The sequence below is a fragment of the Oryctolagus cuniculus genome, chromosome 5 (genome assembly GCF_051225735.1).
Source record: "Oryctolagus cuniculus isolate XC-2025 breed Fujian yellow rabbit chromosome 5, ASM5122573v1, whole genome shotgun sequence".
Classification (NCBI taxonomy): Eukaryota; Metazoa; Chordata; class Mammalia; order Lagomorpha; family Leporidae; genus Oryctolagus; species Oryctolagus cuniculus.
In genome coordinates, this window is record NC_142871.1 from 168602158 (window position 1) to 168742873 (window position 140716).

The following is a 140716-nucleotide window of genomic DNA, read 5'->3' on the forward strand; positions in this document are numbered from 1 at the left end:
GGAGAGAGATGGAGAGAGAGGGAAAGGGAGGGAAAGAGAGGGAGAGAGAGGAAAAGAGAGGGAGAGAGAGAGATGGAGAGAGAGGGAAAGAGAGGGAGGGAGAGGGAGGGAGAGGGAGAGAGATGGAGAGAGAGATGGAGAGAGAGAGGGAAAGAGGGAGAGGGAGGGAGAGGGAGAGAGAGGGAGAGAGAGGGAGGGAGAGAGAGAGATGGATAGAGAGAGGGAAAGAGAGGGAGAGAGAGGGAGGGATAGAGAGGGAGAGAGAGGGAAGGAGAGGGAGGGAGAGGGAGGGAGAGGGAGAGGGAGGGAGAGGGAGAGGGAGGGAGAGGGAGAGGGAGGGAGAGGGAGACCTCCCCCGACCCAGGCCGTCCCAGATCCTAACATCAGGCAGCTGCCTCTGTCCCTGCCGCTTTGCCTTCCGAGCCGGCTGCTGGCCTCTCCTGGTGTCCACCTCGCATGCCTTCCCTCCCATCAAGCTGTGGGTGTCCCGCCACCTTCTGTGGCTGCCTGGGTCCCGCCACCTTCTGAGGCTAGCCCTTGCGTATTGTGGGGGCTGGGAAGGGGCCGAGGAGCCGCTCCTGATGTCACAGCAGGCCGGGCCTCCACCCCGGGGCCTCCAGGGGAGTGGCAGGTGCTGCGCACAGCCTCTCTGTTCTCCCTCCCTCCCTCGTCTTTCTTCCTTCCGTCTGTCCATGGAACACACTTCACACAGAACCAGCCATTGTGACCATCCTTAGGTGCCAGCTCAGTGGCCTAAGGGCCTTCCCACACTGGCACAGCCGTCACCACCGTCCATCTGCAGAACGTTCTAGAACCCCAAGCAGCGGCTCTGTGCCCTTAACCTCGGACTCCCATTCCTCCACACACCCCGCCCCTGCCCACCATTCTGCTTCCTTTTCTTTCCCTTAAATATCCGAGAGCTAGAGTTATAGACAGGAAAGTTCATCCATCCGCTGGTTCACTTCCCAAAAGGCCGCAACGGCCGGAGCCGCGCGATCTGAAGCCAGGAGCCAGCAGCTTCTTCTGGGTGCTCCCCGTGGGTGCAGGGGCCCAAGGACTTGGGCCATCCTCCACTGCTTTCCCAGACAATTAGCAGAGAGCTGGATCAGAAGTGGAGCAGCCAGGACTTGAACCAGCACCCCTGTATGATACCAGCATTGCAGGCTGAGGCTTAGCCTACTACGCCACAGCGCCAGCCTCTCTACTTTTTTAAATAATTTTTATTTGCTTTCATTTTATTTGAAAGGTGGTGGGATAGGGAAGGGGGGAGAGACAGCCAGAGAGAGAGAGAAAGGGTGGCGGGGGGAGAGAGAGATACTAATCTTCCATCTTCTGGCTCATTTCCCAATTGACTGCAACAGCCAAGCCTGGGCCAGGCTGAAGCCAGGAGCCCAGAACTCCACCCAGGTCTCTCAGGTGAGCGGCAGGGACCCAGTTACCTGAGCCATCGTCCGCCCCCTTCCAAGGCTGCACATCCGCAGGGGACTGGGGGGGGGGGCAACGGAGTTGTTATTCCAGCCAAGCTTGAGACAAAGGTGTCTTCAGCGACTTGGCCACTGTGCCAAACACCTGCCCGTTCTACCGACTGCCCTACCCACCTCACAGACGTGGAGTCATCCAAGTACAGGGTTTGCCCTTTCGTGATTGGCCCAAGGTCATCCCTGCTGTAGCATGGACCAGAATTTCCTTCTTCTTTAAGGCTGGGTAATATTCCTCTGTATGGGTCCACAGTCGAGTGCCGCGCGGTGAGGTTTCAGCTGACAACAGTCCCGTATACAGCAGGTGGCTCCATGAGATCACAGGGAAGCTAAGTTCCCACTGCCTAGTGATGTCATAGCCAAGGTGACATCACAGAGAACTCTCTGTGGTGACGCTGGTGGAACCCAACCTACCTAGTGATGTCATAGCCAAGGTGACATCACAGAGAACTCTGTGGTGACACTGGTGGAACCCATCCTACCTAGTGATGTCATAGCCAACGTGACATCACAGAGACCTCTCTGTGGTGATGTTGGTGGAACCCAACCTACCCAGTGATGTCATAGCCAAGGTGACATCACAGAGACCTCTCTGTGGTGATGCTGGTGGAACCCATCCTACCTGGCACCAGGAAGCTGGAGTGGGCGTTCGGCCACCAGTTGAGACACGGGGGTCCCATTCTGAGAACCTCGGTCAGATTCCTGGCTCTGACTCCTGGAACACACGTACACAGAGACACACACACACGCACATACATACACAAACACACATAGGGACACATACAAACACACACATACACAGAGACACACACACATAAACACAAGATGTTCCAGCTGTTTGGGTCCCTCACCCACGTGGGAGACCAGGGAGAAGCTCCTGGCTCCTGGCCTCGGCCGGCCCAGCGCTGGCTGTTGCAGCTGCTTGGAGGAGTGAACCAGCGGATGGAAGACCTCCCTCTCTCTGTTTCTCCCTCTCTCTCTCTGGAACTCTGACTTCCAATTAAATAAATTTTTTAAAGTGTGGCCAAATATTTCATTAAAAACTATTCCTGATGTCCCCTCACCTGGCTCCTGGGAGCCAGGAGTGAATGTCGCTCGGATGAGGCCTGGCTTGGCCCAGCTTCCTGCGTCTGCCCGGGCACAGTCGGCACACCCAGAGGTCTCCCGGCCGCGGGTTCTCTACACCTGAGGTCTTCAAAACGTCGTGGGAGTTGCGTGTTACCTTTCATTTTTGTTTTGCTACAAACTTTCCAAAGTCCCCTTATATGAGCTCTCAGAGACAGCATCGAGGGAGACCACAGGTAACAGTAAGTCACAAACTCTGCTGATCTTGTTCATGGAGACAGAGGGCTAAGTCCCTGGTTTCAAAAGCCCCAAGGCAGAGCCTTTCATTCTTTAAGGAGTATTTACTTACTGGAAAGGCAGAGAGAGACACAGAGAGAGAATCCTCCATCTGTTGGTGCACTCCCCAAATGCCTGCAAGCAGTCAGGGCTGGGCCAGCCCAAAGCCAAGAGCCAGGAGCTCCATCCAGGCCCCCCACATGGGCGGCAGGAACCCAAGCAGTGAAGCCATCGTCTGCTGTCTCCCAGGCGCGTTAGCAGGATGCTGGATCTGAAGTAGATCAGCCAGGACCGGAACCGCAACCAGCTCTCTGAAGCGGTGGTGGCGCCATTTACAGTCAGCCTTCTCTGTGCCGTGTGACATAGAGAGCGGTGTCTCGGGGAACTTCGCGGGCTGCGGGCTGCTCGCTGGCGGTGCTGGGGTCGGGATGAGCAGGCCGTGGCTCAGCCTCGTTGGGAAGCACTTCCTGCATTCAGCAGATGGACACCAAGGAGGAACATTTTCCCTAGGGGTCTCTTCCCTCTCCATTGCATCTGTGAGCTGCTTTCCCCAAGTTGTCTTCAGGGACTTTTGCAAGATGCATGAAGACTTTGGAATTCTGGCCGGGCGATTTTAGATTTGCCTGAGCTCTCTGAGCTTCCACCCAGAGAAAGCCGGGTGGCAATACCAAGCGATGGCGCGCGCAGAGTCCCTGCCGACGGACGGACCCCCGAGGGCAGCTGGTGCTGCGTTCCAGCTGAGCACCAGGTCCCTGTAGCTGCTTCTGCTCTGGGAACACGTGGGTCAACTCTTCTCTCCCTGGGCTGTGTCATTCCGAGGGGAAAGGAGGGTATGGGTCCTCTTGTCTGCCGGACCTTGATGGTTTCTGGGAGGGTCCTGGGTGGGACAGCTTCTGCGAGAGCTGGAGCCAGCAGCCGAGCTCAGCAGAGGGGCCATCCTTGGGGACAGCCCTCTGCCTGTGAGAGCCCAGGCCCGGCTGCAGGAAGCTGCGGCTGCAGAGAGGGAACCGGGGCAGGCGGGGGCCTGTGGCATCTGACATGTCCCTCCCTGCTCTGTGAACAGTGAGCCCATCTTCGGATAGACTGTCACCGACGACTGGCAGCCTCACACACACTGAGACCAGGGCAGGCAAGGCCACTCTCACCCCTGGCTCTGGCAGACGTTGGCAGCAATTGGTGCAAGTGATTTGAGCCAGTTCCCGCAGAGGCACATATGTATTTAATGAAGATTGATTTTATAATTTTATAAATTTGAAAGGCAGACTTGCAGAGAGAGAGAGAGAGTCTTCCATCTGCTGGTTCATGCCCCAAATGCCCACAATGGTGGGGCCGGACCAGGCCAAAGCCAGGAGCCTGGAACTCCATCCAGGTCTCCCACGTGAGTACAGGGGCTCAAGCACTTGGGCCGTCTTCCACTCCTTTCCCGGGAGCATTAGCGGGGAGCTGGATTGGACGTGGAGCAGCCGGGGCAAGAGCAGGTGCCCATGTGGGATGCCAGCATTGCAGACAGCAGCTTAACCTGCTGTGCCACAGCGCCAGGCCCAGACGTATTTATTTCGTAGACATGTAGGAGACAGATAAAAATCCAACAACAGCATCAGACAGATGCTTCCCGTGGTGCGCCCCCCAGGGTGCAGCCGGCTGATGGGAACACGGGAACTGCCGGTTCCTGTGTGGAAGGCCTCAGTTGCACTTCACAACCTTGTAGAGCTAACGGCCTGGCCCAGCAGAGGAAAACTAGCCTGATAGCTGCATTTTGGAAGACAACACAGTCCCAACAATGATTCATTGACAATTAAAACTGAGTTTTCAAAAATGCTTGCGCCCCTGCACCCACATGGGAGACCCAGAAGAAGCTCCTGGCTCCTGGCAGGTAAAGCCTCCGCCTGCAGTGCCAGGATCCCGTATGGGCGCTGGTTCAAGTCCCGGCTGCTCTACTTCCGATCTCTCTGCTATAGCCTGGGAAAGCAGTAGAAGATGGCCCAAGTCCTTGGGTCCCTGCACTTGCGTGGGAGACCTGGAGGAGGCTCCTGGCTCCTGGCTTTGGATGGGCACAGCTGTGGCCATTGTGGCCATTTAGGGAGTGAACCAGCAGATGGAAGACCTCTCTCTCTCTCTCTGCCTCTGTAACTCTGCCTTTCGAATAAATAAATAAATCCTTAAAAAAAATCTAAAAGCAAGAACAAAAAGGAGCAATGTCTCACACTCTGTGCACTGGGCGTGCCGAGGCTCTGACGTGTCCTTAAAATGTGCAGCTGCCCCGGAGGCAGGTGCTGTTATCCGCCCACTTCGCAGATGTGAACCTTGAGGCACAGTGAGGGTCAGATTCCAGGGCTCTGGAATCTGCCTCTAAGTGAAAATGCAATGGAAATTGGAACCTGATTTCCACAGTCAGCTTCGGAGGGTACCCTTGGAACCTGAATCCTGCTACCCAACGGCACCACCACTGGGTGGCAGTGCAGGCACCACCTCTGTTTTCCTCTGCAGAGTCCCGTAGGGAGGCTTGGAGAAGCTTCCAGAAACCACAGCCCTGATGTCTGTCTGCGCAGCGAGGATTCCTCCCGTCCTCCAACCCAAACATTCAGAATCACTTCCGCAGCACGACTTAGGCCACCGCGCTCGGGATGGGGAAGAGACAGCAAAACGCGAGCTGTCCAAACCTCAGAAGCAAAGGGTGGGTTTAGAGAAGCCCTGAGTCTCTGTGGAGTCCCAAGCCGGAGGGCGTCTCGAGCCGCCGAGGGCAGAGGAAAAGGACCTGGGCAAAGCTCAGCCTCAGGAGGCTGTGCGACTGTCACTGGACTCCAGGCAGCGGGGCGGCGGGACGTCCGGTCTCACGGCCACATCTGCACTGCGCTGAGCCGCGGGCTGACCCAGCGAGCTCTGGGCGGGCGGCGGTCCGCAGCCTCCAGCCGGCGCCACCCCCAGCCTGCCGCCCTGGTGTTTCGCAATCGTCCGCCTCCCGGGTCTTGCCTCTGCCGGCTGTGGCCGGTGGCCAGGGCCGGTTTCAAAGCCGGAGCCTCCAGGGGCTCTGCACTCCCGTCATCCCTCCTGGATGCCAGCCGGAGGAATCCCCAGCGTAGATAAACCGAGTGGCAAGTGAGGACGGACGCCCTTCAGCCTGCCCCAGGCCGAGCTACCAGCTGAGCGTGGCCTCCCCAGGAAGCCCAGGGGTAGCCACGTGGTTTTGCTGTTGCATAGCAAGTGACTCACCCACCTGTGTGGGAGCAAACTCTGGTGTAGGTAAAAGGTGCAGCTCCTGTCCTGATCCCCAAGGCGTGGGGGGCCTGCCTCAGGCCCTGCTGCGGCTTGGACAGGGTTTCAGCGTGCTGCCCCAAAGTTTGTGTGCTGCCCAAAGCTCATGTGGTGGAAGCCTGGTCTCCAAGGTGGGGCTTGGCGTGGGCCGTGGGCGGGGTGCTGCCCTGGGAGGAGGTTAATGTCATCTCGTGGGGACCCCGGCTAGTCCCCTTGGGACCAGTTGTCATAGTTCCCAGAGACACTTGCATGTGGGCCCATGGGCTGGGATGCTGCCGTTCCACCCAGGGGCGCCTGGGCTGAATTGTCTCCTGAGTCCAGCTTCCTGCTGGTGGTAGCAGGTGCCTCCCCCGGAGGTAGCAGGTGCTGGCTCATGTAGTTGGCCCCCTGCCACCCAGGTGCAGACGGTCTCAGCTCCTGGCTTCGGCTCAGGCTGGCTCTGGCCATTGCAGGCATTTGAGGAGTGAATCTGTGGATGGGAGTCCCCCCACCCCACCCCGAGATGCCGTCCACGCAGTCAGGGGCTGAACAGCTGGGGCTACCCCACCTCGGGCTTTCAGCCTCTTCTCTAGCTGTCACCGAGCCGTGGGCGTTTTGTTACAGCCTCAGAATTCGGGACCCGCAGCCCCCTGGGCCTCCCTCCCCCCCCTCACCCCGGCTCTCCTGCCCTCCTCGTGCCAGCACATGGCGCCCGCCCCGCCCCGTGGCCAGCTGCAGGCAGCGTGCTGGCTGCTCTCCGCAGCATGGTCCTCTCCAGGCTGCTCCCTGTCCTGAAGCCTCCTGGTCCGAGACGCCTGCCTGGGTCCCGCCGGAGCCCACGCCCCCCTCTGCCCCGCGTCTTTCCCCTGCCTCACTTCCCCTGGCTTGCCAGCACCTGGCCTCTCACTGCTGCCCTTCTTTGTCTCTTTCCCCCTGGCTCGGGCTCGCGCCACTTGGCCATCACCATGAGTGCGGGGATTTTGCCTTTGCTCACTTTGTGGCAGTGTCTGGCATAATCTGGGGAAGAGGGAAGACCTGCGGAAAGTGGGAATTCCAGCAACAGTACAGGGGATGGGTCAGGATGCAGAGTTCAGCTGTATTTCTATACAGCAGTTAATCTGAAATGAGATGAGTAAGACTGTTTCTTGGGACACGAGTATCAAAGAGTAAAACGCCTAGGAATAAATTTAATGAAAGAAGGGCAGTGAGTTTACTCTGAAAACTACAAGACGTTGGTGGGAAATGCCTCGTCGAAGAGGGAAATCAAAGGAAAGGCATCCCACGTTGGTGGTAAGAAGACCTAGTGTTGCTGGGGCCTGCACCGTGGCTCACCTTGGTTAATCCTCCACCATATGGGCGCCGGGTTCTAGTCCCGGCTGCTCCTCTTCCAGTCCAGCTCTCTGCTGTGGCCTGGGAGGGCAGTGGAGGATGGCCCAAGTGCTTGGGCCCTGCACCCGCATGGGAGACCAGGAGGAAGCACCTGGCTCCTGGCTTCGGATCAGCACAGCCCACCAGCCGTGGAGGCCATTTGGGGGGTGAAGCAACGGAGGGAAGACCTTTCTCTCTCTCCCTTTCTCTCTCCCTCTCTCCCTCTCTCTCTCCCTGTCTATGACTCTACCTGTCAAATTAAAAAAAAAAAAAGAAGACCTAGTGTTGCTGAGGTGCAATGTCCCCCAAGTTGATCTGTAGACTCAATGCAATGCAACCCCTAGAAAAACCCCAGCTGGCTTTGTTATTCTATAAAGTCGATCCTAAAATTCAAGTAGAAATGCGAGAACAGATTCAGGATAGCCAAATATTTTTGAAAAAGAAAAAGCAAAGTTGCAAGATTCAGACTTCCCGATTGCAAAACATGTCTCATGGTTACGATGATCAAAGCAGTATGGCACTGGCATAAGGACAGACAGTAGCTCAGTGGAGCAGAGTGGAGAGTTCCAAAATCAGCCCTTATTTTTGTAGCCAGTGCCAAGGCACTTTGATGAGGGAATATAGTCATCTTGTAATCAAGCGGTGAACAGAATGAAGCTGGGCTTCTGCCCTGCACCATATTAAACGGTGGACGCAGGGGCCAGTGTGGTGCAGGCGGTTAAGCTGCCTCCTGCAATGCCAGCATCCCAGGTGGGCACCCGTGGGGGTCCCAGCTGCTCAGAGCCAGCTTCCTGCTGGTGCCAGAGAGGCGTTGTCCTTGATTATGAGAGAACAACGCCCGGGCAGGGGATGAGCAGAGCAGGGGCCGGTGGAGGGGACCCAGGAAGCGTCCGTGAAGGGAGGAATGACCAGGAGCAGGAACCCCTGTGCACACCCCCAGCTGCAGCAACAGGGCTCTGTCCCCAGGACCGGGCGGGACAAAAAGGGGCGGAGACTGGGTCAAAGACTCTCTTTCTGCAAAGCAAACCTTTGGCGGCCCAAACCCCCGCCCCAGACCCCACCCCCACCTGCTGCTGGTGCTCAGCCTTCAGCCAGCTCACCGAAGCTCCGGGCCAAGCCTCGGCCTTGCTTTGGTCTTGAGTTGTCCTGTTTTTACGCTTTAGCTGTGTGTTTCTGTCTACCTTGCCCAGAGACGCTTGCACGGGGCCCACAGTCCCGTGCCCGCTCGCGCTGGGGCCACAGACTGATGCACACCCTCGTTCAATTCACCTGTGAGCTCAGTGCTAGCCAGCTCCCTTGGGGGTGGAAAGCGTGCCAGCTACAGAAGTGGGGCCACTGAGGTGTTTGCAGACGGGCCAGACGGTGGCCTGGGCCGGGAGCAGGGAGGGAGAGGGGCTGAGCATTTTGGAAGCAAAGCTGGACTGTGAAAGAAGCAGGCACCCCGTGCCTCGGGCCTGGGGGAGGTCTCCCTCCCGCGTGGGCACAGAGTGCGCGGATGCCACTCGCCCCACTCGTGTGGTCGCCTCGGGCTGCCGCTCCCAGGGCAGGCTTGGGAGGCCCGTCACGGTGGTGACGCGCTCGTCTGGGCGCACCCTGTGTCCGTGGTGCTGGGAAGGCTGAGCCTGGTTAGCCCGCGCCGGGTGGTCCCCTCCAGGGCCTCGGGCTCGCTCTGCTCTTTGGTGGTGCATGATCCTGGCAGCCTGGGCTTTTCCAGTCTTGAGAAGCCACGGGGCGGGGAGGGGGGCAGAAATTTGAGAGCGGGTTCCTTCATTGCGCAGTCAGCATCCTGGGCCTCCGCTGTGTGCCACTAAGGGGATCGCTGTCTCAGGGGCTGCGTGCCCCAGCTGACCGCCGGCTGCCTCTCTGTGACTGGGCACCCTTGCACCTGCTGCCTGGGAGCCGCCCGTAGGAGCCATCAGCGTGTTGCTGTTCTGTGCACGCTAACGCGAGTTCCTCCACAGACACTGGAGGCGGGGGCACCGGGGAAAGAGAGAAGCTTTGGAGCTTCCCTGCCTTGGGCTCAATTCCAGGCTACGATATGTAGCATCAGGTAACTGCTGTGTGTCCCAGGGCAGCCTGCTTGCCCTTTCTGAGCCTTGCTTCCTTGTCTGTGAAAATCTACCTGACAGAGCGATCAGAAAGGGTTTTAGAAATGTCTGTGAGCTCCTGCCGCAGAACCGAGTGCGTGAGAGTGTTTGATGGGGAAGCTACTATAAAGATGGAAGGATCTCCTGTGTGAACGCGACACATCGTGAATTATGAACGCAGAACCCGTAGATGTTTTCTGAGACCTGATCTGGCCAAGATACTTCAGGATCCAACACTAGTCTGGAGGTGGTCCCGCGCTTTGAAGATTTGTCCTCCTGAGCTTGTGCAGGGGTTCAGTTCCTAAAGTTAGAGGTTAATGGTAAGAAGTGGGTGGCAATTAGGGGCTGGTGTCGTGGCCCAGTGGGTTAAGCTGCCTCCTGTGACACTGGCATCTCATAAAGTGCTGGTTTGAGTCCAAGCTGCTCCACTTCTGAGCCAACTCCCTGCTAATGTACCTGGGAAAGCAGTGGAGGACGGCCCAAGTGCTCGGGCCCCTGCACCCATGTGGGAGACTCGGATGAAGCTCCTGGCTCCTGGCTTCAGCCTGGCCCAGTCCTGGCCATTGCAGCCATTTGGGCAGTGAACAGTGGATGGAAAATCTCTCTCTCTCTCTCTGTAACTCTGCCTTTTGAATAAATATATAAACTTTCTCTCTTTTTTTTTAAGAGGCTAGCAATTTAACCCAGTTGTGGTGTTCAGAGGTGAGGTCTTCAGAGGTGTTAGATTGGATTCAGAAGTTGGGGTGGAGCCCCTGGTGGCTTCATAAAAACAGTGACCACATAGAGATGCCGACAGACATGTGTGTCCTCGGCCTTTTGTCATGTGACTACTCTGGGCCAACCGGGGGCACGGTTGGCAAGAACAGCACCACTGGAGGCCAAACCACTGGGGGCCCCCGACCGAAGACTGTGCACCTGCAGCACCTGAATGATTTTCTTCATAAAGGGAGCCTGCCCCAGGGATTTCATTATAGCGATAGAAAATTGGCCGATGAGTACGCCGTCCGGTAAGGTGGTTGGAATCAACTCTGCCTGTTTCACTCCAAAGCTTGGCATCCTTCAGGGAGTTGGGTCTTCATAGTTCCCAAGGAAGTGTCTGTTAGGAAAGCCCTTGGGACAAGCTCTCGTCTTCTCTTTATAGAGTTCCAGAGCTCGGAAAACATTTTGAGTTGACCTGATCCAGTCTCTTAACTGGTAGGAAATCCACAGAGAAGTGAACAGTCGCCAGCGGATGCTGGGTAGGAGGTGATTGTCACGGTTAAGTTTCCTGGGCATATACTGTGCGTTTAGGTAGCGTTGGAAGCATTTGACCCAAATAATCTCGGTTAGGATTCTACAGCCTCGTGTCCCCATTTTATGAGGGCTCAGGGACAGCCAAGCCTTTTGGGCTTTTGCACCTGTGTTTTTGCCACCAGAGAAGCCACCCCGGATGGCCTCACAGGGTGGCTCGCGTCCTGTAGACGCTGTGGGCGTCCACGGGGGTCAGCTGCTGCGACAGCCTGCCCCGGCCGAGCACGGAGATGGAGCAGCACGCGGCAGGATCTGCGTGCTTCTGGCAGCTGTGCTAGGATCGTATTGTGATTGGCAATGAAACAGCCCAGGGAGGAAACAGCCAGATTCTTGTGTAAGATCGGTGTAGCCTGTGAAAACCGCACAGCCTAATTCTCGCCTCCATTCATGGAGAAGATGGAGGGGATCACAGAAAGAACTTCTCCGCTCGGCGCTTCCCATGCCTGGAGACTTCCGGTCTGACACCTGATAGGTCGCATCCACCATCCCTAACTCAAAGCGTGCCCTGCAGGAAACCAAAATGAATCCATCTGGGAATTCTTGAAGGGTTCCTTCCCCTGCGTCATCAGCAGCAGGTCACTGTGGTGCTGATAGATGATGAGCTCAGCAGGTACTTCATATATCCTCCGGGAGGCTGGCCTGCCGGCCGAGGGTGGGGGTGACCCCGAGGCCTCCTTAGGACCAGCAGTCCTCTATAGAGCACCATTGGCCAGAGCCAGCGCCACAAGCCTCGGTCACTGCCTTCTCACCCTCAGCCTATCGGCCATCACTGCAAACAGTGAGGGTCCCTGTTGTCATCTGGTTGGGGTCTTGTCTGTCTCAAGGTGGCAGTGAGTTATCGCTTTCTTTTATTTATTAATTTGAAATCAGAGTTACATAAAGAGAGAAGGAGAGGCAGAGAGAGAGAGAGAGAGAGGCCTTCCATCCACTGGTTCACTCCCCAGATGGCCGCAACAGCCAGAGCTGCGTCGATCCAAAGCCAGGAGCTTCTTCCAGGTCTCCCACACGGATGCAGGGGCCCAAGCACTTGGGCCGTCTTCTACTGCTTTCCAGGCCACAGCAGGGAGCTGGCTAGGAAATGGAGCAGCCGGGACTCAAACTGGCACCCATACGGGATGCTGGTACTGCAGGCAGCAGCTTTACCCGCTACACCACAGCGCCGGCCCCGAGTTACCACTTTCAAATAGTGTAGCTTGTTTTCATAACAGCATCCAGGGGCTGGCGTTGGCACAGCAGGTTGAGCTGCTGCCTTTAATGCCAGCATCCCATGTGAACACCAGTTCAAGTTCTGACAGCTCTACTTCCAGTCCAGCTCCCTGGGAAAGCAGCAGAAGGTGGCCCCGGTGCTCCGGCCCCTGCCACCCACATGAGAAACCTGGGTGGAGTTCTGGCCTCCTGGCCTCGGCTAGCCAGTCCCCAAGTGTCACGGTCACTTGGGGAGTGACCCAACGGATGTAAGTTTCTCTCTCTGTGCAACCTACTTTCCAAATAAGTAAATAACTCTTCAAAAAGACACAATAGCGTCTATGCGAGATGGTACTTTCCCCTTTATACTTCTGAGGTGCTCTCTCTAAAAGCCGGCTATGGTTTTCACAGCTTCAGACAGACGTCCTGGGTTGTGCTTGGGGCACACATCACAGCTCCCGTGGTTGGTGGTCTCCGTGCATTTTCCCCTTTGTTCTCCTGCTCGCTCCTGCAGACCAGGCCCACGGGCATTGCTGTGGGCTGCGTGCCACTGTCGCTGCCCCTGTCACTTTTCCACAGTCCTCTCGGTCATTGGCTGCTTGTGCTTGTTCCATTCCACTCCCCCAGACCACACACTCTGGGAGAGAGGGGCTGCACCTGCTTTGTTCATCTCTGTAGTTCCAGGATTTTGGACGTGGAAGACGCTCTAAGAGTTATGAACAGGTAAACTTCAGCACCTGAGTGAACTGGAGCCATAAGCAATCCACATAGAACTCCAACTTAGGGCAGATTCCCTCTGCCATGGGTGCCCCAATGGCCAACCTCACTCTCCTACTGCAAAAGGCAAGCTCTTTGTTAAAGTGGCTGTGTGACCTGGGCTCTACCTTCAGACCTGTGACTTGGGCATTGAAAGGGGCTTTGTGGGTTATTCTTAACAGTTTGATATCCTTCAAAGGTGTCCTCCCATTTGCACTGGCAGCAGGAGGCCTGGCACTATGACAGCCTAGTGACGTCATCGCTCGTCCAGGAACCTTCTCCATCTTGCGATTACATCGCCAGCAGCTGCTCCTGTTGAAGATGAGTTTGTAATCACATGCGTGCAAATGTGGTACATGGAGACATCTTCTCTGGGTAAAAAATGTGTAATAAGGGGGCCAGCGCTGTGGTGTAGCGGGTAAAACCACTGCCTGTAGTGACAGCATCCCATATGGGCGCCAGTTCAAGTCCCGGCTGCTCCACTTCCAATCCAGCTCTCTGCTGTGGCCTGGGAAAGCAGTAGAAGATGGCCCAAGTGCTTGGCCCCTGCACCTGCGTGGGAGACCCAGAAGAAGCTCCTGGCTCCTGGCTTTGGATCGGCGCAGCTCTGGCTGTTGCGGCCATCTGGGGAGTGAACCAATGGATGGAAGACCTCTCTCTCTCTCTCTGCCTCTCCTCTCTCTGCCTTTCCCCCTCTCTCTATCTAACTCTTGTTTCAAATACATAAATAAATCTTTAAAAATGTGCAATAAGGAGATTTGTTTCACCGACATCTTCCTTTATCTGCCTTATTGTTCTGACTCCCCTTCAACAACGGGAAGACCTTGCACCCATTACTCTGCTGAGACTGTTCCTTTGCTTATGCTCTGACAACTGCAAGCCCAAGACACGCAGACGTGCACCAGTTTCTTCTGCTCACCTTATTGGAGCCAAAATTACACACAAAGAGTTCACACTGGGGGCCTGCAGATGTGTTTTATTTAGTTGGCACTTTGCTTAAAAAAATATGAGCCAATATTTAGAGGCCGGGAGATTTTTCCATAAGAATCTGGATTTCTGGAAAATTCACATACCTACTTGTCCACACCGGCAGGTGTTGAGTGGGGCTTCCTACAGGTGTGCCTCAAGTTTTGCAGGCTCACGGCCCCCTGCTTGCTCCTGGGAGTCTGAGATTAGCGGGCCTCTGCTTTCTCCTTCCTCACTTGTATTGATGCTGTTTCAAAACGTTTTCATGACAATGAAATCAAAAGCAGCATAAGTCATCAGTTCCAAGACCTGTGCATAGCCACACGATCAGAGCTGGGGAACATTCTAGAATGCAACTCTAAGAGGAGGAGAACGGGAGTGACTGATTTAGTCACCAGAGGCGTTCCAGGCAGTGTCTGTGTCAGCCCCTTGAGGTAGTTGGGTCCTGGGTTGCCAGAGGTGCGTGCCCTGGGAAGCAGCCCTGGACAGGCCTCTCCTCTCTCTCCAGGTGCAGGAGGGCACCACTGTGGGCCCTCTGGAGTGCCCACTCTGGAGCTGCATCGGTGGCTAAGACAGAGGTGGAATGATGAACCGGCTGCCCTGGAGAAGTGTGGTTAAAACCCACAGTGAGTCCGGGCCGGGGGACGCAGGGAACAGTGTGTCCACTGTCGCTGCATCTGGAGCCTCCCTTTAAGCTTTCGGCGTCTCTTCGGCAATACAGTCCCTGCACAAGACCCCCGAGGCCTGTGCGCCCCACTGTTCCTCTTGCTGACAGCTGGAGTCTGTTTTCAGGTGAGCCTCTCCTTCACCAGGTTGTATACGTGTGTGGCCAGACAAGGAGCTGTTCTTTAGGTAGATGCTATTGAGGGAAAAAAATGGACCCCCTGCAACCTGCAGGAAACGCATTTCATGGCCTCTCCCCGCCCACAGGATGCCTGAAACCAAGGATAGTACTGAGTGCTGCTTTCTCTGTACATTCATACCTATTATACCTTTGCAAACTAGGTAGGCAAGAAATCAATAATAACAATAAGCTACAGCAGTGACAACAACATGTTGCAACAAAACTGTCAGCAACTGAGACTACTACTAAAGCACGAATGGATGGGTGGTTAGTGTGGACACTGTGGACACACTGGACGAAGAAGTGATTCACATCCTGGGTGGAAGAGCCAAGTGGTGTGAGTTTTCATTATACTGCTCAGAGGAGAACACAATCTAAAACGTGTGTCGTGTGCTCCTGTGAGCAGTACTTTGTGTTTTTCTAGAATATTCCATTCAAAATGTCCAACATGTTTGGACACGGATACCTGAAACCATGGAAAGCAAAACTGCACGTGTATTTGGGCGGTAAAATCTCCAAGGACAAAGCTAACAGGAACACAACTTTCACCACAAGACACAGGCGATGTCATCGGGTGATACAAGAGGCGTGCTCTCCTTTAAGACTTATAACACCTTTAAAAAGTGTTGGCATTGTGGCACAGTGAACTGCGCTGTCACGTGGGACGCCCACGTCCCATTATCAGAGTGCCTGAGAATGAGTCCCTCCTCTGCTTCCAGTCTGGCTCCCTGCTAACGCACCTGGGAGACAGCAGATGCTGGCCCAAGTGCTCGAGCCCCTGCCACCCACACGGGAGACCCAGACGGAGTTCCGGGATCCTGGCTCCAATCTGGCCCCATCTTAGCTGTTGTGGCCATTTGGGGGAGTGAACCAGTGAGCAGAGGATCTCTCTCTCTCTCTCCCTCTCCCCCTCCTTCTCCCCTTCCCTCCTTCTCCCTCTCCCCCTCCCCCACTCCACTTCCCTCCCTCTCCCTCTCCAGCTCTGCCTTTTGAATACATAAGTACAGGCTATCCTATCGGAGAAGTGTGGGTTCTCCAGGGCCAGGATCTACTTGCAGACAAACAAGAGTTGCCTCAGGTGAGACAGCTGCCACTGCCAGGGTCAGCTCCCCCGGGGCCCTGGTTCCTCGGTTTCCAGGGAAAGCAGACCTGGAGCTCTGCTCTCCTGTACTCTGGGTGGGCTGGTTTGTTCTTTTCTAAAAGGGTAGAATGAGGAGTGCTGCCCCAGCCCGTCTGAATGGTCCGAGGAGGACCGTGGTGAGACAGCTCCAGACGCTGGGCACAGAGACAACGCTTGTTCCACTCCCCACCCGCTCTAGAAACTGCCATTTCATACTGCAGTCCGATGGTTTCTGCATCTGCATATAAATAAAGTGTATTTATTTTTCTGATTCTTGCTAAGAAAACCCAAAGCCACAAGCTCGTGTTTGAAGCTCCAAGGCGGATGACTTGAGGGTTCCCTCCCACAGCGCACTGCCATCTGCCGCAGGGACACGGCCGCTGGGACTGCGCGGCAGGCAGCCCCCCGCCCTGGAGGGAGAAACACACCAGGCTGCGAATGTCCTTGTGCTTCCCCTCCAATGTCCAGGGGCCAGCCCAGCTTTCCAGAAGCAGAGCTGCCTTCCCGGTCTGCCGTGGACTGCAGGGTCTCCTGGGGCTGTTGGAGGCTCTCTGCTTCCTGCTCTTCTGTCTTCCGGCTTTGGAATCTTGTTTGAGTGACAGTCTTAGGCAGAGTAAAATGCTACCCATTTCTACACACGAAAAGGCCCTGCGTGTGCTGCTAAGAGAACTCCCAGCTCACTCTTGGCAAAACCTTAAGGATGTATCTGAAAGTGCATGAGAACAGAAAAAAAATGACCAAGTGGAAAGCTGGGGGAATCATGCTTGGTTGTTTGTGCGCAACCAAGTTGTCATTAAAACGCTCAGTTCAGGTACACAAATCTGCTTGTGTGCATAGACTCTCTCAGGAGGACTCACACACAAGAGAAGGCAGTTTGCTTCTGTGAGGGAGGGGACGATGGAGGGAGGGAGGGGAGCTTTGGGTTCACGCTGTACAAGAGGACTTCAAAAAATTCATGGGAAAATGGGATGAAAAGATGAACTTATTTCGGTGCAAGCAGTTGAAATTTGGGCAGGGTTTGACTTCCCGGCTCTGCTGCCTGCATTCCGTATCCGAGTGTATCTGTATCTGTGCTGGGGTCAGAGCGTAGCTCGGCTGCTGGTTCCAGCTTCCTGTGCGTGCACATCCTGGGAGGGAGCAGGGATGGAAGGCACAGTAGTTGAGTCCCTGTCACCGTGTGAGGGCTCTGGATTGAGTTCCTGGCCCCAGCCTCAGCCTGGTGTGTGGGCATTTGGAGCGTGACTTGGCATCTTGGAGCCCTCTCTACATCTGTCTCTCTGCCTCTCAAATAAATAAAAACAAATAAAGATTTAAAAATCATATATGAGAGGTCTTCCACAATGGTCGTGAAAATGCATATTATGAAAGATACGATGCATGAATTTCAAAATTCTTTAGCGCTACACTAAACTTACCTTTTGATTCTATCTTCCCACAAACTTTTGTAAGACTCATTTGTGCATATCTACAACGTGCAAGTAGTCATTTGCAAAGGGTAAAATTGAGGCTGGTGTATGGCACAGAAAATTAATCTGCCTTCTGCGGTGCTGGCATCCCATATGGGTGCAGGTTTGGATCCCAGCTGCTCCACTTCCTATCTGTACCCTGCTAATAGCCTGGGAAAGCAGTAGGAGATGGTCCAAGTGCTTGAGCCTCCGTATCCATGTGGGAGACCTGGAAGAAGCTCCTGGCTCCTGGCTTCAGCCTGGCTCAGCCTTGGCTGTTGTGGCCATTGGGGAGTGAACCAGTGGATGGAAGATCTCTCTCTCTCTCTCTCTCTCTCTCCCTCTCTGTAACTCTGACTTTCAAACAATAAATAAATAAATAAATATTTTTAAAAATAAGTAAAATAGAATAAAATTACCCAATTGTCCATCAACTGATGATTGGATAAAGAAAATGTAGTGTGTGTGTGTGCATATATATATATCTAATGATGAAATATTTCTCAGTCATAAAAAATGAAATTCTGACATTGTCATTTCATTATGGTAAGTGAAATAAGTCAGACCCAGAAAGACAAACATCCATATTAATGCTTAATGGGTGGAGGGAGTTGATAGCTACTAGGTAGAGAGAGTGTAACAATTACGTGGCTGCCATCTCACTTGGTGTTAGTTATAAAGGTCGCTTCACTGAATCATATCCCGTGAATGAAAGGTACACGCCCTCCCCACGTCACAATCATTGTCACGAAATGACTCCCTCACTCTGGACTGTAGCTCAGATTTCAAGAAAAACAGTATATATGTGCACGTATACCATGTGTACATTTGAAGTGAACGTGGCAAAATATTAAAAATTATAAAATTTGAAAAATTTGAAACAAAATTAAAAGCACAAAATAACAAACACTAAAGCTGCTGCAGAAGTTTTCTGAGACGAGGAGAACAACGTGAGCGGTGGCAGCAGCTGGCAGAGGTTGGTTTAGCACAGGGAGGCACTGGGGTGAAGGAGAGAATCAGCCTGGGAGAGGCAGAGCTAAGAACTCCACAGGGCGGACAGGGCTGAGCGCAGAGACAGCCTTGTGGCCGGAGCTGAGAGTGAGGCGTGACCTGAAGTCCATCGGACGCGAGCTCACGCCTAGGGGACGCCCTTGGCGGATGTGACCCGCGGTCGCGCTCTGTGACTCCCCTGTGTCAACTTCAGGCTCATGCACCTGTCCGAATCCGAGGGGGTGACTGTGTGATGAAAATCCTTTCCAAGAACGTGGCTCTCTGGTGGGCTGGTGGGTGCACTAAGCACAGAATCTCATTTGCTCCTCCTTCTTCGGGCAGCGTTGTTTCCGAAAGTTAGTTTTGGGGGATGGGTTAAGCTGGCACCTGCTTCACGGAGATCTCACAGGGGAGCTGGTTGGAGACCCGGAGGAAGCTCCTGGCTCCCAGCTTTGGCCTGGCCCAGCCCTGGTCATTGCAGCCATTTGGGGAGTGAACCAGGGGATGGAAGCTGGTGCTCGCTCTCGAATTCTGTCTTTCAAATAGATAAATCTTTAAAAGCAGGAGGAGGAGAAGGGGGAGGAGGGGTAGAAGGAGAGGGAGGGGGAGGGGAGGGGGAGAAAGGAAGTTCGCTTTGTGATGAGACTGGAACAGCAGGGTGTAAGGTCCTGTCCTCTGGTAAGACAGCCTTGTGTGACTGGCCTAGGCCCCTGCCAACTCTGCACAGACACGTGCAAAACTGCTGCGTTTGCCCCTCCCACGGACAGGTCTGTTTGTCAGCCTGTTGAGGGCTGGGCTCAGAGAGCGTCCGACAACATGAAATAACCGCGTGTGGCTTGTCTCCCCAAACAGGGGCTTGTGCCTGATGCGGGAAGCTTGGACAGTGAGCCCTGTGTTTACACAATCAAATCTCCTCCGACCGCACGCCCCGGCCCCGTCAGGATTTTGACTGAGCAAAGCCCAGGCCGTTCAGCTAATCAGCATCAGATCCTGCCTTCCCGTGCTCCTGGAGTCAGAGTGGCCAGCTCCTGGGTGGGCGTTGGCTCAGGGAGAGATCTGAGACCCCACCAGGATCAGGAGTGCGGGACCCCAGCCCGCAGGAGGGCTAGGCGTCCACACTGGTGTGTTGCAAAGCGGGGCCGGATCTGGCCGCCTGAGAGCAAGCACGAGGGGTTCCCACAGCCTCTGGGGTGCCCACGTGCCCTGGGGAGGCTGGAGAATTTAATTAATCTCAGTAGCCATTTGCTGCCTCATCTCACAGAGCAGAGATCATGTCTTAATTACACGCTCCTCGCTCTAAAGGGCTGTGTTCATGTGTGGTGTTTAAAGCCATCGATGGAAAACATGTGTCTGGCCTCTGAGGTTAATAACGTGCTGGCCACTTTTCCGGGAGCCGAGTTTTTGGTTTTTGTTTTTGTATTGTGTGTGTGTGTGTGTGTGTGTGTGTGATCTCGGACAATTGCTACCTGGGTTGAACCAAGTGCTTTGGTGGAGTCGCTTGAATGCACACATGCTGTACCCAGAGCCTGGGCTCATCCTGAATTTCTCACCGTGGGGAGGGTGGGAACGCAGGGATGGGGATCCGGTTCCAGGGAGGTGGCCCCCAAGGAGCCCGGGACCCCCGCAGGGCCGTGGCCAGAGCCCCGGGCTCTCTCCTGCAGGCGCTGGCTTCTCCTCTCTGGAGGAAATGCTGCAGACATTTAAATATTTCCAAACCAAACAAGACACCCTGAAGGGTTCTTCTCCTGTGGCCCCAGCATCTGCTTCGGGCCGGATTTGAAAATATCCAGCGAGGCGGGGACAGGGCAGCCGGCTCGGAGGACGGGAAAGTAAAGTGCCCAGCTGCTCAGCCCTGTGGCTCTGCTCAGCTCTGCCCCGGGTGGTCCTGACCCCTCCCCCTCCTCCGGGTCCAAAAAACACCCCTGGATGACCTTGAGGAGTCCATGGTTTTTGTTTTGTTTTAAACTCACCTAAAATGCTTGCATTTAGGTGAGTTTTTCTTTGTATTTCTGGACCCTCATCTGCCTTCAAAAGGCTCTTTGGAGTCTCTCCTGCCCCCAAGCATTTGATCGAGGCTTTGATGGTAACAGAAATAAAAGTCCTGGATCCGACCAGCCACCCCACCCCCAGCCCCCAATCCCAAAGTCGCCTCTTGTTTGTTGCGTGCGGCTAGATCCTGCTGGGAAAATGAGGAGCCTGGTGTGGTGTCAGTACCGCATTTGGGGAAGAAAAAGGAAAGTTGCAAGCATGGCCTTGTTCTGCAGATCATTTTAATAGAATTGTGGTTTCTTCCTTTCTTTTGTCATCTTGTTTTCCAAATTAAAATCCCGCAATGACTCAGCCCCTGCTATGGGGCACAGCATCCTGCAGGAGAAATCAGAACGCACTCCAGAGTGCCTGGGGCGGGGAGGGCTGTTCCAGGGGCACTGGTTCCAGGACCCTCCCCACACCACCCCATCCCAGCAAAACCCACGTCCTCGGATGCTCAAGTCCCTGGAAGAGAGCAGGGCTGTGTTTGCACGGGAGCTTGTGGGTGCTCTCTGGGCGACTGGCACCTGGCACCTGCTGGGCTTCCTGAAACCTGCAACAGCTGCTGCACCGTGTGTGGAGGAATGAGGGCAAGCCAGAGTTGGCAGGTGTTCCAGACAGGTGCGCTTTCCCCCAGTCCTCCGTGGTTGAACCCACAGGCCTGGAACATTCGGGTATGGAGGCTGACTGCAGGACACTGCATCCTACCTAGTGGCAGCCCTGTCCCCCTTCTCCATGGGGCCCGGCACCTGTTGTCTCCCCCTGGGACCCAGGCGGCGGTTTCAGTGTCCCAGTGGGGTGCACCCCCACCCCCACCCCGCCCTGTGGGAGTGGGCTCTGCCTCTGTGTTCTGATGCGTGGGCCCATCCTCCTCTTCCCCACATGACGCTGAGCTTGCTGTTCACACAGGGTCCCCTGTGCCAGGCCAGCCCTCGGCTGGGACAGCCCTGCCAGCTCTCGCTGGGCCAGAGCCACCCGTGGCTGGGCTCTGCTCAGAGCAAGCTCCCACCCACTCACCAGGCTCCCTGGCGGCGCAGGCTGGGACCTGGGTGTGGCTGCCTCCCACCTGGGGCAAAGCTGATGGCGGCATGGCCTGGGGACTCTTGTTCTTTCCTGAGGCCTTAGGAGAAAGGCAAGGGGAGAGGTCCTGGGTGCCACACACACTGCCAGGTGTGGAAAGAGGGTGGGGGCTGGGGCCAGGGCTGGGGCTAGTCATGAGATGCGCGGACACACGTCTCCCCACAAGCCGCACAGCCAGGCTGAGTGTGGTGGCTGCCGTGGAAAGCCTCTGCCCAGGTGGCCCCCCGGGGGGGCTCAGTTCCAGTGTGTGGAGTCTGATGCAGTTGGCTCGGTGCTCTCACCATCCCTGGAAGCGGCTGTGTGATAGTGAACAAGTTGGGGCACACTGGCCAGCAGAGAGCCTGTGCATGGGTGAGACCAGGACAGAGAGCGCTTTTTCTTTGCGGCCCTAGCTCTTCCCCAGTTCACAAAGGGAAGATGTGCGCTCCTTGGATTCAGACCTAGCTTCCAGCTGCTCATTGTCAAGGACAGAGGAGACACCAGCGAGTCCCGCAGGGCCGAAGGTCTGGGCTGGCAACCTCGCCGGTCAAGTGTGTTTCTGGCCAGCCAGGAGCTCGGTTTAGACCTGTTACGGGTTGACCAGTGCTCTGCATTCTCCTTCCCCGCCCCTAAAAGACGGAGTACTGGCCTGCAGCGACCTATTTGGAGAGAGCACCTTCGCGGACGTAACCAGGGTGAGATGAGGTCTCGAGGGGAGACGCCGCAGAGAGGGGCGTGGGACACCTCCTTGAGTGCAGACCCCGGAGAACGGGGACGTGGGCCCTGCCGCTGCAGTCACCAGACTGGGGGGCTCTGCTGTTCCTTACAGCAGCGGACACCTTTCCCAAGCCTCAGCCCCGCCAGCCGCACACGGTGGCCACGCCGGCATTTACTGAAGACTCCATGTAGGTCTCCAGTGAGCGCGCCTACTGAACTGGGCGGGGGAGGGGAGTGGGACCACCCACCACGTCAGGCCAGGCACCAGCCGCTTCGTAGCCTCAGCTCCTGAGCGGGGAAGGTTGATGTCAGCCACCTCGTGGCCCAGTTTGGGAAACCAAGGCACAGACAGGAAGTGATGCCGTCAGGCAAGGCTGGGATCGCACTGCACTCTGACTGCTCAGCTTCACGGCGGTGCCTGGGCGGCCAGCTGATGCGGACTCGAGGGGCTGACATGGGAGCGGCCCCCTGAGATGGCCCAGGACACTGTCCAGGAGCCCTCTCCCAGGGAGCCGGCAGAAGCCGGGTCTGTCCCTACAGCCTGGAGTGGCTTGTTTGGGCCTCCTTGCTCGGCAGCCGAGCCCTCTCCCAGGGAAGACAGGGGGCTGGAGCATCGTGAGTGTGCGCTGGGGTTGAGATTACATCAGGAGGGAGGACGCCCCTCCTGGCCACACCGGTGTGGGTCCTCCTAGGACCTGGACCTGCTCTCAAGGTGGGCTGGGGGAGGGGGCCTCCTGTGTTCACAGGCTGAGCCACGCCCCCTCCTGGCCACTACACAGAGCCAAAGGCCCTCTCCACCGACTGTGAGGGAAACAGGCCTGTGCCCCGTCGGAGTCTGGGAGACACTGTGCTTCCTGCACCCTGACTCCAGCCTGTGGCCTCTGGCGTGGTCTTAGGAAGATTTTAATTTAAAAGCGTCAGGTTATTTTTTTTCCTGTTTCTGGATTAGAGTGGCAGGTGGGGGAAGTCCTGCTATTGGGGGGAGACCATGGAAGGTGCCGTGGTCCAGGTGGAGACTGAGAAAGGTGGCGGGTGTGGCATACCCCCACGATGCTGGGAGCCAGAGCCAGCAGTGCACAGACGGGGTGTGTGTGTGCACATCTGTGTGTGTGAGTGTATCTGTGTGTCTGTGTCCCCGTGTCTGTATATGCCCATGTGTGCATGTGTGTGTCCATTGTGTGTTTGCATGTCTGTGTGTGTCTGTCAGTGTTTGTGTCTACACGTGTCTGGTGCCTATATATGTGCATGTTTGGATGTCTATGTCTCTCTGAGTGTGTGTGTATGTGTATGCCTTTGTGTGCACATGTGTGTCTGTGTCTATATGTGTGTCTGTGTGTGCGTGTCTATATGTCTCTATGTCTATGTGCATGTATGTCTCTGTCTATATGTGTGTGTCTATATGTGTGCATGTGTGTGTCCATATGTGAGTCTGTGTGTCTATATGTCTATGTGTCTGTGTGTGTGCATGTTGTTTGTGTCTATATGTCTACACATGCATGGCTATATGTGTGTGCGTGTGTGTCTATATGTCTATGTGTCTGTATGTGTGTGTGCATGTGTGTCTGTGTCTACATGTGTGTCTGTGTCTATATGTCTACACATGCATGCCTCTATGAGTGTGTCTGTGTGTGTGCATGTGTGTCTGTGTCTATATGTCTATACATGCATGGCTATGTGTGTGTGCATGTGTGTCTATATGTCTATGTGTCTGTATGTGTGTGCACGTGTGTCTGTGTCTACATGTGTGTCTGTGTCTACATGTCTACACACACATGGCATGTGTGTCTATATGTCTATGTGTCTGTGTGTGTGCATGTGTGTTTGTGTCTATATGTCTACACATGCATGGCTATATGTGTGTGCGTGTGTGTCTATATGTCTATGTGTCTGTATGTGTGTGCATGTGTGTCTGTGTCTACATGTGTGTCTGTGTCTACATGTCTACACACGCATGGCTCTATGTGTGTGTGTCTGTGTGATACATATCCTCATCAGTACCTGCTGTCCCCCAGGGAGGGCTGGGAAGTGTCAGCAAGGAACCACTCTGGGGCACTGGCGGTGCTCACCCCAGGCGCACCCACTCCCCCCGCAGCTGGGGCACAGGGCACCGCTGGCCACAGCCTCTGTGTGCTCTCAAAGCCACCTGCTTGGGCAGCACTCACAAGGCCTGGGAGCCAGCTCTGAGCCCTCCAGGGACCGCGCGCTCCGCAGTGAGCACCTCCTAGCAGACTCTCTGTCCCTGGAGTCCCTATTCCCACCCCCAGACGTGGCCTGGGAACCTCGCATTCCAACTCAGGGAAGCAATTCCGCTCTAGGAGAAGATCCCGTGCCCGCAGGACGGCGGCCAGGCTGGCAGAGCCCTGGATCCAGGCTGCCCGGTGCCCGGCGAGGAGGGAAAGGGAGGGGCGGCACCCAGCGGCCACCAGGAGAGACGGGAAGCAGGTCTTGCCCCTCTCCCCGCACTCCAAGGCGGCCTCGCCCCAAGCACAGGCGGCTTGGGAGGCTGGGAGGTGGTGCCAAGCCATGTGCCCAGCTGCGGCCCAGGCTCCCGGGGCGTGAGACAGGGTGCTCCAGGAGGCCAAGGCCGGCTGCAGGAGAGCATGGAGCCCTTCCAGGGGGCACCAGGGCCCTGCTGCTCCTCCGCGTTCCTCTCTTCCCCCCTGACTACCCTCAGGCAGGGAGAGCTGGCAGGACACCAGGGATCCATGTCACACGGGACCCCCGGGAAAGGCAGAGCTGTGTGCCTGCCTGCGGGGTCCCTGTGGGTGGACTCGGGCGCTCTGAACTCCAAAAGAACTTCCCGCCCTTTCATTCTTCCGCCCAAGGATCTTGATATCCGTGTGCCGGGGCCCCGCTGGCCCCATGTCTACATGGGCGCTGTTTTTGCTTGCTAAGATAGTGTTTCACAGAGGCAGGGTTAGTCAAATGTACTTCCGTCCTGATAAAATATATTAAAATACATTTCCATCCTAAGTAAGCCAGTGCCTGTTTTCAATGCATTGCCACGAGGCACAGTAATTAGGCATCCAGGAAGCTACAGAGAGAGATTTTCCCTGGGGGAGGGAGCCGCTCTCTGCACTCAGGGGCACCCAGCAGCTCATCCCTGGTGCCCAGACAGGCATCCCCCACCCCTGTGCCTGCGAAGTTCAGCTTTTCGAGGTCAAATGCGAGGCGCAAGGATTCCCGCTGCATTCTCCAGGCTTCAGGCAATTCGGGCACGCACAGCGAGAGAAGCCACTGCCTCCCCCCACTTCAAGCCGGAGCCAAGCAAAACAGGAGCACTCGGGCCCTTGGCCAAGATGTGGGCACTGGAGACCCGGGAGACCGCGGTGGCCCCAGAGGGCAGGCGTCCGGCCCCCAGGGCCGCTGCTCCCTGCGGCCCAGCCCTCTCCTCTCTCCAGTTCTCTCCTGCCTCCTCTCCCCCCTGCCTTTTCCCTCCCTCACTCCCTGTCTCTTTCCCCCACCTGTCCATCCACCTCTTTTTTCTCTCCCTCCTCTCCCCCTCCTTCTTCCTACTCACCTTTTTTTTTTTTTTTTTTTGGACAGGCAGAGTGGACAGTGAGAGAGAGAGACAGAGAAAAAGGTCTTCCTTTGGCTGTTGGTTCACCTTCCAATAGCCGCCACGGCCGGCGCGCTGCGGCCGGCGCACCGCGCCTATCTGAAGGCAGGAGCCAGGTGCTTCTCCTGGTCTCCCATGCGGGTACAGGGCCCAAGCACTTGGGCCATCCTCCACTGCACTCCCGGGCCACAGCAGAGAGCTGGCCTGGAAGAGGGGCAACTGGGACAGAATCCGGTGCCCCGACTGGGACTAGAACCCGGTGTGCCGGCGCCGCAAGGCGGAGGATTAGCCTATTGAGCCGCGGCACCGGCCTCCTACTCACCTCTTTCTTTCTCCCCTCTCTCTCCGACTTGCTTCCTGTCCCTCTCTGTGTCTCTTCCCTCTCCATCTCCCCCCTCTGTCTCTGAGGGTCTCTCTGGCCCCTGCCTCCTGGGACCTAGGCTATTGTATGCCCAACATCCTGACCCCTCTCTTTCCTGAAGGTCTGATAACCCCCTGCTGAGCCAGCCAGCCGGAGAACTCTGGACCTGCTGTCCCCAGGCAGGTGGGTTTCAGTGAGCCCACCTGACTCCTCTGCAACACTGCAATGAAACAAGAGGTCTGCTGTTTTTGAACAGGAACCGGGAGATCCAACTTCCTGGCCCAGGGTTCTGAACTGGGTGCTGCATTTTTCCAGGGGCCAGTAATCAAGGACAGGGGCATCTGGGTGCACAAACTCTTTCCCCAAACCTTCTCGGACCTGTGCCTAACGAGCGGGCTAGCCTGGACACCCCTCTTCTGAACCTGCAAGGAAACCCCTCACAGCAGCTGCCTATCAGCAGCCTGAGCACCACCTGGGAACTGAACAGGAGTCAGAACTGGGGCTGCAGGCAGCCAGTGTGAGGGCCAGCAGCCCTCCAGGGGTTCCGGTGCACCCCCAAGTCTCAGGACAGCCACTGCCTTGGACTGCAGACCTCGCTGCTCCTACGTGCGCAGTGTCAGGCGCACAGTTCTCACCAGCAGTTTTGGGGAAATGCAAGAAACAAACCCAAATCAGAAGATGTGGCTCAAACCTCTGAAGGTCACAACCCCCGGTTCAGATGCGTGAACAGGAACAGAATCCCCACAGATGACAGGGGCACTGACGGAGGACCAGACGGGGCTTTAACAAGACAACTACGGTGGCCAGCACCTGGGAGAAGCTCAGGGCTTCCCGGTTCCTACCTTCTCTAAACAGCTCTAACTAAAAGGACAAGCAGAAAATAATTCTTCCACCAAACAGTCCAGTGGCTTCTTATACGTCACTTTATTCTGCCAACGAGCAGAAACTCTACGCTTCCCACACACAACCGAAAACAAAACAGTGGAGGCATTAACGCTCTTTGGGTTAGCTCATGCCTTTTCACCACGAAAGGATTGCTGGGCTTGATTTAGAACGCATTGTACACGTGGGCAACACACAGAGCAAGGACCTGCATGACGTCAACAGCAACAGCACAAAGATGCGTGTGTGTGTGCACGCGTGTGCCTGAAGGGGAGACAGGAGAGAAGGAAACCAAACAACGACTTGTTTGTGGGCCAACTCTAGACAGGAAGCACAGAGGATGCCAATGAGGGCTTGGGCACCGATGACACGTGGTCGGGCCTGGCAGTGCTCCTGGATCCAACTCCAGGACGAGATAGGAATCGCAAGGAGAGTCCCGTAGAAAGCAAGCGAAAGTACTCCCTACAGGCAGAAGGCGTCTGTCTGCAAGGCACTCACAGAATGGGTCGTTTGTCAGGTTTTCAGCCATTCTTCCAGAAACTCCGAATCCCCGTGCGCAAGCCCCCCCTGAGCCAGCAGGGGGCGCGCTGGCCCTCCCAATGCGGCCGGTCGGACAGAGGCCGAGTTTTTGTCTTCGAGGCCCTGTCATTCTCTGTATAAACAAGTTACGTTCAAGTGTTTAGGATATAAATTACGACCATGCCGGCTGCCTCGGAAGGAATGTAAACACAGCACTGTGGTCGGAGCAAACTCTGAAACTGACTTCGTAATTTATAGCAGGCCCCGAGTAGCTCGGTATAAAAGAACAAAAAAAAAAAAAAAAAGGGGGAAGAAGAAGAAAAAAAGAAGCGGCCCTGTTGAACAGCAAATATGATAATAGGGAGACCAAATAAACGTTTAAATCGCTGCTTCGTCTTGGAAACTCTAGGAAGGAAACAAGGATTAGGACGAGGGTTGAGATTTGTGATGGTCTCGCTTGGGAGATGTTGCAAACACCCCACGCGGGAGCTGTCTCCTGGGTGGCATCCAGAGCCGAGTGATGGATTGATCGTGAGGAAGACCTTCTAGGGCTGAGAACTGGAGGTGAGGGTTTTTTTATTTTCCCCCATTCAGGAAAGCAAAAACAACAAGGCAGCCCTGAGTGTGGAGCAAAGCTGACAGTGGCTGAGGGACATGTGTGTGCCCGCTCAGACCCACTGGTTTCATGGCACAGAGCAGTGTCCTGCCTCGCCGACCTGTTCTCTCTCTCTCTCTCTCTCTCTCTCTCTCTCATCAGCTCTGTCACAGTCAAGAGTGGGGAATGGGAACCTAGCAAGAGAGGAAGAAGGGGGCATCCCCCCCAGAACCGGCCAGATCTGCTGGAGAAAAAAGGAGAGAACAGGGGAGGGGTGCAGGAGGCCTGGGGAGGGGTAGGCGGGCCTCACCGCAGCCACAGAGCACCTGGTGGGGAACCCCCAGCTGCTGCTCCTCTCCCAGAAATCGGGGCAGCCCTGAAGCTTGCGGAGTGCCCAGGGCCTGGTGCTTAGCGCCTTCCTCTCTTGGAAGGGTCGAGGGCCGGGACCCAGCTGCCTCCTACAGCGGGGACGGGGACGCAGGGCCTGCTCCCTGGTGGCTTTCTGCCCCTATGTTTGTCACCCCCCCCCCCCCGGGGTGAGCGAGGAGACAGACAAGGGCCCAGCTGTCTTTGGGCTGTGGAACAAAAGCCAAAGAGGGCACCAAGTTTCCTTAAGTGCGACCCTCGCTGCTCTTTCTTGCCAGGGTTTCTTCTACAGTCCCTTTTACCTTCTGGTTTTTGTTTGACCAGAAAAAGCAAGGGTGGCGCACAGCAAGAAAGCAGAGGCACCGCTCTTGCTCTTTCTCCTTTCTCGCCCAGGGAAGGCCACCGTCCGACCTGGCCTGTGTTTTTCAAGACACAGGCCCCACACCAAGTGAACTACACAGCCGGTGGGGGAGGGAGGACAGTGTAGAATTGCACCGGGGGCTGGGGGAGGAGCACGGGTGCCCGCGGGAGGAACCGGGTCCCTAACACAACTATTTGTTATATACATTTTATTGAAAAAAAATTTTACATCAAAATTATATTTTTGGCAAACTGTAAAAGTATACATACGTGTAAATATATCCTCCTTTGAAAATACAAGCGAAGTGAGAGTATAGACGAAGATCATAAAAATATCTCTAAAACAGGGTGTAAAAACAGCCTTGTAAAAACGTCATCTTGTCGCGAGACCGAAACCACTTCTCCAGCTCCACGCGTGGCTGCCGAGCGAGCTCCCGATCGCTGTCTTTGGCACCTGTCTCCTAACGTAGTAGTGTCTAGGTGAAACCGAGCTCCCCGTCTCAGCTGGCCAGCAACGTGCGGATTTTTCTCCAACTCCTGTGCTTAGCACGGCCTTTTTGAAAAGCACACAAGTTTCCAGAGACAAAGAGAAACACACGCACACGCACACCTTGTCTCCTGGCCCCAGCGTGCAACGTTTCCGTGTGACACAGCTCCTAAGTCCCCCTGCTCTCTCCTCAGGGAGCCTGCGGTGTCACCTGGCCAAGCCTGGACCCCTTGCAAGAGTAAGGCAAGTGTCAGCGGCCCAGGCTCTCCTGGGCACTCTGGCTGCGGCTTCGGGCTACTTACTGCAAGGGCGAGTCCTCGCCGTTCCCGTCCGCCCCTGGCTGCAGAGGAGAGAGGAGAGGAGGGGTGGGGGTGGGGGCCACCACACGGCCCCCGGTTGTTCACATGACGCAGGGCTTGATGTCCTGGCACACGCTCTGGTGGTGGTGGTGATAGTATGACCCGCTGGCCGAGGGGTGGAAGGAAGAAATGCCGTTGAAATTGAGGACGAAGTCCTTTCTGTCGCACACCGGAGTTGAGTGAGGCTGGTAGCGAGGCAGTCCCACTGAAAGAGGAAAGGAAAAGAACCTGTCGCCAGCCGAGCCCTGGGCACCACATTCTGCCCCTCAGTTCCCCGAGGCGGCGGGTTTCGGCGACTCTCCGTGCACTGCTGGCAAAGACAAGCCCAGCTCTGGGACTCTCCGTTCCCCTCCGGGATGCTGGTTTGGAGCACACAGGGCTGCAGAGCCAGCTGCCCCCTAGACAGAGGGCCACCACTGTCAGCCGAGGGTGAGCCCCAGGGTGCAGGGCCACCAAGCGCCCCAGAGCCCCACTCGCTTGGCCGTGCGCCGTTCCCCGGCAGTTCAGGGCGAGGGGCAGCGGAGCAATATTCTTTGTGACAAAGAAGTACCGCACACAGTCGCAGCGCGGGGCGACGGGGCGGGGGAGGCTGACGAAGCTCTCTCTTCCCCTCCACAGATCCCCCCAGGGAAGCCAGGACAGCAAGGAGGAGAGACGCGCCCTCCAGTCGCGGGAGACTCGCAGCATCGGGCGTCCCGAGGGAGCCGCGGCTGGCAGGGGACGGAGAAGGCCCAGTACCCGCTCCCTCCAGACGGGTCCTGGGCTCAGGCGCCGACCTGCCGCCCAGTTTTGCTTTTGCTTTCACTGCGCCTCGCGGCGCCTGGGCGCACTTCGCCTGGCGGTGGGGGTGCCCGGGCATCTCTTGGACCAAGGCCTGGTGAGGCCTGTTCGCCTGGGTCTTTGTTCTGGTCACCCAGACAGGGTGGGGACCACACACCGCACATTCGTGCCGGGCTGGATGAAGCCTTTCAGCGCAGGAAAACTGTACCAGCGAGGGGCTCAGGCCCGGCCGGGTCCCTGGCGCTCACGGAGCTGCCGGGCTGCGCAGTGGCGGGGGACTCGGCCTACGTGAGTCTAAGAAAGCCGCCGCCGGCTCATGCGCCCCGCTGTGTGCGTGGCGCTGCGCACAGGGTGCGTTCACTCTCCGGGTTAAGGCGCTTGGCGGTGCCAGCTCCCAGACCACCACAAGCCCGCGGGACCCGGGGCGGGGGGAGCGCCCATGCCTCGCGACCCGGGCAGCCGCCGGCGCTTTGATGTGCTGGGCGAGACGGTAAAAGCCAGAGCGGCTCCTTGCAGGGCTGACCCGGCGGAATGAAGGGCGCGCCGCCACCCCCAGCCCTGGCGAGGCCCGCGGCCCGCGGCCTCCCTGCGCCCAAGGCTGCCCGGGGTCACGGGTTTCGGGGGATGGCGGGCGCGGCCCGCCTGGATGTGTGCGCGCGTGTGCCGAGCTGTGTCCTGGGACAGGGGGATGTCCTCGGCCCTGCCCGATCGCCCCGCGCCGTCCAGTGGCGGGGACCACGCCTGACCAAGCGAAGGGCCCCGGGCGCTCCCGGTAGGCTCCCTCAGAAGCCCCTGCCTCCAGGCGGCCGGGGAGACCCCAGGTCCAGCCTGGGAGGGCGGGGTGGGAGGAAGGGGCAGCGCGTCCGGGTCGAGCGTCAGGCCTCCTGTGTGCTCCCGCGCGGGCAGTGCGGGTCCCAGCCTCTCAGGACAACGGGTCGTGTCGCCCAGGGTGAGGCACCGCACGAGGGTGGCCCCGTAGGCCGGGCGGGAGTCTCTTGCCCGCCTGCTGTGTTAACTTCTGGCTGGAAAAGTGTTTCGCCGCGGCTTCGTAGCCTCGGACTCCGGGTTCAAGTTGAATGGGGCCGGGAACAGAGCCGGCGGGCGGGCGGGCCTGCGAGGGGCCGCGGGCGCTGGGGGGGGGGGGCGATGTGTGATTGACAGCCAGTCCGAGGGGATTAAAAAAAAAAAAGAGGGGAGGTCGTCTGTATTGGTTACGTGTTGAAATTCCCATAAAAGTGAACAAGTCTCTGTTCTCAGTGGGTTAAGTCAGGCTAAAATCCTCTCCCGTGTGGTCCTACCCAGACTTTGTTTAGGTAACCTCTGAGACCCGCATTTAAAAGGCCTATTTGGGAAATTTCTCCGGCCGGGAGGCCGACATCTTTTGCCCATTTCTGGGCTTCCTCTGTGCCCCGATGCTGCTGTGGCAGGCACACCGAGGAGTCAGAATGGGTACGGGAGGCGCTGCCCATGGGCGCTGAGCGTCTGCTGCCCTTGTGGGCCTCGCTATCACCGCCCCGCTGGTCCTAGGGATGCCAGGGGGGCCTGCAAGGATGGACCTTCACTGCTTCCCGGATAAACCCGCCAAACATCCAGGTCCCCGACCAGCGCGATGTGAAGCAGCCTCGCCGGTGGCCGCCGGGGCGCAGGCACAGCTCTCAGGGAGGCGCAGCAGGGCCCGAGGGGCGGGGGCTGGCAGCCAGCTGGGCACCCCTGTCCACTGGCCGCGCCCTCCAGAGAAAGACCCTGGGCCTCCCCCCACGCCACCCCCGAGCTCCTCTCGGCCCACCGCGTGGGCACCGCGAGGGACTCCCCAGTCCACATCCCAGACGCCAGCACCGCCCGGTGTTTCACCCTTAGACAGCAGTACCACAAAGGCAACTTTTCAAAAAAAAAAAAAAAAAAAAAAAAAGCCAAAGCCGAGGGGGAACCAGACACAGCTCCCTGATCGAGGTGGCGCCAAGACACGCCTTCCCTCAAAGCCAAGTCGGGCCCTCACCCCCGACGCCCGCGGGCGACTCTGCGCTCCCGGCAGGCCCGCCCCGCCGGCACCCGCTGCCCTCCACCCCGGGGCCCGTCGGGCAGAGACAGGGGCACGCAGCGTTACCTGACAGGTCCTCGCGCGCGTTCTGGTGCAGGTAGCTCTGCTCCAGCGAGTAGGACGACATACTGGCGTGCAGGCCCGCGGCGCCCGCGGGGTTGCCGCTGGGCGTCAGGGCGGGCGGCTGCTTGAGGTAAGGCGAGGCGCCGGGCGAGCTCCAGTGCGCCGCAGGGCTCGTGTAGGGCGAGTGGCACTCGATGGCGCTCGCCATGGCCGGGGACGAGGGCACGGGGCTGCTGCTGCTGTCCGGCCCGTAGTCTCCGCCGCCGCCGCTGCCCCCGCCGCCGCCGACGCCCCCGGCCGCGCCGACGGCCCCAGGACCCGCGGGCACGGGGCAGCTGGCCATGTAGGTGGAACCCGGGTTGGGCGACATGTGCGGGACGTGGTGGTGGTGGTGGTGGTGCGGGTGCGCGTGGCCCGGGGCGCCCGCGCCGGCGTCGTAGCCCGTGGCCATCATGTCGAGGCCGCCGTAGCCGCCCTGGCCGTGGCAGCCGAGCGGCGCCGACGGGGGCGCCTGGAAGTCGAAGCCCTGGGGCAGCAGCGAGGCCCCGAAGCCCAGGCCGCTGACCACACGGTGGTACATGGGCTTGAGCGCCTGGCACTTCCGCCTGAAGCCGCGCGGCCGGCGGCGGAACGAGCCCTCCTCGAACATGAACTCGCTGGCCGGGTCGATGGTCCAGTAGTGGCCCTTGCCGGGCCGCCCGAGGCCCTTGGGCAGCTTGATGAAGCACTCGTTGAGCGAGAGGTTGTGGCGCACCGAGTTCTTCCAGCCCTGGTAGGCTCCGCGGAAGAAGGGGAAGCGCGCCTGCAGGAACTGGTAGATCTCGCTGAGCGTCAGGCGCTTGCTGGGCGAGCTCTGGATGGCCATGACGATGAGCGCGATGTACGAGTAGGGCGGCTTCTCCGGCCGCCGCAGCCCCGAGCTCGCCTTCTTGGGGCCCCCGCTGCCCGCGCCCGCGCCGCCGCCGCCGCTCGAGCTCTTGCAGGCGGCCGAGGAGGCGCCGGCCGAGTTGGAGGAGGAGGAGGAGGACGACGAGGACGAGGACGAGGACGACGACGAGGAGGTGGCGGCGGTCTCCAGGGCGGCGGCGGCCGGCGCGCTCATCAAGGCGGCCTGCAGCGCGCCGGGGGCCGGGCTGCACGCGCGGCGGAGCGGGGCCGGCGGCGGGCGCGGCGGGGGTGGCGGCGGCCCGCCCTCGGTGGTCATCTGGGACCCGGGAGCGAGGCCGAGCCGCGGGGGCGGGCCCCGGGCCGCGAGCGGAGGCGCCGGAGCGGGGTCGGCCCAGAAGCCCGGCGAGCGCCCTAGCCCGCCGCCCGGGCTGCAGCCGTGGCCGCTCCGGGCCAGCGCTTCGGCGGCGTCCGCCCCGCTCAGCTCCTCTGGGGCTTCTGGCCGCGGCGGCGGCGGGCCGGAGGCAACGCCCGGCACATCCCTCCCCGGGGCCGCGCGGGCCCCTGCCTTGCGCAACGGCCGCCCAGGCCGCGCAGCCCCAGCGGCCGGGAGCCGGGCGGCTGCGCCCGCGAGCTGGGACCGCGGCCGGGACCCGGGGGACGCGCCCGACGTCTCCTGCAGGAGCGCGGCTCGCTCTGTCTCTGGGACTTCCTCCCTCCCGCGCCCTCCCCCGGCCGCCCGCGCTCCCTCCCTCCACCCCCAGCCCGCCCTGCCCCCTCCTCCGCCGCGGCGCTCGCCCGCGCCCCTCCCAGCCTGGCGGCCGGCTCCCTCTCTTATCTCGGCGCTCGCTCTCCGGGGTCCCCGTGCTCCTTCACTTCCTCCCTCGGCCTCCTTTCCCTTTCCCCCGTGCGCCGGTTTGCAGACGAAGCCATCGCGCACCGACTCACATTTTGCGGAGTTCCACCCCCCGCCCCCTCCCGTCCCCTCCCCTCCCCTCCCCCAACCCCAGCCAAACTCGACCACCTAAGACTTCACCAAATCTTCTTTCGCCCCCGCTTCCCGCCCCCCGCGGAGCGGACCCACCCCCCTGCTCCCCTCCCCCTTCCCCGGCGCCCTCCTCCCCTCCCCCCTTCCTCCTGCCGGCGCGGCCCCGGCCGAGCGGTCTCTCCTCAGCCCGGAGACTCCTTAGCCGCCTTTCCAGGGCCGCACTGACACCATCTGTCAGCTGCGTTTAGACACTGCGGCCCTCTGCCACACGCCGGGGTGCCAGACGCCCAAAGGTAACGTGCCGACCCTCCCTCCCTGCCTCTCCCCTCTCTCTCTCTCTCTCTCTCTCTCTCTCTCTCTGGCCTGCGCGCTCCGCGACGGTTGCTAGCGCTGGGGCGCCCCAAGGCTGCGTGCGCCCCCGGGCGACCGTGGACCTTTGCGGAACTTGGAGCCCAGGCCGCGTTTGACAGGCCTCGTGTTTGCGTTTGCTTGCACTTCATTGGGGGGGGGGGGAATGCAAAAAAAAAAAAAAAAAAAAAGGCTGACCTGAGATAAGAGAGAGAACCTTATTTCTACTCCATCCTGAAGGGCTTCTGGGGCTGTCTTGAGGTTTACGTGCTTGGTGTCAACGTGGCCGACCCAAAAAAGAAAAAGGAAAAGTGCTGTCTCTAAGCCAGCTCTGGCCCTGATCCGCCGCCCTGGTTGTGGCCAGTTCCTGGCTCAGTAAGAGAGATGTGCCCCGGGAGAAATCATTTGCAATGAGAGTCGACAGTTGGTTATTGGATTACACGTGCAGGGAAGTGTGGTCTGACCAGGGACGGGGCTGGGAGCCTCCGGCCGCACCAGGGTGGATGGGGAGGCCAGAGGGAAGGCCCTGGAGACCAGCTGGCCAAATAGGAGGCCGAGCTGCAGGCACCTCTGTGTCTACCCAGAGAGGACCCAGGTGCAAGGGTGGGTGTGGGGGGCGTGCTGGGGGGCCCGGGGGTGGGCGAGATGCGGGGACTGTGCAGGAGTCTGCAAGGGCAGGCAAAGAGCTTCCACCGACAGAATGCAGGCAGGTCCCTGTGGGGCTGGCTGGAGCCCTGGGGGGATCCCCGAGTGCACAGGGGTTGAGTGTGCCGGTGGGTCTGGGGGAGGCGTGTGGGGGGTGCAGGGCTGGGGCTGGCCCCAGACAGTGACCTGAAGTTGAGTGGAAGCAGGCTTTTTCCATCAGACCCTGCCTGGATACCACCCACAGAGCCCGAGTGTCAGTTTACTGCCCTGAGCCCGGCTCCTTTTCCCTAAGCTCCACAGTAATTAGACAAAGAAAACCTAAATTAGCTGAACAGGCGTCGACAGCTTCCTCCAGAGCACCGCTGGTACCTACATGGGAATGTGTCCGAAAATGGCTTGATTGTAGCCCAGAGTCAGCTAAGAAAACACAGCCAACCCGAACTGAGTTTACCACTCATTTCCAAGAGAAAAGAGAAACAAGTCGCTCTTTTCCGGAAGGGATGTTTGGATTGGGTTGGGGCAGGGGCTCGCCGTGGTTCCCACTTTCTTTCTGACAGGAGAACGTTTTGAGGGGAGCAGGTCAGTCCCCTTTTATTTCCTAATGGGTTCATCCCCGCCTCCGCTTCGCTTCGTTTGTAATTTTATGTAGGATAACTTAGATAAATGACTAAGTGTAGAGGTAAGCCCAGTGTGTTCACTGACCGCTCTAAGTGTCTGAAAAAAGAAATTAAGTAACTAAAATAGAAACCAGAGTGGCAAGGACATAGTATCGAAAAGGGGCCCCAGTGAGTGAGAGAGAGAGAGAGAGAGAGAGAGAGTGTTGGGGTGGCTGGAGCACCAGCTTAGCACAACAATGTCTCATTTGTAGGTGAGGGTGGTGGGCAGTGGCCTCTGGCTCCTTGTGCCAGTCACCGTCATTGTCACTTAGCCAGGGACTCCTTGGATTTTCTGCACCTGGGAATTCTGTGAATATCGGTGCTCTGAGAGGAGCTGGCTTCTGAAAGGTTGTAGGAGACAGAGACGGAAGAATAAAAGACACTAACCCTAAAAGCCAGGATAACCCTCTACCTGAGTAGTGCCCAGGGTGGGAGTTAGGGCTCCCTTTGAGAATATGGACCTGCTTCCAGAAGAAGAAAAAAATTCCAACTTGCCTGGGATTTTAGATGGTCTGCAGAAACTCAATAAAAAAAAAAAAGTCACCTTACTCTACGAACACTTAGTTTTTGTCTTAGCTTCTACTGTTCAGCTGGTCAGACTGTGAGGGATTGTTTCAGGCTCCCTTGTCCATCCAAGTGCAAGTGATAGCCATTTAACCTAAACTCTCTGAATTGGCAGGAAGTCCACTCACAGTGTGGCAAGCGTCGCGGGGTCCAGCCTGGCACTGGGGTGCTGGAGATCAGGTGGAGCCCGGGTGGAGCCTGCTCTCTCCACAGCTCTGCCTCCTACAGCCCCTGCACTGCAGCGGGAGAGGAGGGAGAGGCGGCGTGCTGGTTTTCTGAAGTGATCTGAGCAGGAGGGGCTCCGTTGTGGAGACCCCACTGGGCCCGGGGAAACCTTTCCCTGGCAGAAGCTGCCCAGGGCTAGAATGCCACGTTTCGGCCACAGCGTGCCCAGGAAGGGGTCACCGTGGCACAGCCCAGATGCCATCTTCCTCCTTCAGAGGTGACCAAAGGGGGCCTGGGAGAGGCTGGATGACTTGCCAGGAGCCACGCCTAGCCAAGTGACACAGCTGGCCTGCAGCCTGGGCTCCTCCTCCTACCCACAGCAAAGCTTTGCTTTAAACCCTGATGCACACAGATCTTTGGGCTAAGAATGCATGTGATAACACATTGTGCCCGATCCTTTATCCCTGGCGGGGGTATGTGGCAGGCAGAATTTCAAAGGAAAATTGTGCTGGCCTCTACACCCTGCCTGGCTTAGGATGGCTGTCCGGTCTTCCAGGTCACTTCGTACGGGGGTGACTACAGTGACCTCCACTGTTTGTAAACAACAAAAACCTTGATTTTGTTCCCCCTTACGGGAAGAAAAAACACCATTCGTTTCCCTGATTCTCCACCAGCCCGGCGCTCCTCGGTCAACCTGAAACGCACGGCCAAGGGCCCACCGGCCCTCCCTCCTGTCCCCTTGGCCTGTCTCCTGCTGGGTTGCGGCTCCTTCCCGCCGCTCCAAACCCCTGGGTCCCATCCCTGCCTTCCCCCGGCGCAAGGGAATGTAAATTTGGGGAAGCTTGGGTGTCTCCCATTTTTGTTCTGTAATCGGCGTTTTATTCTAGGAAATCTCATCATGCTTGCGGTTTCAATCTTATGTTCCTAGCGTGCTTCCCCTGCTGGTGGGTTTTACATGAAATGGCTCAGTCTAAACCAGTTGCCGACGGGAGAGACGCAGCGGGTGCCCGCAAGGTCCACAGCCTTCGGAGCCGTCCGCGCCGCCGGGCACTTCGCGCGCCGCCGCACCCCGCCCTTCCTTCCGCCCCGCCCGGGCGCAGCTCGGCCTCTTCCCGACTCTGGGTGCAAGCGACCACTCTTTTCACGCAGTCGGTTAGGTGCACGCTTGGGGTGGGTGGAGGATTCTCGAACTCCCGCGAGGCCTTTCTCAATGGGGACTGTAGACAGTGCTGGGGGCCTAGGGAGGAGACCACGGAGGATCCTCTACAATGCGCGCCGCGCAGGCCCTGCTGGAGGCTGCCAGCCTCGACAGCGGAGAGCGGCGGGGAGCAGCGCTGGGTGGACGAGGGTGCGTGGACGCAGAGACTGGAGAGGGAGAACGGTGGGACTCCCGCCCCGTTCCTGTCGTCCGCTCTCTTCCTCGGTCCAGAACCCTCCCAGACCTCCGGGTTTGAACTCCAGCCACCCAATTCCGAGTGTTTATTTGGATAGATTCTTCCGCTCTCCTAACGCCTGTGTCTCGGGCAGTGCGCTGTTAATAGCCCCCTTCCTGAGAGAAGCGCCATGGCTGGACGGTGGGCCTGCCTCGGTGGCCCACTTGGCCCTGTCGGAGTGCGTTTGGGGAGGGAGGAAAGCGGGTCCCTCCTACTCCCGTGCCAAGAGGCCTCTGCCTACCTCCGCATTTCCCGGATTTCGAGGCCCCGAGTGCTGTTGGTTGGGAGGCCTAAACCTTGGGAAGGTTCCCGTATGGACTAGAAGGCCCGGAGCCCGTGCGGAGGCGGCAGTTCCTGGCGGGGTACCTCTCAGGCCGTCGCCTACAGCCTGCTGCGTTCAAGGGTGGAAAGGCCACGAGGCCAGAGAGGAGGGTCTCTGAGACCAGGACCAGCCGCTCCGCCTAAGAGGCAGAGGGAGGGGAAGGCCTGGCTTGTCCCAAGGGGCCAGGAAGAGTGGGCTCCCAGCGGAGAGGCAAGATGAGTGGGGGGAGGGGCGAGCGCCGCGCCCACCCGCAGGCAGTGGGTTCTGGTGCCCGACAACACCTTAGCTGCGCGGCTGCGAACAAAGTCCTCGTGCCTGAGGATGAGCTGGAAACCTTTGTAGGGAGCCGGCCGGGGCGCAGGCGCCTTGGGGGAATCTCTGGAGCTCCGCGCCGGCCCCTTGCGCCCTCCCTGCCTCCGGTTACCACGGGTCCCCTGCGTGCCTTCTTCTGCGACCCCGGGCCTCCGGAGGCTTGGCCTCGGCGCCGTCCGCCCGCCTTCCCGGGCTGGGAAGGAGCTGGCCAGGCCTCGCACGCACGCACACTGGGCAGGGCTGGCCGGACCCACACGCGAGGCGCCCGCGGGACCTGAAGGGTCGCCCCGGGCACAAAGCGGGGGTCGGAGAGGGTTGAGGCGGGCATCATGCAGGCCTCTGAACGCTGCCGGAGGTCCCAGGTGGTTCCCCCGACGCCCCCCAACCGAGAGGGAGGGACGGAGCCCGAGAGCTGCGGGCCTGCGCGCGCAGGGACCGGGCGCGCCCTGGAGGTCCCTGCCCAGCCCAGCCCGGGTCGGGTTTGCTTCTCTTGCCTCCCCTCCCCGTGCCCTCCCTTCCCCCCGAATAAATAAATATCTCCCGGGGCGGCAGGCTCGGCGGGGCGCCGGGCCCTGCGCGCCGCAGCGGTCGGTGGACTTCCTGGCGCATCAAAACTCGCCTCCTGTCCTCCCTGCCGAGCTCAGGATATGGGGCGCGCTCGCCTCTCTTCAGAAAAGGAAACGTAGCTCTTCCAAAAATATAAATCAGCTCTGACGTCCAAATATTTCTTTTGTCCTCCAGCATCCTCTGTGGGGATAAATAAAACGTGCTTGGCGCCCACAGGCCGGCGAGGGACCTCGGGGCGCCCAGACGCCGCCCGCGAGGAGCTGCCTTTCGGGAGCTCCCCCTGCCGCTGCCTCCCTCGGCCTGGCCCCGATTCCCTTCTAGGGGTGCGGCCTGACCTGTGCCGGAGCTAGGGAGGAAAAGGGCCTCTCCGTGGACCCTCGGGGCCGGCCCCAGGGGGAAGGGACAGCCTGCCCCGAGGGCTCGGGCTGCTGAGCTGCCCCTGCCAGGCCGGCTTCCCCGTGCGTCCGCGCCTCGTGGGGGATCCTGACCTCTCTAGGCCAGCCTGCTCCTCGAGGGGAGCCCACACGAGTCTAGGTTTGGAGCGCCGCGTTTCCCGGATAAGCGGCGGGGAGCTGGCCAGCGCCAGCGGCTGTGCCTGGGAGGGGGCTTGGGCTGCCCCATCAGGTCGTCGCCCTTTAAGCGCCTCATCCCTACGGCTATCCAGTTGAACCAGGTTTTTGTTCAAGGAAAACTTGACAAGAAGTCGTCGCCGCAAACCACGCGCGGCGGAGAAGCTCGCGGGAGCCCCAAGGAGATGCAGGGAAAGGTTAAATACTCCGAGCGCGGCCAGGGGCCTGGAGAGGGTGCCGGTCACCGCAGCTGCCCTTCCTGCGGCCAATTCCCTTCCCCAATCACCCCCCCCCACACACACACGGCATCCACGCGGCCAGCTGGAAGGCTGCAGTGCGCGAACGGTGCGGGCACCAAGGCTCCACCTGCCCGGAGCCCACACGCCCTCCTGGACTTCTCTGCCCCCCCCCATCCCCGCCGGGGGGCGGGGGTAGGAGGACTTAGCTCCGGGCCCGAGCCTGGGGCTATGCGGTGGAGCTGCTCTCCAGCCGCCTGCCTCTCTCTCTCTCTCTCTCTCTCTCTCTCTCTCTCCAGGGGGGTCTGTATTGATGAGCTGTCTCAAAAGCCCCGCCCGAAACGTCGCCGAAGGGTTTAGACAATCCATCACCCGCCACTTCAAGAGCGCTTCCTTCCCTTTCAAACACAATCCTCGCGCGCCAGACGGGCCGCGGCGGGGAGGGGCGCGCACTTGAAGCAGCGAGGTGCTACGCCGTCCACGGCAAAGCCATCCCGCGGCCTTTCTTTTTCCAGGGACCCTGGCCAAAGTTACCTCCAAACGACGCGCGCTCTCCGGGCTCCCCTGGACCCTCGCCGCGCAGCCCTGCGCACATCCGTGCCCGGCCTCGAATCAGGGCCGTCCTGCGCGAGCGCTGCTCCGGGCGCAGACTGTGTTGCAGGCGAACGTGCGTTTGGTGTTGGGGTGCAGGGGTTAAGGCTGGGCCGAGCCCTTCTGCGATCCGGGCCTGGCCTCGGTGCCCTGGCGGGCGCACCGAACTAGCCTAGCAAGGCCCCGGTGTGGCTTTTCGGTGGTAGGATGCGTGGAATCTCCCTTGCTCCCGCTGGGTGGCGCCAGGCTCTCGGGAATCGCGGTCCAGCCGCTGCCCGACGCGCGGTCCATCGCCAGCCCGCAGCACCTCACCTGCCCGTGGCTCCCGACGATGCGCGAGCGGCCCGGGAGCCCCCAGTGCCCCCGGGCCCAAGCTCCAGGCTCCAGTCCTAGTCTAGGGCCGGCCGGCGGGTGGCCCCCGCTAGGTGGGCAGATTTCTTCAAGCTTTGCCCCTACCCTCGCTCTAGATTGGCCACCCTGGGGCGCGTTCTCCTGGCCGAGCCGCCCACCTTAAAGAGGAACGGGAGGCCAGAGTCCCGTGTACGCGAACGCGCCTCTTCGCCCGCCCGAGCTGAAGACGTGGAACGTCCGTTGAGCTTTCATTTAGAGGAAGTGCCAGCGCCGGCGCCGGCACCGCGGGACAAGCCAGTCCACGGTGGTCGGGGGCGGCGCGGCCCCCTCTGGGCCTGGACGGCCTCACCCTGACGGAGCTCCTCATACCCTGGCGTCTCCAGGGGCTGGAAGACAGCTATTGCTTAGATTAGATTTCACCCTTTTTAGCTAAGGAAAGCCCTTGCAGCTCGCTTTGAGGCGGGAAGGGGCTTGGGGGACAGGCAGGCGGGGGTGGGCTCCTTGGCCCGAGACGACCTTGTCACTGGTTTTCCCCTGCCTGGGCTGCCTCTGTGAGGCAAGAGGACGTTCTCCATAGCAACCGACTTTTACAAATCCTCTACCCATGAGCTTTCCAGATAAGTCACGTGCAAAGAAAGCCCATCCATTTTAAGGGAAGAGGTTATCTCACAGTGCACCCACCGATCGGCAACCCCAAGCCCTGCTGTCCCTGTGCTGGAAATGAGGTCATTCTCAAGGCGTTGGCCACACCCTGCTGCACTGTGTCCTCTCGCCCCACGTTTTCCGGGTGCACCTGTTGTCGCCTCCTGGCACCTTCCGCTTCCAGCTCTCTCATACCTTCACCAACCCGGTGCAGACAAGCAGGCAGCTTCCCTGGGATGTTCACAAGGGACTGGGATATGCACTGTGCACACCGCCCTCTCTGTCCTGGGGCACCGGAGACTTGCAGCCGGAGTTTCTCAGCTTTCCTCTGGCTGCGGGATTCCTAGAGAGGCGGACAAGTGTCCCCTCTCCCAAGCTCCCTGCAGGCTTTTGCTGGAAGCAGGGAAAAGGGGTTCTGTGTTTTGTTCAGTCACCAGAGTTAGCTCCATCATGCCTTCTGTACATGCGTGCTGGATCGCAGCTGTGGAATTTATTACCAAGTCACACATGTTTTTTGAAAGTGTATGTGTGTGCACCCTTATCCACCTGGACTGTAATCACCAAATCCTGTATCTTAGTGGGTAGCCATGGATGAATTTTTCACGCAGTTTGAAGGTGCCCAAGAGCATTTTAGGCGTGGCTGGAGGGGTGACGGGGTCCTGGGGAGGTACTGGTTGGCATGATGATTCCTGACCGGCACCCCAGAACACACCAGGACTTTCTGCGAAGACTTGTGGCTTTACCTGACTGTTCTGCCCCCCATGCTGATGCGCATTAGCATTCGTAGTGTTTCCCTCGCCCTGAACGCAGCCCCGAGCGCATAAACGGTGACAGCCCTAGACTTCCATCACTGCACCTGCTCTCTGACTTGGGCAAGTGACGCTAAGCTTCAGTTCATTTCTCCCCCTCTTGCTCCCTTTGGAGGACAGTCACAGTAAACATAAAACTAAGAAAATAGTACAAATGCCCCCTCTCACAGAGGCTCTGGTGATGAAACCATTGTTATAAAAGGGAATTAAAGTCCTGACATAAACACATTTATACTGTTATTTTTGGCCCAATGCAGTAACAACACTGGTTGGTTTCAAGGCACGCAGTACGTTTCATGAATAAGAGGGATCTTTCCTTCACTGAGCAACTTCTCTGTGTTTGGTTTGGTCTTTAATGAGGACAAGATGGGTCCATTGTCTAAGCCTCCCTCTGCAGGCTGGGGCGCCGGCTCCCCGGGTGTTTGGACCGTGGGTGGGGTCCCCTGGCGCCATAGCCAGGAGCGACCTCTGAGGCTGACAGGGGGCTGTTTCCTTTGATTGGACCTCGCGACTCCGAGAGGTATGCAATCCTTCGCAGTACCGGGGCAGACGTGCGCACTGGCAGTACCCTGGATGGCGCTCCGAAGGCTCGCTCTGGGCAGGACCTGGGGCGCAGGCCGCTGCGCGAGCGCGCTTGGGTGTGTATGTGTCTGCGCGTTGGCTGGTTGATATCGTAGAAATCAGCTGGGTAGAGCGATACTTGTTCCAGCCTCCGTATCAAAGTGAACTTGATCGAAACGCCTGCGGGGTAACGCCGGGCGCGCGGGCAGAGTGCTTTGTTGGTCCTGGGCTCTCTCCCCAGGAGGATCCTGTCCCCCAACACGCGCCTGGGACCCTACCCGGGGATACGCCACCGAAAGAAACCCGCTTGCGGGGGAGTATTCCTCGCACACGGCTGCGGGCCGCTGCCAAAGCAAACACCCGCGTTTGTTCCAGGCGGGGATTTCGTCTCTGCTCCATCTGCCGTGTGCTAGAGACGCCGGCTCTGCACGGCCGGCTGGGAGGCGAAGACGGTCCACACGGTCCACACTCGCCGCGATGCCCTGCAGTTCCAGGCAACGCTGCCGGCACCTCCGCTGCATCCCACTGGGCTCTGCACAGCGAAATACCAAGGGTCGGACATGCTTTTTGCCCATTGCAGGCGTGTGTTTGTGTGTGTGTTTCTCTCCCACCCTTCCTTCTCCAGTACAACCTGCGCTTACTAAGTGCACAATCTTGACCAAGTTGCTTTGTCTCCCGCACCTCCGCTTTGTCATGCCTGTAACGGGGACCATCACAACAGCTAACAAGAATTCTTGCGAGGATTAAACGAATTAATCCAAGCCAAGCGCTAACCGTCGCGCGCAGCACGTGGCAAACGCTCTCTAAAGGTTTACCCCGAGATCCACAGCGTAGATGTCTGAATTTGGACCCCTGCTGGCCCACATCGGGGCCCTATTACGGCGTTCGCCTGGCTAATTTCGGCCTGCGCTTGTCCCTTTAGCAACCAAACTCTTGTGCTTTGTTGTAGCGGCTCACTGAGAAGAAAGAGTTAGCCACGCAGCAGGGGGAAAGGCACGCAAAGCCCAGGGCAGGACCCCCGAGCAGAAGTCCTGGAGCTACAGCGGCTGCTGGAAGCAGGTGCGCCGGGGCGGGAGCGCGGCGCCCCGGCCGCTCGGTGCGCAGCGGGGGGCTCCTGCGCGGAGAGGCCGGTCCGGTCCGGTTCTCCGGGAAGGGGCCTGGTGGCGTGCGTGGAAGTCGGTTTAGCGCCGGCTCTGCATGTCTCGGAGGCGCCTGAGTCCCCGAATTGTTTGGGAGTTGGGGGTGAGCGGTGCGCAGGGGCGACCCCGAGGTGGGACGGCGCGTGAGCGCACAGGCGGGCACCCTGTGGCGGCTGGAGGAGGAAAGCCGAGGGTATCCGCCGTCACTTAGTGTCTCCTCCTCCTCCGAGTAGAACCTTGGCCGGCAGGCTCGCCTCTCCGATAGACGATAGACCCGTCTCCACAAGGCCGGCAGTCGACGGTCCTATCCGGCGGCCGGCCGTGGCCGCGAGACCCGCGCAGGCCTCGCCAGCGCTCGGGCGGCTCTGGCGGCCTCGGGAAGGGGGGTCCGGACGCGGCAGCTCCGCGGGGCCGGGAGGGGAGCGGGGAGGGGAAGTGACCTCGTGAACCTCATCCAATGCAAATGCGCTGCGAAGTTTTCTGAGCCGCGGAGAAGCGGAAGGACAGGGAACTGGAGAGGCGCAGAGCGCACCTGAGGCCCGAAGGCGCTTTGAAGAGTGCCAGGCCCTCGGGGTCTGGAGAATTCTCTGCGGTAGACCGACTATTGGTACTGGCCTGGGCCTTTTCCCCCCGGGACCCGAAGCCACCGGCCGACTTCCTCCAGCGTGCGTATTTTACATATATAAACACCTCTGCAGTTTAAGAGCCCTTTAAATAAATCATCCGTAGGAGGAAAAAAAAAAACCCACAAAAACCTTACTCTGAAAACGACCTGGCGCGAAATCCGCTCCGCACCCCGGCTCCTCTGCGCTCCTCTTTCGGGGGCCGCCTGCGTCCCCCGTGCAGGCTGGCGGCCGGTGCGTGGCTGCGCCGCCCGGTCTGGTACCGTCCCGCCTGCCTTTCCCCATCCGCGTCCACGCGGGATCCGCTCCCAGCCTCATTCTTTCCCGTTAGGATGTGTAATAGATTTTTTTTGGGGGGGGGGGGAGGCAAAAGTCCCTTTTTGTCTGTGGCCTTGCTGTTTCTGAGCAAGCAGAGGAAGCTGGCGGGGTCTGGGGGGGGGGGGTGATAATCACAGCTGCGACTAATTCGTGACCTGCTCCAGGAGACAGATACTCACCTATTTGCTCTTCAAATCTCCGGAGTGAAAATATGTTAAGAATCTGAGAAACCGTGAGTGGTTTCCATATGTCAACTTTTCACTCAGCGAAGGGGGAGGGGAGGCTCTTACAGTATTTTTTTTCCCCCTCCCTTGAAAAGAAAGGCTGTTTGGGGACCTGAAAACATAAATGCAACCTCCAGGATCCGTGTCTTGGAGGGAACGGGTGTGGCAAGAGTTGGGCGGCCAGGGTTGAGCATGGAGGCTGCAGGAGGCAGGGGCTGTGTGGGGTCTTTGCCAGGTGGCGCTCCTCGGAGAAGAGAGTGCGTCTGGGGCCCTGTGCTCGCGCGGCGGGAAGGGGCCAAGTGACAAGGCTGGGGGTGAGGGGATGTGGAGCCATCTGGAAAGCAGGTTTCTAGCCCGCCGCCCGTCCCTGCTAAGGTGCTTTGCCAGGTGGAAGGTGTGTGTTGAGACTTAAAAAACTTGTTTTGTTTTGCGGTTTCCACCTATGGAAGGCTTCTCAGCGGTTGGAGGGCTCTCAGGGGAGACCAGAGCCGGCAAAGCTTTGCATTTGTGCATCAGTTAACAAGCAACGCAACGGAGCTGTGCGTTCTATGGCTGCAGAGATTTAATAAGAAGAGAAAGGATTGAAAAGTTTGTGGAAAAATGAAATTAAAAGATAAGTCTAGTTGGGTGCAAAAAAGTTGAAATCCATTATGTTTTTTTCCGTAATATGTACTTTCCATGAAATTTTTGGAGGACCTCTCATATATACAATTTCAGTTTTCTGGCACCTAAATAAGCATGCCTTTTACTTCCATTTTCCACACATTTTTTTGAGGCACTCTGCTAAGTCACACACACCAAGAGCACAGGACTGGAGAATCAATTCACTCTTTCTGTGGTGCTTGTGTTTTCTAGCATCAGAATGATGAGTTCCTATTAATGTGAAAGGAATAAGCAGTGTTGAGTACCTTTAATTCATTACTGTGTGTTCTGGATGCCTTTCTAACCAGAAAAGTATTTGAGCTCAAATCTGAGGTTGACTTTGGACGTCTCTAGGAAAGGAGACTGGAGCTGGCAGGTGTAGGTAGCACTGCTGAGACATTTTTTTTTTTTTCTGGCTGTACTATCTGTCTTTTCTCTTCCAGTTTTCATTCCCTTTTCTGATAGAATGGCAAACTGAAATTTACTCTGAGTTAATAGTGGAGTTTCAGTTGATGGGAGTAGAAGGGATCCTGGAACTCAAAGAACGTGAAGTTCATTGGAATCATTAAGGTCAGCTTTAGTGAAGTCTGCCACTTACAGCTGGTTCTTAAACTAGTTCGCTTTGTCTTTTAAACTTAGAAAATGTAAATAATTTTAAAATATTCTAACTTTCACTTTTATTTTTATGTGATAATCTACATTGCATTTATGTGTGATTCACTTCATTTTCCAGGGAACAGGGATAAGCAGTTGAGTCTATTAACATGCACATTATTCTTTTAAATAAGAGAGAGAAGTCAACATCATCTTCATTTTTTGAAACTAGGAAAATGGGATCCTTGGAAGATTCATAGTAAACCCCGAATTCAACACAGCTCGACATTTTCATGAATAGCTGAGATTTTTAAGGAGAGCAGTGCATGGGAAGATACAATATAGATGTATATACCTTGCTATATCCAAGGAATTTTCTAAAATCTAGCAGTGGTCCTGCAGTGCTCATGGAGGCTTGGTGCTGAGGCCTCTCGTGGATACCAGGATTCTCAGACACTCAAGTCCTTTGTATAACATGGATTTCAAAAGCACAAGCAGGTAAATGGGACGACACTAGACTCTAAAGAGGCAGCCTATAGCAATGCATACATCTGATGAGCTAATATCCAGCATATATGCAAAACTCAAAGAACCCAATGGCACAAACCCCAAACAATCCAATTTAAAAATTGACAGAAAGACCTGAGCAGATATTTCTCAAAGGAAGACACACAAGGGGCCGGCACTGAGGCAGAGAGGGTAAAGCCACTGTCTGCAGTGCTGGCATCCCATATGGGCACCAGTTTGAGTCTTGGCTGCTCCACTTCTGATCCAGCTCTCTGCTATGGCCTGGGAAAGCAGTAGAAGATGGCCCAAGTGCTTGGGCCCCTGCACCCACGTGGGAGACCTGGAAGAAGCTTCTGGTTCCTGGCTTCAGATCAGCTCCAGCCATTGTGGCCATTTGGGGAGTGAACCAGCAGATGGAAGACCTCTCTCTCTCTCTCTCTCTCTCTCTCTGCCTTTGCATCTGTAACTCTTTCAGATAAATAAATCTTTAAAATAAGATTTCAAATGACAATAGGTATATGAAAAATGCTCAACATTATTAATCATTAAGGAAATGCACATCTAATCTGTGATGAGATACAACCTCAATCCAGTCACTTTAAGAATAGCTCTTGGCCCGCGCCGCAGCTCACTAGGCTAATCCTCCACCTTGCGGCGCCAGCACACCAGGTTCTAGTCCCGGTCGGGGCGCCGGATTCTGTCCCGGTTGCCCCTCTTCCAGGCCAGCTCTCTGCTGTGGCCAGGGAGTGCAGTGGAGGATGGCCCAGGTGCTTGGGCCCTGCACCCCATGGGAGACCAGGAGAAGTACCTGGCTCCTGCCATCAAATCAGCGTGGTGCGCCAGCCACAGCACACCGGCTGCAGCGGCCATTGGAGGATGAACCAACGGCAAAGGCAGACCTTTCTCTCTGTCTCTCTCTCTCACTGTCCACTCTGCCTGTCAAAAAAAAAAAAATATAGCTCTTATCCAAAAGATAAGAGAGGATATTCAGAGAAATGAGAATCCCAGCACACCGTTGGTGGGAATGTAAATGAGTTCAGCCATTATGGAAAACATATGGAGAGTCCTCAAAAAATTAAAGATAGAGCGACTCTGTGATCCAGCAAGCCCACTCTCAGGTATAAACCCAAAGGAAGTGACATCAGCAAGTCCGAGAGATGAGCACGCCCATGTTTATTGCAGCACTATTCACCACAGCCACAATTTTAACAGTCTCAGGTCTGATAAAGTGCTACTGTGTCTAGATGGTTATACACACATCATAAAGGAGGATGGGTGACAGTGTGGGTGATATCGGAAAGCGTCGTGTTACGTGGGGAAAGCCAGGCACAGAAACACAGATGCCACCTGATCTCACTCATACGTGCTTTGTGCAACAGTCAGCCTCATACAGGTAGAGAGCAGGACAGTGGTTATGCGATGCTGGACAGTGCGTGCAGTCACAGGGAAGTTAACGGCATTTTACCGCACAGTGGGTGACTCTGGACAGCAGTAATGTGTGCTTCCAAACACAAGAGAGGTTTGTGAATGCTGTCGCCACCAAGAAATGATAAAGGTGTGCGGTGATGGGTGTGTTAATTACCCAGACTTGGTCATCGCAGAGAGTAGCCCATAAGTACATGCAGTTATTATGTGCTTGTACTGCAGTGTTTGTGTCCGTATTGAGAGAAATGGGGAAAAGGCCTTTTCCTTGCAAGAATAAGATAAAGGTTCTCTACTTTTATCTTTAAAAACTTTTGAAGTTTTATTCATTTGAAAGGCAGAGTGACAGAGAAAAGAAGGAGAAGAGGAGGAGGAGGAAGCAGAAGAGGAAGGGGAGAGAGAGAGGGGGAGAGGGAGAGAGAGAGAGAGAGAGAGAGAGAGAAATCTCAATCACAGCTGGGGCTGGGCCAGGAGGAAACCAGGAACCAGGGCTTCCGTCCTAGTCTCCCATGTGGGTGGCAGAAACCCCAGTATGCGAGCCTTCATCTGCTGTCTCCCAGGGATGTTAGGAGGAAGCTAGACTCAATCCCAGGCACTGCAATATGAGATGTGCGTCTCTCTCTCTCTCTCTCTCTCAGATTTATTTATTTATTTGAGAGGCAGAGTTACAGAGAGAGGCGGAGAGGTGGAGAGGCAGAGGGAGAGGGAGAGAGAGAGAGAGAAAGGGAGATCTTCCATCCGCTGGTTCACTCCCCAAATGGCTGCAATGGCCAGAGCTGGGCTGATCCGACCAGGAGCCAGGAGCTTCTTCTGGGTCTCCCACGGGGATGCAGGGACTCAAACACTTGGGCCGTCCTCCACTGCTTTTCCAGGCCACTAGCAGGGAGCTGGATTGGAAGAGGAGCAGCCGGGACTAGAACCGGCGCCCGTATGGGATGCTGGTGCCACAGGCAGAGGCTTAGCCTACTACGCCACAGCGCCGGCCCCAGTGCAGCCAGGCTCTCACAACAGAAGTCCCACTTAGTGGGTCTCACGAGCAGAGTGCAGGTTGCATGTGTGAACTCTTGATAAAGGAGGCTGGGAAGGCAAGTTCCTGGGTTCTACCTTCGGAGACAGAACTCATCATACAGAAAATTCTCAAGACATGGGAGTGGGGGTGGAAGTGCCTGGCAAGCGATGTCGTCAGCATTCGGTAAGGAAGGGAATGGGGTGGCCATTCAGCCCTGCACTTAAGACGCCTCATACGTCAGCCCAGGGGATTGGATCGCAGCTTCCTGCTGCCGAGAAGTGTGGCTTGCTCCCTGTCACTTGTGGGAGACCTGGCTTGGATTCCTGGCTCCTGGCTTCGTGTGGGCATTTGGGAGTCAGTGCATGGGAGCATTCTCCCTTTCTCCATTCTTCTCTACCTCTCAAGTAAATAGAAATTTGATGAAGAAGGGAGGAAATGATAAAGATAATGGCAGAAGAGCAGCTCACTAGGCTAATCCTCCGCCTAGCGGCGCCGGCACACCGGGTTCTAGTCCCGGGTGGGGTGCCGGATTCTGTCCCGGTTGGTTGCCCCTCTTCCAGGCCAGCTCTCTGCTGTGGCCAGGGAGTGCAGTGGAGGATGGCCCAAGTGCTTGGGCCCTGCACCCTATGGGAGACCAGGAGAAGCACCTGGCTCCTGGCTCCTGCCATTAGATCAGCACTGTGCGCCGGCCGCGGCGGCCATTGGAGGGTGAACCAACGGCCAAAGGAAGACCTTTCTCTCTGTCTCTCTCTCTCACTGTCCACTCTGCCTGTCAAAAAAAAAAAAAAAAAAAAAGATAATGGCAGAAATGGATGACACTGACACCTCCCCCTGCATTATTGAGATAATTTACAGCACCAAGAGATGTTGCTTTGAAACGAATCATAAAATAGACTCCTCTCTGGTGAGACTTCGGACAACACTGAGTTTAACATAGGCAGAACGGGACATAGCTAGAGGATGTAGAAGTTATCAACCCATCTGTCTCGCCTCACTTGAGACCAGAAGCACAGCGATGGGGACAGTGAGTGGGCAGGTTTGCCTTAGATGCCTGAGCACTCAGAAGAGAGGTCCTGCCCGCTGGGCTCCTGGGGGGGCAGACACTGCCCCCCACAAGAACACACTCACTAGGAGATACCCCAGGGAGGGCAGCCGCCCCAGGCAAACACCCACCCCTGTCCTGTGAGTGATGTCACTAACTGTCTGTTGTGGACACCTACATAGTTCCCGTATGTTGTGATTATAAAACACCTTCCAGAAACATCTTTGTCAGACTTTCGTTTCCTAGAAGTGAAACTACTAGATGAAAATGTACAAATGCTTTAAAGACTTTCTGTTAAACTGTTAATTTACCTTTTCTGTCAGCTGTGACAGTTTCCCCAGTCCCAGTGATGAGAGAGGGCTCATCCCTCGCATCATGTCTATCCTCGATTATTTCACTTGCGGTTGTAATCTGATATTTGCGTTTTGTAAGGTAGATTCCACAACCCCCATTTCACAGATGAGGAAACTGAAGATCAAGAAACGTGAAGGACCCTTTTCCCAGGCCCTGAGCCCACAGAGGATGCAGGAGTCAAATCCAGGTTGTTGATTCCAAAGCCCTTATTCTTATTACTGCTTCAGTTCGAAGAAGATGGATATATTTGGCTCAATACATAAATTAAAATATCTGAAGATCAAAAACAGATGTCGGTGGCGTTTCCCAAAGAGTGTTTCAAGGAACATGAGGGCTTTGCAACTCTATGGGAAAAAAACAATGTAGTGTTAAAGAAGCTGGGAACCTCAGATAATGTTTCCTCTCTTGGAGACTCATGGAAGACAATGAGATATTTAAGACTCTGAGAAATCCTACAGCAAGCAAACTGCTTAGCTCTGTTCAACCTTCCAGAAAACTAGTGTTCCAAGGAACATGCTTTGGAAAACCCTGCGAAGTGTTGTACCTGCTATTATTTTAGTTGTTAACATTTATTTATTGATTTGGGAGGCAGAGTGACAGATGGATGGGGAAGGAGCAAATGAGAGAAAGAGAGAGAGAGGAAGAGAGAAACAGAGATATCTTTCTTTTTATTTGACAGATAGAGTTAGACAGTGAGAGAGAGAGAGACAGAGAGAAAGGTCTTCCTTCTGTTGGCTCACCCCCCAAATGGCCGCTATGGCTGGAGCTGCGCTGATCCGAAGCCAGGAGCCAGGTGCTTCCTTCTGGTCTCCCATGTGGGTGCAGGGCCCAAGCACTTGGGCCATCTTCCACAGCTCTCCCGGGCCACAGCAGAGAGCTGGGCTGGAAGAAGAGCAACCGGGACTAGAACTGGCGCCCATATGGGATGCAGGTGCCGCAGGCAGAGGATTAACCAAGTGAGCCATGGCGCCGGCCCCTAGAGATCTTTCATCTGCTAGTTCATTCTCCAAATGACTGCAACAGCCGGGGCTGGGCCAGGCTGAAGGCAGGCGCTGGGGACTCCAGCGGGGTCCCCCTTACGGGCGACAGAAACCCCAGTACTTGGGCTATCCCCTGCTGCTTCCTAGGGGCGTTGGCAGAGAGCTGGAGCAGAAGCACGGAGCAGCTGAGCCTCAAACCAGGCATTCTGATGTGGACTTGGGTGCCCCAAACGGCAGGTTAGTCTGCTGTGCCACAAGGCCTGTCCATTTCTTATTTTTGTTCCAGGTTTTATTGTGTGGGCTTGAATGTCTAGGCAGCAGTAAATGGTAGTAATAATAGTGGGAATTATGGGGAATGTTCCTAGTATTTCGTCATTATGTTAGCATGAAACCAAGATAAATATATTATCTATTACCTTAAATAAGAGTTCTTTATTTCTTTTCTGACTTGAAGAAGTGAATGTTGTATATGAAGGAATCAGGTTCTCAAAGCAGAGAAAGTTCAGTGCTCGGTGGTTAGGTGGGTGAGCAGATGATATTTTGATGGATGAGAGAGGCTTCCTAACACTCCCACGAAAGCCCTGCTCCTGCACTGGGTAGGAAAAGGGTGAATTTATTTATCACTGTTACCCCAAGCTGAAGAATTGCGATGGAATCTCCTGTGCTTGTCATTCATCTAGCAGGGCTTTTTGTGCCTGCTATGTGCCAGGCTCAGTTTTGGGTGCTGGGCCTCTCCCAGCATTTGGCATATGGCAGTGCTTAGTAAATCCCTTCGTTCCAAGCTGAGTTTTGAAGAGTCAGCTTTGAAGTAGGGCTGTTCGCGTCCCCCATGCCCGGAGGACGAATGGCATGGGGTTTCTGTCTCTGGTCCCTTCCTGCTAGCTCTCTCTCACCCAAGCCGTGATGAATGGCTGTTGGCCATTGCCGTGGGACACACACTAGCATCTCTCCCTGAGAGATCTACTCAAGACAGCCTTCTCCGCCACCCAGCCCAGCTCCCATCCAGGCCAGGAGGGCTTTTATGGCTCTGGACACGGGACTCTGCCTTTGGCTAGAAAGGTCCTTGGATTTGGACTTGGTGGTCTTTGGGAGAACAGCTGAGTGATTGCATTTAAGCTTTGGAACCCATTTTTTTCATCAGCCATTCCTTGTCTTCCAGTTTATGAAGCAGTAAATAGCCCCTACATGCATAATGAATTCTGACATCATAGGTCTAGGGCACTTAAAAACAGAGGGCGAGCCAGCGCTTTTATTAGCAGTACACCCCGAGGCTGAACGTAGCCCATCCCAGCCACACTGCTCTATTGTAAAGCTTACTATAAAACCTTTCCTGGCCTTCCCCTGTCTGCAAGGGGGCCACTTGTTCACAGTCTAAGTAATTCCTGTCCCTTCCCCGAGATGCAGTCCGAAGGCACAGAACCTGGTGTATATACATGTGCTCCATCTGGGCTGTGGGCACGGGGTGGTTTTCAGAAACGTGCAGTCCTAATCTAAGAGGGTGGCAGAGTTAAGAGCCGATCTCTCAGGTCACTGACAACGTCTGGTGTCTTCTGCCTTCTCTGTCCCCAACCTGGACAAATAGGGAATTTTATCTGAACAACTGAAGAACATTGAAGTTGAAAAAAAAAAAAAAATAGATGGAAGGAGCCCCGGGAAGTAGTGATGAAGTATTTGTTCTTCGTCTTTATGTATCTTGTTTGGAGAGATTGCAAGATTTCAAAGAAACTAGAACAGAAGACATAGTTTTCCTGAGAGTGGGGTGGGGGTTGGGGGGAGCTTCACTTTGGAGCTGATGGAAAGGAACGCACACGGAGAATCCAAGTGTTAGGGTTTCCTGCCGCTGAGCTTGGCTGTGACAGAGCCAGGCCCGGGGACACAGAGCTGGGATAGGGACTTCTCGGAGCTCATGGAGTCTTGCTGGCATCTAGGAGGCAGTGAAGGGACTCACAGCTCAACTCTCATCAGTTGGGGGGACTATGGGGTCATTTCATGGTTCCGTTTCATAGGGTGACTGTTGTTCACAAAATGCGTCTAAGCTGCTTGGAGTGAGTGTGGCGGAGGCAGGAATTCTCTTTTCCATCCAGCTTCATAATTTTCTCATTGAAAAATCTTATCAGAAGGTCTGTGTTGTGCAATCCGATGATTACAAAATGGTCTTTTACCTTCCTGGTGAAAGAGAAAACTGCCCGCCCAGAGCTGCTGCTGGTTCCCTGTGGGGTGAACTCCTGCTGGGGTGGGGTCCTGGGTGCCACAGCGTCATCATGACTTGAATGGGAGAACGAGGTTTTCCAGAGCTTTTTGTTTTGCGTTGAGAGTCGGCCTCAGCCTTTGCACCAAGGAGAGGGAGGGGTTGTCCCTGCCTGGACCTTCCTACCTTGTGCTGCACAGACGGGAGTCTGAGCTCAGCCAGGGCTCTGGGCTCCGCGGTAGCTGTGTGCTAGGGTGGTTGAGTGCCTAGTGGACTGGGACTTCAAGTCTCTGATCATCTGTGTGCTGGAGACCCCTGCCCCGCACTGCTTGTGTGGGTGTGTTTTCCTGCTCTTTGCAGTCGGCGTGCGAGCTCTACTCCAAAGCCACTCGTCTATCGCAGGAAAGTGACCTCAACAAGACTTCAAAACCAGGGCAGACCCGTCGAGGCCAGGCCCTGAAAAATCCGAGATTTCATTGACTTAGTTCCTGAAATAAGGAAACTTTTTTTTTTCCTCTTTACTTTTTTGAACTGAAATCTTTTTTTCAAGCTTCATTGTTGCCGGATAGGTTATCTGTAGGTCAGGTTGTTTGGATTTCCTAAAATTGTGCTTTTCCCTAAATGTGGCACAGGAGATTGTTTGCAGAGTGCGCTGTGAACGGGGCGCTCACGAGGCCCACACAATGCTGCTATTTCTGTTTCTTTCTATCGCCCCAGGGAAGGTATTTTAGGGGTCTTGGGTATTTCAGAAGACTCACAACACCAGAGAAAAATCCTGGGCTTCTTAAGTTTCCGGTCAGTTTTGTGGATTTCAGAACAAGGTTTTATTTTATCTCATTTACTTATTTCTTTATATTAAAGAACTTGGCCTTGGCCCCCAAGAGGCCAGTGACATTTTGCAATACTTTTCCTCCTGATGAATAATTTGCCCAGGCCATTTAACTCCAGATGCAAATGCAGATGTTTGTGAGTTCATGGAGCAGAAGACATAAATGTTCTGACTTTGCTGCCTGCCTGGAAAAGCCTTCGTTTTTCTATTTAGAGAAAGGGGAAAAAATTACCAACAAACAAACCCGTAACAACCCAGATTTGCTTAATTTCCTGCTTTAAACATTGTGCTGTAAAGGAGCTCATTTACATATGAAGCTGAACCACGTGATAGCGTCTGCGACCCAAGAGCAATGTCCTGGACTCCGCACACGCTGTGGCTGCAGAAGCCTGCGGCGTGGGAGGCCGGCTCTTCAGCCCCGAGGGCCCTGGACAGCATCATTTAAATTCTCCTCATGACATGGCACTCGTTCTGAAAAGATCGCACGAGTCCAGTGTTGTGGCACAGCTGGTTAAACCTCTGCCTGTAGCTCAGGTATCCCTTAGGAGCCCTGGTTCAGGTCCTGGCTGTTCCTCTTCTGACCCAGCCCCCTGCTAATGTGCCTAGGAAAGCAGCTGAAGGTGGCCCACGTGTTTGGGCCCCTGCACCCACGTGGGTGACCAGGATGGAGTTCCAGGCTCCTGGCTTCAGCCTGACCCAGCCCTGGCTATTTGTGGTCATTTGAGGCGAGAATCAGTGGATGGAAGATCTCTCTCTGTCTCTCCCTCTCTGGTCTGTAACTCTGCTTTTCAAATAAATAAATAAAAAAGATATTATTTGAATGTCTTATTTTTAAAATGAGGCAAAGACATTAAGTAAGTCATAGAATTGTTGAGTATTTCCTCTCAGGAAATCATTTAAGGTTTAATAATTGCATCAAGATCATGTAATAATCTTTTGGGTCTAATGCTTTGGTGTCCTTCATGTGAGAACAAATATTATTAGTTAGTGTGAAATGATGTGATTGAGTCCCTCCAGCATAGGGTTTTTAGGTTTTAATATTTTTTCATCTTTATGACACCTCTGAGTTTACAAGTGAACATTCATAAAACTTTAATACTGAAGCAAAATTGTTTGAAACATTGCTGCCCTTCCGGAACCTCTGCTAGGAACTGGAGGTGAGCGAGGTGGATGTGTCTGCTTTCCTGCCACTGAGGGCAAGTTGAAGGAGGACAGAAGGATGGCAGCGTGAGTGCTGGCACAGGGTGAGTTGTGCACCACGATTTATACGCTGAATTCCCGACGCTCAGGACGGCAGAATCTGGCTGAGTTGGCGACAGAGTTATGAGAGAGAATTAAGGGAGTGGGCACTGTAGCACAATAGGAAACGCCTCTTCCTGGGGTCTCCGAATCCTGTATCAGAGTATCTCCTCTGCTTCCAATCCAGCTTCCTGCTAACGCATGGGGAGGCAGCAGGTGATGGGCCAAGTGCTTGGGCCCCTGCCATCTACATGGGAGGCCTGGATGGAGTTCCTGGCTCTTGGCTTTCACCTGGTCCAGCCCCAGTGTTACAGGAATTTGGGGAGTGAACCAGTAGGCAAAAGATCTCTCTCTTTCCTTCTCTCTGCCTCTCACATGAGTAAAAACGTATGATTCTACACTAAACAGAGGTAACTGATGTAAAGTAAGGCCTTTGGGTGACCCTTGGTGCATCTGACCGGTGTCCCTCTAAGAAAAGGAGGTGGGGGCAGAGCCCCACATGGAGGAGGACCCATGTGAGGACACAGTCAGGAGATGATTGGCTGCAAGCCTGGGAGAGAAGCCTCAGGAGGAGCCGAGCCTGCCAGCACTGGGTCCCAGATTCCAGCCTCAGGCCTGTGTGTCAAGTGCCCAGCTTGTGCCACCATTTTTTTTTCATGGTGATCAGAACAGACCCATAGAGATAAAAGGCTCCCTGACGCATTAGACCGAGGAATCGTGCATGAGGGTCCTGGCTCGAATTTCAGCCCCTGTCACCTTGTCGTAGGAGCACATCGAACATTGAATTAAGAAAAGCGTGTGTCAGTGGGGCCGGCATTATGGCCCAGTGGCTAAGCTACCACCCAGGATGCCAGCATTCCAACCCAGGTTTCCTGTTAATACCCCTGGGAACGCAGCAGAGGATGGCCCAAGTGCTTGAGTCCCTGCACCCATGCAGGAGACCCTGATGGAGTTCCTGGCTCCTGGCTTTGGCCTGGCCCAGCCCTGGCCCTTTTGGCCTCTTGGGGAATGAACCAGTGGATAGAAGACCCCTTACTCTGTCTCCCCCTGTCTCTGTCATTCTGCTTTTTTAGATAAATAAAATAAATCTTTAAAAAATAAAAAAGCCCGTGTCAAATAAGTGCTAGTGCCTGGTGACTATGCCTGGGGTATGGAGGCACACGGATCACTGCTGCCTTGGCTTCTACACCTATTAGCCCTGCTTTCAAAACTGCAGAGGCGTGGGAGAGGCACCATCTGCTGGGCTCGGTCCCACCTCCATGCTTAGGGGTGGCGTGCTGAGGAGGGGCTTGGTACTGATTGTAAGCATCGGTCCTAACCCTGCAAGCCTCCGACACGAGCCACGGAGGGGCCGTCTTCCAGTGAGGGGAAGGCGGGTTCTGAGCTGCAAGCGCCGTGCACATAATCTCTTCTAGCTGGGAAGAAGCCGAGGTTCTGCTTTGCAGTCACATTTTTGTCCATGCTAAGTGGCTAAATGTGGTTTGCATCACTCAGTGCCTTGGGAATGTCTTACGGGTTATTTCTGGAATGGACAAAGTTCAGCACAGACTGGAGCCAAAATGTCCCCGTTATTGAGCCAATGTAGTTCAAATGTTTATGACCCAGCTCCAGAATGGTGCACACATGTGAGCGGCTGACGGCGCGGTCTGGACACTCACCCTGGGACAGGGAGGGAGACGCAGCGGAGAGGCACAGTGACGTGCGGGCTGTCCCTGAAGGCTGTTCTGTCTGGAATCCTGCAGCCACAGGAGAAGCCCAGCGGCCCGGGCGGGTGTGAGGTTTTTCCTGCTCAAGCAGTGGCGGCCCCTCAGCCTCTCAGGATCCCTGCACACTGGAGGAAAGTCCGAGGCGTCCATGCCTCTGCTTCTTTGCCTCTCCTTCCCGGATTGCCTCTTCAGTGCCAGTGCTTGCCAGCCTTCCAGAAGCTTCCAAAGGGACTTATGCAGAACGTGGTGCAGCCAGTGTGCTCTGTGGAACCCGGGGTCTCTGTGACCCTTTGAGGGAGCCCAAGAGCTCAAAACCATCTTCATGATACCGCCAAGACCGTATCTCCTGTTCAGATGAGAGCATAGCCGGGCTGTCCATGCTCCGTGTGGCGTGCGAAGACGCCGCTGCTCCGATGGCTGATGGGATGTCCACTTGTGCATTCTTTTGTTTTCTGGAATTTCCTTTTTCTCTTTTTTGGTAAAGATTTATTTATTTTATTTGAAAGGCGGAGTTATAGAGAGAGGGACACACACACACATGCACGCACAGAAACTGGGTGAAGCCATACACAGAAAGTGAGATTGTGATGCAAGCTGGTTCCCCCTCAGCACTATACATGTTGAGAAGTTACCTCATTGTGTCTTAGGCCACAAGACAAAACGCCACATTGTATCATGGTGCTCTTATTAAATTATGATTTCATTCTTGAACCAGTCATTCAAAGTTTAAAGAAAAAAGGAGTTTAATTTTTAAAAAAGGTTAATTTATTTGTTTGAAAGGAGAAGAGAGAGAGGGAGATAGCTTCCACCAGCTGGCTTACTCTCCAAATGCCTGCAACAGCCAGGGCTGTTTCTTTCTTTTTTTTTTTAAAGGTTTATTTATTTATTTGAAAGTCAGAGTCACACAGAGAGCAAAGGAGAAGCAGGGAGGTGGGGAGAGAGAGAGGTCTTTCATCTACTGGTTCTCTCCCCAATTGGCTGCAACCGCCAGAGCTGCGCTGAACCAAAGCCAGGAGCCAGGAGCTTCTTCCAGGTCTCCCATGCGGGTGCAGGGGCCCAAGTACTTGGGCCATCTTCTACTGCTTTCCCAGGCCATAGCAAAGAGCTGGATGGGAAGTGGGGCAGCTGGAACTCAAACCCGTGCCCATATGGGATGTTGGTGCTGCAGGTAGCAGCTTAACCAGTTACATCATGATGCCAACCCCAGAAGTCTTGGTTAGTTTTTGCTTTTTCAAATCACTCAAGCATACTTTAATACTTCGAATGGACTTTCAAAGGTTACTTAGGGGCTGGCTCTATGGCATAGCCCGTAAAGCCACTGGCTGCAGTGCTAGCATCCCATATGGCTGCCGGTTCAATCCCAGCTGCTCTACTTCCGATCCAGCTCTCTGCTGTGGCCTGGGAAAGCAGTGGAAGATGGCCCAAGTGCTTGGGTCCCTGCACCCACGTGGGAAGACCTGGAAGAAGCTCCTGGCTTCAGATCAGCTCAGGTCTGGCCGTTGCAGCCATTTGGGGAGTGAACCAGTGGATGGAAGACCTCTCTCTCTCTCTCTCTCTCTCTCTCTCTGCCTCTGCCTCTCTGTAGCTCTCCCTTTCAAATAAAAAATAAATATAAAAAAAGATTACTTAAAGGGAATAAAATTTGTAATGGATAAATAAATGGTTAATATATCGAATGTACAAGAGCTTTCATAAATTGTTAAGAAAAAGGCAGACAACCTAATAAAAATATAGGTAAACACCATTTGGTAATTGACAACTGGAGAAGCCCAAATTATGCTCAAACATATGAAGAACTGCAGTGAAAAATAGAAGCACAGTTGAAAGAATAATGTCATTTTTACTCATCAACTTGGCAAAAATTTGAAAGCATGGAAGAATTCAGAGAAATGAGACTTTCAAATCAGTTGTGTGAATTACTGTGCTGCCTTTGGAAAACAACTTGGTAATATCTAAAATTAGAAAAAAATCATATGTTTTTGACACAGCAATCCCATACTCTTTTAAAAAAAGATTTATTTATTTATTTGAAAGGCTGAGTTACAGAGAAAGAGGGAGGCAGAGAGGGAGAGGGAGGGGGGCAAGAAAGGAGAGAGAGAGAGAGAGAGAGAGAGAGAGAGAGAGAGAGAGGAAAATCTTCCATCTGCCAGTTCAGTCTCCAAAAGGCCAAGCCAAAGCCGGGAGCCAGGAGCCTCCTGTGGATTTCCCAGCTAGGTGCAAGAGCCCAGGCACTTGGGCCGTCTTCCACTGCCTTCCCAGGCCATCCTCAGAGAACTGGATCGGAAGTGGATCAGCCAGGACTCAAACTGGGGCTCACACGGGATGTCGGTGTCACAGGCTGTGGCTTAACCGGCTGCACCACAACGCCGGCCCCTGCAAGTCTGTGTTTGAGAAAGTCTCCTGCATGTGACAGTAGATACACAGAAGTATTTCCTGCTTTTACTCCTTTTACTGAAATACAGTTCACCTTCCACAAAATGTACCCATTAAAAGCACACATTCCAATGAGTTTTATCCACAGTTGTACCGCCGTCAACCTAAACATACTCAACACATCAATGAGAAATGCTGTGCCCGTTTGACCAAATAATTTGCCTTTTAAGCGAGAATACCACATTTTGATTGTCCATGTATCATTTGATCAATGTTTGGGCTGCCTTACCTTCTGGCTATTATAAATAGTGCCGCCAGGGGCCAGCGCTGTGGCACATCAGACTAAAGATACCAGCCTGCAGTGTTGGCATCTCATATGGGTGCTGGTTCAAGTCCTGGCTACTCCACTTCCAATCCAGCTCCCTGCTACTGTGCCTGGGAAAGCAGTGGAGAATAGCCCAAGTCCTTGGGCTCCTGCACCCACATGGGAGATCCGGAAGAAGCTCCTGTCTCCTGGCTTTGGCCTGGCCCAACCCTGGCCATTGCAGCCATTTGGGGAGTGAACCAGCAGATGGAAGATCTCTCCTCTCTGTCACTACCTTTCTGTGTAACTCAGTCTTTCAAATAAATAAAATTAATCTTAACAAATAAATAATTAGTGCTGCCATGAGCATTCAGGGCATTTTTAATTCTTAATGCTTTCAGTTCTCTGGATATACAACCAAGAGTAGAACTGTTCTGTCACGTGGTAACTCTGTCCACGACACTGTGCAAAGTGCTATCCAGTGCGGCTCTCCGATTTTGCATCCCCCCAAGCAATGCATGAGGGCTCCAGTTCCTCCCATCCTCACTCACACGTGTCATTGCCTATCTTTGATTCCAGCCATTCTAGCGGGTGTAAATGTGGTTCTGATTTGCATTGCATTTTCCCAAGGAATGGTGACAATGAGCCTCTTTTTATGGGCGTATTATTTGTATATGTTTGGAGAAATGTCTGTCCACATAATTCAAAATTGAATTATTTGGAATAGTTGTTGTGGCATAGCAGGTTAAAAATCCCCACTTGGGAAACCCATATCCCATACTGGCCTATCCGGGATGGAGCCCTCCCTCGGCTTCTGATCCAGCTTCCTGCTAATGCACACCCGGGGAGGCAGCAGGTGATGGCTCAGGTACTGGGGTCCCTGTGATCCATGTGGGAGACCTGGATGGGGTTCCTAGCTCTTGGCTTCAGCCTGGTCCAGTTCTGGCTATTGCGAGCATTTGCAGTGTGCACCAGTAGATGGAAGATATTTTCTTTCTCTCTGACTTTCTTTTCTTTTTTTTTAAAGATTTATTTTATTTATTTGAAAGGCAGAGTTACAGAGAGGCAGAGAGATAGAGAGAAGGAGAGATAGAGAGAAAGAGAGATAGAGACAGAGACAGAGAGAGAGAGAGAGAGAGAGAGAGGTCTGCCATCTGCTGGTTCACTCCCCAGACGGCCTCAACAGCCATAGTTGTTCCAATCTGAAGCCAGGAGCTAGGAGCTTCTTCCAGGTCTCCCACAAGGACCCAAGGACTTGGGCCATCTTCTACTGCTTTCCCAGGCCATAGCAGAGAGCTGGATCGGAAGTGGAGCAGCCGGGACTAGAACCGGCACCCACATGGGATGCCGGCACTGCAGGCAGTGGCTTTACCTGCTCCACCACAGCGCCAGTCCCTCCTGACTTTCAAATTAAAGTTTTTCTTTTGTGATCTTTTCTTTGACTCACTGGTTATTTAGGAATGTGTTCCTTATTTCCCACCTATTTGTGAATCCCTCAAACTGCCTTCTGTTGTTTCCAATTTCATTGCATTTTGTTGAGAAAACATAGTTTGTATGACTTCAGTTCTTTTACATTTATTGACTTGTTTTATTCACTAACATATGGTCCATTCTGGAGAAAGTTCCAGGTGTGTTTGAGAAGAAAATTATGTATGAGAATGCTTCAAAAGGCTCACAGGAAAATTGAATTAAATGATAGTTCATTTTAATGTGAAAAATTAAAATCTATGCATATATTTATTCACAATGTGAATGTCCCTGTAGTTTTTGAAGTTCTCTCCTATTCTGCTGTTCTTGGGTACTCTGTGAGGTCTGGTTGTTTTAATTCTTCTCTTTCCTTCTGTATAGGTGTTCTATACATTGAAAGGGGGTACTGAAGTTTCCAACGTTTGTTGTTAATCCATTAACTTCTTCATTCACTTTGATCGATTTTTGCTTTGTGTATTTTGGAGGCTCTGTTGTTAGATGCATATGTTATGTTAAATTCACATGTATTTATAGTCGTTACGTATTTTTGGCAAATTGGCCTTTATATCATTCTAAAATGGCCTCTTTATCTCTAATAACTGTTTGGTTTTCTAGTGCATTTTGTTGGAGAATGTGCAGTCATTACAGGTCCCTTTTGGTTGTCACATGTTGCATATTCTCCCACGTGTTTCCTTAAAAGCTATTTGTGTCTGAATATAAAGTGTGTCTTTTTCAGATAGCACAGAGTGGGATCATATTTGTAAATCATTGTGTCTTTTCTTTCAGTTAAACATTGTGTACATTTACATTTAATGCAATTAATGATGTTAGAATTTATGTTACCATTTCATCGTTGTCCGTGTGCATTATGCCTTTTTAAAAAAGATTTATTTATTTGAAAGACAGAGTTACAGAGAGAGGTAAAGATAGAGAGAGAGAGGTCTTCCATGCGTTGGTTCACTCCCCAGATGGCCGCAACGGCCGGAGCTGCGCAGACCGGAAGCCAGGAACCAGGAGCCTCTTCCTGGTCTCCCACGTGGGTGCAGGGGCCCAAGGACTTGGACCATCTTCCACTGCTCTCCCAGGCCACAGCAGAGAGCTGAATGGGAAGAGGAGCAGCCGGGACTAGAATGGAGACCAGTGTTATGTCTTTTTATTCCTTTATTATACCAGTACCACTGTTGTTTGTATTACATTTCTGTTGAGTCGTTTAAATTCCCATGTCTTTTCTTAAAAAACCTGTATTGTCTTAAGCTGTTATCTTGTGTTTGCCTTGGAGACCATAACCAGAGTCGTGAATGACAGTAATATTCTCTGGATTGATACGCCAGTCCTCCTGCTGTGCACCTCACTCCCCTCCTTTGCTGTTGTCATGCAGATCACACCTTTGCACGTTGCATTTCCATCAGTGCAGAGCTATCTGTATTGTTTTATGAAGACTTTAAATTAAATAGACCAGGAATTACAAACCAAGCCACTCATACTCCCTTTTGTAGTCACCCAGGAGTGACATTATTTATGAACGACACGCCTGTACTCTTTATGTTTTCATCTGGATTTGATTGCCGTCTAGTGTCCTTTCAGTGTAGCCCGAAGGAATCCCTAGACTGTGTTTTGTAAAGCAGGCAGGCGTGGATTCTCTTGGCTTTGTTTAGCCTTACTTTTGCCTTCACTTTTAAGCTGTGTTTTGCCGGATGGGAATTCTTGTCTGCCTGTCTCTTCCGTTGCCTCACGACCCGCGTATTTTCTGGCAGGCAGTCGCTGTTAATGCTCTGTGGACTCTGATGTGACGAGTTGCTTGCTTCTTGCAGCTTTGAAGATCTGTCTCTGTCGTGTGCTGCCGTGTGTCTCGGCGTGGCTTTCCCCGTGTTTACTCTGCGAGGAGTTCATTGAGCCTTGGACGCACAGATCGCTGCTTCCCAGTGCTGTGACTGCTCGGGTCGGGGTTCTTGGAAGGCTGCTCCCCTTCCTCCTCGCTCCTGGGCCGCTGTCCTGTGTGTCCACGTGCTGATGGTGTCCCAGAGGCCTCGTTGGCCCTGCGCATTTTCCTTCCTTCTTTTTCTCTCTGTGCCTTGCAGGGGATACCTCATTGACCTATTTCCCGAAGTCCTGATTTTCCTTTTCTTCTGCCTGCCCAAGCCTGCTGATGAGCTCCTACGATGACTTTTCATTTCAGTTTTCGTAGTTTTTATCCCAGGATGATCATTTGCTCATATTTGAAAGATAACTTCAGTCTCTTTACTGACATTCTGTATTTGGTGATCCAGAATTCTCAGTTTCTGGTTCCACTTCTTGGTAGACTGAAGACTGCAGATTTGCACAGCGGTTAAGATGCCACTGGGACACCAGCCCCTCATATTGGAGCTTCAGCTCTGCTTGTGGTCCCAGCTTCCCACACGTGGGCACCCTGGGAGGCAGCAGGTGACAGCTCAAGTGCCTGGGTCCATGCCACCCATATAGGAGACCTGAGACCTGGGTTCAGTCCCTGGCTCCTGGCTGCAGCCTGACCCAGCCAGGCAGTGGACCAGCACATGCGAGATCTCGGTTTATTTCTCTGACTCTGTCTCCCTGACTTTCAAATACTTTTTTTTAAAAGATTTATTTTATTCTTTTATTTGAAGGTCAGAGTTACACAGAGAGGAGAGGCAGCGAGAGAGAGAGAGAGAGAGAGAGAGAGAGAGAGGTCTTCCATCTGCTGGTTCACTCCCCAGTTGGCCGCAATGGCCAGAGCTGAGCCGATTGGAAGAAGCCAGGAGCCAGGAGCTTCTTCCAGGTCTTCCACATGGATGCAGGGGCCCAAGGACCCAGACCATCCTCTACTGCTTTCCCAGGCCACAGCAGGGAGCTGGATCAGAAGTGGAGCAGCAGGGACTCAAACTGGTGCCCATATGGGATGCCGGCACTGCTAGTTTTGCTGTTATTGCTGACTTGTTTTTCAAGGCTACCAAGGAGCTAGGGAGGAGGAGGTGGGACCAGAGCAAGTTGAACGCCACAAAGCTTCTGTTCTACTTGACAAAAGGGTCCCTGGACTATTGCATGGCTCGGTTAATTTCCAGAGGTGAAGAAAAGCTGATTATGACCATTTTTTCCAGTGCTTTTTTTTTTTTTTTTGCGATTATGGAGAAGAGGAATTTTGGAGGTCATTGCTATGCTCTTCACAGTGAGGTCTGTGCTGCTGTTAAGCAAAAACCCGAAAACAACCTGACAACTTGATGGTTCATCAACAAGGCAGTTTAGGATGACACGGGGCATCCGTATCATGCACGACTGTGACACTACCGAAAGGAAGACATTTCAGTCATGTCTCGTGGCCTGGAGGGCGGCTGTGATGTTCTAGGAAGGAGAGGATGTGTGTGTGCCTGTGTGTGGGTAGGTATGTATCTTCCATTTGTCCACAGACAGCACAACCAAAGCCCCTCTGTGTCTGCCTTCCTCTGCGCATGGGCACATGGGTAGGGGTAGCACCGGTGAGCCAGGGACGATGGAGTGACATTTGAGGGCCACATAGCCATCTGGAGAGACAGTGACGACAGCGCCTCAGCTTCTATTTTATTTGCATTATTTCAGAGTGTATGGCAAGCATATGTTGCATTGTCATTTCTGAAGATGGTATTGCCCTCAGAAATACTTATGGAGACAAAACCATTCCTTCGTCTTCAATCCTGAAGAATTTCACCTTAGGGTTTTCTGTTTCCTTCACTTTCGATAGTCATATCAATATTTTCATGGTCGCAGCATCCGTGTGTATTCTTATTTTTCATGTGCACCAGAAGACTTCATCATTTCAGAAATCAAATTTCACACTCACTCCGCACGATTGCTAGGGTGATTGTTTTAGACTCCAGGGAGATGGGTGTTCAGTGGATGCAGGAGGCACAGCTGTGCATAGGACAGCAGGAAGAGGACCGAGCGACTGCAGGGCCCTGCAGGCCTCTCCTCCTGCCATCTCGAGCCATCCTCAGCATGTGACGCGAGGAAGGGCGCGCTCTCCCTGCCGGCCTGGCTCTGGTACCCAGCACTCCAGAGACCACTCTGCAATCTGTAGCCACCCAAGACTTTTGGAGATGCTCTTGGCTTTTGAGAGGAGATTACAGGAGATGTTCAAAGCCCTCGGTTGTTCAAGTCCAGCTTCCCCTTGCTGGGGCCCTGCCTGGGCTGGAGGACTTGCCCCGGGGAGTGTGTGAGGGAGTGGTTCTGGGAGCCCCCACAGCCTCAGCACAGGTGCTGGGTTCCTTCTGTGCCAGCCCCTCCCACACTCTGCTCTCCCAAGATTCCCTAGACAGCAACTAACAGTGATGGTAACTCCCGGCCACACAGCCATCTGCAAGGGGCAGGATGCCCTGTGGTTCTCCTGACTGTGGGCGGGGCTCAGTGCTTGTGTCTGGGGGCATGGTTGTGCTACTCCTGCTTCGTGTTGCTTGTCCTGCCACTTTTCCGTGTCTTTTTGTCTCTCCAAGCTCAGCTGGCCCATTCCTTTTTGTTACAGCACAAAGGGTGCTGAAGTTGGTGCATGAATATCAAGGTGTCAGCTGGTGACAGACTGCATGGGCGGCAGCGATGGGCCCCTGGGAACCGTAGCAGCTGGGAGGTGCCTATCACTGAGTGACATCACGGCTGTCCTGGTTTCACAGTGCAGTTATGTGCCACAGTGCAGGTATGTCAGTTACAACAGACCTACCGTGCAGCCAGTCGTATAAAATGCTGTGCACACCATCTTTCTTGTTGCTATTTAAAGATTTATTTACTTACTTGAGGTAGAGTTACCGACAGATAGAGGGAGAGACAGAGAGGGAGGTCCTCCATCCGCTGGTTCACTCCCCAATAGGCTGCAATGGCCAGAGCTGCGCCAATCCAAAGCCAGGAGCCAGGAGCTTCTTCTGGGTCTCCCATGTGGGTGCGGGGGCCTGAGGACTTGGACCATCTTCTGCTGCTTTCCCAGGGCATCAGCAGGGAGCTGGATCGGAAGTGGAGCAGCAGGGACTTGAACCAGCGCCCATATTGGATGCCGGCACTGCAGGCGGATGTCTACCTCCTACTCCCCAGCGCCGGCCCCGCACACCGTCTCGATCAGGATGAACAACTGTGTCCCCGGCTTACAGCTTTGCTGCACTCCACTTCCTATCTCTGTTTTAGAGGGTACTCCACTACTTGCAAAACCCAAACCGTGAAGCGGTGCTGTGGGACGCCGGCGGCTGCCTGGTCCACCTCGTGGTCACCACATCGCTTATCTGCCCCGGGAGGACATGCCGAGGGCTGGACCTGCACCATCCAGGTGGGTGTGAGTGCAAAGTCCCCTAACAATGAAGGTACCAGAAGGTGTGTCCTGACTGTGCCTGTGGGAGAGTGAAGACCTCGTTATGTTCCCTGGGGCGTCTCCCACAGGGCTGTGATGGTGTGAGAGGGTGAGGAGGGAGCGGTGGGGGCTAAACCACTGCCAGTCCGTTTATTTGTGTATCTTTTCTATCTTGACTGACAGCCGAAGACTACCTGTGGAGAGTGTGTTCAGCTCAATGGTTAAGACGCCGGTTAACTGCGGCATCCCGTGTTGGAGTGCAGGGTTCAATCCCCAGCTCTGCTTCTGGATTCCGTCTTCCTACTGATGAACACGCTGGGAGGCAGCAGTGGGTGGCTCACGTGGCTGGGCCCCTCCTTCGCCGTGGGAGACCGAGCTGCCAGCTCCTGGTTCCACCCTGGCCATTGTATGTGCTGAGTGAACCAGCGGATGGGAACGCTCTCTGTGTCCTGAGTAAACACATAGTTTAAAACCTGTGTATTTGAGCTGTACTCCTCAGTGCTTTGATGTAAGTATACATTGCGAAATATCACAACCAAACCAGAATCGCCCTCACCTCCCATAGTTACCTTGTGGTATGTGGTAAGAATACTTAAGACCTATCCCCTTAGCAAAATTTTAAAAAACATTTTATTTATTTATTTGAGAAGTAGAATTACAGATAGAGAGAGGGAGAGGGAGAGAGAAAGGTCTTCCATCCGCTGGTTCACTCCCAGATGGCCACTATGGCCGGATCTGAGCCAATCTGGAGCCTGGAATTAGGAGCTTCCTCTGGGTCTCCCACGTGGGTTCAGGGGTCCAAGGACTTGCGCCATCTTCCGCTGCTTTCTCAGGCACCTTAGCAGGGAGCTGGATTGAAAGTGGAGCAGCCGGACTCCAGCAGGCACCCATCTGGGATGCCGGTGCTGCAGGCAGCAGCTTAATCCATTACGCCACAGCTGACCCCACCTCTGTATCTCTTGGTCAAGCATTTCCCGCTCCCCAGGACCCTGGGAGCCACCATTCTACTCTCCACTTCTGCAAGTCGCACATTTTTACAAATTGCAAACTATCATTTATAGGTAGAATCTAAAAAAAAAAAAAAAAATCCAACAAATAGATCACGCTCCATTTAGGGGAAGGTAAATTTTTATCTTGTGATCATAGCTATGAAAAGTATCACTAGTGTGTACACACATTTTTCAGAAGGCTTATTAATTTATTTGAAAGGCACACTTACAGAGAGCAAGAGCGAGCGCAAGTGAGAGAGAGAGAGGTCTTCCTTCTGTTGGTTCATTCCCCAGATACCTGAATATCCAGGGCTGGGCCAGGTTGAAGCCAGGACCTTGAAACTCCATCTGGATTTTCCATGTGGGTGCAGGGGCCCAAGCACTTGGACCATCTTCTGCTGCTCTCCCAGGGTTATTAGCAGAGAGCTGGATTGGAAGTGGAGCAGCCCGGACTTGAACCTGTGTCCATATGGAATGCCAGCACTGCTGGTAGTGGCTGAAGCCCCCGTATCACAGTGCCAGCCCCTGTAAACCACATTTGAACCCTACTCTGCACTGCTCTGAAAGAACACCCGGACTGCAGCACCTGTGTGTGCACCACACATGGAGGTGCACACCTGCGCCGTGGGCCCCGGCCTCAGTTACCTCTCCTGGCTGCTGACTGACCACTGGAAGAATCGGCACAACCAGGCGAGAACCCCCGTGACGCTTGCCCTCCCGGAGCCCTAGCACAGTGAGAACGGCAGCTCAGCTTCACACCCCGTCGGGGCAGGGCGGCCGTGGCCACCGTGGGCACCCAGCGACAAGACAACCACGAGGTCGTAGCTCTTCCGTAACCCTGCGCATTGTAAACGTCCCCCGTGAACACTCACGCGTCTGTAACAAAGTACGGAAGCCATGAATGTTCACTCGGTTCCTCTTAGAAGTCACCCAGGGGAAAAATACCCAGCACGTTGCCCTGTCACGTGAATGACTGTCTTATTTGCTTCTGGATAAAATCTCATTTTATTGTAGGTGCTCGTGTAGCCACGGAAGGACTCGGTGAGACGCAGGAGTTGTAACTGTGGAGCAGTGAGGACCCAGAAGAAGGAGAACAAATCCAGCGCATGAAACTCCACCCCTCGTAAGATTCAAATTCAGCCAACTTGGACAGACACGTGGTCAGAGACACCTGTCCAACAACTGTGATGATGATAATTTGAAAAGATGTATTGATGTATTTGAAAGGCAACGTTAAAGAGAGAGAGAGAAGGAGAGAGGGAGGGAGAGGGGGAGAGACAGAGGGAGAGGGAGAGAGAGAGGGAGAGGGAGAGGGAGGGAGAGAGGGAGAGAGAGAGAGAGCGAGAGAGAGAGAGAGCACAGAGATCTCCCATCTGCTGGGTCACTCCCCAGATGGTGGCAATGGCCAGGGCTGAGTTAGGCTGAAGCCAGGAGCCGGGAGCTTCTCCTGGGTCTCCCATGTGGTCGGTAGGGGCCCAAACACGTGGTCCATCTTCTGCTGCTTTTCTTACGTCATTAGCAGAGATCTGTATCGGAAGTGGCGCTGCTGGGACAGGAGCCGTGTTGCGGGCAGTAGCTTTACCCTCTACTCCACAGCACTGGCCCCGGGCTCTGTCTCTTACAGGCCGAGAGAGGCAAGAGATGGCAGCCTTCACCTTCCAGAAGAGGCTCCCACTTTGGACCCTTTCTGTGGAAAGGTAGTGGCGAGTCTGTCCTTCCACTCAGCATGCGAAGTCAACACCATTTGCTGAAATACTTGGCAACTCACTCAAGGGCTGCCTTGGCTTTATGTGGGTGATGAGTAATTTCTCATCTACTGGGACAACTGATTAAGAACACACCTTGGTAACACACGGTGGGGTTATACAAGTCTCTCGGGCATTAGAATATCCTGCTGGTTAGCCTGAGCACCTGGCATTAAAAAGACCCCCAGACTACGGGGGTGGTCTGCGGGATTTCACACTTAGACATCCAGAACACCAGGGGCCTTATGCTGGGTTCTTCTCGCACTGTCACAGTACTTTGTGCTAGGTGCTGTGTGGTGTGCTGGGGGTGCTGTGAGGAGCAAGGCGGAGGCCAGCTTGTAGGTTTCCCAGTGGTGGCTTAACTCCATCCCCGCTCTGCAAAGCTGTTGCTGGCCTCATGGCAGGGCACGGTGGTCTCATACACAGGCTTTGTATTAGTAGCAAAGTGGATGCAAAAACTGTATACTCATGAGGGAAAGCCTTGGAAATGTTACAAGTCTGGAAGGTTCCTGCCCAAGTTTTACTTGTACGTGAACTGGAGCTGGTCGCTGTGTGGAGACCGCAGGCTGATCAGATTAAAGAACTACAGACTGAGTTTAAGAACCAGATCGCCTTTGAGATGGGTGCCCTGGTGCAGAGGCTGTAACTGCCGCTTGGCCCCTGACATCCCCTACTGGAATACTCGTCCAAGTTCTGGCCATCCTGCTTCCAGTCCAGCTCCTGCTATTGCGCCTGGGAAACAAGGAATGATGTCCCTGCCACACACATGGGGGAACCCAGTGGAGTTTCCAGCCCCTTAGCTTTGGCTGGGCCCAGCCCCGGCTGTTGTGGGTATTTGGGGGGGTAAACAGCAAATGGAAGATCTCTCTCTCTCTCTCTCTTTCCCTTTCACTCTACTTTTCAAATAAACTACTCCTGGAAAAAAGAAACATGGGTCCTCAATAAACATCAGTGACTGCTGCTCTTGGGCCCAAGCCCTGGGGGCCAGGGCAAAGGTTAAATGTCAGAATCCACCACTGCTATTAAAGACAGCAGGTCACTGATGGACCCATGGTTCATTCATATGCCAGGGACTGTAAACGTGGGTCCCTGTGAATGAGTGGCTTCTTTTTTTTTTTTTTTTTTTTTTTAAAGATTTATTTATTTATTTGAAAGTCAGAGTTACACAGAGAGAAGAGAGACAGAGAGAAAGAGAGGTCTTCTATCTACTGGTTCACTCCTCAATTGGCCGCAATGGCCAGAGCTTTGCCAATCCAAAGCCAGGAGCCAGGAGCTTCTTCTGGGTCTCCCATGTGGGTGCAGGGGCCCAAGGACTTGGGCCATCTTCTACTGCTTTCCCAGGCCACAGCAGAGAGCTGGATTGGAAGTGGAACAGCAGAGTCTTGAACCAGGGTCCATATGGGATGTTGGCACTGCAGGCGGTGGCTTTACCTGCTGCGCCACAGCACCGACCCTGCTTCTCAATATTTGAGAATGTCTCACTCGGAGTGGTGGAAAGAACAGAATTAAGCACTAATGTAGCATCTTCGTTTGAAAAATCATGTGTCTGGTTCTGAACGACCTGCTTCTGTTTGAAAGAGAGGTGTGAGCTGTTGGGAAGCTCCCTCCTGCCTTTTAAACTGGGTTGGGAAGTGCGTGTGATAAAGTAAAAATGAAGAAATGCTGTGAGTTCAAAATGCATGAAAAATCTGCTGCTTTTGTCCACAGCCCTCCCAAGACGTGACTGCGGTGTCAGTGTTTGTGTTTTCTTTCAGGAATTATTTGTTCATAAACAAATTTTTTATGCCAAATATTCTAATTTAGTGTCTTATTATTTTCTGACATTGTTATTGTGGTAAAATATATGAAACATTAATGCCGCCTTCTTAGCTACTTTTAAGTATGTAGTGCAGTGTTATTACGTATATTCTCAGGGCTGGCGCTGTGGCATAGCAGGTAAAGCCACTGCCCGTAGTGCTGGTACCCAAATGGGCACTGGGTTGAGTCCTGGCGGCTCCATTTCTGATCCAGCTCTCTGCTGTGGCCTGGGAAAGCAGTAGAGGATGGCCCAAGTCCTTGGGCCCCTGCACCCACGTGGGAGACCTGGAAGAAGCTCCTGGCTTCAGATTGGCGAAGCTCTGGTCATTGCAGCCTACTGGGGAGTGAGCCAGCGGATGGAAGACCTCTTTCTTTCTCTCTGTCTCTCTTCTCTCTGTGTAACTCTGACTTTCAAATAAATAAATAAATCTTTTTTTCTTTAATTTATTTGACATGTAGGGTTGTAGACAGTGAGAGAGAGAGAGAGAGAGAGAGAGAAAAGTCTTCCTTCTGTTGGTTCACCCCCCAAATGGCCACTATGGCCAGTGTACAGCGGCGATCCGAAGCCAGGAGCCAGGTGCTTCCTCCTGGTCTCCCATGCGGGTACAGGGGCCCAAGCACTTGGGCCATCCTCCACTGCCTTCCTGGGCCACAGCAGAGAGCTGGACTGGAAGAGGAGCAGCTAGGACTAGAACCCGGTGCCCATATGGGATGCTGGTGCCGCAGGCAGAGGATTAACCAAGTGAGCCACGGCGCCAGCCCCAATAAATCTTTTTTTAAAAGTATATTCTCATGGTTGTGCTGCCATCACCACTACCCATTTCCGGAACATTTTTATCTCACAAAACTGAACTTACATACTTATCTACTAACTTCCACTTTCCTCCTTTTTAAACTTTTATTTAATAAATATAAATTTCCAAAGCACAACTTTTGAATTATAGTGGCTTCCCCCCCATAACCTCCCTCCCACCCACAGCCATCCCATCTCCCACTCCCTCTCCCATCCCATTCTTCATCATGATTCATTTTCAATTATCTTTATATACAGAAGACCAACTTAGTATATGCTAAGTGAAGATTTCAACTGACTGCACCCACAAAGACACACAGAGTATAGAGCACTGTTCGGGTAGTAGTTGTAGAATGTGTTAGGAATTCCTCCTTACCTTTTCTGGCTGAGTAGTATTCCATTGCGTGGGCATACCACATTTTGTTTATGGCTTCATCCCTGGCTGGGCCCTTGGGTTGCTTCCATGTTTGGGCTCTTCGGAATGATGCTGACGTGACAGTGGAGCTGAGGTATCTCTGAGCCCTTGCTGTTGGGACTTCTGGGTCCATACCCAGATGCGCAGTCGCTGGGCGCTTTGAGAATGCTGCTTTACTATTTTTTATGGCTCATTATATCCAAGTTTAGGTTCGCAGAAAACCAAGTTCCCATTTTCCTGCTTGCCCTCTCTCAGTTTGCTGTATTATTAATGTCCTGCAGCTTACATTTTGTACATTTGTCCTGCTTTGTACATTTCCAACCCCTGGAAACCCCTGACCAGTTTCCTGTCTCTGCAGTTTTACCTTCCTGGAATGTCAGATGGGTGAAGTCACACACCGTGTAGCCTTCTCAGACAGGCTTCCTGCATTTAGCAAAGATGCTCTTATGCTTTTTCCATGTCTTTGTAGTGGGATAGCTCAGCTTTTTTTTTTTTTAAATCACTGAGTAATGATGTAATACTGCTTATTCACCTATCGAAGGGACCTTGCTGTAGGCGAGTTTTGGAGGTGTGAATCAGACTGCTGGCAACACCTATGTGCAGGTGCTATGCGATGAGAAAAGTTGTACCTCATTTGGGTAAGTAGCAACTGCTGAGTTGAATGATGAGTGTGGTTAGCTCCCTAAGAAGCTGTGACACTGTCCTCCAAAGTGGCTGTTCCATTTTGCGTTCCTATCAGGAATGAGTGAAGAGGAGAGTAGTTGATTTTCATTTGGTTTGGCTTGGTCCTTGTTTTGAGGTCAGAAGTGATAGGCTCTATGCTTTCTGGGTGCCGGACTGGAAACTGGAAGTCCCCCCACTTACAGCTCTAATAAGGTGAATGAATACAATTCATTGCTAACAAGCACTTTTACTATTTGAATGTGTACTTAGGACTTTGTGTTGTGTTTCGCTGCCATTTGCTGGTGCAGGGTCTTCTCGTGGGAACAGAGGACAGTGGCGCTGTAAAAAGTGCATAGAGATGAGTGCTTCCCAGACCAGGAGGACATGCAGACGTGCTGACATTGCAAATAGTCACACCTTGGAGCTGAGCTTCCTTGGCCTGGTTCTTGTTTTGAAGGAGAAGGCCACATCGGGAAGTGTTTTTATTATATAAATGTCGAGTACAATTTTGAAACCATAGGGCTTAGATTTAAACATGCTGTAGGCTGGGAAATCTTGACGACCTCAAGAGTCAAGAACATGATACTCCTTTCTTTGGCACAGACATGGTTTTCCTGGTTAAATAAACATAAAGTTATATGTGGTGAGTGAGGTAGACGGTATTCTTATGTCTTTTGATGAGGGTGCTGCACACAGTGCCAACTCCAAAAGGAGCAAGGGGGTGTGGCGCTACGGCTGCTTGTGCCTGCTGTTCCCCATCACCAAGTCCCTGGGGTCAGCTGAGTCGTCCGTGTGTGTTCTCTCAGGGCTGCTCCCAGCATGCAACACGTGCTCACGTGCTCTACCGCCCCACCCGACCACAGCAGCGCTCTGCACACAGACTGTCCTACAACTGGCTTTTCCCACCTAAACATACACCTTGCGGGTGTCGGGGCAGAAGGAGATAAAGGGCTGAAGAGCAGAGCGTGTGTGCAGAACGGGGCTTTCCAGTCACCAGGCTGCAGTCCTGTAGGAGGCTCCAACACCCCAGCAATCTCGTGAGGGATGCGGACCTGGTCCTTCCGACTGCTGTCTGTAGGGGACAAAATCCCACCCAAACCCCATATTCACAACCTAAGGGCAGGGTCTTCGTTCACGCTTGCATCTGTGCAGTGCTTCTAGCATTGAAATCCCAACAAGGTCAGGGTTGCTGAGTGCCTGTTTCTAGGGCTGGGTGTGAGGCAGAGAAGGGCGAGGATGAAGGGGTGAGACTGGCCAGGCAGAGGAAGGGGAGTCTGCATCGACATCCCCGGTCTGAAGGGGGAGAGGGGCCGGCAAAAGCTCTGTGTGGGGGTGCTGTCCTGCTACTGCACTTCATCTTGGACCGACCCCCCAGGCTGATTTTTTTTTTTGACAGGCAGAGTGGACAGTGAGAGAGAGAGAGACAGAGAGAAAGGTCTTCCTTTGCCGTTGGTTCACCCTCCAATGGCCGCCGCGGCTGGCGCGCTGCGGCCAGCACATCACACTGACTCGAAGGCAGGAGCCAGGTGCTTCTCCTGGTCTCCCATGGGGTGCAGGGCCCCAGCACTTGGGCCATCCTCCACTGCACTCCCTGGCCACAGCAGAGGGCTGGCCTGGAAGAGGGGCAACCGGGACAGAATCCGGCACCCCGACCGGGACTAGAACCCGGGGTTCCGGCGCCGCAAGGCGGAGGATTAGCCTAGTGAGCCACGGCGCCTGCCTTCCCCAGGCTGATTTTAAGATTACCCTTGCCTGTTGTGTATCCGTGGAGGAGAAGGTGCCGTTGAGGCTGGGATTGCACCAGCTGGGCTCAACACTTGAGTGTTAGCGCTGAAAACTACCCCAGCCAGCAGGGATTGGGCACAGCAGATGTTCTGACCCAGGCAAGTGTCACCAAGGAGCCAATGGCTCTCACCCGCCCTGCAATATGCAGAACTGGGCTGAGCAAAACCAGCTGCCATTGGCGTAAGCTCAGCCAGGGACATTCTGAGTTAATCAAGGAGAATTCTGCAAAACCCGGTGTCACTTCTCCGGAACTTAGTACTCTGTGACCACAAGTTGGTACGCTCCAGCCAACATCTCCCCATTTCCCCCACCCCACAACCCCTGGAAACCGTTATGCTCCCTGTCCCTACGAGTTTACCATGTCAGTCTCTACATGACAGTGAGCCCTTAGTATACTTGCCTTTTCTCTGGATGGCTTCTTTCACTTAACACAACATCCAGGTTCATCCACGTTGTCACTAATGGCAGAATTTCCTTCTTTTTGAAGGCAGAGTAATATTCTATTGTGTATAAGTAAAAGACAGCACTTTACTTATCAATTGGTGGACACTTACGTTGTTTGTACATCTTGGTTATTATGAATAATGCTGCAGTGAACATGGGAGGAGGCTATCTCTCTGACATATTGATTCCATTTCCTTGGATAATTTTATTTTTAATTTTTGAGGCACCTCCATAATCATTTTTCAAAATGATGTACCAATTGCATCTGTAGTTTTATGCCAAAGATGCTGAGAAAAATGTGAGTAAATCACTCCAGCCAGCTACTAGGCTATAAGCTTGACATTTCTCTAGCTGTTGCCAAAGCCCTATGCGGTGGCTGGCACTGTGCACTGAGTTAAGCTCTGTATGCCTGGATCGGCATAGCTTCTCCACAGACACACACTGAATGAAAGAATCAATCAACAGATGAGAGATGCATCTAAAATTCTAGCACCATGCTCAGCAGGTAATAAGGCTTGAACAATTATTTATTCATTGTTTACAGATGTTCCATCCCTTGTGTTCTAAGGAAAAATCCCTGTTTTCCTTTCCCAAAGATTTTGTTGAGGCTACCTGTATGTGTGGAAATCCATGAGCCATTTTATTTTGTTTCATTTTTAAAAAAGATTTATTTATTTATTTGAAAGTCAGAGTTACACAGAGGCAGAGAGAGAGAGAGAGAGAGAGAGAGAGAGAGAGGTCTTCCATCCACTGGTTCACTCAATTGGCCACAACAACTGGAGCTGGGCTGATCTGAAGCCAGGAGCCAAGAGCTTCTTCCAGGTCTCCTACGTGGGTGCAGGGGCCCAAGGACTTGGGCCATCCTCCACTGCTTTCCCAGGCCACAGCAGGGAGTGGATCAGAAGTGGAGCAGCCGGGACTTGAACCGGTGCCCATATGGGATACTGGCACTGCAGATGGTGGCTTTACCCGCTATGCCTCAACGCTGGCCCAAGCCATTTTGAATGAGTTGATTTCTGTTCTGCCAAATTATGAAGTCAAACATGCATTCGGTCTGAGTGATTCCCCTGTGACTGGTAACTCTAAGGAAGCTTGGCAGTGATTCTCCTTTGTGTTGGTTCCCTCCCTCTCCCTCTCGGCGCTCTCCTGCCTGCTTACCTTGGGGATGCTCCAAGCCCGTACATCCATGGTGTCCTCCTTCTCACGTGAAGGCTGTGTCACACAGAGGGTACAGCTTTCCGTCAGGCGTTGAAACAGTTCCCTACTGATGGGAGTCTGGGTGTTTCTCATCTTTGCTCTTCCAAACTCAGCTGCCTGGTTCACATGGAAGGTGCATGGAGACAAAAAGAGATGTGAGTCCAGATGCAGGAATGCACAGGCCACACCCGGGTACCGAAAACAATGATTGTGGCCATCAGTGATGGCATCAGAGAGCACCCTTTTTGGACAGGCTGCCTTTACTTTTTGAGTCAGACTGAGCTGGCGGCCATCCGAGACCCTGTCATTTTTTGCACGTGCTGTGATTTAGCCTCGTTATCTTTCGCATCTTGTTCTTGTGCAATTGTTTTTCTCAAATCTAAGTGCGGGGTTGACTTACATAGCCTGCTACATTCCACCTTGCTAGCTCTGACTGTTGTTCTCACCCATCAAGATAATGCTGGTTGTTGACTCTGCCGTCTGATATTTTCCTTAATCCTCCTGGGTTATGTTATCTTCATGTGAGCCCCATCTAGGCATTCTTTCCCTGACTGTTTGTTGCGGGCCAATCCATGTGCCAGGCACCGTTCTGAGCTCCGGGGACGCAGCAGTGAACAGACAGGAGCAACGTCTGTTCTCTCCTAGCGTCCATTCTGGTGGGCAGACAGACACTAAACCCAGTGACGTAAGTGACAGGTGTGGTATATTTGATAATGTCCAGTGCCAAGGAGAAAAAACAAGGCAGGGGAGATGGTGAGGAAGCACGGGGGATCTATTGCGATTTTAGATAGCGTGTCTAGAAAACCCTACAGGAAATGGTGGCATTTGGGCAGGGATCAGAAGATGTTTCTGTCCGACTCATTGGAAACTATGGAGAAAAGCAATGTTTCCGTCTGTCCCTAGAGCGCTCCCTAGAGGTCCATGTTGACCCATTAATTGGCACATTTGGTCTACATGAATTAATCTGTGACATTTCTCTGTAATTTAATTCTCTAGCCTTTCTTTACTGTTTTTTTTTTTAAAGATTTATTTATTTATTTGAAAGTGTTGTACAGAGAGAGGAGAGGCAGAGAGAGAGAGAGAGAGAGAAAGGTCTTCCATCTGCTGCCTCACTCACCAGTTGGCTACAACGGCCAGAGCTGCACCATTCTGGAGCCAGGAGCTTCTTCCTTGGTCTCTTATGTGGGTGCAGGGAGGGGCCCAAGGACTTGGGCCATCTTCTACTGCTTTCCCAGGCCTTAGCAGAGAGCTGGATCGGAAGTGGAGCAGCTGAGACTCCAACCGGTGCCCACATGGGATGCCGGCACTGCAGGTGGTGGCTTTACCTGCTATGCCACAGCGCCGGCCCCTCTTTGCTGTTCTTAGATACTTCAAGACATCGAGAGGGAGGCGGCATCATGCACAGTGGGTTAAGTGACCACCTGTAACAACGGCATCTCTTATGGAAGCACTGGTTTGAGTCCCGGCTGCTCTTCTTCCCATCCTGTTCCCTGCTGATGTGCCTGGAATAGCAGCGCAAGACGGCCCGAGTGCTGGGGCCCTGCTCCCTCGTGGGAGACCTGGAAGGCACTCCAGGCTCCTGGCTTTGACCTGGACTGGTCCCAGCCGTTGAGGCCGTTTGGCAGAGAGAATCAGTGGATGGAAGATATTCCCTCTCTCTCTTGCACATGTGCGCGCACACGCTCTGTCTCTCTAATTCTGCCTTTTAAATAAAATGTGTGAAAACACTAATTTCCCCATGTCAGCTGGACTACCCAGTGGGAAGACTGGGGAGTGGAGGCCGCTGTGGGCAGAGGAAGGGGAGGTGGGCATGGGCGAGGGGCGATTTCCCATCTTCCAGGCTTCCTCTAGAGAGCACAGGCAGCAGTCTTCAGTGTCTGTTATGTTAACGTGACGTCAATACTAAGGGAACAGATTCAGTGTCGGTCAGACACAGTTCTAAGAATGTAATACTGCCTTCCCTCCCTCTTCTTTTTTGCCTCCTTCCTCTCCCTTAATTTTGGCGATAACATCTTTCTAATTTACATTATAGTCAAATGCTTAATGCTCCACTAAATAAACAAGTAAAAAGGAATATAGGCAAGCGCTACAACAGTAATCGAATGAAAAGATGTCTATTTCACTCATACACAGCAGATCTTGAAATAATCACAGATCATTAAAACTAGTAATTGGTTTGATGAAGATATTTTACAAATTTGACAAAACTATATTTGCAGCAGTACTGATACATACAGGCATGTCATTCTTTGTTTTTGTTTTTTGATTTTTTTAAATTTCAGCTCCCACATCTAAGGAGAACATGTGGTGTTTGTCTTTCCGTATCTGGCTTGTTTCACTCACCATGTCTTCCGCTCGCATCAGTTTTGATGCAAATAGCAGAATTTCATTCTTCTTACAGCTGAATAATATTCCAGTGTGTGTGTGGGTGTGAGTGTGTATCACATTTTCTTTATCCATTTACCTGATGATGGACACCTTGATTAATTCCATATCTCGGCTATTGTGAACGGTACTGCTATAAACACGGTGGGGCAGACCTCTGCTTGATAGAATGATTTCATGTCTGCTGGGTTTATACCCAGTAGCAGGACGGCTGGATCATATGGCAAGTCTATTTCTAAATTTTTTAAGAAATCTCTATTCTTTTTTTTTTTTTTTTTTTTTTTTGACAGGCAGAGTGGACAGTGAGAGAGAGAGACAGAGAGAAAGGTCTTCCTTTGCCGTTGGTTCACCCTCCAATGGCCGCCGCGGCCGGCGCACAGCGCTGATCCAATGGCAGGAGCCAGGAGCCAGGTGCTTTTCCTGGTCTCCCATGGGGTGCAGGGCCCAAGCACCTGGGCCATCCTCCACTGCACTCCCTGGCCACAGCAGAGAGCTGGCCTGGAAGAGGGGCAACCGGGACAGAATCCGGCGCCCCGACCGGGACTAGAACCCGGTGTGCCGGCGCCGCTAGGCGGAGGATTAGCCTAGTGAGCCGCGGCGCCGGCCTCTATTCTTTTTTTTAACTTTTATTTAATAAATACAAATTTCCAAAATACAGCTTTTGGATTATAGTGGCTTCCCCCCCCCCATAACTTCCCTCCTACCCACAACTCTCCCATCTCCTGCTCCCTCTCCCATTCCATTCACATCAAGATTCATAAGAAATCTCTATTCTAAGACTCAATCCTCTTTGGCAACATTGTGAGAAATTAACTTCTTTCCCCAGCCAACTTTGGCAAATGAATTCTGAATAACACACCACTGCTCTGACCCAGCCGTTCCAGCCCAAAGCCAAGGCATGCCCCTTCACCTTACCCCTTCTCTTTGGGGAGCAACTTCCTCTCCAGGGGTTGAGGCTGCCAGAGGCCACGCGCACCCTGTGTTGTCACTCCGCCTGACGGACAGCTCTGAGCAGGTGTACTGCTATCTTCACACTTACCTGCAGGCTGCAGTGTTGCCACGAGGATCTCCCGAGCCCGGGCTCTCGTTGGGTTTTCCGAGTGTACAAACAGGTTGGGTGGAGGTTCAGGTAGACAGTGAATTCGTGTAGCAGACATAGGCTGCAGATGAGCTGTGAGCGCCAAGTACCTCCATCAGGGCTCCGTCACGTTCCCAAGAGAGCGCACCCCGCCTCAGTTTCTCCATCTGTGGAATCAGTCTTATCATTCCTAAGGCTAATTCTCCACCTCTAGAGTTCAGATTTTATGTATATGTTTTCTTTACAGTTACTAGGTTGAGGGGCCAGCGCTGTGGCACAGTGGGTAAAGCCGCCACTTGTGGCACGGACATCTCATGCGGACACAGGCTTGGTCCCGGCTGCTCCACTTCTGGCCCAGCTCTCTGCCGATGCACCTGGGAAAGTAGTGGGAGACCTAGAAGAAGCATCTGGCTCCTGGTTTCTGATGGGCTCAGCTCTGGCCGTTGCAGCCATTTGGAAAGTGAACCAGCAGATGGAAGACCCCCCCTCCCTTCTTTCTCTCTCTCTCTCTGACTTTCACATAAAAAAAATGTCACCAGGGTGTCAGTAGTGCAGGACTCTGGATGCACAAACGCTGCTACTGAAAAATATTTGATGCTTTTGCTGACAGGAGACAGCCGGGGATAAGCCAGCAGCCTTCAGCACAGTGGTCAGCCATGGCTGCAGCCCTCAGAAGGGACCTGCTGGGAGCACCCACAGCACCCACAAGCGGAAGTGCTACTGCAGGGAGAGAAAATCCCCCTGGCTCTGGGATCTGCCGTGAACTCTCGGATTCGCCTCCTTCTCTGTCCTCCGGGCGAGAAGTGGGATTTTTCCTGAGAGCAGCTCTGCCGAGGGCTGAGGGAGCCACCTCGCCAGAATGGCCCTTTGTTCCGCTCCCGGTGACTCACTCTCGGGCTATGAGGAGGCTTAGGCAAGCCTGGCCTGGAGAGCTGGGACTGACTGCGGCCAGGGCTTGCGTAAGAGGTAATTGCGCAGCCAGCCGGGGCTTGCCTCTCCCGCCAGGCCCCCTCTTGCCCCCAGCAGCTTACGTGCCTGTTAATATTTAAACTGAGGAGGAGCACCAGGCTGGTTAGAAGCCGCAGCCACGGGTGCCGGGTTCAGGGCAGGGACCCCGCGACGGGCAGGGCCCCGGGAAGGGGCTGAGGGACCAGGGCTGGCTTTCTTAGAGGGTTTTTGTGTTTTTTTTTTTTTCCCCTGACCTTGGGGGAGAGGTAATAAAATTTCCTCCTTTGCCCACAGGAATGGATAAAAATCATAAAAGTCCTCTTAAAGTCACTCAACAAAACAAAACAAAACAAAACAAAATAATTCTCGGCTGTAACCCGTGGTCTTTGGAAATGGACCTCACATAGGATTTTAACTTTCAAGAGTAACAAAAAACAAACACGATTGTCCTGTAGCTTCTGGCCAGGGGAGGAAGCAAGCATGGATCCGGCGTGACGCGGCCACTGCATCCCTGCCCCGCGAGAGGCTGCCCCCCCCCCCCCCTCCCGGACTCCAGCTGTCTGTGTCGTCTTGGCGGTGTCAGGGTGTCAGGTGTCCTCTGGACGGAGGCACAGGGACAGGACACCGGCGAGTGTGAGGCGAGGGAGCGCTGTCCGGCCCCCAGGCGTCCCCGGCCCTCCTGGGCGGTGAACGAACGTTTCCTCCCAGGGACTCCGTGGACAGAGCCTGCAGCCCGGCGCTCCCTGGGCGGGGGGGTCCTGAACGTGACGTTGTAGGTGGGCTGCACGGGGCAGGGCCTTCTCTCACGGGGTGACGGCTTCCTTCTCTTGACTTTTCCCTCTGCTCCCCCTTTCACTCCTTCCTGCCTTCCCTCTCTCCCCTTCTCCGTCCCCTCTGCGTTCTCTCCTTTTTAGCAACTGTATTTGTTGCAAATGTAAGATAAAGCACATTAGTGATGAAAAGGGTACCTGGGCCCTGCCATGCGTGTCGGAGACCCAGGTGGAGCTCCTGGCTCCTGGCTTCATCCTGGCCCAGCCCCTGCTGTGGGGGCCACCTAAAGACAGAACCAGCAGAGGAAGACCTCTGTCTGTCCCTCGGTCTGTCCCTCTCTCTGTGTCACTCTGCTTTTCAAGTAGATGGAATAAATCTAAAAAAGTTAAGATTTCTTCCAAACAGAATGAAGAGGTGGAAACCCGTATTTTCTGTTGTGGGCCTCCCAGCCCTACCAGTTACCCCGAGGTAGCTACAATGTAAACCCTTCCTAAAGTCCTCTGCAAGCGTTCATGCCTATGCATCCCTCTGTCATCAGTCAGTCTGTCTGTATCCATCATCTACCTACCACCTGTCAATCATCTGAACGCACTGTTCTACCACCTGGTTCTCTCCCTGTGTAGCAGCCTCCCCTCGACACCGTTCCACAACACACAAAGGCCTACCCATGCACCTCCTCACTGCTTAGTACTCCACTGGGTGTTCATGCTAATTAATTTAACCTGTTCTTTCAATTGGTATTAACGAGTTTCCCCCCGAGTTTGGAGGAGACTACAAACAGCCCGGCAGCACATATCCTGGTACACATGCACTTTTGCACGGTTGAGAGAACTTACCCTGGGGAGACATTCCTAGCAGTGGAATTGCTGGGTCAAAGGGTATGTGCATTTTACATTTTAATACATACTGTCAAATTGCCCAGCAAGAAGGTTGCCCGGTTTACAACCCCATTAACAGGACACAAACCACCTATTTCCTCAAACACTCACCAGCTCCATGTTCTATCAGACCTTCAGATCTTCGCCTAAAAGACAAATGGCAAGTCATTATTGCTTTAATTTGCACTTTAATAATGAAAGACTGGACCTTTTTCACATATTTATGGCCTATTTGCCTTTTTTTGTGGAGACGATGGATGGTCTTGAATACTGTTCATTCCTACTGGGTTTTAGGGAGTTAACAAAACTGATTTGCGAAAGCTTTGTCATTAGTGTTCGTGTGTCACTGGGCCACACATCGATTCCGTGTCTGTCTGTCTTTTCCACAGGGGAAGTTAACAGTATTTATGGGTTCAGGCTTTGTTGCTTCTTCTTTGTAAGCGTTGCAGGGCTTGTGCCATGTCAAAGAACCCAGTTCCCACAGAGGACTGGAAGCTCACCCTGGCTTTCTGCTGGTCTCTCAGGGTTTGCAAATCTCTGTCATTTCAGACATTTACGCTGGTGCGCGGAGTGAGGTAGGGATTCGGTCTGAGACCAGGTGGTTTTGGGAATGAACCTGTCAGCTACAGTGAGGCGTTGCTGGTGAAGGAGGTGTGTCCCTGTGGGAAGCAGAGACTCCAGGCAGGAATCGGCCTCATTCGCTCTTCTCTTGGACTAAACATTCTGACCTTTTCCAGTCAGGAGCATCCCTGGAGGTCTTTGAAGGAAACCGCAAACCCTAGAGGTGCAGATGGTAGGAAGGTTGAGAGAAAATGGGAAGCTGAGGGCTTCCGGCGGGAAGGGAGGAACAAAGTTGAAGATGGGCTCAATCGCTCGTGTGGATCCACCTTAGAGAGAGTGGGGCCTGTGTTTCACTTTGTAATAAAAATGAGTTATTTAAAATAGTTATTGAAAACCAAAGGGTAGGAATTATAACTTACAGCCATAGGCACAATATGGCTATCAAGTTGTTTATAGGTTTATGTTTTTAGTTTTAAAATTTAGCGATTTTTGACATTTTGCCAAATTCACTTCAAACGTGGCATTATATTTCTACACACACTTACTGTTTTTCTTGAAAACAGAGATATTAACGTCACAAAGTGAAGGAGTGGTGACAGCATTCACACCGTGGGAAAAGAAGAGTAATATTATCATATGATAGAGTCAGTGAATCAATATTCGTAACGTCCACACAACTTTTATACTCACTCGCTCTCTATATGAGCTTCTGGAAATAAGAGAAAACGTGTGCTTGTCTTCCCGAGTCTGGCTTATCTCACTTAGCATAATGATCTCCAGGGGCGTCCATTGTTGCCAATGTCAGCACTTAGTTCTTTTTTATGGCAGAGTAATATTCCATCGTGTGTCTACACACCGCATTTTCTTTATCCAATCATCAGTTGATTGACATCTGAGTTGATTCCACATCTTTGGTTTTGTGACTCGAGCTGCTATGAACATGGAAGGGCAGGCATCTCTTTGGTTCGCGGATTTCACTTTGGATGTATTCCTGGGAGTGGAAGAGCTGGGTGCTGTGGAAGATCTAGTTGTAGTTTTCTGAGGAATCTCTGGGCTGTTTTCCATGATAGCTGTACCAGTTTTCACCCCACCAACAATGTATTAAGGAGCATCTTCCTCCACGGCCTCACCAGGCTGTGCAGCCTTTTGATTCTTGAGTAAGATCCTTTCTAACTGGGATGAGGTGATGCCCCATTTTATTTGCATTTCCCTGGTGGCTAGTGACCCATACATCTGTTGACCGTTAGTATCTCATCCTTTGAAAAGTGTCTGTTCATAGGCTTTGCCCATTTCTTAACTGGGTTGTTTGTTTTATTGTTGAGTTTCAACAAGGCCTATTTCTAACTCCACAATGTGAACGCAGAAGACAAATACCAGGCTGAATAAATACTCTGAGTAGATCCTTTGCTCACCTCGCTCTGTTCGAGAGGGAACAAGGAACACAGAACATTTTTTGTTAGTCTCACTTCAACCATATTTCTACAGTGTACTGTCTTGGTTGAACGGATGAAACCTCTTCTGTGAGACCCAAGACATCTCATGAAGTATATGGCCCAGGTTCCTCCCACAGTTCCACATGTGCGGCGTATTTGTCCTTTAAAGACCAAATAAGCTAATTGCGCAATCAGTAACTTTAGAGGCTCCTACTTCTTGGCAGGAGCAATCGGATATGCTTGGTGGCAAGGCCCTACGTCACTCTGATTTGCAACATAAGTAACAGTCCTGTAGCTCAGGTTCCAGGTAATTGAGCTAAAAGGCACTGAGGGTCTCCTTCTCCCAAGTGTCTGCCTCACAGGAAATTGTGTGATTTGTGTAATAATCGTAAGTGGGTTCGTGAGGATTTTATTTCATCATTAAGGCTGACATATAATGTTACTGCTACTAATACTGTTCCCATTTGTTGAATCTACACTCTGTGCCACGTACTGTAAATATATTGTATTACACACACACACACACACACACACGCACGCACGATTTGTCCCTTTGGTTCCAGGGTACCTGAGGATACTGACATCCATGGATGTTCAGGTTCCTTTCATATAACCTGCTACACATCCTCCTGTATAGCTGCAGTCATGTCTGGATTACTTATACTACTAATGCAATGCAGATGATATGCAAACAGTTCTTATCCTGTGCTGTTAGGGAACAATGAAAAGAAAACAAGTCTATGCATTTCCAGTAGAGAGGCAGTTTTGGGGGATGTTTCTACCTGTGGTTGGTTGCATTCTTGGGTGCAGGGCTGTGGACATGCAGGGCAGACTGTACATATGTCCTACTTTGTTTCTAGGCCTCCCTCCGGGCCGCCAGTCTGGCTCTGCTGTGATCATGCTACAGATGAGGAGAGAGGGGTCGAGACTGCAAGGACACAGAGTGAGGTCGCACAGCATTGAACTCTCATCCCAGACTGTTTGACTCCACACTGAGCTCCTCCCACGGTGTCATTCCGTCCCTTCGGGCAGACAGGTGCAGCCGCAGTGAGAGACCGGAGCTTCGCAGGTGGAGTTGAAGTGGCCAGAAGCACGAGGAATCAAGATCTATCGCACGCTGTTTCCCAGCTGCTCCTTCCTCAGGGCTGCAATCTGCCTGTTACCATGGAAGCCACACCTCTAACTCAGATCTAGTTAGAGATCTAGTTAGATCTAGTTAGCCACCTCTCTAACTCAGAGTGTCCGTGCCGGGCTCGCGCCGGTATTTCAGCCATCCCACTGCTGTCTCTGCGGCGTTCTGGGCACAGCAAGGCACCTCTCCTGGCCTGGCCACCTTTGGTTCAGCTGAAGTGGGGCTCAGGGGAGCAGAGGGAAGAGTCTGGACAGGGCTCTCAGACAGCAGTGGGGGTGGGGGTGGTGAGGGGTGCTGCGCATGCCTGGGCTTCCTGTTAGGGCCCCCATGCTGTGACCATGGCTGCCCCCCTCATCCCACCTCATGACCTCTTTCCACTGCTTTCTTCTGCTTAGTTCCAGAAACACTCAAGGAAGTGAAACTGCAGTAAAATAGGTGGCAAAGGAGGACATCATGTTGAGAAAAACAAAGACAAATACCACGCATGAGACCAGGGTAGATCAGAGCGAGACACGGATCTGAATACCGAACGTTGACAACTGGAGGCTGGGGCACGGAATGCATAGAGCAAGTTTGGGGGCAAACATAATGAAAGTCGGGTCTGGTTCATTAGTTCTGCCAAAGGTACTGATATAAGGCGTTAATGGGGGAAGAGGGAGGGGTTTGCGGGAACGGTTTGCATCACCACCTCAACAGTTCTCATTTGGCAAATTTAATACTGTCTGGGGGCCAGTGCTGTGATGTAGCCGGTAAAGCCTCGGTCTGTGATGCCACCAGCACCCCATACAGGTGCCAGCTCGTGTTCTGGCTGCTCCACTTCTGATCCAGCTCCCTGCTAAGGTGGCCCAGGTGCTGGGGCCCCTGCACCCACGTGGGAGACCTGGATGGAGCTCCTGGCTCCTGGCTGCAGCCCAGCCCCAGCCATTGTGGCCATTTGGGGAGTGAACCAGTGGATGGAAGACCTCTTTTTCTGTGTGTGTTTGTCTCATCCTCTCTCTCTCTCTCTGTAACTCTGCTTTTCAAACAAATACTTAAATAAATAAATAATCTTTAAAAAAAAACTTCTCTGAAATAAAATGTTAAAAAGAATGTTCAAGGTTTTTTGTTTGTTTTGTTTTGTTTGTATGGGTTTTTGTTTGTTTGTTTTGCATTTAAAGGGACCTTCTGCATTTTACCATCTTTTCCTAAATCTGTCTGCTCCCTTCATGGCAAAGGTTCTTGAAAGGATTCGTGCCTTGTGGCGTAGCTGGTAAAGCCACCTTCTGCGAAGCCTGCCTCCCATAGGAGGGCTCGTTCATGTCCCCACTGCTCTACTTATTTTTTTTAAAGATCTTATTTATTTATCTGAGAGGTAGAGTTACAGACAGTGAGAGAAAGAGACAGAGAGAGAGAGGTCTTCTATCAGCTGGTTCACTCCCCAGGTGGCTGCATCGGCTGGAGCTGTGCCGATCCAAAGCCAGGAGTCAGGAACTTCCTCCAGGTCTCCCATGCGGGTGCAGGGGCCCAAGCACTTGGACCGTCTTCTACCGCTTTTCCAGGTCATAGCTGAGAGCTGGTTTGGAAGAGGAGCAGCCAGAACTAGAACCGGTGCCCATATGGGATGCTGGCGCCGCAGGCGGAGGATTAACCTACTGTGCCACGGGGCCGGAACCCCGCACCGCTCTACTTCTGATCCAGCTCACTGCCAATGGCCTGGGAAGAGCCTTGGAAGATGGCACTAGTGTTTGGGTCCCTGTGCCCACGTGGGAGATGCAGCTGAAGCTCTTGGTTCCTGGCTTCGGCCTGGCCCAGCCCTGGTCAATGTGGCCATCTGGGGAGTGAACCAGCAAATGAAAGGTCTCTCTTCTCTCTCTCTAACTTGATTTTCAAATAAATAAATTAATTTTTTTAAAAAAAGAAAACTAGAGTTCATCACAGTGCCCATGGCACCTGCCCCAGCCCCACCTGCCTTCGGCCCTGGCCCTGCACTGATGCCTGGACTTCCGTGCTGCACTGGACCCGAGTGGGCACCTCTGCCGGAAGCGTGGTTCTCCTGTTTCCACGGTACTGCTGCTCCAAGCCCTCTCCTTTCCAGATTGCTCTACTGTGTCTCACACACACCCGTGACGCTCGGTGTTAATGACACCAGGGAGTCTTAGTTCCCCTGCCTCACTCCCCCGTTTGCACGCAGCGTGATGTATGCTACATCTTTGTGTGTTATTTCATGTGGATCTGAAAGTCCATTACACCCCCAAGCCAGGAGCCCTGCAAAGCCCACGCTCCCCTGGACGGGGTCCCGTGCCCCTAAGTTGTAGAGTCTGTCTCCCTGCTGAGGTTTTCCCTCTACGTCTCCACCCCGCATCTTCCCTGGACTTCAGACACGCACAAGGCTACTTCAGAAAGTTCATGGAAAGGTGGACTTTAGGGGAAGTTCATTTCTGTGCAAGATTTTTGAAAATTCATGAACTTTTTGGAAGGCACCCTCGTAGATGCAGCTACTTTCTTCATTTTTTTAAGGTTTATTTATTTATTTGAAAGTCAGAGTTACACAGATAGAGGAGAGACAGAGAGAGAGAGAGAGAGAGAGAGAGAGGTCTTCTATCTGCTGGTTCACTCCCTAAATGGCCGCAATGGCCAGAGCTGCACCGATCCGAAGCCAGGAGCCAGGAGCTTCTTCCGGGTCTCCCACGTGGGTGCAGGGGCCCAAGCACTTGGGCCATCTTCTACTGCTTTCCCAGGTGCATTAGCAGGGAGCTGGATCAGAAGTGGAGCAGCCGGGACTAGAACCAGCACCCATATGGGATGCCAGCGTTTCAGGCCAGGGCGTTAACCCACTGCACCACAGCGCCGGCCACAGGTGCAGCTACTTTCCCAACAGCTTCACTGAGACGTGCTTTCCATAACTCGAAGTCCCCGTCTCCAGTGCTCAGCTCTGCACTGCGCGTGGCGCCCGGCTGGCTTGTGAATTACAAAAATGCATTCTTGTCTCGGAACACTCTGCAATTGATGCACACAAGTATTTCAACTGTGATACGAATGGCGCACCATGTGGCTTATACAGAGCATGAAGGACTTGCACAACTGCACACACACACTCACACAGTCAATCCCTTGCTGTCCTGGCTGCCTGAATGGCCTCCCTGCCCACCCAGTGTCCTTCTCCAAAGACCTTGACCTCCCAGTCCTGGGGATCCACTTCCGGAGGCTGTTGAGGCCTGCCTGTGCCCAGCCCACCACGTCACGTGGCTCAGACCATGTTGCTCCACCCACATCGTTGTAGCAACGTCCAGCATTGCCTCTGGTTGTGTCCTCCTCTGTTCTCCCTTCTCAGAGCGGCCTGAGTCATGTTTGCATCTGGGGCGACATCTCAGTGCGTTGCTACAGAATCACTCTGGTGGCACCCAGCATCCTCAGAGTGCAGGCAGGCTCTTCATGACCCAGCGGATGCTCCCCTCTCTCCGAGAGCAGCCACGTATCCCACGTTCAGGGTTTGCCCTCCCTGAATGTGCGTGCTGTCTCTTGGCCCCGTGCTGGGGTACATAGCGTTCCCTCCACCTGGAAAGCTTCCTGTCCACTCCCTGGCCCCTCCACTCCTGCTTGTCCATGGCTCAGATTTCAGTGTAAATACTAGGCCTTCCAGGAAGCCTCGGTAAGTCCCTGGAGGCTGAGAGCACTGCACCTTACACAGCCACATCACCTCCCAGAGCCGCCTCCAGGACGGCCCTCCACACTGCACCCCTTATCCACATCACCTCCCAGAGCCGCCTCCAGGACAGCCCTCCACACTGCACCCCTTACACAGTCACATCACCTCCAAGAAAGAGCCGCCTCCAGGACGGCCCTCCACACTGCACCCCTTATCCACATCACCTCCCAGAGCCGCCTCCGGGAACGGCCCTCCACATTGCACCCCTTATCCACATCACCTCCCAGAGCCGCCTCCGGGACGGCCCTCCAGGGAGCCCCGTGCTTGCTGTGCGGATCTGGTGGCAGGGGCTGTTGTGTCTTTGCTGGTCAGTGCGCGGTGCCTGGCCTGCGGAAGGTGCGTGCAGAGGTTTGCAGAGGAACTAAGGTTTGTGGGTGACCTCGTCTTACCCTCAGGTCTCCCATTCTGACAATTCAATGGGCACCTCCTTATTTCATTGAAACATATTATAGGCCCAAAACTCCATCAGAGACACATCAATACATTATTAAGATATGCAAGGAAACCAGGGACTCGATAGGAAAGAAATAAAATACCTGATTTAAGAAATGGACAATGGGCTGCAGTCGCAGACATTCCCTGAAAGGAAGCATTCATTCCGATGGCCCACATGGGTGGGTAAAGTGCTCAACACCTCTATCCTCAGAGAGACGCGAGGCGGACACACACAATGAAATCCCACCTCATTTGATTACAAAAGGATGAAACACAAGTGGCCAGGATGTGGCAAGAAGGAAACCCTTGCACACTGGTGATGGGGGTGTCCATGAGCATAGCCTGTGTGGAAACGGCATGGAGGTGGCCTCGAAATTAGAAACAGAACTGCTGCTGTCTGATCCCGAATCCCACTCTGGGCCTGCATCCGAAAGAAAGGAGCTCCGTGCGGAAGAGGATCGGCGCCCTCCCGGCCCGCGGTCAGGGCAGCGCTGTTCCCCCAGCTCGGGCGGGGAGTCAGCCTGCGTGCCCATTCCCCGACGAGCGGGTAAAGCTGTGGTGGGCACACACAATGGGATACTCTTCAGCCACGGAAAGAAAGGAATTCCATTGTCACATCAGCACGGATGAACCAAGTGAAACGCCAGACGATTAGCATGAGCGGAGATGGCTGTTTTAATTAGGTCGATTTTTATCACTGCACAATGTATTCTGTGTGTATACTAAATCGCTACTTTGTACACTGTAATGTATACAATAAAACAAGCAAACAAATGTTTAAGCACAGCTTGGTGCAAACTGTCAAACACGGAGGTGCTCGGGTTTTCAAGATCTGCCTCCTTGATTGTGTTGGGAGAATTTCTCTTACAAAGGTGCCAGTCCCTGTCTCTCTTTCTCTCTCCCCCGGAATTAAGTCTGAGCCTACCCCCAGCTGGTGGAACTTCAGCATCTTCAAAGGGAATGCGACAAGGTTACTGCGCTCTTAGGGTCCTGGCTTCCACCCCGGATAGCCACGGCTGACCCCAAGTCTCCGCACTGCTCTTAGCTCGTTTCATGTGGCCACTCACTTAGCCTTCGCAAGCACCTGTGAGGCCATGACTCTCATTATCCCCATTTCACAGGGGAGGAGACTGAGGTACAGAGAGGTTAAGTAACCTGCCCAAGGTTATGACAGATAATATGTGGTTGAGTCGGGATTCAATCCTGGGCAATCTGGCTTCCGAATCCGTGATCTTAATTTCTTTACTGTGTAGACTCTCTGGTCTACAGGCAACCTTTGAAACCTTAGAAGTCAGCTCTGGACACAAGACCTACTGCAGGCTTGAAGATGTCGCTGTAGGACTGAGAGCAGGAGACACGTTTGATGGCCTCAGATGATGGCACTGATGAGGTTAAGACCGGTGACTCAACACACCTGAGCCCCCAGGTGTGGTGGCCCCTGTGTCAGTCCCAGGAGTGAGCTGGGGCAGGCTCCTGCCAGCTCACAGCTCAGCTCACGGCTCTGGTCCACTGTTAGAGCCTGGGGGTGTTGTATCCAGCGTAAGACCCAATAGCTTGCCATTGCCCATGGTCAAGTATCCAGGGGGTGGAAATGCTACAAAGCCAGTGTCCCTGCTGGAGGGTCCAATCTCAGCTGAACTGGCTGGTTGGGGTCACGGCAGGGGCACTGGACGCTTTCAGCTGTTGCGGTCTGTTGAAGGTTCTCTTCGAAGGCGTGGGAAGAAGTACTTAGCCCAATGCCTGGCAGTTCAGATGTGTCAAGGAGTCAACACTTCGCAGCTCCCATCAATCCCCAGGCCTCTGAACCCACGGCCCTCTGGAGCCCCCCTCGTTGCAGGGGTCATTCCTTTTTTTTTTTTTTTTTTTTTGACAGGCAGAGTGGACAGTGAGAGAGAGAGACAGACAGAGAGAAATGTCTTCCTTTTCCATTGGTTCACTCCTCAGTGGCCACTGCGGCCGGCGCACTGCACTGATCCGATGGCAGGAGCCAGGTGCTTCTCCTGGTCTCCCATGGGGTGCAGGGCCCAAGCACTTGGGCCATCCTCCACTGCCCTCCCTGGCCACAGCAGAGAGCTGGCCTGGAAGAGGGGCAACCGGGACAGAATCCGGCGCCCTGACCGGGACTAGAACCCGGGGTGCTGGTGCCGCAGGTGGAGGATTAGCCTAGTGAGCTGCGGCGCCGGCCACAGGGGTCATTCCGAGGTGGGCGTTTCACACTTTCCTGGGGGCTTTCCTCGTGGCCCCCAGCCCTGCTACTCGGTGCAGCGGCTGGCTTGGTGGCTCCCTCGCCCTGAGTTCACTGCCCTCTCTCCACCAGCTCACCTCCTCCCTGCTGTTTCTCGAACCCACAACACAAACCTGCCCTTCGGTTCTGTGAGACTGTACTTCTGGGGGCACCCAGCTGAGAGAGGGGCTGAGTGGGCTGAGGGGGCCACGGCAGGGGATCCTTTCACAGCCGAGGGTGCACCCGGCTTGATCCGCGATCACCACTTCCTGGGCCTCTTGCTCCTTGTGTTAGGAACTTATTCTGGGGCATTTCTGGCCTGCTGCTGGAGTCTGGGGGTGTGAGATCCCACCTGCCATCACGACTCCTGCCTTCCTAAGCCCCGCCTGGTGGCCTCTGTACCGCTGGTGGCCTCTGGCTGGCCGGGGGTGCCTCTGTATCCAGGAAGATGGGTAGGGTCTAAAGGGGGCCCCCAAGGAAAGCCGTGACATGCACTCTGTCACCCTCTGGGCCCGGCTGAGAGGCTTCGGGCGCTCGGCCCCAGAGCGGGTGTCCCTGGGTCTCCCTCCGGGACAAGCGAGGGCTGAGGCCTCTCCGGCAGGGTGCTCCTGAGTAGCTGTGTTTGAACGGCTGCTGCCCGGGCCTGGCAGGAAACCGAGATTAGGAGCTGAGCGGTTTGATTCCCATGATCCTGTTGATCACCCAGGTTGCTTCTGACTTAGCACTGATGCCTGTCTCTGGCTACTGGGCGTGCCCTGTGCTGCACATGTGTTTTCTTTCTCAAGAGGAGTGAAGGAAGGAATTGTGGGGCCAGGGTGACCCAAGGGCTGGGCTGCAGGGGTGTGCCGGAGACCCTTCTCCATCGCTGCCAGCTCCCATGTCCGTCTCTCACCACTCCAGTTTCTCTGCAGCCTGGAGCCTGAGTTCTGAACGTAGACTGCATGTTCGGCTGCTTTCCAACCTCGGTGAAATCTTGTAGGCAGGAGCAAAATCATCTGTCAAGGGGACTTTTTGAAAAGATTTACTTATTTATTTATTTGAGAGGCAGAGTTACAGAGAGAGAGGTCTTCCATCTGCTGGTTCATGCTGCAAATGGCTGTGACAGCTGGAGCTGGATTGACATGAAGCCAGGAGCCAGGAGCTTCTTCCAGGTCTCCCACACGGGTGCAGAGGACCAAGCACTTGCACCCTCTTCTACTGCTTTCCCAGGCTATTAGCAGGGAGCTGGATCTGAAGAGGAGCAGCCAGGGCTCGAGCTGGCACCTGTATGAGATGCCGGCGTCTCGGGCGGAGGCTTAGCCAGCTGTGCAACAGCGCCAGCCCCAAGGGGATTTTTTAAAAAAGATTCACTTACTTATTTCAAAGAGAGAGCGTGGGGAGAGAATCTTGCGTCTGCTGGTTCACTCCCCAGATGGCCACACGCGGGTGGCAGGTGCCCAAGTCCTTGGGCCATCTGCTGCTGCTTTCCCAGAACTGAAAGTGGAGCAGCTGGAACTCGAACTGGCACTCATATGGGATGCCAGTTTCACAGGAGGTGGCTTAGCCTGCTGTGCCACAATGTGCCACAATCAAATCCCCTCCAGGGGACTTGAAAGCGTGGCCTACAGGTGGCGGAAGCTAACATCTGATTGGCTGTCTGAATTGAATTCACTAGTGCTTGGATTGTCTCAATCAGAGTTCTATAGAAGATAAAGGCGTAGGACAGGCCCCAGGCTGTTTTAGAGGGGGAGGGGACTTCATGGTTTGTGCTGGCTGTGGACGGATGCATCTCCACATAGACCATGCGTCCACCAGCAGGTGTGTGGAAGGGGAAGTTGTGTTTGCAATGAACAATGACTACCTCTCACCACACTCTCCCATCTCGTCCCTCTTGGTGGAACCTGTGCCCTTGTTTTTGTGATGTAACTCAACAGAGTGACCCAGCTGGTGACATGGCAGGCAACAGAGTGTGCTGGGGTTGGGGTCAGGGGCTGATGAGGCAAACGGGAAAGTGTAGGGAAGGAGCTCCCACCCAGCAGAGAAGGTTGGCTCCCTTTCTGAGCCACTCTGGGCAAGCAACCGGCCGTGGAGCCTGCATATGGGCTGGGTCTTGATGTTGTTGAATCAACGATGACTAAAGATAGGGTAGTTTCCATTTCCTGTGACTCATGGAGAGAGCCCTGCTGGGCAAGGTCGGTTTCCAGTGTTGGCTCAAGCACTTCAGCTTTGCTCATGAATACACCTGGACGAGGGGCCCGGGCCTCTTTTTCAGTCCCAAATCATCCTGGGAGCCAGGAGCCCAGTGCAGCCAGGCCAGGAGCCCAGTGCAGCCAGGCCAGGAGCCCAGTGCAGCCAGACCAGGAGCCCAGTGCAGCCAGGCCAGGAGCCCAGTGCAGCCAGGCCAGGAGCCCAGTGCAGCCAGGCCAGGAGCCCAGTGCAGCCAGACCAGGAGCCCAGTGCAGCCAGACCAGGAGCCCAGTGCAGCCAGGCCAGGAGCCCAGTGCAGCCAGGCCAGGAGCCCAGTGCAGCCAGGCCAAACGCTTGCCCCTGATGGAGCCTGTCATGCATGCTGCAGATTCCTTTCCATTGCCTCTGTATCTCATGGGCTGGAGCCCCGAGCAGGCTCGCCAAGTCCTGCTGAAGCAGAAGCTGCAACCGTGCACAGCAGTGGAGTAGGAACAGGCCCTCAGCCTGTGGCGTGTAAGGAGAGGCACTACCTGGGCTGCAGGCTCTGATTCGGGCAGAGTCTAGAACGCGCCACGTCGCTGCGCCCTTAACCATGATGAGGTCTTTTATTGCATTTATAAATGTGTCCCAAGGCTGTTACTCAAAAGGTTCACCTAATAAATCGGAGAACTAATAATTATCCTGTTGCAAATTGCTGACTACGTGGAACCGCTCCAGGGGTCAGAAGTGCCTGGCTTGCTCAAGCTCTCCCGGCATTCGGACATTCGTGATTACAGAATCAGGGTGCAGGCAGGGGTCAGGGAGCAGGAGGCCCTGTGCTCACTACTTCCCTTTCAGAGTGGGGCTTGCTTTCTGTGAGCTGGTGTGCCCTGGTGAGGATGGCCCATCATTTGGGTAGTGCCACGCGGTCCTGCTAGTTCAATCTTGGGTCTCCTTTGTGGGGAAATCTTCCTAGTGGGGGTTCTGTTCTGAGATGTTGGCAGTACACACACACACTCACACTCACACACATACATACACACATATACATTCATATACACACATACACACACACTCACACACATACACACACATACATACACACACATACATTCACATACACACATACACACACACTCACACACATACACACACACTCACACACATACACACACATACATACACACACATACATTCACATACACACACTCACACACATACACACACATACATACACACACATATACATTCACATACACACATACACACACTCACACACATACACACACATTCACACACACACGCACACACATACACACATACACACATACATTCACATACACACTCATACACATTCACACACACATACATACACATACACACTCACACACATACACACATACACACACATTCACACACACACTCACACACATACACACATACATACACATACACACACATATACATTCACACACACTCATACACATACATACATATACATCCACACATATACATTCACATACACATACACACACTCACACACATACACACATACATACACATACATACACACATATACATTCATACACACATACATACACATACACACATATACATTCACATACACACACATTCACACACACACGCACACACATACGCACAACCAGGAGCTGCTCTGTGAAGGGATCCGGGCCCTGGGAGCAGGTGGCACTGCAGAAATACTGCTTCTGTCCACCTGGGCCATTGGCTCTGCATCCCTGAGTCCTCTGTTAGCCGACGTGCCGTCGGGGAGGACAGTGTGGTAACTGTGGAAGAGGAAGGTCCGGCCATGTGCTTGCATGCTATCCTATTGATTTATTGATTTATTGGCAGTGTGTGTGTGTGTGTGTGTGAGAGAGAGAGAGAGAGAGAGAGAGAGGGAGAAAGATCTACCTACTGGTTCACTCTCCAAATGGCTGGGGCTGAGCCAGACCCTATCCAGATCTCCAACGTGGGTGGCAGGGGCCCAAGCATTTTGATCATCCTCCAGTTTCCTGGGCATATTAGCAGGGAGCTGGATTGGAAGTGGAGCAGCTGAGATTCGAACTAGTCCTCGTATGAGATGCCAGCACCACAGGCAGTGACTTAGCCCACTACACCACAGCAATGATCCCTTTGTGGCGGTGGTCTTTGACACGGTTTCCGTGTTGAAGTGCCGTGGGCACCTGTGCCTTAGGGACCCTTGCCTGCAGTGGGAAGGGGCTGTGAGGAGCTGCACACAACTTGAGAAGTGCACCTCTCCCCCTGACTACTTCCAGTTAATGGAGATTCCACACACAAGGCTGTCTTCCCTTAGCACAAGCTGTCTTTGGGAAATATCCCTGATTTGGACAATACAGTAAGTGTTGGCATTCTTTCTCTATAAGCATGATTGTGAAGGCAGTGTCATTAAGAGATAATTTGCACACAGCAAAAACTTGCACTTTTAGGTGTATAGTACTAAGTGCAGTCTGGTATATCTAATCACGACATCACCGTCACAATGAAAATGTGGGAGACTCTCATCACCCCCAAAGCCCCCTGCTGCCCTTTGCCGCACGTCCTTCCCAGCCCTGGCACCCCCTGATCTGTTTTCAGAGTGTTCCAGACTTGTGGTTGCAGGGATGTAACTTCCACTCGGCTGACACCTTAGGGGGGCCTCAGTGTTGTCCCGCATCCTTGGAATGTGCAGAACATCAGCCCCCACCCTTCGTGCCCCTGGAAAAGGGGAGAGCCGTGTGGCAGAGCAGCGACCTCCACTTCCCATTTCTTCCTTACTCTGCGTCCTCCATTTGCAGCACCAGGGCCGACCCTCAGGGAGGAGAGGGTGTTACCAACAGCAGACACATTCGGTTCCGAGCCAGGGAGACTCCAGTGGGATTTCTCCAGGAAGGGTAGGGCCAGGGCAGGGCCTGATGGCCTGATGGGCCATTTCTTTCTTTTTAAAAAATGTATTTGAGAGAGAGCGAGCGAGCGAGCAATCTCATCTAGTGGTTGACTCCCCAGATACCTGTAACAGCTGGGGTTGGGCCAGACCCCAGCTGGGAGCCCGGAAGCCAACTCAGGTCTCCCACGTTGGTGGCAGAGACCCAGTCACCTGCCTCTGATGGACATTTCATTAGGGCGTCAGGAACGAATCAACCCAAGTCATGTCTGACTCACTGCTTGGGGGTCAGAGCGCTGGGGATGAATGGTCCTGTTTGTGTGGGCCGCCAGCAAGCGGCATGCCAGTGAGGGAGCAGGATGCTGGGAGCTGAGGATGAGAGATGCCAGACACAAATGTGGGCTCTCCTGGAAAAGCCCCAGCTGCCCCACACGGGGGTTGGGTCTGTCTGCAGGGACCATTACGTTAACACTTGTGAGCCGTGCTTCTCAGAGACCCAGAACCCACCTGGAACACACATCAGAGTGTTGACCAGCACGTGGGTTGGCATTTTCAGGCCGTTTCTCTGGTTTCCACCTTTCTCTCCCTGCAGTGTCTCTGTTTAGTATTTTCATTATCATATTGTATTTGTTGCCACACCCATGCTTTTGTTTCCATGGCTTGCGGCTAGCTGCATCTTCAGAGGGGATCCACTCTGCTAACTAGGGAAATGGATTTGGGCCTTTGCATTTAAAAAAAAAACAAATGAAAGACTGATCTCTCCTCTTCGTCCAGGGTTTGGGCATTGGCCTGAGAGCCACTAGGGACCCAGGAAAGCGCCTCTTGGCAGCAGCCCAACCTCTCAGCGTCACGCAAGCTTCAGGGGTGGGACCGGCCAGCAGGGGCCGAGTCTGTGGTCCACCACCAGCGTTTGGTGCCCAATTCTGCAAGCTGGATGTTGTGAGTTACTTAAGTTGTCAACAACCCAATGGGAGGAAATGTTACTGGACAAGTACGTTACGAACCATCACAATGACAAGTTGTGTATATCCACTGAACCTAATGTCTCCACTGTGTTTTGCTGTATCTGGGAGTACTTTATGCTCAAGAATGCTTTAATGAAACTTGTCTCTGTAATACACACTTAATCACAAGTTGACTGAGTGTAGGGAGAAGGAAAAAGCAACCCATTAGTGTGTCATTTTGACATTTGATGAGCGTTTCCATGGGGCTGAAATGCTAGTGGAGTCACGTGAGGGACATTCTATGCCAGCCCCTGTCCTGCTGATGGTCAGAGAAGCTCGGCCAGCTGTGTGAGATGCAGCTAGAATTCGGATCCAGGTCTCTTGGCATTTTCATTCCGAATTCTTTCTTGAATAGGTTACTTCTGTGATTTTGAGCATTGCCAGACATTTAACTACAGTGGGCAGAGCCAGCTACAGTTTGCACAATTTTCTACCCTTTCTGTTCCTGATGGCTAGAAATCGGCCATTAGAAACAACAAATACATGTCAAGGATCTTGAGTCCGTATATTATTTTGGGCCTCAACCAGATGTGATAAAATGGCTCAATTACGGCCAGTCTTCGAAGTGACACTGCTCCTGAAAAGAGGCCCAGGAATGGCGAGGGAACTGTGGTATTAGTGAGTGTTTATGCTGGGCGGTGGTTCACCGAAAATGAAGGCCTATACAGTTCTGTCTTCCAGGCTGCGTCGAAGCTGGCCAGCGACAAGAACAACATTTGCTTCTAATCATCCATCCGTCTTAATAATGCCGAACAGACACAGCGCAGGGCCTGTTGCACAATGCCCTGCCTTTCGTGACACCGAAGCCTTGGCCAATGTGAAAGAGCCCCTCAAACCCACGGAGGGTTACATTTTAATGTTTTTGGTCATGATTCTGCTTGGAAGATACTTACGACGCCCATTTGTTGACAATATTAAGAATTAACAAATTATGTTGTTAAGGCAGAACAAACGCTTAATGGTTTCATTAGGGGACTATAAAGTGTGTTACTTAAGAGAGAAATACAGTGTTTGAAAGCAAGAACTATGCACACCATGCACTGAAGGACTCTTTGGGGTCTAGTTTCTAGAACTAAAGCAAAGCTCACACTGTAGTCAAAAGAATCAAAAAGTAGTAAGGCAGAGGGGGACGGTCTTTGCACACTGGATGCCGGCAAGGCCCCTTAATACCTAAGAAAGCTCTCGGTCACGTCATGCATCGAGTCGCATTTGTTTTAAAGTGAAAAAAGGAACGTAAGTCCTACCAGCAGTTTTACGTTGAACACAAAGTACTGTAAGAAGTTTTACGTGGGAGGAAGGTGAGGTGGGCAGGAGGTCATTTTGGCTGTTGGGGCCTCGTGTGGGATTGTAGGAGAGCTTAGCCCAGACACCCCGTCCCTACCTGACCCTGTTTGCGAGCAGGATTCTGCCAGCTCCTGCCCACCCCCCCCCCCCAACATAGGGTTACACACCTGACACTGTGCAGACTGAGGGAAAGCAGGCCGCCTCCTGCAGCCAAGACAGCGGGTCCCGGACAGCTGCGTCTGGGTCTCCCAGGCGAGGGGTAGCTGTGGCCTCCTCCAGAAAATGACAGTTCTGGGAGGGGAGGGGGCACGTGCTTAGCAGTGGAAGGACCCGCTCTGGATGGGAGCTCGGCTGAACGCTGTGGTGGAAGTGAGCTGTGACAGTTACCTGCAGAGTTCAGCTATGGTCAGCCCAGAGCCTGCTGCAAATGTCCGCGTTACGGCAGCAGGAAGGAACCTCTGAGCTCCAGCCCCAGGTGTGCTACAGAGCAGTGTGAAACACACAGTGGGCGCCCCAATTTCTCTTTATACAAAGAGGAATCCTCACTTCCTGGGGACGTGCGTGACTGTTCAAGACAGGCATTGCATTCAGCTTTGCATTCTGGGTGTGAAGCCACATTCTCTGCCCTGGCACAATGTCAAGTGTGTCAAGGTGGTGGGCAGTGCAAACAGAGTGCACGGGGGCGAGTCTCCCCAGTAAGGTCGACCCTGGGGTGCACCTAGGGGACCGCATCTCGACCTGCTGGCGGTGGGCCGCTCTGGTTTTTTCTTTAGACAAGAACGCAGGCAGCGAAGTTGGAGGTCTTCTCCATCCCTGCGCCATTGGCGGGCGGCGGAGGCGCGTGTAGGGTATGGGGCGAGCGGGCTCTTCCCTGTGGGTGCCCCCGCGCGTTCTCCGCCACCCCGTGCTCCCGCACGCGTGAGAACAGTGTTCCACTTGGCTACAAGCCGAGGACACTGCTTAGAGCGTGCGTGCCAGGCGGTTTCCAGCCCCCCACGGCAGCCGGCCGATGGCCGGTCAGCGGAGCCGGCAGGAACCTGCTTCAAGGTGGTGCCTAGGGCTCTCAGGGTTTGTCTCGGCGGAGATGGCGGGGGAGGGGGGACAGGAAGCCTGCGCAGAGAGCCCGCTGCAGCCCGGGTGTTCTCTAAAACCCTCGTCCCGCGGCCCTCGCCCCAGGCAGGCCTGACAGGTGTCACAGGGAGTTTCCCAAACCAAACAGACCCGTCGCCCACCTCGTGCAGCCCCGCGCCCCCCGCCACAGCCCAAGGACAGCCCCGGGGTTTGCACAGCTGGGCGGCGACCCCTTTGGCCCAGGAGGGGTGTGCTGGGAGCTGGGAAGGGGATGCTTGGGGCAGGAGTGGACGGAGAGCTGCAGGAGGGGCGGACTCTGCCCTGTCCTTGGACTTATGGGGCCCAGACGGGGTTCGGAGAACCAGCGAGGGATTCTGTTTTCTGGGCGTTTGGCGGGGCTGGGGGTGGCTCAGGCGGCCTGGAGTGCTCGGGTCCAGGACCGAGCCTGGACTTAGAAGGCCCGGGCCTGAGAGGTCCCTGCGCCGTTCCAGCCTTCCGCAGTCACCGAGCAATGGGAATCCCAGGGAGAGGGGGACATCGCCTCGCCCCTCCCGGCTCGCTCAGAACGACTGCCCTTGAGGTCAGGGCACAGCAGCTGGGACCTTTTTCGGGAGCGCTGTACAGGGGCGCAGGGATCGGGGACCCCCCGCTCCGCACATCCATGGGAAACCTTGAAGTCAGAGCAGAGGCCCCAGTCCACCCGGATCCGGGGTGATCCTTAGGAAGGGAGAATTTTTGTTTGTTTTTGAGGGGAGGGGAGAATGGCTGTGATTGTCTAGACACCGCCTTTCCCTGATTTTAGGGAACTGGGAGGAGCCGTGGTGGTGAACGCCATTTGTAGGGCTGTCTGGCCTTTTCAGGGATCCATGTGGGAATGGGAAAAGAGGTGAAAGTGCTTGGGCTCCGCAGCTGGAGAGAGCAGGGTGGCTGGAATTGGAGGAGAGGAGCCCAGCTGTTGCGGACTCCCTGCTGACTCTGGTCACACAAGCAAACAAGGCGCTAGGATTGAAGACCCTCTCCACCCGGTGCACCTGCTGTCCCCTAGCCCACTTGCCTCCGTTGTGTTTTGGGGTCTAATTGTTGGTTTCGTGGTCTCCCGCTCCTCACAGTTCAACTCCAGCATTATCACTCTCGGTGACCATAAGTCACCCACATCAGTCAGGACTTGTTCCTTTTAAGCTAGATTTAGGGATGGTCTTTCTCCCTGGCATTCCAGCTGAACGGCAACATCCGGAAGTAACTTTCCCCACCTCATGACTTGTTGCCCGTAACATCTTTCCTGTCTTGGATAACCTGGGATCTACATAAGACAAGAGGGTTAGTCTGAGCATCAGGTGTCTCTCTTTAGACCTCAGCAAGCCACACCGTGTTAAGAGCCCCACCGCCTCTGTACTTCCTGAGACCTCTGTTACCCTGCAAACTCCATCTTCACAAAGGAGAGAAGAGTGGGGGGGGGACCACTCCTGGTGGGTCCACACCCACATGAATTTTTGCATTTGCAAAAAAGGTGGGTGGGTTTGTTTTGACAAATCTGCTGCTCTTAAAACTGCCTGCAGTCATCTTTGCTGTGTGAGACGTCTCCTGCCAAGGTGAGGCTTCCAGCAAGTTTTGGCCCCAAATTAGTTAATTTCCTTGGCAACGCTTGACAACAAGCTTGTTCACAGCCCCACCTGCCCGCTCGCTCGGGCTCTCCAGGAGCCAGGCTCGCTCTCTGCTGACTTACATGAGCACTTGCCGAGTTTCAGGTTCCAGAAGTGGCATCAGCGAAAGGCCAGCTCTGGACGTCCGGAGAGCCAGCAGCCCCACCAGCTGCTTCTACCGCAGAGCTGTTCGGAAGGAAGTTCCTTGCAACCCAAACCAAAACCCGTTTTTTTTTTTCTTTCCGGAAGGTGGGGGCAAAAACCCCTCCACCCTCAAGCCATCACCACAAGATGTGCACGTCTGTGAGTTTTATTAAAAAATAAGCACTATGCCTGGGTTCCATAAAATTTATACAAGAACACGTACACAGACACAAATAAAATAATATTAAAAATAAAAATCACACTTGCTCTCCGTGGCCGTGGCGCTGGCACCCCACACAGCGCTAACTTTCCCTTGGCAGAAAACACAGTCAGAACCGCTCATAAAGCTGTAGCCGTTGCCTGCAACACTTTCAATTCCGTTTCAAAAATAGATAAATAATTTAATTACAAAAACCCAACTTTTTTTTTCTCTTTTTGGCACAGTGAAGCATTGCTGGCCATGAAACCTCTCTCACACTCAGTCATACCTGTAAATGCCGCATGCGTACACAGAGCGGGGCCCCGAGACCCCAAGCAGTAGTCATCTCTCTTACGGAATGAATCCCTGATGTAGATTTTTTTAAGGGGTGGGGAATAAACCAATGGAAGGAGCGGCCGGAAAATAAAAAAGTAGGGATGGGGGAGGGGGAAGGAGGGGGCAGGCGAGGCCAAGAAACTCAGAATTGCCTTGGTCCTCCGGAACGTTATAAAGACAAAAAAACATTCCGGACTCAGTAAAAACCCTCCTGTCAAAATGCTTTAGAGTTTAAGGCACGTCTGATGAAGAAGAATTTTTTTTTTAAAGTCTCTTTTCCTTTGGATAGAAAAGTGCACACAGCCCCAAGGGGCCTGCGTTGCGTCTCCCCGACCGCGCGCACGCGTGCGGGTCCGGGCGCGCGGCTCAGGCCAGGAGCGTCTCCACCTGGTAGGGCAGGTGCGGGCCGGGGCCGCGGGCCGAGGCCGCCTGCAGGGCCGCGGGCAGCCGCAGGGGGCAGTACAGGGGCGCGGCGCCGCCGGCTGCGGGGCCTCCGAACGCCTTGGCCGGGGCCGGGGCCGGGGCGGGCAGGGGCGCGAGCAGCAGGTGAGGCGCGGGCGGCGGCGGCGGCTCGGTCCCGCGGGCGGCCAGCAGCGGCGGCGGCTCCGCCGCGCCGTACGCGCACAGCGGCAGCAGGGCCCCCGCGGGCGCGGCGGGCAGCAGCGCGGGGTACGCGGGCAGCGGCGGGCAGGCGGCGGCGCCCCACGGCAGCGGCGCCCCGGGGGCGGCGTCCCGGTCGCGGCGGCTGCAGAACGGCTTGCTGAGGATGCTGTCGATGGCGAAGGAGCTGGAGAACTTGCCCGCGGGGCTGGCGCGGCCCTCGCGGCGGGCGGGCGAGCGCGCGCGGGGAGAGGCGGGCGCGGCGGGCGCGGCGGGCGCGGCGGCGGCGGCTGCTGCGGGCCGGGCGGCCGTGGCCGCCGCCTCCTCCGGCCGCAGCCCCGGCGCGGGGGCCGCGGCGCGCTGGCTGAGGCGCTTGCGGCGGCGGCGGAAGACCCCGTCGGCGAAGGTGTACTCGCTGTTGGGGTTGAGCATCCAGTAGTTGTCCTTGCCCCAGGGCCGCGAGGGGTCGCGCAGCACCTTGACGAAGCAGTCGTTGAGCGAGAGGTTGTGGCGCACCGAGTTGCGCCAGCCGGTGTAGCTGCCGCGGAAAAACGGGAACTTGCCCATGAGGTACTCGTTGATCTCGGCCAGCGTCAGGCGCCCGCCGGCCGAGTCGCGGATGGCCATGGCGATGAGCGCGATGTACGAGTACGGGGGCTTGGGCCGCCGCGTGTAGGGCTTGCCGCGCGCGCCCTCGCCGCCGCCAGCCCCGGCTCCCGCGGCGCCCCCCTCCGCGCCCGCCGCCGCCGCCGCCGCGCCCTCGTCCTCGGCGCCCGGCGCGCTGCCCTCGCCGCCGCCTCCTGCCAGGGTCCCGGCGCCGCCGCCGCCGCCCGCCGCCGGGCTGTTGGCTGCGCAGTCCCCGTCCGAGCCCAGGGAGTCGTCGCCGGCAGCCGACAGCGGGGACGACGCGTCGCTGGCGCCCGCGCCCTCCAGGTCACTGCCCGGCTTGTTCCCGTGGGCCGCGCGCGGGGCGAACACCTCCAGCTTCATGCCCGCGCCCGGCCCTCGTCGTGGGCGCCGCCGCGGTCCCTGCCCCGAGTGCTCGCCTCGCGCTCCTCAGCTTCCCAGAGGCGCTTTTCGGTGGCAGAGTCCGTTCCGGGGAGGTTCGCGCGTGTGGCGGGCACGCCGGGAGGGCGGAGAGGCAGCCGCCGGTCGGTGGTGGTGCGGGTGCTGTCGTCGGCTCGAGGATGAGACACTGTGGGGTGGTCGCGCGCGGGGGGCTGCGGGCCCGCCCCTGCCGCGCGCAGGGCGCCGGCTTTACAAGGAGTTCCTGCCCGAGCGAAGCCGTGCGCGCATCGGCTCTCCGCTAACGAGTCCGGGAGCGGTTCCTAGAGCGGAGGTCCCCGGTCCGGGACGGGAGTCCGGGGGGCGCCACGACGCGGGGAGGGATCCGGTGCGCGCCACCGCTTGTTGCGGAGCCGGGCGCCTTCAGCCTCGCGCGCCCGTGCAGCCGCGTCCTCGAGGCGGTGCCCGCAGCCGCCTTCCCGCGCTCGGCCTCCGGGGCAGCATCTCCGCGCCGGCTGGCCGCGGCAGCGTCTAGCCTTCACCTTCGGCCCGTCCCAATATAACGCGGCGGCCGCCCGGCAGGGGCGGGGCCTGGGCGCCGACGGCGCAGGGCTGGGGGCGGAGGGACGAGGTGGCCAAGGTGGCCGCGGCTCCCCCGCGGGCGCGCACCAGGCCGAGGCCACGCGGCGGCGCGGCCGCAGAGGCGCTGGGCGCAGGTTGTTTGTTTTGGGTCCGGCGGGCCCCGCCCTCCCGCTCCCGCCAATGGGGAGCGCGCGCGCGGCAGGGGGTGTGCGCGCCGCGGCGAGTTGGCGGGTGCGCGCGCGCGGCCCCGCCCGCCGGCTCCTGCGCTCAGGTGTGAGCACCCGAGCCCGGCCGCCTGGGAGGGGTCGGTGCGCGCGCGCTGCAGTCCCGAGCGGCGACTCGGCGGGTGGACCCCCGAGACGGCTGCGCCCCAGGCGCGCGGGGCGCTGGCCAGGCCTGCGGCCCTCGCGCGTTTGCCTGCCCCGTAGCGAAATCGGCGCTTCTTGGGACAGCGGCGCCCGCTGTCCAGGGCTTCGCCGAGGTGCCCATCCCCCGAAATCGCGATGACCACGCGGGAAGCCCGTGCTGTGTGCCCCTCCCTCTGATCTTGCAAGGACTATCTCTGCTTTTTCTTTGAATGAAAAAGCACTGAGCTTGCCCGGGTAGGAGCCTTTCTGGGTAACCTTGACCCTGGCTCACTCAGCGGCACCCCGACTTTCGCTTTTCTTTCTTCTTCACCTGTCGGCCGGCTCCTGGGGGAGGGCGGCAGCGTGCGCTTCCTGGGGCGGCTGTGTCTGGCACAGGGTGCCGAGCTGCGCCTGCCCTCGCCTGGGGGACGGCTGCGGAGGCCGGCGGAGCGCAGCCACGCTCTCCCCGCTTCTGGCAGCCACGGGCACGACTCAGAGCGCAGGTTGCCCCGAGGGCTCGGCCAAGCGCACCGCCTGGCTACGGCCCTGTTTTTCCCACCCTTCCTCTCGGATGTTCGCTGTGGCCTCAGGGGCACTGGGTCGGGGGTCGGGAAGCGGGGGACCCTTCCTGGGCCCGCGAAGCGCACCTTGGCGTCTTCGCGGTATCGCTGCTCCCGGGGAAGGGTGCACGTCTAGCCCTCTGCCCTCCCACTCTAAGTTGGCTCCTTTTTCCTGCCTTTGTTGCAGACAGCGACGCGGCCGCGAGTCCGTGGGAGCCCATCTTTGATGTTTATTTTATTGCTTTCCACCATTTGTGCAGCAAACGTACACAGTTCTCTCTTATCTTCATTCAACGAGGTTTGAAGGCATTCGGAATGGGGTGGGTGGACCACGGCAGGCCCATTGATGGCTCTGTTATTTTTGTGTTTGAGGGGATGATCTCATCTGGAGATTAGACTCGGGTTTGTTAGGTGTGTGCGCCTGCGCGGCCTGTGGGAAAGGGCTTCTACTCAGCCATCAGCTGCCTTAGAGGGGGTCCCCGGATTGGGCTGGGGGGAGCAGTTCACAGGTGAGAAGGCATTGATTTAGCAGGGGATGCTTGGACTGGGGGGTGGGCGTGGCAGGAAAGGGGGGCCCATACCTATTTTATGGGGGAGATTAGCCCAGGGTGGGGGTTAGGTGGGGTCCCCTGTTGTAGGCAGTGTTGCTGCCAGGAGTGTGGTCTGACGGTAGCCAGGGAAAGGAGCCGCCCCAGCTCTGGTCCAGCCGCCCCCGTCTTCACCCAGCTCTCGGCATCTTCTAGCTCAAGCAAAGCAGGGGCTTGCCTCACCTGTCACTCCCACGGGCAGGCTGCCGTCTGTTCTGCAGGTCTGGGGCCGCGGATGGTGTTGGGATGAGCCGGCGTGACAGTTCTCAGCAGGCGCAACTTCTCTGCGTCACAGTGACTCTGGGTTGGGCAGGTGAAGAGCTGCGAGGCCACCTAAGCGGGGTTGGGGAAGAGCAGCAGGAGGTGAGCCCCCTGCAATGGTCACAGTCGCCCAGGGCCAGAACCGAAGCTGCACCAGGGCAGGCGTTTTTGCTCGTGGCTGTATCCCCCTCACCCTTGCCCCCTGAGTGGGCCACTTACTGAGGCCACACTTATGCCACACCTACTGATGCCACACTATTTGTTTGCAGTCAAAATCAGAAATAAAAATTGCTCTTTCCCTTGAGGCTGGTGTTGAGATCGTTATTTTTAGCTGTGGTTTCACAGCCAGGAAATCACTCGTCTTTTGCAGACCTAAGAGAGCCCAGGCCTGCGTGGAGAAAGGGCGCCCGTCCTCAGCATCTCTCCAGGACACCCTCAAGCCGGGGCCGGTCTAAGCACCTACACGCTGCAGACACGCCAGCTGCGTCATTTCACTCCTTCGCAAGTTTCTCGGAAATGCTTGGCGATTTTTCGCTGCCTAGTACCCAGTCCTCTGGGTGAATGATAAATGCCCGTATCAGTACTGACTTTCTGTGTGCGGAGCCTGACCAAGCGCTTGTAGGTGAGAAAGACCCATGAGCTCAGTTCCCTTCGCCCTTCTATTCTGTGAACCTAAGTGAACACGCATGGCGCAGGCTAAGTTCACGCTCCCCCGTCTCGGGCCTCTCTGAAGTGGTCACAGGCAAAGGAAGATAGTGCATATATCCGCAGGCCCCGAGAATTAACTCGTTTCTCGATGGGAACTGTCTGAAAATCCTTCGTGACGCCTCAGTGCCCCCGTTCCTAAACACCAGTCTTCCGTCAACATACCTCAGGTGATTCTGCACCCTGAGCCGGGGGCTGCCGCTGGACAGACGGACGATTCTCCCTGCACACCACTTCCCTTCTGAAGGGAATGACGGGACCGTTTTTGATGATGCTCGCTCAGCAGCCTGCGCGAAGCTTTGAGTTTCTGCCTGCCCCTGCTCGACTCTGCCAGCCGCCCCGTGCTGTCGACCTCTGGATCTGAAGAGAAGGTAACCCTGGAGCTGTCTCACCCTGGGGACTTGGGCAATTCTGCAGCAGAACTGAGACGCTAAGAATTGAGGCGCTCCGGGGCCAGTACTGGGGTGTGGCAGGTTAAGGCAGAGCTGGGTATATACTGGCCTCTCATATCAGAGGGCTGGTTCAAGACCCAGCCACTCTGCTTCCAATTCAGCTCCCTGCTGAGACACCTGGGAGAGCAGCACAAGATGGCCCAAGTCCTTAGGTTCCTGCCACCTAATGGGAGACCAGAATGGAGGTCCCGGATCCTGGCTTGTAGCCAGTTGGGAAGTATCTGTTTCTCTCTCTCTCTCTCTCTCTCTCCCCTCTTTCTGTGTGTGTGTGTGTGTGTGTGTCTCACTCTGTTAACCTGCCTAAATAAATCTTTAAAAATTAGCTCAGTTGGAGAACAGGCTAACATTGAGAGTCCCAGGTCCAAATACACGGCTGTGAATCTGTGCAGCCTCTCTTGGTGTGCTGAGGGGGACCCACTCGGGGGCTGGATTTCAGGGGGCAGGGAAGGTCCTCTACAAAGATAAATCCAAGCCCCTCCTTGCCCTTTCTCTTAGTGGAAATGGGCAGGAAGGGGGCGGGTTAAGTGGACGACTAGCACTCCATGTGGGAGCCGGTTCAAGTCCCGGCTGCTCCACTTCCAACTCAGCTCCCTGCTAACGCCTGGGAAAGCATCAGAGGGTGGCCCAAGGCTGGCCCCTGTGTCCATGGGGGAGACCCTGGTGAGGCTTCTGGATCCTGGCTTTGGCCTGGCCCAACTCTGGCCATTTTGGCCATTTGGGAAGTGAACTAGTGGATGGAAGATCTCTCTATCTCTCCCTCTCTCTCTCATTCTTTAAAATAAATGACTTTTAAATAAATAAATCTTAAAAATAAAAATAAATGAAAATGCATGGGAAGAAAAAGCACTTTGTTCTAACCCAAATCTTCATAGTCTGCCTGACACACACTGGAAGAATCCTGCGGGGATGTGGTGGGCACGGGAGCAGTTGGTTGAATCTCGGCACTTTTAGGTTTCCCCATTTCCACTTCTCTCCAGAACTGCTTTCACAGGACTGGGCTCTCTTGCTAGTCAATGGTCTCCTCTTGGTTCGCTGGTCCCACAGGAATAGCTGAATCCAAGAATTTCAGGCTCAGGCCTCTGGGTGTTGCTGGTCAGGTGCAATGTGCTGATGGTTTCTTCTTGATGGGAAAGGCACTGAACTAAGGACGCTCTTTCTACATGGTGGCTCCCGGGGAGGGGGAGTGGCAGAGGAGTGCGTCCACGGTGCAAGAGGGGTTAGAGATCCTGGGGTGCTGCCTGCTTCTGTGACTCTGAATCGTGCCACGGGAGCGCTGCCTGTGCAATTGCAGAGCCTGGAGCACCAGGCGCTACAGCGGGGTCGGACAGCGCTTCCTCTGAGCCCACCAGACTGGAGGGACGCCAGCTGTATTTCCCTACAGCTTTCCCGTGACCGGACCTTCTTCCGGGGTACAAGCAGAACGAGGAAGAGTTAGCGTCCCTTGGCAGTTGTGGCCCAGCGCTCTCCTTCTCACTTTACCTGACTGCACTTTTCCCTGGCTGATGTCTGTCTAGGGAAGGAGACCCTCTTTCTGCAGCAGCCTCAGGGAAGCCTGTGCGTCACTGTGCACACAAATCCAGGCAGAGGAGACCTCGTTAGCACCCTTGGGTGTACAAATGCCAAGATGGACCAACAAGCAAAACAAACCTGGGGGCTGGGGTGGGGTCTCCTGTCCTTCTGCCTTGTTGGCCAGTTCACCACTCCCATGGCACCTGCACCCGTGGGCGAGGTTTGTGCACGTGGGGTGGGTGCGGGGTGACCTCTCACTTACCTTCAGCGAAGGCAGTGCTGTCACTTGGGCAGGTGTGGGCTTGGAGACAGAGCCCTGGGGTACCCCTGCTCCACCACTGCTGTTACCGCGCCTACTTTTTTTTTCCTCAAAGAAAATTTTTAAATCTAAAATTCTTATCTTTGGAAGATTTCAAACATTGAACTACTAGGTTCCAGGCCCTTATTAAACATGTTTTGTTTCTCCCGTTGCCTTTCATACTTCCAGGTGCGATCGACTGACAGCTTGGATGGGCACACTCCTTGGCAGTAATCAGCCATGTAGAGTTTTCAAGTGAAAACTGGAAAAGTGAAAAAAAAAATAAAAGAAGTCTCTGAATGATGGGAAAATTCCTGGGGCCATTTACTCGTAGTCTGTGGACAGCATCTTAGCCAGTGTTCCTGAAAGTAGAATCAGAAGCTGCTTGTTCAGTCTGGAGTAAGTCCCTGTTCAGAAGTTGGGCAAGAGGTGACTGCACAGTTGAGTTACCCAGGGGGAGTGAAATCCATATAGCAAATTGTGTGGGAAAGATTGTGATAAGCCATGGAGGTAATTACCTGTGTATCTGACCATCCACCTAAAAACTGAATGTATGTATGTGTTTGAATGGCAGTCTCTCTCTCCCTCTCTCTCCCTCTCTCTCCCTCTCTCTCTCTCTCTCATACACACACACACACACACACACACCCACACATCTCCCACCAACTGGGTTATTTCCCAAATGCCTGCAACAGTCAGGGCTGGGACAAGCCAAAGCGATTTGTGTCTCGCAGGTGGGTGACAGGGACCCAGGGCCATGAGCCACTTTCTGTGGCTTCCCAGGATGGATTAGCAGGGGCAGGATTGGAAGTAGAAGACAGAACTCCCTCTGACACAGGATGCAGCTGCCCAGGCGCCACAGTGCCCGCCCCTGTGATAGGTGAATACTAAGCGGTGACCGTGAGTTTGAGCCCGACTCCTCTGTCACAGGACTTCCTGGCAGCGTCTCACCTCACGGCTTGGGCACTGCTAATGATGGTGCCTTGCAGCTCGTACTCCATCAGGGTGCTAAGGGGTACCATTCTCATTCCACAACCTTATCTTTCCTTGGAAGACTCCTGTAAAGAGAAACTTCTACCTATCAGCTTCCAAGTTCTTCCTTGGAAACACACTTGCACAGAAACAGTTCGATGAATTTTCAAAATAATTTTTTTTCCTTGAATACTCCAAAGGACACACACATATGTCAATGGTAACACACGTATCAATGGTAACACACGTGTCAATGGTAACACACGTGTCAATGGTAACGTACTCCCCAACACATTCCTAGAAGTGTGGCAGTGAACTCATGGGTTTTAACACGCTTGCTCACTCCATTCGTAGTCTCCTGGGCTTGAAGTCTGACAGGCACCGCAGGCTCACTTCATGCTGCCCACCTCAGCCCACAGTTAGCTCTGTATTCAAGGAGACCCGTGTCTTCACAGGTAGCAGACCAAAATCAGCATTCTAGGGGTGCTCACTGCCCCTGGGTTGGTCACCATTTCCAGGACTTTGCAGTGGACAGTGTGCCAGGAGGAAAAAATATGAAGAAAATATATACTATTTCCAATTCAACTACATGATTACAAAATTTTCCCCTTTTAAATTTTTTAATCCACTTCTTTTTCTGGTGGCAAATATCATGAGTATAATTACTTCTCTCTTTTACCAAACTTATTTATCTGTGTGTATCTCAGTCTCTCTTTGTTCCAGGGTCACAGTTCCAGCTTTATAACTGACCACATGATAACTAAAAACCATGTGAGTTTTACTTGCTGGTTTTTTTGGGTTCTGTTTGATTTGTTTTTTCCTGGTACCTACACAGCCAAAATGACCAAAGTCTAACGTAATTTGAGATTACTTTGGTCTGTAATGTTTAAACCACCAACTTGATGTTCACTTGGCATCATTTGGTGCGTTTTGCTCTATATTTGCTTCGTCCATGTTCCGCTTGGTTAACAGTGATGTGGTATAGACTTGGGTTCTGAAGTCAGAGCTGTCACTTGAGGCATAATCGTGGAATTCAGTTTCATCCTCGCTTCTCCTACATTGTCACTTCTGTAGCTTATTGTAACTGTCAGGTAAAACTAGGGCTGTTGTGCACAATGTCACAGACCAGGGCCTTGAGCAACAGAAGTTGTTTTCTCAAGAGGTGGGTGGATTCGTCTACCCTGTGGCCTCTCTCTATGGCTTGACCAGGGCTCTCATCTCCCTGTGTGCTTGGCGTGGCCTTCCCTGGGCACGTGGGCAGGCCTGCTCCCTCTGCGTGTCCACATTTCCTGTCTCTTCAAGGACACCATAACTGTGAAGCTCTCCTCTAACTTAATCACCTCTCTAAAGACTCAGTCTCCGGTGCAGTTGCATTCTGAGGCCTCAGGGATTAGGGCTTAACCTATAAAAGTGGGGAGGAGGGGCACGGTTCAACCCATCACACGCTTCCACTGAAAGCAGTGGTGGGAATGTCTGCCCAGCAGGCCATCTACAGCCACTGAGACCACTAGGTCAGGCCCTGCCAAGGCAAACACAGAGGTGGGACTTGAAGTTCAATGGGTCTGTGGCAGGCTGATTTTTAAGTTGATCATGTCGTATGGCCCACAAATGATGTTGCAAATACCCCAGTGGCCCTTGGCAGAAACAAGGGTCCCCACCTCTGGTAAAGAAGCCAGGCCAACCAGGTAGCCAGTGTTCAGACCTGTATAGTGGGGCCAGCATTGTGGCGTGGCAGGTAAAGCCTCCACCTATGATGCCGGCATCCCACATGGCTGCTGGTTTGAGTCCTGGCTTGCTCCATGTTTGATCCAGCTTCCTGCTAATGTGCCTTGGAAAGCAGCAGAAGATGGCCCAAGTCCTTGGGCCCCTGCACCTATGTGGGGGATCCAAAAGAAGCTCCTGGCTCCTGGCTTTGGCCTGGCCCAGCCCTAGCTGTTGCTGCCATTTGGGGGAGTAAACCAGCAGGTAGAGACCCTCTCTCTTTCTCTCCATTTTTTTTCTCTCTCTTCAAAAAACATTGCATAGTGAGTTCTGTCTATCTTATATATTCAGAGGTGTTCCTGTTTGGAGCATAATATTTTGGCTCAGTTGAGCTCAGATTTCTTTGGCACCAAAGGAGATAGGTTGATTTTTCACTCAAGTTTATGACTGCCCATAAGCAGGTCAGACCAGCCAGGTAAGGCCCGGCGGCCTTGGGGTCCTCAGTGTGCTGTCCTCCGAGTCCTGACCTTTCTGTGACGACGGAGAGTTCTTGCAATCTGCTAACCTATCACAAGACTGGGCCTCAGCCGGTTGGGTTTCTGGACTGTGCAAATGGCACTATTATTTCTAGCCACATACTTGGTTTCAAAAGATCGATTACAATGATGGATTGGGGCACCCCTAAAAAATGGAATATTTATTAACTTGCTCTAGGAAAAGTTGGTCAACTTTCAGCAACTGGAGGAGGCCAGCCAGCGTGACCCATCCTGACGTGACTTTTGAGGCTGGGCTCTCAGGCCGGCTCCCCGGGGCTGTAGGAGCGAGGCGCTCGCAGGTCTCCTTTGATGAGACAAGAACGGCTGTTCACTCAGCTGTAAGACAACGCTGCCTGTGTAGTGCCCAGGGTGTGGAAAAGCTGTCTGTGTGTAAACTTGTTTGACTGCAGTCAACTCTGTGTCTGCCCATTCCAATTCTCAGATTCCGTAAACTGAGGACAATTAAAAAACAATTGCATGGCCGGCGCCGTGGCTCACTAGGCTAATCCTCCGCCTTGCGGCGCCGGCATACTGGGTTCTAGTCCCGGTCGGGGTGCCGGATTCTGTTCCGGTTGCCCCTCTTCCAGGCCAGCTCTCTGCTGTGGCCCAGGAGTGCAGTGGAGGATGGCCCAAGTGCTTGGGCCCTGCACCCCATGGAGACCAGGAGAAGCACCTGGCTCCTGCCTTCAGATCAGCGCGGTGCGCCGGCTGCAGCGCGCCGGCCGCGGCGGCCATTGGAGGGTGAACCAACGGCAAAAGGAAGACCTTTCTCTCTGTCTCTCTCTCTCACTGTCCACTCTGCCTGTCAAAAATTAAAAAACAAAACAAGAGCCGGTGCCGCGGCTCACTAGGCTAATCCTCCGCCTTGCGGTGCCGGCACACCGGGTTCTAGTCCCGGTCGGGGCGCCGGATTCTGTCCCGGTTGCCCCTCTTCCAGGCCAGCCCTCTGCTGTGGCCCGGGAGTGCAGTGGAGGATGGCCCAGGTGCTTGGGCCCTGCACCCCATGGGAGACCAGGAAAAGCACCTGGCTCCTGGCTCCTGCCATCAGATCAGTGCGGTGCGCCGGCCGCAGCGCGCCGGCCGCGGCGGCCATTGGAGGGTGAACCCATGGCAAAAGGAAGACCTTTCTCTCTGTCTCTCTCTCTCACTGTCCACTCTGCCTGTCAAAAAAAACAAAAACAAAAAACAAAAACAAACAAACAAAAAAAACAATTGCATGTGTACTGCACAGGTAAAGACATGTGGTCCTTGTTATTGTTCTCCCAACAACACAGTGTAACAATTATTTACATGGTATTTACATTGTATGAGGTATTAACAGTAATCCAGAGATGATTTAACGTTGAGGGGACTTCAAAACTGTTCATGGAAAACGGAATTAAAAGGCAGAGTTAGGGACCCAGCAGTTAGGATGCAGGTAGGATGCCCTTGTCTCGTGTTGCTGTACCTGAGTTGAACCCCAGCTCTGGCTCCTGACCCCAGCTTCCCGCTCAGGTGGACCCTGGAAGGCAGTGGTGATGGCTCAAGGCAAGTTGGGCTCTTGCCACCCATGCAGAAAATCTGGATTCAGTTCTCGGCTCCTGGCTTCGGCACTGGCCCATCCCCAACCATTGTTGGAGGCATTTGGGAGGGTGAACTAAAGGTGAGAGTTCTCGTTCTGTCCCCCGCCCCCACCCTGAGAAAGAAATGATCAGAAAAACAGGTGCAAACAGTTGGTGAACTTCTTGAATAGTTATTTCGTGACATGCATTTCCATGAACTTTTTTCTTTTTTTCTTTTCTTTTCTTTTTATTTTTTTGACAGGCAGAGTGGACAGTGAGAGAGAGAGACAGAGAAAAAGGTCTTCCTTTTGCCGTTAGTTCACCCTCCAAAGGCCGCCGTGGCCGGCGTGCTGCGGCCGGTGCACCGTGCTGATCCGATGGCAGGAGCCAGGTACTTATCCTGGTCTCCCATGGGGTGCAGGGTCCAAGCACTTGGGCCATCCTCCACTGCACTCCCAGGCCACAGCAGAGAGCTGGCCTGGAAGAGGGGCAACCGGGATAGAATCTGGCGCCCCAACTGGGACTAGAACCCGCTGTGCTGGCGCAGCAAGGCGGAGGATTAGCCTAGTGAGCCGTGGCGCCGGCCTTCCATGAACTTTTTGAAATATCTTCATATATGGGGAGAATGCATGGGTTCCATGCACACGCCACAGCCTTTTATGGAAGGGGTTTGGGTGCCGTGGCTCGTGGTGGGCGCTGGGCCGCGGCTGTGTTGTCTTTCGCGTAGCCACAGGCTGACCTGTTAGGGACAGACACGGGGTCCTCCGGCCCACGGTGTCTGTCTCGGCCCAGCAGTGACTTAGATGAAGTTCTTGGACCGTTTCCTCCTCGGGATTTCCTCTCTGAGCGTATCAGCCCACATTTGTGAGACCTGAAAGCTGGGGTGTGGAGGATCCGGGGACTTGGAGAAACCCGTGGAGCCCTGGCTCCCTGCTTCTAGGCTGCCGGCTGCTCACACCTGTGCCGCACGCCCTGGGCCTCAGTGGGGCAGATGGCTTCTGGCTCCTGCTCGGCACGTCTGTGTGGAACAACCAACGGGCTGGTTTTCCTGGCAGCTCCTGGTGGAGTCTCTGCAGGCCTCCTGCCTTCGTCTTGCTCTGAACTCATTTCCCATGATAGGAGAGAGGCAGTTCCCACCCCTCTGCAATGCCTTGGAAACTCTGGCACATTTTCCTAGTGTGTCAGTTGATCGTTACTGGTGTGCTTGATAAGTCCGGTGTGTAGGCGTGTTCTGAGCAGCTCTGAGCTACGCAGGCAGTCTGTCTGGTTCTTCATACTCATCTGCGGTAACCCTTGTCCTTCTGGAATGTTCCCAAGATCCTTTGCATGTTTGGGAGGGTGCAGCATTGGTTTCTCAGGGTCTGTGCTGTTTGTTTCTGATGCATTGTGGATTAGTGTTCCTTCCTCCATCACGTTTCAGGGACACTTTCGAGGGCAGCCTTCTCTTCGCTCAGTTCAAGTATTTGTTTAGTGTGAGATTTTTTTTTTTGGTCTCAACTTTCTGGAAACTATGTTTTAAAAGCCCCTTCATCATCTCAACTCAGGTGAGGTGACAACCTCTTAGCCTTGATGTGGTCAGACCTTGGCTTTCAGCCAAAACAAGGCTTGCTGTTCTCCTTTGTTTTACTCTCTTGAGCGAAGCGAAGCTGAACAGAATTTTCAGCATGTGGGAAGCGGTGCAGAGGCCACACACTCCAGGTTTGGGCGCCATCCCTATTGCAAGTGTCCTGACCAAACGCCTCCCGCACCAGGGGATGCGCTGGAGTCCTGTGCACTCCCGTGTGGGGTCCGATCCTCACCGGCTGCCTGCCTCCATGAACTCAGAGCAGAGACATCTTCTGTGAGGTCCCGTTTGTTGGTTGCAGAACTGCCCACTGACTTTACTGCAGGGGGTGATTTGTCTTCGCCTGGGTGTCCAGGGGCCAGGATCTGAGGGCAGGACTGCCTGCAGGTGGCTTAGCTGGGGAGTGAAGCCAGGGAGCAGGCAAGAGGGGCAGGGAGAGGGGGGCAGGGTGGGAACGCTCCCAAGAGACTTCCTCGGATCTCCAAGAGCGGGATTTTGGAACTGGGGGTGCTTCTCCCCAGAAGGGTGAAGCTTTTGTCCATGATTGCATCTTCCATTGGTCAAGGGTGGCCCAGTGGCTGATGAGCCCTTGGTTTCCAAGTTGCTCCAGTGTGAGGGCCTGGGGATCTCAGGAGGTGTCGGAGAAGGCTTGGGACAAGGAGCTGTTGAGCTGCACCTGCACGGAGCTGCTGACTGTAGAGGCTGGAATGAGAGGAGAGCCTGGGAGGGAGGCAGGCAAAGCTCGAACGAGGAGGGCTCAGGTGGTCTCAGTGGTGGCTCAGGTGGTCTCAGTGGTGCCGCGGGAGGTGTCTGGTGTTTCCTGGGGGGGGGGAGAGAGTGCTGCCAACAGCCTCCTCCAAGGCATTCCGTTTACATTCAGTTACATGTCCGGTGTCGCCCTGGCTGGGGCCGGGGAAGCTGGGGGTGAATGCACACTTACACAATGATTCCGAGGGGCTGCCTGGCTCACCTGGGATGTGGCTAATTCCAGAAAACCTGGACTCTCCTCAGTATTCTTTTTCTTTTACTCTTTAAAAAAATATTTATTTGGCAGAGTTACAGAGAGAGGGGAAGAAACACACCCACCCCCTACCCCCACACAGAAATTGTCACCTGTTGGTTCACTCCCCAGATGGCTGCTTCATCCGGGTCTCCCCCATGGGTGCAAGGGCCCAAATGCTTGGGCCATCTTCCGCTGCTTTCCCAGGGCACCAGCAGGGAGCTGGATCAGGGTGGAGGCGCTAGGACGTGAACCGACACTCGTGTGGGATGCTGGCATTGAAGGCCGCGGCTTGACCCGCTACACCACAATGCTGGCCCTGGTTCTGTTCCTGTTTTTCACAGGCCAGAGCTGCTTGGTAGCACTTACACTGTATTCCGGTGTTTGTGCATAGCATAGGTGCTTGATTGTGGTTAGAGCACAGTTGGGGGGGAGGAGTGTCCGCAGACGGCGTTCTGAGCCACACACGGGGACAGTTACCTGAGCCACGTGCGGGGACAGTCACCTGCGCCACGCGCGGGGACAGTCACCTGGGCCAGAGAAAGAGCCCGTCGCTCTTGGGAAGCAGTGGGTGTGTGTGAGTGCTGATGTGGAGGCAGCGGCTTTTGCCCCAGAATCCGATAGAGGGGAGGAGAGGGTGAGCTGGCGCGGGCGGGACGGAGCGCTGGAAAGCAAATGGCACAGTCAGGAGGTGGTGGTTTACTGCGCATTTACACGGGCTGACCAGTGTCTTTTAATATGTTCAGGCCTTAAAAACAACCCCATGCGGATGTCGACGTGCTCCGTCAGCTTACACATCAGGGAAGACAGCTCCAAGAGCTTGCTCAGGGGAGCGCAGCAGGTGGATGGCGAGGGGCCGCTGGCCTGCTGGGGTGCCCAGTGCCAGGCGTGGGCTCCTCCTCTGACGAGCAGCGTGATCTTGTCCGCTGGCTTAGTCTCTCGGCTGATTTCTCACTGGAGACACAAGAGTGTCAGCGAGGATTGAATGAAATGGGATATTGGTCCTGAAACTCTTATCCTGAGACCACTGCTCAATAAATAAAGGTAGAGGCTAAGAGGGTAATTAATTCGTGGGAGCCCTGGTTGTCAAGTGTCGAACCCTTGGCAGTTCTCTGTGTTTTCCTAGGAGGGGTGCAGGGAGTCACTGAGCTGTGGGCTCCCCCCCCACGCTAGAGACCTCATGCCAGTGCGTGATCTCTGTATTTGAACTTGAGCGTGCCCAGGCTGGGTGAAATGTCTGGACTAGACGTTTCACATCTGCAGCAGTGTGTGCGTGTGTGTATGTGTGTGTGCATGTGCGTGCGTGCATGTGTGTATGTATGTGTATGTGCACACGTGTGTATGTATGCACATGTGTTGCGTGTGCATGTGTGCATGTCTGTGTGTGTGCATGTGTGCATGTATGTATGTATATGTCTATGCGCATGTGTATGTGTGCATATGTGTGCATATGCGTGCGTGCATGTGTGTGCGTGTGTGTATATGTGCGTGCATGTGTGTGCGTGCATGTGTATGCATGTGTGTGTATGTGTGCACGTGTGTATGTGTATGTCTGCGCACATGTGTGTATGTGTGCATATGTGTGCATGTGCGTGCGTGTACATGCATGTGTGCACATGTGTGCGTGTGCATGTATGTGCGTGTGTATGTGTGTGCATGCGTGCATGTGTGTGCATGTATGTGTTCATGTGTGCATGTGTGCATACGTGTGCGTATGTGTGTACACACATGTGCGTGTGCATGCATTGTGTATGTGCATATGTGTACCTGTGCGTGCATGTGTGCGTGCATGTGCGTGCATGTGTGCACGTGTGTGCGTGTGCATGTATGTGTGTGCGTGTGTGCGTGTGCATGTATGTGTGTGCGTGTGTGCATGTGTGTGCGTGTGTATGTGTGTGCATATGTGTGCATGTACGTGCATGTGTGTGCATGTGTGTGTGCGTGTGGACGTTGACGAGGCCCTGAGTTCTGAGACAAGGCCATTGTGAAATGCATCCGCCTTGCTCCTGCTGGGGGATCCGGCCTTGTGCACTTGGCCACCGAAGAGGAGCCCGTTCCCAGGATGTGTGTGGGGGGCAGGAATCATGCCCCACCCCGTGCCCTCTCCCAGGCTGTGAACACACGGCTGAGCTGCTCAGAACAGTGACTTCAGCAGCGTCTCTGGAAAGCTGCGAGGCCTCAGCCGAGGGCAGGCCAGGGTGGGAGGAAGGCTCGTCCCGCCGCAGCACTGGGTTCCTGCTGGGCCAGCGAGTTCTCTCAGCTGACCAGGGCCGGTCGCTGCCCTCCAGGACGTCGTGATGCGTCTAGGAAGAGCGAGGCGAGGCGGAACGAGAGCGAATGCCCAGCGAGTGACTTACAGCAGCGGACAGCAACGTGGAGCTCCAGCGCTTGGGTGTCTACTAGGAAAAGGCCCGTCGGAGCCGGTTCAGCCTCCCTTGGCAGACTTCCCGATGAGGTGAGCTTGGAAAAGGTTTTGCGGAAAGTTCCCTCCTACAGAAGTGGCCTGAATGCCGGCTCTGGATGCACCCAGTGCTGTGGCGCTGCAGGCTTGCAGAACTCAGCCTCGAGGGGGAACCTGGAGCTAGGCTTTCGGAGAGGAAGAGGCGGGTGGTGCACGACCCCACCACGTGCACATCGCGGCGGCGGCCTTTCTGTTTGTTGGCCCGGAGTCAGACAGCTGCTGTGCACCGCCCATGCCCTCCTGCCAACCATCCCTGGACGCTGAAGCTGGGCAGGGGTGGGCAACCTGGCCAAAGTCCAGGGCAGAACGGGCCCAGGTTAGGCTGACCGCAAAGCCCCTGCTGTTTGACCCTCAGGACTTCTCCGGCCTCATAAGGAAGACACAACCCCAGAGGAGGTGAGTCAGGGTGTGTTAAGCACTAGACACCATGCAGAGCCCTTGGTGAGAATTTTCCCACTCGGTCACATAGAAGGCCGGTAGGGCAGTACACTGCTGGCCTGGCTGTCAGTGGCCGACTGGTGTGCGGGTTAGGCTGAGGGCAGGCAAGGCCCCTGCTGCACAGGGCTCCTCCAGGGAAGCGCGATGGTCTGTGAGTTCTTCAGTACGTTCCTGCCTGGATGTCCAGAGGGCGGGATGTGATGGGGCAGCTTATGAAGTCTGGGCCATTGGGTAAAGCGTGTGTGTGTGTGTGTGTGTGTGTGGGACACACACAGCAGGAGAGAGCCGAAAGCTGGGAGCTAAGTTCCTGTGAGTGCTGACAGTGTGTATGAAGATGCTACCGGAGCCCAGTCACCTGACTCTGGGTCGTCTTCCGGTTACTGAGCACCATACAATCCTGTGCAAGCCTTTGGGCCTATTGGACTTAGTTCCACTAACTATTCAGTACTGGCATGGGGTGGGTTACCCGCGATCCCTTTCAGTGTGAACGTCCATGATTCCAGCATGCAAGTTCCGAAGCTTATGCTTGCTTGTTGAAATCCAGTTCACACGCTGCAGGCTGGCCACGCTGACAGTCTCTCCCTGCTGCCCATTCTCACTGAAGGATGTGGGGGATGATCCTTCATGACGCCAGCTGTTCTTGTTGTTTTATTCTCTTGTTGCCTTCATCTCAGGCAGCATTTGCTTTGGCTGCATTTGGATTCTTGCTCCTTAAGAGCTCTGCTTGGTGTTCCCTCTCACTCTGTGGCCCTGGGGGGCTGCTTGTATTGATAAAGTCTCAAAGGAGGCCCAGAAATGCCCTCCAGGAGGAGGCTGATGGTGGGGATGGAAGGGTGGGGGCAGGTGGGAACAGTCCCTACTGCAGAAGCCGAAGTGAGCACCTTGGAGGAGGCCTGAGGCCTGCGGAGTGGGAGGCCAGGACCTCAGGACTCAGGGTTCCCCGAGGAGTCAGGCCAAGTTCACGTAGGTCTTGTTGAAATGCCCTGAAGCATTTCCAAGGTGAATGTTTTGGGTCTTCCTTCCTCAGAGGACTTTGGAGCTCACTCCCGATCCCAGGCTCGGCTGTGGGATGTCAGCCCCTGTGGGCCCTGTTTCCTGAGCTGTCACATCCCCCTTGGTCTGGTGGGATTGCATCCCACCCACAGCCTCTTTCAACCTCAGGTGAGTACATGCAGACAGCAGGAGCTGGGCTACTTTGAGAGATTGGGGAGTGGGGGGTCCAGGAGCAAATGAACCTGCAGGTGCATTGTCAAGGGCAAAGGGCCAGGGCTTGACGCAGACAGCGTTGCAGGCAGAGGCAGCTGGGTTTGAGTTGCACTGTGGTCGTTGGGCAGTTGTGACTTTGGAAACTGTTCCATCTCCCAAACTGGAGATTCCTCCTCTGTGAGGCAGGTGACAACGCGGCTCACCTGGGTCACTGTGAGGACGATGGGTGCGGTCTGAGGGGCTGGGCCGAGCAGGGCTCAGCACAGCGTGGGCCCATTTCCTTTAAGCCGAGGGATGCTTTATAAAGGAAGAGTAGAATCAGCAGCAGCGTGGTGCAGGGCGGGGGCGGGGACTGAGAAGTAGGTGGCAACAAGGAGGAATTGGCTGAGCCCTGGGAGTAGCTTACACATCTGTTACTTCCAAGAAATTCACATGTTTCGGGGAACTTTTTTCTGAGTGTCTGAATGTGTCCTCGTATTGTTTTGTTGAAATTATAACCCAAAGATGGAGGCGCTGGGGCCCGTGAAGAGCCCGCAGAGGCAGAGATTGGTAGACCGCAGTGTCAGGCGGCCTGGATGGGCTTGTGTGCCTGCACAGAGCGTGGATGCAGACTGGAGTTGGGGCGTCCTCCCGCGGCCGTGCGCTCCTGCTGTGGGCTCTGGCAGTGTCTCCGGGAAGCTTTGCAGATGCATGAACCGAGGTTCCGATTTAGCAGCAGGGCCGCTGGGTAGCAATCCCTTCTCTGCGGGGAGCTCACAAGGACTGTGGCGTGCGGGATCTCAAGACCCTGGGTAGGGGCTGTGCACTGAGCACTCGGAGACCTGCAACGCCTTTGTGCTTGACAAACATTTTCTCACGTAATTTCTGTGGCCACGGCTTGGTTTGCTTCCGTAAGAGGGTGATTGCAGTTTGGGTATGAGAAGGAGAGATTGCTGAGTTCTCTAAGCCCTGGTCCTTAGGGATGATGATAGAAGGGGAGAAATGGTGGGAAAAATCCTGCAGCGGAAACACACTCAGAAAGGGACCATTTCCTGCAGAGACTCATGAGGGGGGGGTGCAACTGTGGGGTGCCATCTACCTCTTCTCTCTTACTTCGCTTTTATTTTTATTTGAACATTTTTTAGAAAGTAGTTTTATTTATTTGAAAGGCAGAATGACAGAGAGCCAGGGAGAGAGAGAGAGAGAGTGAGTGAGCAAGCGTGCGAGCATTCAGTCCCAAAAGGCTACAGTGGCCGGGGATGAGCCAGGCCAAGCCAGGAGCCTAGAGCTCCACCTTGGTCTCCCATATGGGTGGCAGAAGCCAACTACTTGGTCCATCTTCCACTGCTTTCACAGGGACATTAGCAGGGAGCTGGGTGGGAAGTAGAGTAGCTGGGACTTGAACTGACACTGTGACATAGGACGCTGTGTCGCAAGCAGTGACTTAACCCACTGCCACAGTGCGGCCCCCTCTGCTACTTCTCCCCTCCTCCACTGCCATGTGCTTTGTTACTTTTAAAAAAGATTTATTCATTTATTTGAGAGGCAGAGTTATAGATAGAGCTGCAATGCTCAGAGCTCAGCCAATCCGAAGCCAGGAGCCAGGAGCTTCTGGGTCTCCCATGTGGGTCTCTCTATGCAGGGGCCAAGCACTTGGCCATCTTCTACTGCTTTCCCAGGCCATTAGCAGGCAGCTGGATCTCAAGTGGAGCAGCTGGGACTCGAACCAGTGTCCATATGGGATACTGGCACTGCAGGTGGAGGCTTAACCTACTGCACTGCAGTGCTGGCCCCTGCCGTGTGCTTTTATCCAAATCTCTTAGTGTCGACGATTGGGACGCCATCAGTGTGGCTAAGCTGTGCCTCATCTGTGCCTCTGGGATACTATCTCAGGTTTAAGGGTGTATGGTGGCCATTACCTACATAGTTATATTAATCAAGAATAGAAGTGAAAGTAAACTAGGTATAAATACATTCCATTGACCAAAAAAGTTTGTCGCACAAATGACAGTGAATATTCTTAACACACAGAGTGCTTGCAAAATTGACAATCAATATTTTTAATATATAAAAGTTATTGCTAATTAATGAGAAAAGATGGAAATACAAAAATGGGTAAAGGACATGAACACACAGATGCACATGTGAAAACATACATGGAAGAACCATGGAATGCACACATGTGCACATGGAGACATGAATGCGTGATGCTCTGCTCCATGGTATGGGCTTTGTGTGCAGACCCACCTGGATGAGTTCTGGATCCACTGTTTACCATGATCTTCAGCAAGTGAACTTTTCCAGGCCTTTGTTTTCAGTCTGTAAACCGGGGATGTCCGTGTGTCTGCCTGGAGGTGCTGCCGTGAGGAGTAAAGGAAATAGTCCTGCAGTCTGAGCGCAGGACCCGGCTCTTGCAAAGCTTTCCCCACACCTCGGCTTGAACCTTGTTTGTAGAGCATGTGCACGGATAATGACTTTCAGTGGTGTGATATCTCACTGAAACCAAGGAAACACAAATAAAACAGGAGGGACATGTGGTTGGTTACCTATTAGATTAGATAAAAGGTGGGGAAAGTGAGTGAGACCCACTGCTGGTGGGGTATGCGGGGAAGGTTCTGCACATGGTCAGGGTGATGGGACTGGGCACCAACTTCTGCAGGGCAGTTTGGCGATGTGTGCTAGCATGTGAAACAGGTCACGTTGGACCTTTTGTCTCCCGTGGCATCCCAGGAAGAGAACTAGAGACACGCACAACTAGGAATACAGAGCCATGCTTTCCCTGGCACTGTTTATGGAAGCAAGGATTCGGAAACTTCAATGTCCTTCCCTGAAGTTCACCAATAAACTTTGTGCCTCCTCCATCTGTGTGACAGAATACAGCTCCTAACACCAGTGTTCTATGTGACAGATTACAGCTCCTAACACCAGTGTTCTATGTGACAGATTACAGCTCCTAACACCAGTGTTCCATGTGACAGATTACAGCTCCTAACACCAGTGTTCTATGTGACAGATTACAGCTCCTAACACCAGTGTTCCATGTGACAGATTACAGCTCCTAACACCAGTGTTCCATGTGACAGATTACAGCTCCTAACACCAGTGTTCCATGTGACAGATTACAGCTCCTAACACCAGTGTTCTATGTGACAGATTACAGCTCCTAACACCAGTGTTCCATGTGACAGAATACAGCTCCTAACACCGGTGTTCCATGTGACAGATTACAGCTCCTAACACCAGTGTTCTATGTGACAGATTACAGCTCCTAACACCAGTGTTCTATGTGACAGATTACAGCTCCTAACACCAGTGTTCTATGTGACAGAATACAGCTCCTAACACCAGTGTTCCATGTGACAGAATACAGCTCCTAACACCAGTGTTCCATGTGACAGATTACAGCTCCTAACACCAGTGTTCCATGTGACAGATTACAGCTCCTAACACCAGTGTTCCATGTGACAGATTACAGCTCCTAACACCAGTGTTCTATGTGACAGATTACAGCTCCTAACACCGGTGTTCCATGTGACAGATTACAGCTCCTAACACCGGTGTTCCATGTGACAGATTACAGCTCCTAACACCAGTGTTCTAGATCTTTATTTGATCCTGGAGAAAGCTCGGCTGTATTGACTGCTAAAAAAATAGGGGCTGCAGAATGACAGTGTGTCTCTGTTTGTGTGTATCTACCTGGGTGTTCAGTGTGAGGAACAAGTTGGGAAAAATGGACTTTACACTGGTGACATTGTTCTTGGGAATTAGCTTTCTTATATGATTGTTATGGGTCCATTAACAGTCAGCAAAGGGGGAAGGAACGGGCTTTTCTTCTGTCCTGTAGCGGCACACCTAACACTGAGATCTACATGTTGGCTTTTCTTGTGTCCACTGACGTGGGCTTGAGCTGCAAGAGCCCTTCCTCACAGCCTTCGCCCTCTGCTTCTTTCCCTCCTTGTCACTTAGAAGCATTTCTTCATTCTTCAGTCTTGGCTCATGCAAGAAGACATTAGAAGCAACGTTTTACAGCAGCGTGCCGCAAGATGGAAATGTCCGTCCCAGGAAGAGGCACACGCTTGTCCACGATGAAGAGATCGCTTGGATTTCCTGGGACTCTGCAAGGGGAGGATGAGCCACGGGACCGGGACAGCTTACGTGTTCAGGTGCCATCAGACACCAGCCCTCAGGCCAATGGCTCTTCAAACAAGACCAACGGAGACTGCTTTTGCTTGTGCTGGTTGGAGTCACTGCAGAAGGAGGAGTCCTGCGGCAGTAGCTGGGTGGCTCTAGTTCCCTCGCGGGAAACTGGGAGGTGACTGGACGAGTGGATCATGCTGCATGCCCTCAGTGCCTGTGGTACAGCCCCGCGATTCGGCTCCTACCTTCCTGGCCTGAGCTTCGCACTGAATGAGAATTTCACAGAGCCTCGCCTCAGCCTTGTCCTTCTATGCACCCTGCGTTTGGCCGGCAGGATCCCAGGTCACAGGATCCCAGGTCACAGGATCCCAGGTTACAGGATCCCAGGTGTCGCTCCCCCTCTTCATGGGGGAACGACACTAAGCCCTGCCTAGGCTTCATATCCGAGTCACGGCACCATTATGTCGCTCCCCGTCTTCGTGGAGGAACGACACAGGACCCTGCGCTGTTCTTTCGTCTGCTCGGCCCTCCCTGGGTTTGATGCTGGTTCTTCCCGGGTTGGCTACTGTCCCTTCCACCTCCGTGGAAGGGCGGTTCTCCCTGCCACTTCTCCCACTTCCGCGGGGGAGTGGCACACCGCCGGCCGGCTCTCTCGGGGGCTGCACAGGTGTTCCTTCAGATGGATGTTCCCCTTAGATGTTCCTGGTGCATGTTGTCTCTCTCCTCCTTTATAGTCCTTTTCCACCAATCCCAACTCTGCTACCCACAACGCCGAGTACGCTGCTCTCCTCCAATCAGGAGCAAGTCCTACAGTTTATTGGTTGAACTGGAGGCAGCTGTGTAGAGGCTGTTTCTCCCTTCTCAGCACCATATTGTGGGAGAGCAGATGCATAGAATAAGTCTTAATTCCAGTAACTTAATCTAGTCCGAGTTGCTCCCCACACCCAGGTTACAGGATCCCAGGTCATAGGATCTCAGGTCATAGGATCCCAGGATCCCAGGTCACAGGCTCTCAGGTCACAGGATCCCGGGCCAGCAGGATCCCAGGTCACAGGCTCTCAGGTCACAGGATCCCAGGCCAGCAGGATCTCAGGTTATAGGATCCGAGGTCACAGGATCCCAGGTCACAGGATCTCAGGTCACAGGATCCCAGGTCACAGGATCTCAGGTTATAGGATCCCAGGTCACAGGATCTCAGGTTATAGGATCCGAGGTCACAGGATCCCAGGTCACAGGATCTCAGGTCACAGGATCCCAGGCCAGCAGATCCCAGGTCACAGGATCCCAGGCCAGCAGATCCCAGGTCACAGGATCCCAGGTCACAGGATCCCAAGTCACAGGATCTCAGGTCACAGGATCCCAGGTCACAGGATCCCAAGTCACAGGATCTCAGGTCACAGGATCCCAGGTCACAGGATCTCAGGTCACAGGATCCCAGGTCACAGGATCCCAGGCCAGCAGATCCCAGGTCACAGGATCCCAGCTGAACCACACAGTAATCCTTCCAGGTGGCAGAGCGAGCCTCTCTATCTTCATTTTGCACACAGGGAAAAGCGCTCCGAGATGATGGAAGTCGGCTTGGGCCAGGCACGTTCAGCACCTGAACCCCAGTCCTCCATCCCCTCTGGTTTTGGTTTGGTTTCCCTTCTGACTTCACAGCTCTTCAGAAGCCCGTCGACAACATGCATGAGCCCCGCAGTGGCCCTATACAGATCTTTCAGAGTTGTTTTCTACCCGAGACGCACACTTTAAATTGCCATCCTACACTCCCACCCTCACCCATGTTTATGGACGGAGACAGATGTTTCAAGGAGTCACTGCCACAAATGTCACGTATGTGTCAGTCTATTCCATCCTAGCCCATTCCATTCTCTCTCAAAAAGGCACAAAAAAGGACGAAAAGGCCACCTGTGGCTCAGGGAGCTGATTTTATGGCACACAGGGGCTGCTTCCTGCTGACTGTGGCATCACCGCACAGCGGGAGATAATCCGGATAGCCGTGTGCACAGGGGCAGCCGGGCGGCTTGGCCCACCCTGGCGAGGTGAGCCAGCACGTGGGGGCTGAGATGCGCTGGAAGGAGTCTGCAGAAAGGCCAGGGTGGCTGGGCAGAGGGGCCTGCAGACTGAGAGGGAGCGTCTCAAGGTCAGGGGCCGGAAGACCTGCTTCGTCTTCGAGCCTCGGTTCTGCTCTCACTGAGCACCAGCCCGGCGGTGGGGGACGACTGCGTTGGGAACGCTGAGGTGTGACTTTGTTGCTGGTAAGTCCGATTCTAAGTTTCCCTGCCTGTTCCTGGGGAGGTCTCCAGGAGGGAACACAGCTTCCCTGCTCACAGCCTGTGCAAGGGGCGTCGTACCCCATCCCTAGGCAACCAGCAATCAAGGACTGCGCTGCAGCCTTGTTCCCAGGGCTCCTTGGAGGCAGAAGCGGCTCAGCCAGTGGAGAGTGGGCTCCAAGTCGAGCTGCCTCCCCGTGGAGGTGCCACCTGGCTCTCAGCAGGGAGGTCGGGGGCAGAGCTCTTAATCTTTCAGCTCACAGCTCTCGTGGGGATCTGAGGAACACGGGGAACTGTGTCCTTATGAAAATGCACACACATGAGAAAATTGCACAAAATGCCTTGGGTTTCATGGATGCAAAAGCCAGTGCCTTTGCCAAAGCCTGCAAGGGGTATTGACTCAGATCTTGTAGTCTGAAATTGAAGGCTGGGACCAGAGTGGGTTTACAATGAAGAATTCCTACTCATCTTTATCTGGATTCCCTAGTGCTCCCCATTGTCTGCTTTCCCTTCACAAAGCTGGCCCCTTCTCTTCCATTCTCTTTCCTAAACACCTTGCAAGTTTCCCTCTTATCGAATACATTACCATTTGTGCTGTCTGACACCTGAGCCCCTCTGACACTTATCCTGCAGGACTCACACAAAGGTGACCCCCAGGGGCAGCTGATTCTAGCCCTTGTCCAGGGGCTGGGTCTCGCTGCCTCCTGGAGTCAAGCACTCTGGCTTTTAAATGCTCATCTTTGGTGCAGCCATTGCTTGTTCTAGATCTGTACCCAATGGGGATACCAAACCTTACCAGCGGTAATTGTTAGGATCAGATAGGATTACTCTTAGAAAGTGTCTGGCACATAGCAAGTGTTGAATGAATGTTTATTGTTATTGGGTGCTAACTTCATTTAGAAACTCTACCCATGAACTGTATGACTTCATCTGCATTCAGTGCCAGGTTGCATTCTTTCATTTGAATTTTTAGAGCACAAGGTTAACTAATTTTTAATTAATGCAGAGAACGTATTAAATGTAGTTCATACATACAATTCTAAAACCATGCTGATACTTCTCTTCCTCCCTCTCTTCTTTCCTCCCTCCCTTCCTCTCTCTACTTTTTCCAATAATGTATTTTTAATTTACATTATAATCAAAGGCGTAATGCTCCACTAATCAAAAAGCTCAACAAGTAACAGATAAAGGAGCCCTCGTTTAGCAGGCATCTGGGCAAGGGCTGTAAATAGTAACCAAACGAAAAGACGTCTGTTTCGCTCACGAACAGTACATTTTAAAATGACCATGATCGTATGGTTAACCACTGATGCGGCGTTTTCTCAGTACCCACGGCAGCATCAAGTCTAGCTTCAGCCTCGGCTTAGGCTTGCCGAGCAGCCTCTACCTGTCCAGCGCTGTGCTAGCCCCCCCACCCCCCCCATGCTGTGCAACTCTGAGCAGCACCTGCAGTCCACATTCCTACCTCCCTTCTGCAGGGGAAGATTCGGAAAGCAAGCGGCTTGGCCTGGGTTGCTGGCTGTGTAACGGGCGGAGCTGAAATTACATCTACATGGTCATGCCAAATCTCGTGCCTTTCCCACTACGCTGCCTCAACTTCTCCTTTCAGAACAGGCAGTTTGCTGTGAACTGTATTACAGGAGTCTGGAGCACCCTTAGTAATCTGAGCACCCTTAGTAATCTCAGTGTGGCCATGAGTCTTCAGCGGAGAGCCTTGGTCTACAAGGACGTGGGCGCGGAGCCTTATTATTGCTGCATTTTAGTTTAAACAGCTGTCTCATTTCTGACTCTGATTTCTGGTCTAACACAACTAAATACATATTTTAAATGTAAAATTCTGTGCTTTGCATAAAATCCTCAGGAAAGGCTCTTGGCTCTTGTCGGGGGACCACTTTGTAGTTTCCTGCCATGTCTTCTAAGACCCTAGGCCAGTCTGGAGAACACCATAGACAATTAATGCCAAAGGCACCTGCAGAATGACTGACTTCCATGTGAGATTGTAGCCACAGGAGATGGATGACTTGAAAAGAGCCTGGCATGGTCAGAGAGGGTCTGTGTCGGAACAGTTTGCGTCGTTGCCTGGAGGGTAAGCTGGGGCCCTGTCCAGCCAGCGCTGTCCAGAATCCTGCCCCTGTTCTGCTCTGCCTCGGAGCAGTCAACAGAGAGGAGAAAGGTGACAAGTAGAGTCAGTGCCCTGAGGCATGAAGATTCTAGAACACGACAAGGGGTTGTTCCATTGGTCAGGGTGTCCACTAGGCAACCAGCCCCTGCTGTCTGAACAGGGAGAGCGATTTCATGGCCTGTAGAGGTTCTGGACGGCGTGCGGGCCAGAAGACCAACGGAGCGTGGTTGTTATCTAAAATGTAGAACAAAAGCCATTAACAGGCCATGAGCAATCAGGGCACAAATGATTGGGACTGGGCCCTTTGTTCAGCTTCAAAAATGACTACTTCCTGTTCTGGTCATTTCCCCCGTGATAGAGCAACGGCGGTGTCGGGGGGCGGGTATTGTGTTCCCCGATGCATAGGCAGCTTTTGCTGTTTTAAGAGAATCAGCGTGAGGTACTCAGTAGGTGACAAATGTTTAATTTAGAGAAAAATAATTTAAATTTAAAGAAAAATTAGAGAAAAGGCTGTGGCTTCTCCATAATGTCATTTCTTCTTTTTTTTAATATAAAACTTTTATTTAATAAATATAAATTCCGTAAGTACAACTTTTGGATTACAGCGGTTCTTCCCCCCATAACCACCCTCCCACCCACAAACCATCCCATTTCCTACTCCTTCTCCTTTCTCATTTTTCTCTTTTTTTGACATCCCATTTTTCATTAAGACTCATTTTTAATTATTTTATATACAGAAGATCAACTCTATATTAAGTAAAGATTTCAACACTTTGCACCCACACACAAAGTATAAAGAACTGTTTGAAGATTAGTTTTATCGTTAATTCACATAGTATAAACATTAAGGACAGAGATCCTACATGAGGAGTAAGTGCACAGTGACTCCTGTTGTTGATTCAGCAATTGACACTCCTGTTTATGGTGTCAGTAATCACCCGAGGCTCTTGTCATGAGCTGCCAAGGCTCTGGAAGCCTCTTGAGTTCCAAACTCCAACCTTATTTAGACAAGGCCATAATCAAAGTGGAAGTTCTCAGCTCCTTTCAGAGAAAAGTACCCCCTTCTTTGATGGCCCCTTCTTTCCACTGGGATCTCACTCACAGAAATCTTTCATTTCGGTCTTTTTTTTTTTTTTTGCCAGAGTGTCTTGGCTTTCCATGCGTGAAATTCTCTCATGGGCTTTTTAGCCAGATCTGAATGCCTTAAGGGCTGATTCTGAGGCCAGAGTGCTGTTTAGGGCATTTGTCATTCTTTGAGTCTGCTGTGTATCCCGCTTCCCATGTTGGATCGTTCTCTCCTTTTTAATTCTATCAATTAGTATTAGCAGACACTGTTCTTATTTATATGATCACTTTGACACTTAATCTTATCTTTATGATCAGCGTGCACTGGACTGTATATCTCCTCCCTCTCTTATTCCCACTCTTATTTTTAATAGGGGTCAATTTTCAGTTGGATTTTAACACCTAAGAATAATTGTGTGTTAATTAACAGTTCAACCAATGGTATTAAGTAGAAAAAAGTACTAAAATGAATAAAATGGTAAGCTGTTCCTCAACAGTCAGGACAAGGGCTGATCAAGACATTGCTTCTCATGGTGTCAGTTCCACTTCTACAGGTTTCCTTTTAGGTGCTCAGTTGTCACCAATCAGGGAGAACATATGATATTTGTCCCTTTGGGACTGGCTTATTTAACATCAAGCATGATGTTTTCCAGATTCCTCCATTTTGTTGCAAATTACTGGATTTTTCTTTTTTTACCGCTGTGTAGTATTCCATAGAGTACATATCCCATAATTTCTTTATCCAGTCTTCTGTTGATGGGCTTTAGATTGATTCCATGTCTTAGCCATTGTGAATTGAGCTGCAATAAACATTGAGGTGCAGATAGCTCTTTTTTTTATCATTCTGCTCAAAATAATTTTATTTATTTTTTTAACTTTTATTTAGCAAATATAATTTTCCAAAGTACAGCTTATGGATTATAGTGGCTTCCCCACCCCCATAACTTCCCTCCCATCCGCAATCCTCCCATCTCCCGCTCCCTCTCCCCTTCCATTCACATCAAGATTCATTTTCAATTCTCTTTATATACAGGAGAGCAATTTAGTATATATTAAGTAAAGATTTCAACAGTTTGCACCCACACAGAAACACAAATTATAGAGTACTGTTTGAGTACTAGTTATAGCATTACTTCACATTGGACAACACATTAAGGACAGAGATCCTACACGAGGAGTAAGTGCACCGTGACTCCTGTTGTTGACTTAACAATTGACATTCTTGTTTATCAAGAGTACTCAAGGTGTCAGTAATCTCCCTAGGCTCTTGTCATGAGTTGCCAAGGCTATGGAAGCCTTTTGAGTTCGCTGACTTTGATCTTATTTAGACAAGGTCATAGTCAAAGTGGAGGTTTACTCCTCCCTTCAGAGAAAGGTACCTCCTTCTTTGATGGCCCATTCTTTCTACTGGGATCTCACTTGCAGAGATCTTTCATTTAGGTCTTCTTTTTTTTTGTCAGAATGTCTTGGCTTTCCATGCCTGAAATACTCTCATGGGCTCTTCAGCCAGATCTGAATGCGTTAAGGGCTGATTCTGAGGCCAGAGTGCTGTTTAGAACATCTGCCATTCTATGAATCTGCCGTGTATCCCGCTTCCCATGTTGGATTGTTCTCTCCCTTTTTTATTCTATCAGTTATTATTAGCAGACACTAGTCTTGTTTGTGTGATCCCTTTGACTCTTAGATCTATCAGTATGATCAGTTGTGAACTGAAATTGATCACTTGGAATAGTGAGATGGCATTGGTACATGCCACCTTGTTGGGATTGAATTGGAATCCCCTGGCACATTTCTAACTCTACTATTTGGGGCCAGTCAGCTTGAGCACGTCCCAAATTGTACATATCCTCCTTCTCTTATTTGCCAATATAATTTCCCTTGGGTAAATTCCGAGGAGTGAGATGGCTGGGTTGTGTGGTAGGGTTATATTCAGATTTCTGAGGAATCTCCAAACTGTCTTCAATAGTGGCTTTACCAGTTTGCATTCCCACCAACAGTAGGTTAGTGTGCCTTTTCCCCCACATCCTCACCAGAATCTGTTGTTAGTTGATTTCTGTATGTGAGTCATTCTTACTGGGGTGAAGTGAAACCTCATTGTGGTTTTGATTTGCATTTCCCTGATTGCTAGGGATCCTGAAAAGTTTTTCATATGTCTATTGGCTGTTTGGATTTCCTCTTTTGAAAAATGTCTGTTTAGGTCCTTGGCCCACCTTTTAAGTGGGTTGTTTGTTTTGTTGTTGTGGAGTTTCTTGATCTCTTTATAGATTCTAGTTATAAATCCTCTATCAGTTGCATAATTTGCAAATATTTTCTCCCATTCTGTTGGTTGCCTTTTCACTTTCCTTACTGTTTCTTTTGTAGTACAGAAACTTCTCAATTTGATGCAATTTCACTTGTTAATTTTGGCTTTGACTGCCTGTGCCTCTGGGGTCTTTTCCAAGAACTCTTTGCCTGTGGCTATATCTTGCAGGGTTTCTCAGATGTTCTCTAATAATTTGATGATGTCAGGTCATAGATTTAGATCTTTAATCCATGTTGAATGGATTTTTGTGTAAGGTGTAAGGTAGGGGTCTTGCTTCATACTTCTGCATGTGGAAATCCAGTTTTCCCAGCACCATTTGTTGAATACTCTTCTTGCTCCAGGAATTGGTTTTATATCCTTGATCAAATATAAGTTGGCTGTAGATGTTTGGATTGATTTCTGGTGTTTCTATTCTGTTCCATTGGTCTATCCATCTGTTTCTGTACCAGTACCATGCTGTTTTGATTACAACTGCCCTGTAGTATGTCCTGAAATCTGGTATTGAGATGCCTCCGGCTTTGTTTTTGTTGTACAAAATTGCTTGAGCTATTCGAGGTCTGCTGTGCCTCCACATGAATTTCAGCACCATTTTTTCCAGATCTGAGAAGAATGTCTTTGGTATTTTGATTGGTATCGCATTGAATCTATAAATTGCTTTTGGGAGAATGGACATTTTGATGATATTGATTCTTCCAATCCATGAGCATGGAAGATTTTTCCATTTTTTGGTATCCTCTTCTATTTCTTTAAGATTTTGTAATTCTCATCTTAGAGATCTTTGATATCCTTGGTTAAGTTTACTCCAAGATATTTGATTGTTTTTGTAATTATTGTGAATGGGATTGATCTTAGAAGTTCTTTCTCAGCCATGGCATTGCCTGTGTATACAAAGGCTGTTGATTTTTGTGTATTGATTTTATATCCTGTTACTTTACCAAACTCTTCTCTGAGTTCCAATAGTTTCTTAGTGGAGTTCTTTGTTTCCCCTTGTCTGCAAAGAGGGATAGTTTGACTTCTTCCTTCCCAATTTGTATCCCTTTAATTTCTTTTTCTTGCCTAATGACTCTGGCTAAAACTTCCAGAACTATATTGAATAGCAGTGGTGAGAGCATCCCTGTCTGGTGCCAGATCTCAGTGGAAATGCTTCCAACTTTTCCCCATTCAGTGTGATGCTGGCCATGGATTTGTCATAAATTACCTTGACTGTGTTGAGGAATGTTCCTTCTGTACCCAGTTTGCTTAGAGTTTTCATCATGAAGGGGTTCTGTATTTTATCAAGTGCTTTCTCTGCATCTTTTGAGATAATCATATGGTTTTTCTTCTGCAGTCTGTTAATGTGGTGTATCACATTGATTGATTTGCGAATGTTGAACCATCCCTGCATACCAGAGATAAATCCCACTTGGTCTGGGTGGATGGTCTTTCTGATGTGCACTTGGATTCTATTGGCCAGAATTTTATTGAGGATTTTTTGCGTCTATGTTCATCAGGGAAATTGGTCTGTAATTCTCTTTCTCTGCTATATATTTTTCGGGTTTAGGAATTAAGGTGATGCTGGCTTCATAGAAAGAATTTGGGAGGATTCCCTCTCTTTCAATTATTTTGAATAGTTTGAGAAGAATTGTAGTTAGTTCTTTAAATGTCTGGTAGAATTCAGCAATGAATCCATCCAGTCCTGGGTTTTTCTTTGTTGGAAGGGTCTTTATTACTGATTCAATTTCTGATTTGGTTATGGATTCCACAATGTCATTTCTTACATCAGGTAAGGATAACATTAGTTATAACTGCGAGAGAAGTCAAATGAACAGTGCTCAAATACAAACAGGTTTGCCGCAACGCCATAGAGGTTGGGAGGTAGGCAGTGCTGGCTTTTGGTGGCGATTCCCAAAGTCTTCAAAGACCCAGGCTCCTTCCAGCATTCTCTTCTGCCACTCACAAGTCTTCATAATCCGCTCTGGGTGACTGAGCTCCTGACAGGTCCGCATTGCAGTTGCTGGGAAGAGGAACAGACAAGACAGGGGCCTCCCTCTTCCTTGCATGCCATATTTTCCAAGATTTGCATACAATAGTTCTGTTCGAATGCCACTGGGTAGAATTTAGTTACCTGGTCACACTTACACAGAGAAGTCCAAGACAAGCTATCTTCATTCAGGGCAACAAGGGTTAAGAACTGGGGTGTTATCCTAAAGGAGTAGGGTAGAACTCACATTAGGGGGCCAGCCTCCGTTTCTATCTCTGGGACTTAACTGCCCCAACCTTAAATGAGACTTGGTGGGTGCTAGGTGAAACCTTTGTGGTGGGGGCCCAGTGTGGTGCTGCTATGGGTCCTGAGTTTGAGTCTCAACTGCCAGTTCCAGTCCTGACCACTCTGCTTCCAATCCAGCGTCCTGCTAATATGCCTGGGAAAGTCACAAATGATGGCCCAAGTACTGGTTCTCTTGCCACCCACATGGGAGACCTGGATAGAGTTGTTGGTTTCTGGTTTCAGCCTTATCCAACACTGTATGTTGTGGCCATTTGGGAAGTGAACCCTCTCTCTCTCTCTCTCTCTCTCAATCTCTCTCTCTCTCTCTTTCTCCCCCTCTCTCTGTTGCTCTGCCTTTCAAATAAATAGATAAATCTTTTAAAAAAAACTTCAGGTGGATTTAGATTTCAGAAATTTAGACTCTGCTCCCAAACAGCCAACAGAACTAGGTAGGTGGGTGGAAGGCTGCGTCACAGGCTTTGTTGTCCCGTGTCCTGTTCCAGGCTGGATGGGAGGAACGAGCCTGGTAGGAGGCAGGTGGGAAGGGACAAAGACAAAGGGAAGTGGTCCCCTGTGGTTGTTAATAAGGACTTGGAGTCACTCTAAACTGGGATCTAAGTCTCAGACTTGCTGTGCGGTCCTGGGCAAGTTACTTGATCTCTAGAAGCTTCCATGTGTTCTTCAGTCAAAGGAAGGTCCACCCCCCCCCTCCCCCAGGGCTTGGGCAGTGTGAGGCGGGTGATGGGTGTCAACCCCCCCTGCAGGGCAGTGTAAGGCGAGTGATGTCAACCCCCACCCAGGGCAGTGTGAGGCGGGTAATGGGTGTCAACACCCCTCCCCCCCCCCGCCCAGGGCTTGGGGCAGTGTGAGGTGGGTGATGGGTGTCAACCCCCCCAGCCCAGGGCTTGGGCAGTGGGTGATGGGTGTCAACCCCCCCAGCCCAGGGCTTGGGGCAGTGTGAGGCGGGTGATGGGTGTCAACCCCCCCAGCCCAGGGCTTGGGGCAGTGTGAGGCGGGTGATGGGTGTCAACCCCCCCTCCCAGGGCTTGGGGCAGTGTGAGGCGGGTGATGGGTGTCAACCCCCCCTCCCAGGGCTTGGGCAGTGGGTGATGGGTGTCAACCCCCCCGCCCAGGGCTTGGGGCAGTGTGAGGCGGGTGATGGGTGTCAACCCCCCCCTCCCAGGGCTTGGGGCAGTGTGAGGCGGGTGATGGGTGTCAACCCCCCCTCCCAGGGCTTGGGGCAGTGTGAGGCGGGTGATGGGTGTCAACCCCCCCAGCCCAGGGCTTGGGGCAGTGTGAGGCGGGTGATGGGTGTCAACCCCCCCTCCCAGGGCTTGGGGCAGTGTGAGGCGGGTGATGGGTGTCAACCCCCCCTCCCAGGGCTTGGGCAGTGGGTGATGGGTGTCAACCCCCCCGCCCAGGGCTTGGGGCAGTGTGAGGCGGGTGATGGGTGTCAACCCCCCCCTCCCAGGGCTTGGGGAAGTGTGAGGTGGGTGATGGGTGTCAACCCCCCCAGCCCAGGGCTTGGGCAGTGGGTGATGGGTGTCAACCCCCCCCTCCCAGGGCTTGGGGCAGTGTGAGGCGGGTGATGGGTGTCAACCCCCCCTCCCAGGGCTTGGGGCAGTGTGGGGCGGGTGATGGGTGTCAACCCCCCCCTCCCAGGGCTTGGGGAAGTGTGAGGCGGGTGATGGGTGTCAAACCCCCCCACCCCGGGCTTGGGCAGTGTAAGGCGGGTGATGGGTGTCAACCCCCTGCCCAGGGCTTGGGCAGTGTGAGGTGGGTGATGGGTGTCAACCCCCCACCCAAGGCAGTGTGAGGTGGGTGATGGGTGTCAACCCCCCGCCCAGGGCAGTGTGGGGCGGGTGATGGGTGTCCAGTATTTGGACCCAAGCGCAGCAAGATGCAGATGTTCAAGAAGTGGCATCCGTGTTTACAACTGGCACCTTGGAAAGAAAGATGGCTCCAAGCGGGAGCCCTGACCCCTGGAGGCTTCTGCTGGTCAGGGGTGGGCTGGGGGTGGCCAGTGTCAACACCTGCTGCCATCTGTCTGTCACCCGCTCGGCTGTAGGTGCTGGTGAGGGAAAGGTTATGGATGTGCTGCCAGACCCCTCAGCCAGCTGCCTTCCCAACCTTTCCCATCACCTGTGCTTACTCATGTCAGTTAGTCCTTGATCATTAAGAGCATGAGAGATAACAGAGATGGCACAGAAATAGCCAGGAGGCAGACAAGAGGAAGCCCACTGCTCCCTGGGGGCACAGTGCACTGCGGCTAAGACAGGGCAAGAGCTCAGAGTTCCGTCCCAGGGAATTTGGGAATGAGCTTGTCTTCACTTAAAATTTTCTCTTCTCACCAAAGTGCAGATGACCTCAGATGGCATGTGCTTTGGGAGTGGCTAAATCCTAGAGTGCGAACACACTTGTGCAGAGGGATTTTTGGTTCCCAGCCTTCCCCTGCGACCACGCAGCCCACGGCCGTCGCGAGATGTTCCAGCTGGAGCGTCAGGTTCAGCACACCAGATGCAGTTCATCACCTTCCAGTCAGATTCCTCCTGGCTTTCCTGTCTTAATGAGGGCACCCGTTCCATCCACCCCGTGAGAAAAGTGCAAGTCATCTTAGGTGTATCTCTCCCTCTACTCATCCAAGTTAGCAGTCCCTTAAATATGCACTTCAGAAAGTAATGCAACTGAGTTGCCGCTTGCCCATGGAAATGGTCCTCCATCAGACCTTTGTCATTTCTTTTGGAGTTACTGCGGTAGACGTGGTGTACTGCTCTTTGCCCCAGGCCACCTGCCACGTCACCATCACAACCGGCAGAGTCACAAACCATTGACTTGATCACCTGTACCTGGCTCCCCATCATCTGGAACAAAACCCAAATTCTTCTGCTGGCTAACCATGTTCTGTGACCTGATACACACATCTGGCCTCCCCCATTGGCTGTTGTCCCCTCCTTCACAAACACCCCAAGCTCTCTGTCTTGGGCTGTTGTGCAGGTACTTTCTCTGCTGGGCACCCCTCAGTTCTCCTCCGGAGACCCTCTTTGAGTTCAGAAGGGTCTTCTTGTGGACACCCCTCCTTGACCAAACTCTATCCAGGTTCCTCTGAGCCCTTTCTGGACTTGGCCTTGACCTTGGCCTATAAATGCTTGAACAAAACACTCACAAAGTTTCTAACAGCTCAAGGCTACATTCCTAGGGTGACCCGAAGTCCCCGTTAATGTGCTTGCTTGGGAGAATTCAAGGTTGCCAAGAAATTTACTATGTGTTTCAACCAACACTTGCAGATAGTGTGGGAGGTGGGCGCCTACGTTCATCAGGCAGGACATCCAGGTGTGCTTCGCATCTGGACCAAACACCACTTCCCACTTTTTGCCACTTGACACTTCCTTGATCCATTGATCTCCCCACCCACCCTCCACCCCCATCTCCCTTTCACAGGCTCACTCAGCAGTATGCACATGCAAGCCGAGTTTCTGCAGGATTCTTCTCTGTCTTAGTGCTTTATTAATAAGAAGCTGTCCTTACCCCTGCACCTAGTGACACAGTTGTTGTCATTGCTCTAGCCTTGGTCCCATCACTCCTCTGTGGATACATTCCTTTATTCAACTGATTTTTAATGAACTTCCTTGTGTGTTGCCCGTAAGAGGCACACCTCAGATGTTTCCTTCTGTCTTAGCCCTTCAGGCTGCTACAACCAAGTATCATAGACTGTGTGGTTTATAAGCAACAGAAATGTATTTCTTGCAGCTCTGGAGGCTGGGCGTTGCCATCAGGGTACTGTGTGGCCAAGGGCTGGTGAGGGCCTGCTTTTCCCCCGGCCCTTACATGGTGGAAGGAGGGCAGGAGAGCTCTCTGGAGTCCCCTTTATAAGGGGGCCAACCCCATTCACTGGGGGCTCCACCCTCATGGCTCTGTTAACTGCTTAACTGCTCTGTTGTCTGTCACCATCACGTTGGGTTAGGAATCCAGAATATGGATTTGGGGAGAAGCAAGCAAACACCCAGCCCATTGCACGTCTCTGGGGAGCGGCTTCTGGGATGGACTCAGTCTCTCCTCTGTGCTCCTACAGGTGTGCTCCCTCTATGTGTTTCTGTGAGATACTTGTTCTCCTTACTCGATGCTGACTTTGGGCACCTTGTGTTTATTTGGATGTGTTGGTGTGCATGTGTATGTGTGCACGTGTGTGTGTGTGCACTCGTGTGTGTGTGCACGCGTGTGTGTGTGTGCACTCGTGTGTGTGTGTGCACTCGTGTGTGTGTGTGCACGCGTGTGTGTGTGTGCACGCGTGTGTGTGTGCACGCATGTGTGCACAAGAGCATGAATCAAGGAAAGATGATGGAATGAAGGAATGAAATGGAAGGCGTTAGGTGTTGATTCGCTCAGAGTCGCCTAGCAAGACCCTGAGAGTGATTCACTTCGCGTTTGCAGGACCTGAAACGCAAAACCTTCTGGGGACGTCCTTGGAGGTACAACATGGTCCTTGGTTGCTGGAGGGCTCTCGGGGCAGGAGGTTCCTCCGGGTACAGAGAGACTGCATTGAGCAAGTCTGTTCTGCTGCTGCAGGACCCTGCTTCCCTATGGAAATGAAGTCCTCCGTGCAACCTGCCTTCTGTTCAGAACAGCCGTGTAATGATTAAAGAGAGCACCCCCACGCTTCTCCAGACCGCACTAAACCAGTTCTGTCAACATGCAGCTGGCGGATGCTGGGGTTATATTTAGACTTGCACCTGAGGGATGGCAAGGGAGAGCAGGGAGTTTCTCCAGGTGAATTGTTCTTGGTGGGCACAGACTGGAGCCTTGGTTTGCCTGGCAGGAAGGGTTTATTCCTGTGACGCACGTGGTCACTGTGGGGTCCAGGACTCACAGCAGGAGGAGGCCGAGGTGTGTGGAGGACGGTTGGCTGGGTGGACGTGCCGTCATCCTAGCTAATGGGCCGGCGTGGCGGGCTGGGCCCGAGTCAGGCTGTGGGCTCTCTGGGCGATGATCTAATTTGATTACCAGAATAGTTCCATAA

At 53.7% G+C, this 140716-nt stretch overlaps 2 protein-coding genes and 2 long non-coding RNA genes across 9 annotated transcripts; 2 read left to right on the forward strand and 2 right to left on the reverse strand.

Annotated features, from left to right (window-relative positions):
- Positions 1–29290: 29290 nt before the first annotated feature.
- FOXF2 (forkhead box F2) lies at positions 29291–33621 on the reverse strand. Its single transcript, XM_008248492.5, has 2 exons — positions 32278–33621; positions 29291–29598 (listed from the first exon to the last, which is right to left on the reverse strand). Exons 1-2 carry the CDS (start codon positions 33476–33478, stop codon positions 29435–29437), a joined length of 1365 nt encoding a protein of 454 aa, XP_008246714.2. The 5' UTR covers positions 33479–33621; the 3' UTR covers positions 29291–29434.
- Positions 33622–33930: 309 nt separating this feature from the next.
- On the forward strand, positions 33931–89979 carry LOC103345145 (uncharacterized). Of its 6 annotated transcripts, none has more exons than XR_016234389.1 (6): positions 33931–34440; positions 66365–66532; positions 67012–67150; positions 67355–69046; positions 69175–69283; positions 81073–84473. It is a non-coding gene; the product is annotated as an uncharacterized LOC103345145 (long non-coding RNA). The 6 variants fall into 6 exon arrangements; XR_016234390.1 differs by lacking the exon at positions 66365–66532 and having other exon boundaries at positions 34232–34440; positions 67355–67679; positions 68455–69046; XR_016234391.1 differs by lacking the exon at positions 66365–66532 and having other exon boundaries at positions 34233–34440; positions 67355–67679; positions 68571–69046.
- Positions 89980–102869: 12890 nt separating this feature from the next.
- Positions 102870–105553, reverse strand: FOXQ1 (forkhead box Q1). Its single transcript, XM_051834685.3, has one exon. The coding sequence runs from the start codon at positions 104842–104844 to the stop codon at positions 103621–103623; it is 1224 nt and encodes a 407-aa protein (XP_051690645.2). The 5' UTR covers positions 104845–105553; the 3' UTR covers positions 102870–103620.
- Positions 105554–106055: 502 nt separating this feature from the next.
- Positions 106056–110510, forward strand: LOC149126862 (uncharacterized). The gene is made up of 3 exons (XR_016234393.1): positions 106056–106668; positions 107567–108272; positions 110350–110510. It is a non-coding gene; the product is annotated as an uncharacterized LOC149126862 (long non-coding RNA).
- Positions 110511–140716: the final 30206 nt, after the last annotated feature.

Coding starts and splice junctions, on each gene's coding strand:
- FOXF2 (XM_008248492.5), bottom strand. CDS start 33,478: ATGACCACCGAGGGCGGGCCGCCGCCACCCCCGCCGCGCCCGCCGCCG. Junction 29,599..32,277: donor CGCGCGCGAGGACCTGTCAG/GTAACGCTGCGT, acceptor TTCCTCTTTCAG/TGGGACTGCCTCGCTACCAG.
- FOXQ1 (XM_051834685.3), bottom strand. CDS start 104,844: ATGAAGCTGGAGGTGTTCGCCCCGCGCGCGGCCCACGGGAACAAGCCG.